Source organism: Aythya fuligula, chromosome 1, assembly GCF_009819795.1.
Source record: "Aythya fuligula isolate bAytFul2 chromosome 1, bAytFul2.pri, whole genome shotgun sequence".
NCBI lineage: Eukaryota > Metazoa > Chordata > Aves > Anseriformes > Anatidae > Aythya > Aythya fuligula.
Genome location: NC_045559.1, coordinates 51,246,689 through 51,390,867, shown reverse-complemented (window position 1 = coordinate 51,390,867; position 144,179 = coordinate 51,246,689). Strand labels below are relative to the sequence as shown.

At 33.4% G+C, this 144,179-nt stretch overlaps 2 protein-coding genes across 2 annotated transcripts; one reads left to right on the top strand and one right to left on the bottom strand.

Moving 5' to 3' along the window:
• Positions 1-13,704: 13,704 nt before the first annotated feature.
• Positions 13,705-25,141, bottom strand: TSPAN19 (tetraspanin 19). The gene is made up of 9 exons (XM_032207773.1): positions 25,118-25,141; positions 23,898-23,990; positions 23,699-23,771; positions 22,620-22,750; positions 21,253-21,327; positions 19,148-19,258; positions 16,336-16,479; positions 14,869-14,952; positions 13,705-13,785 (listed from the first exon to the last, which is right to left on the bottom strand). Exons 1-9 carry the CDS (start codon positions 25,139-25,141, stop codon positions 13,705-13,707), a joined length of 816 nt encoding a protein of 271 aa, XP_032063664.1.
• A 2,874-nt stretch (positions 25,142-28,015) lies between these two features.
• On the top strand, positions 28,016-139,868 carry LRRIQ1 (leucine rich repeats and IQ motif containing 1). Its single transcript, XM_032208223.1, has 27 exons — positions 28,016-28,104; positions 28,612-28,774; positions 30,089-30,200; positions 31,274-31,368; positions 32,618-32,723; positions 33,482-33,711; positions 34,965-35,039; positions 35,217-36,413; positions 37,351-37,503; positions 38,956-39,106; positions 43,745-43,938; positions 44,679-44,806; positions 51,139-51,212; positions 51,522-51,615; positions 58,395-58,571; positions 66,582-67,055; positions 69,091-69,229; positions 71,840-71,959; positions 85,780-85,869; positions 86,735-86,856; positions 87,516-87,611; positions 87,954-88,039; positions 95,952-96,053; positions 118,541-118,673; positions 120,242-120,302; positions 125,881-126,001; positions 139,729-139,868. Exons 2-27 carry the CDS (start codon positions 28,634-28,636, stop codon positions 139,866-139,868), a joined length of 4,611 nt encoding a protein of 1,536 aa, XP_032064114.1. The 5' UTR covers positions 28,016-28,104; positions 28,612-28,633.
• Positions 139,869-144,179: the final 4,311 nt, after the last annotated feature.

Genomic DNA, 144,179 nt, shown 5'->3' with positions numbered 1-144,179 from the left:
GTAGTCTTTCATTTTGGTAAGTTATCATTCTGGATCCCTGTTGTCTAAAACCAGTAGTTCAGTGGGTAGACTCCAGTGAGCCTTTCCAAGCTAGCTATGATTGATCATGTGGGCCATGTAGTAAAATGTTGTAAGATCTTCAGAGGTAACAGTTGGATCACCTCACTATCAGCATCAGCTAAACCAGGACAACTGCTGGTAGGTGGAAAAAGGAGTGCACTGGATACCTTTTTTGCCATTGCTCCCAACACCTTTCATGAAGAAAGGACAGGGCCTAGGACTGTGGCAGAAGGATCCAGAAGACATCACTCTTTGCATACCTGATTTCAAATTTTTATAAACACATGGGGTTTATTTTAGACTGTCTTGGACTCACTGAGGGAAATGCAGTTTACTATACCAGATTTCAGAGATGCTTGGGATTTGAAAATTTTCAGGAGACATCCAGAAACAGAAAATCATTGTTTTCATAGCTAAGCAGTTCCTGGGAAAATATCTTTATTTATTGGTGGCCAATACTTTCATCAGTGATTTCAAAATGTCAGCATCCAAAGGCCTCACTGCAAAGGCCTGCACTGCTAAGTCATATGCTAAGGTTCAACAAAATGTAGTGGAAAACAAATCTGGTCTTAATGCACAGGACAAGTATAGCATATATTCATTTCAAAGTAATTTTTAGCAAATCTTAAAATTATTAATCATAGAATCATTCAGGTTGGAAATGACCTCTGAGATCATTTGGTCCAACCATCCCCCTACCACCAATGTCACCTACTAAACCATGTCCCCAAGAACCACATCCAACATTTCCTTGAATACCCCCAGGGATGGTGACTCCACCACCTCCCTGGGCAACCCGTCCCAATGACTACTCTTTCTGAGAAGAAATTTCTCACAGTTTCCAACCTGAACCTCTCCCAGTTCAATGTGGGGCCATTCCCTCTAGTCTTATCAGTAATTATCCACAAGAAGAGGCTGAAACCCAGCTCCCTACAACTTTCTTTCAGGTAGTTGGAGAGAGCAAGAAGGTCTCTCCTGAGCCTCCTCTTCTCCAGACTAAACAACCTCAGTTCCCTCAACCAATTCTTATAGGACTTATGTTCCAGGCCCTTCACCAGGTTCTCTGGACACATTCCAGGGCTTCAATGTCCTTCTTGTAGTGAGGGGCTCAAAACTGAACACAGTACTTAAGGTGTGGCCTCACCAGAGCAGAATACAGGGGGATAATCACCTCCCTGGTCCTACTGGCTACACTATTCCTGATACAAGACAGGATGTCATTTGCCTTCTTGGCCACCTGGGCACTCTTCCAGCTCATGCTCAGGTGAGCATTGACCAACATCCCCAGTTCCTTTTCCTCTGCACAGCTTTCAAGCCACTGTCCCGCAAGCCCGTAGCATTGCATGGGGTTGTTGTGACCAAAGTGCATTTAGCCATTGTGACCTGGCATTTAGCCATGTTGAACCTTATCCCATTGGCCTCTGCCCATCGATCCAACCTGTTCAGGTCCCTGTGCAGAGCCTTCCTACCCTCCGGCACGATGAATTTAACAGCAAAGGATCCCAAAGCACTGTGGCATGTCTGTCATGTGAAAAAAAGTTGAGTGGGAAATTTATATCTCTACATTACTTGAAGTGAAAGAAAGACAGTTTCCTGTTTAGGAAGATGACTTGAAGCAAGGGAGTAAACGTATAAATATTTGTTTGTTAAGCATGAAACCTTGTCTGAATTTGGCCTCATCTATTCCAGCAGACGCGACCTTCTCATCATAGGGTTTGAGTTTGTTCCTATAACTGCTGATGCAAGAAATTCGTTAGGAGGTGCTGTTAGTCAGCTGCCCTTAAGGCTAGTTTATAATTATTGAAGACAATTACAAGATATGTTAAATTATTATATGATGTTATTCGAGCAGGTTAAAACTCATTAGAAACCACATAAAACCTTCTTTTCATTAATGGCATGAAACAATCCAGCACCTTATTTTTGTGTCATAGGCAATTTTCTCTGATGTTACAAACACACCCTCTCATGTATAGTACTGGACTACGATCATGGCCAAGTAGATTAAGAATAGATTCAAAATCATTAGATTTAGGTTCCAATTCCTTTCACTACTATTAATGTGTACACTGGGGAGCAATCTATTAGTAGTGATAGCCTAAATCTCTTTTGCTTCTCCAACCTCTGTTCAATCCTGCTTGTTCTTGCTGTCACATTGCTTCCTGTGCTCTGCCAGCTGCAGAAACTCTTGCATAATGTTCACCCACAGCCTGAGTGTCTGCATGTGATCATACATAAGTCATCTACACTCTCTGAACAACAGCTCATAGCCAGGAAGGAGTGCAGGGAAACTTTTCTTATAATGTCTATTTATAATTTGTCTGCAGGGTTGGTCTTAGTAGATGACTATTGAGTGCTTAGATGAACTGATCTTCCACCACCACTCAATAAACCATTCTGTTGAGTTAGCTACTGACTGATGACTTTTCTCAAATATAGAAGCTTTATTTCATGCAAATTTCATGGGTATTTCCCCCCCATTTTGCATGAAGTAAAACTTCTGGGACTACATAAATATAGCTATTCTATGAAATAGCACACTTAGGTGCATTTAAATGTCAAAAGACCAAAAGAAATTTACAAGGTGTAAAAATTAAAAAAAATGATGTCTCTATTTCTTAAAGAGTAGAGTTTAAAAACAAACAAACAAAAAATAAAAATAAACATACAAACACAGATACAATGACAACAACAACAACAAATAGTCATGCCATGAACTACAGTAAAAACCTGAAACTGCTGAGCTTGGAGATAAAACACAAACACATCTTTGATTTGGGAAATATTTGTCCTGCTGTTGCACAATCAAGTGAGTAAGGAAGGGAAAGAGTATGTAAGTTTATAGGCTGCCATCACTTATGCAAGACTTTCACCTGAGATTAAGCAGGTTCTAACAGTAAAATTTCAATGGGATTATAGTTCCTATGTCTGCTAGTTACATTCTGAGTGTTTTCTTTGTTTCCACTTTGGATAAGTAGAAAACAAGAAAAATGGCTAAAGATTTCTACTTCTTAACTGTCAGGGCTGAGCTGCTGGCTTCCATTTCCTTCATGAAACAAGAGAATGGGAGGAAGACAGAAAAGTAACTGCTGGTGTGAGGGTTGTTCTGAGATCATGTATTTTCTAGCTGTGGATAAAAAATAATACTCTGTTCAAGAATTAAGAAAAAAAAAGTCAAGCAAACTTGAAAGATGGGGTAAAAGCTTTTCTGATTTGAACCAGCTGTGGCCATTATGAACGGAATCATCCTAACATGGTTAGTTGAAACATAAAAGAAGGTGCTTCCTAGTTTGTCAGTATTTTATAACCCCAAAGGAGTTCTCACGATACAGAAGTTGTTTTGAAAAAAATCTGTAATCCTAATTAGTTGCAATGGTCTTAAAAATTTGTACTTTGGACAATTTAGCTGATCTAGTTCTCCAGCCTTTGAGGTTAACTTGTCAAGAATATTCATAATTTCTATGAAACATAACATCACAAGTCTGACTTAAGTTATGAAAATGTAAGGATTCAGATTTAACCTTGAAAAACCCTCTCTCTTGCCTGTATCAGATGTCAGGATTCATAACAAGAGTATGATCACGCATCATTTGATATATTGTAGGGTAACTTTTTGAATTACAGACTATAAAAATATGCCTTGTTGATTTGGGCTTTCCTCTTGGTTATTGTTTGAGGGCTAAATTCAATAACAACCAATCTGTATCCCACCCACTGCAAGTAACTTAGTTTAACATTCAAATGATCACATCCATCAGAATCCTCTGTCAGCATGGGAATATTACTATCAATATCTCTTAATGACAAAAATTTCTTTAAAGGCACTTCTGCATAACAAATCAAGCAGTTTGCAATAGCAGAGATTCCTACCAGGGAGCACAAATTAATCTTAAAATTTACTCCACTGTCAGTACATATTTTAAAAGAAATTTCTTTTTTACTTTCATAAATTCCTTGTTTTTCTGTGCCACTTATGAAAATGTCTACATACATTTCCCCTAACAATACAATACTAAAATGCAGTTGTTAAAAATACCTTGGTAATATAAACAGAAATGCTATCCAAACTTGTGTCTTTTTGGACTGGATTTACTATTGATGGTATAAGCTTTCTGCAAATCTGTGGATGAAGCTGTCTGGCCCTTGTCTGGATTTAACCAGCTTCAACAAAAGAGCTGAACACCTTTCTCACTGATTGAGAGCAAAAGCACTGATTGTTGCTAATAGGAGCAGACATAGCCTGCTGATGGCTGTTTTTTAAGCAGCTTCACTTGAATTTTATAAATGAGTTTATTATGATCCTAGCATGTGAATTTTGACTTTTACACTTCAAGGACCAGACTCAAGTAACCTTAATAGTAACAGTAGAACTATTTATTAGAGAGCAACCAGTGACTCTCAACAAAAACCACTAAACAAATATCCAGTTAATAAGCAGGCCCTATAGCATAAAATTCAAAAAAGATTAAGTCACACAAATGAAAAATAGAAAGTGTTCTTATTCCATTTTACAAAGGGGGATTTGTAAAAATAAGAAATTAGAAGATTTCCCTACAATGACAAAATATGTCAGTGGCAGAAAAGAAAAATGAATCAAGAATTTCTGAGTCACCATCTATTGCTCTAAGTATAACCCTCCCAAACTGATTTCAATGCTTTACATCTAAATCAAGATCCAAATAATAGTGGTCTCAAGTACCTTTTTAGCTTTAACCTCTCCTTTCTTTCTATATTTCTAATAAACTTCACAATAGTTTATCTTACCTATACATAGCACATTCAGTATGTTAAATATTATATCAATACAAAATACAATCCAAACCAGTTCTCAACACATTTTGACAGATGAAAAAATACTCGTATATTGATACGAAGACGGCAAAAGAAACACACACCTTCAATTCTTTACACATTCCTCTCTTCTCCAAAAAATCTGGGCAAAGCATTGTAATTCAGTCTGTATTCCTGATCACCACAAAACATGGTGGAGTTTGGCCCATGTGGATTGGTATGAAGTAAAGGACCAGGCCTTTCTCTTGAAGAATTCCTCCTCAGCTTTTACAGCCAGACATAACACAATGAAATGTGTGCTATGCAAACAAGCCAATTACAGTATAATATGAAAGATATATTCTTGATGTGCTTAAAATAATTTTGTCTTTGTGATGGAGGAAATTGAAAAGCCTATGAGTACATGTGCAGAAATATTTCAGCTGACCTTTTTCCCTTTGTGTTCACAGAGATTTACCAACCTTGTAAATGTGTTTACTCTTAGATTTTTTCATTTGTATTTATTACCTTTTCAAAGTATAATAAGTCTGTGTAGAAAATAAATAAATAAATCAATCAATCAATCAATCACCTCCTGGAGGATGTGAGCTGGTGCTTAAAGAACCTAAGAAATCACTAAGAAATCTATGATTTTAGCAGTGGCATGACTTTGGAAAGAGCATACTGGTGACTGTGCTATTTGCATTTAGAAATATTTTACTGTCTTTGTTATTTGTTTATTTTCTCGAAAATATAAGTACTTTCTAACATATGGGTCAGACCCATAGCTAGAGTGAATTCCCAGAGACAACTGAATGTTCTAGAGTTAGATTGAGGGTTTGAAAATTATTAGTGCCCACAGCTATCTTTCATAGGTAATGAGAAAGAAAGCTTTGCTTTCTAGTAAAGGGAAATATTGTTAGCATTTTGAGCTGTTTACATACAGTCATAGTCCAGTGTGGAGATCATATCATTCAGAGCTATAGGCAACAGATTTAGGAAGTGTGCTGACAGTCTAACAGTGTAACACTTCAGCTGCACTTCTCAGGAAAAAAAAAAAAAAAAAAAAAAAAAAAAAAAAGAGAGAGAGAGAGAGAGACCCAATTGTATAGTTGTGCTGTAAATGGTATGTTCTGTGTAAGTGCACATGGCTACAAATTTGCCATCAGGGATTTGCAAATATGCCTTTCTGAGTGTCCATCTTCATTCTTCCCCATATTTTTTGCATCTGTTGGACATTCTCAACCAGATTTGCCAGAGGAAGGCTTGAAAAAGTTTCAAAGTCCTTCAGGTTCCTGCTGTTGTAAATAAAACAGATGACTGAGAAGAGAGACTCTTAGAGGAAGGACTGCTACATAACACCACCCTTGATTAGAAACATAAGTTAGACATGATACAGAAAATAAATGGTCAGAATGCCTAAGCATGGGAAAAACTTCAATTGAAGCTTTACAGAGAGTAGCAAAATGCATGCAAGACTGAGTCTAAAAACATTTAAATTATACTTCTTGCTTTTAGTCTGTGGTGAATGTGGGGATATCACTGAAAGAGTTTTTACTTCAGTCCTTCCTCTGTGAATGATACATAGGTAGCTGTGTCTGAATTAGCTAAGGAAGCAACACGGGTTCACAGAAACATTAGAAGTGTATCTAATCCACATAAGCACATGAAACATTGTTCAAAATGAGACAGAAAACTTAAAATTTCCATCACACTGCTAGTGATTGATGAATGGAATAACTTATAAATAAGAATGTGGTGGGTGTGATATGGCAACAGGAATGCCCAGGAATACTGGAGAAGAAAGTAATGAAGGGTGTAGCAGTAATGTTCATCCAATAATTCAGCACTGTGTCCTGGTTCAGACTGAAGAGGCAGTGAGAAATGCTTCATTTACATTCTGCAGCAGTATTTTGTTTCCAAAGACTATAGCTATTAAATAAAACAGTGTTTTGTCAAACTGCAGCAGACTTTCAAGAATTACAATTAGTTTCTACATAACAATTCAAAAATATATACGTTGCTAACCACATTCAAACTAGAATACATTCAAAAATCATACACTCACTGTCAATTCATGGTGTTAGCAAGTAATCTAAGAATCTAAGTATCTAAGTATCTAAGTATCAAGTATCTAAGAATCACATGCTATACTAGGCTTTAACACTCTAGGTTGACATTTTCAATTCTTATTAAATTAGGACACATAATAAGGTAGTAAACCTTTAGCTTCCCCTGGATTGAGTAAGTGTGGAACTATAGACACAGATCTAGGCTGGACTATATCTTGAAAGAGGAAACCATCTGCATTTATTTCATACAGTGGAGAGGTTAAGGGTTGTGTCCCATCACAGACCATATGGAATGTTATTATATTCTTTACCTTACAGTCAACAAAGAGGGGAGAGATGGGGATTGTCTGATGAACCCTGCAGTTCCCATGGGCCTCATAAATGTCTAATATTAGAAGTCTGTTCCTCCAAATTTGTCATGACCTTTGCCCTTTCCCTGAGAGGACCTTTAAGTTCCTCTACACTTCATGAGTACTGGGCACATGGGAATGGAACTGAATTTGGGTAGAAGTATATGATCTGTGTGATAATCCTACTATAGTTGTTAGAGACAAAGGAGCATAATTAACCATTGATTTCTTGCAGCTTTAATTTTCATTCACTGGATTTGAACTTGCAGTTCAATAGCTGCCCTGTTGAGTGTTGTAATAATAAGATGAGTTGTTCCTGAAAAACATTTGGATGCAGATGGGACACCATAACTAATGCAAATTCAAAATAGCTAGACCAGGCTCCATGGCATGCAGTATAACAACTCTACCCAAGCTCAGTGCCCACAAAATATGTGATTTGATCAATCTTTACAAGCTTTTTTTTTTTTTTAATACAGTCTGTTCCTCCCTCCCACATTCGGACTTTTTTAAGCTGTATGTCTTGCTGTATTTTTTATTTTCAGATAGGATGGGTGAATCTTTAATGAAAGTTATCACATGAGAATCTAGAACTTTAAGAAATAAATCAAGTATCACCTCATATTTGACAAACCTTAAGAATTAGCACCACTCTAGGACTATAAAAAGACTCAATCAAAATAAAACCGAAGTGCAAAATGTGTTAACAAAAAAGGCAAAATTTACCATAAGCTAATTTTACGGTTATTCTCCAATAGTTCAAGATTATGAAACTGTCAATATATGTGAAAAGTGATTTTTCACAATAGAAGTATTTGAAAAGATCATTTAATGAGCATCAAATTCCACTAATTTACAGGAGATTTTTTTCCCGTGCCCTTTAAAGAAGTTGAAATACTTTATACATTTGATCTGTAATAAAATATTGATTCTTTGTCTTCAAAAACTCCTGATATAGGACAATATTAAAAAGTGTAAGTTAAAAAAAAAAAAAAAGAAAAAAGTTTGGATTGGGAAAATATAAACATGTATTACTTCCAAGGGAAGAAGGGAATCTAGTTGGGAAGATTATATATATATATATATATATAATTATTTATATATATATAAAAAAATATGAAATATACACATCATTTAAATCATCTTATTGTCACAAGGGATAAATTACATACGTTCTGTGATCAAAGCATGGTGCAGGACTATCTGCATGTGTATTTAGCATAATTGAGGCTTAACAATGTTCTTTAAAGAAAGAAAGGTCAGCTTTCATTCTGAAATATCATTGGAGAGCTGGGATCATACGTTAATGCTGCTACCTCTGTTAAAGCAAAAATAATATTATTTACTGTACTCTTTTTGAAATTCTAAACATTTTTACAAGAATGGAGAATAGGAGCTTGGTTAATGATTATTCAAAGAGTTAGAAACTGACTCACTATTAAAAAAATAGGTATTGACAACTTTTTTCATTTATTTTTTCATGCTAGGTGTTCCTATTTTGTTTGTTAATGGATGATAGTGGTCTCACAGTTAGTATTCTTCTATTAAGAAGTGGTACCACTTTTACATTACAAAAAGCTTTTCATTCTAGAGAAATTATATTTTTGATCTGTTTTGCTCTTTTGAACTTATATGTTCAAATTCTTGGAGGTCATACCTTAAATTTTCACATCCATTCTAGTCCTAACTGGTATTTAAATTATCTGGATCTGTTCCCCAAGACTTTTGTACTGGAGTAGTACAGGGTTTATCTACAGGGTTACAATAGCTTCCCATTCAGAACACAGACATGACATTCACGGAACTGATGCTGACTTAAATTAGCTTTGGATAAGTACCAAAAAATAATTAGAAATGTCCTGTTGGAACTGCATATTCTGTTCCCTTGGGAGCTGAGCAGTATGGTGATAAGTGGAAACAAAATAGTTTTTTGTTTGTTTGTTTCAGAATATGAAAACAGTATAACCACATGGAATTCACACCACTGTTTTTCTAGGATTGCTTAGTCATGTAGGCACATTTGTCATTCGTGCCTCCTTACCTCATCCAGAATTTTGGGGAGAGCCTAACCTCAGTCACTACACAGTTTCAAAGCTCCTGCTTCATTGGTACCCAACATCTAGCTTGTACCTCTGTCTCTATGAAAATTCAAGTTCAAACTGAGCAATAGAGGATGTATCCAGAGCTCCCAAGAGATCCCAAGAGAATCCCAGAAAAATTTTTCACTTTTTGTCTATGAGTATGACTGTTACTGCTCCTATGACTAACTTTGTTTGATGTAACACTGACAGTGAATCCAGATCTTTATCTTCTATAGTGGTCTAATAACTGGATACCCATCCATAAAAACATCCATTACAGAGGGAGGAAAAACAAGTTTTCAGGTTTGTTCTCTTCAAGGAGATTGAGCCCACAAATCTCAAGACAGCATCCTAGTCATGAGGCATTGTGAGTGAGAGCACTCACTGTTTTTACTGAAGCTGAAACATTGTTCATCTAGGCACATAACATTGTGGGGCAGATACAGAGAAAGAAAGAGGGAGATTTTTATTTTTATTTTTATGTTGTTTTTTTTTTTGCATAAGGGTTAGACCACTTAATGTAGAGACAGACAGAACTAAAATTCAAAGCCCTGAAATTTCTATGTATTTCATACTTGACTAACATTGTCCATGAATACATACATACATACTTACATAAAGAATAATAGTAATAGTAATCATCATCAGCTAAACATACTGTTGGTTTTTTTTTTTTTTTTGGAGGATTATTTTTACACTACGCAAGGCTGGGAACTAATTCCCAACAAAGCTGTACAGACCAGTGCCAGCATCAGTGCAAATGCAGGGATGGAAACGGCAAAGAATTTGAAGACAGCAAGATAGTCTCTTTAGCAACCACAGTATGTGTTTCCTCTATTTACTGACTTGTAGAGGAAAATTATGTAGTTATGATTTTCCTCTGTGCTCTTCCACCATTTATCCCTTTAGGGACTTATTTTGGTGATACAATTTCTGAATTATCTGAATTGCATTCACATATTACCTTTCTGAACTTTAACAGCAACAGCAGCAGTGATTCATTTGCTGTGACACAGTTCTGTGAGGCATACTGTCTCTGAACACTTTTTCTCTAAAAGTGCAGTGTCACATGACTCTAACCTTGTGACTTATTCAATGTATTTTAAAGTGTGGACTACAAATAAGGTATGTACATTATGGCATTATGTGAATCTTGTATTTATTTTTCTATGCCCTGTATAATCCTTTAGCTTCCTGTGTCCTCTAGTGTCCACCTATCAGCATTGCACAAATTAGCAGATAAAACAAATACTTGTTTCCATTTTCTTATCTCAAAACATTTTAAAAAAGAACAAAAAACATTATATCCTATAGATTTTATCCTCTTTCCACATTCTTTATTAGATGATGTATTAAATAATGATATTTCTATAATTATTCTTGTAAGCACTAACAGCATCTGTGGCGGTACGGCCAATTTTACGTATTATCTTCATGCACAACCATTTTATAACACAAATACATTAGGAACAATTTCAGATTCCATAGGCAACTTTATTTTGGATTTTCTGAATTCTTGACTCTATAATATTAAAATGGCACCCAATTAATCTAGTTTATCTCTTTAAAGTTGTAAACACTATAAACTACTGAAACATTTCCACTCAACCAGAAAAAAATACAGGTACATGACATCATTCTAGAGAACTTCAACATATAATGCCTACCTAGGAAAGGTAAGATGAATTAATGGGAATGTCTTACTTTCCACATACTCATCCAGCTTTTGCTTGGCTGAATTTACCCAGATAATCATTGGGGACTGGGGAGGGAAGGTTTGCATGAATAACTCTTTCAAGTGTAACAATGTGAAATGTGAATAGGTGTTTATTAGATCTGGATGGAATTCACTGTACTAGTGAAGAAACATCTTATATGGACTGAATAAAAGTATTTGTACATCTGCAGATGCCATTTCGCACTTGCTGAAGTATTCTGTATTTCTGAAAATGTAGCTCTTGGAGGGAAGGAGGCAACCTGCTACAAACTTGACTTGATATCTCGGGAAGAATGCAGAGATCTTTGCCATTAAAAAGATGATTGGTAAGGATCAAAGGGCACACTAAATCAGGTGATATCATAGTAGGTATCTATCAGAGGCTTCCAGACCAAGAAGGTGAAGTCCACAAAGTCTTTCTGTAACTGGAGGAAGCCTCATGATTGCTGTCCTCTGCACTCAGGGGAACTCTAACCACCAGATGTCTATGTAAAGGGCAAAACTGCTTGGTGCTAGCAATCCAGATTTCTGGAGTGTATTGATGATACTGTTTCTATGCAAGTCAAAGATCCACTGCCTGTGGAGAAACCCACACAGGACCAGCTCAGGAAGGTTGGTACCCCCCAGGAGGGACCCCACACCAAAGCAGAGGAGTGACCATGAAGGAGCAGTGGAAACAAAGCACCATGGACTGACGGCAGTCCCCACTCCCAGCCCCCCCACGCCACTCAGGGCAGGGAAGAGGTGGAAGAGTTTCTCACCACTCCAGCCCACCAGCAACAGGTAATAAATTTTACTTATCTTCCTATGCTAAGTCTGTTTTGCCCACAACTATAATTGTAGAGTGATCCCCATTTCCTTATCTCAACCCCTGAGGTACACTTTTTCATTTATCAGGGGCTCTCAGTGGGACTAGCTTTCTAAGAAGCCCCAACTTCCCTATTCTGAATTTATAACAGCAATCTCTCCTCCTTCTTCTGCTCCAGATATTCCTACTTAAAGTGGCCGGCCTAGCCACATTTAAAACATATTCTCAAAGCCTGTCCCTGTTTAGGTTACAACACAGGTAGCTTTCCTGCCAATCCTTTGTCTCTCTTCCTCTCCTGGAATTGTACACTGCAAAAACACCTTCTATTGCAAAGACACAACTTTGTTTCTCACAATTATGTGTTTTGTTTTCATGTTGAACATTGGATGTATGGAAAAAATAAGTGAAAAATTGCTGTTATTATCCTACTCTGTATCACAGACTTATTCAAGGCAATGGGTCTACTTACCAATGAAAAAGCAGCTTCTGCTATTTTACCAGGTTATTGGGATTTTTAAATGCATTGTTAGTTACAATGAAGTCAGTTTATTTTTATATTTTAGATTTATACTTATGAACTAAAATTCAAATTTTTGATCCCAGTTTTCTGAAGTAATCTGTAAATTGCAAAATGATTACTGAAAAACAAAACAAAACAATTGTTATTAATTTATTGGTTATTATTTAAAATCCTCCCCAGATTTTGTTCTCAGACTGAATTGCATCAGTAATACATTTAAAAACTCTTGATCCACCACAGACTTCAGGATAACAGATAGCTGCCATTCTTAAGCTGATAAACTGAAGATTGGCATGACAGATTGAGAGACTTCATCACTCTGTTTTTTAGATTTTTACTGGTGGCCAAAAAAGAGATACAAGTTTGAAATTCAAATGCAGTTCCAAGCACATTCTTCATCTCTGAACTGACACTTTTATTTTAAGTTCTCTAAATAAGAAATTCAGACTGTGGCAGACACTTGGCATGGAAATTTTTTAGAGTAACTTAATAAAACTTACCAAATTCATAAGCATCAGAAAATGGATTGCTAAATGGCCAACAATAATTAACCATGCTATTACCTACACTTGTAATATGCCTGCATCAGTTTTCCTCAGGATATTCCAGGTCACCTAACTGCTCAGATGATAAAAAGTGTTTTAGGGTTTCAAGCTTACTCTGCCTAAGCCACAGAAGCCATTTGATTAAAGGAATGGTATTCAGCAAGAAGGAACAATTTCTACTACAACACTTCCTGGAAAAGAACTTAGCGATATGGTTTAGTGGAGGACTTGTTAGTGTTAGGTCAGAGGTTGGACTCGATGATCTTGAGGTCTCTTCCAACCTAGACAATTCTGTGATTCTGTGATTCTGTAACTAGTCAGGGTCAAATATATATGACTCAGTGAAATTCCCAGAAATTAAATTGTACAAGAGCCCACAACAAAATAAAGACAGATTAGAAGAAAAAGTAAAGTTCTAAAGGAACATCAGCAAGACTTATTAAGTATGTTTCTTGACTGAATTCTTCTGTTTCAAGGTGCAGTATACTATATAGTACTATTTATAATACTCTCAATGATATTCTGGAGACTCAGAAAACTAATATTCAGTTTTTCAGGAAGTTTTAACCACCACCTTGTACATGGCATGCTGCCACAGACTTTCATAACATACCGTTATATCTATAACTATGAACAATAAGCAAACACATTATAGCCCAAATGTTAATATACTATTGATTACAATACATACAGTCCAATGGACATTTTAGTGGAAGTAATTTTGTTGATGTCACAGGCATGAATGAGATCTTCTTGCACCATAGCAATGCCCAGATATTCATCATTCATCTGATTCATCCGGCCAAATATTATTCTTTCTGATATTTCTTAACAGCTGCATGGTTAGCTTGATCACAAATATCTAAAAAAGGAGAAATGATGAATTAAAAATAACAAAGAAAGTGTTGATGCTTGCTCATGACTGAGTCAATCTGACTGTTGACCTGGCTCCTATGAATGACAATGCAGAGGGATATAAAGGGGAATGATCAGCACATGTGCCTGAAGACACAAGCTGGATTCTCTGCCTAGGAACAGACTTGCTATGTGACCTTGGGAAAATCACTTAGGCCCACATTACAGAACTATCTTGGAATCTATTCAAGTGGCACATAATTTACTTAAATGTTTCGGTGCCCTATGAATCTTATCATTACCCTCTTGAATTGGCATAACAGTTCTTTCCAACCTGACAAGGAAGTGTTTTAGATTGAACTGTACATTGAAGATCATGAGATACTCACACTGTGCTAATGAGGCTTATGTGATTGTGTGTAACAAATATTTTCATCACTGATCTGGTCCACTCTATAGAATGCTTTTACTATATTCGTCTGTAGATAGTAGAGTACTCTGGTACTCATATGGAAGAGGTAAAATATGGAAGAGGTAAAATAGCTATACATATATTTTTAATTCTCTGAGTAAAAATTAACTAATCTCATTTTCAACCCCATGATTTTAGATGCTATCAAAACATCCTTCTACCTGCTTGATGGCATTGAGCCTTCAGGCTGTCTGTGAAGAAATTTTTGTTACCATTATTCCTTTTTACCCAATAAAATTTTCTTATAGATATGTGGGGAGAGAGGTTTAATGATTTTGTACTCTTTGTTTTAGCACATTCATGGGCTAGGCTCTGTCTAAATACAGGAAAAAATAAAAATAAAAAATAAAAAAAAGGTCTTCCATTCCACAGAAGTTTTATTCTCTTAACCGTTTCCTGTCCTGTCTTTGCAAAGCAGTTTGTTTTCACAAGTCAGGTTGAACATTTCATTCAACACACTTTGGACACCTCCATCCGTGATGGTGCTTGAATATGAGAGTTGGGAGGAGTGGGGTGTCAATAAACAGTGCAAGATCTTATTTCTAATTAAAATTGATGAAAAGCTTTAAAAAAAAATCATATTTATTTTTTTATTTTTTTGCTTAAAAATAATCTTACCTGTGTAATTAGCAGGCTGATGTTAATTCCAGTTAAGATCAAAACATTATTTTCAAACCATGTATCTAAATATTTTTCACATCCCTAAGCAAGAACAGATTTCAAGAAAAATCACTTTGACTTTTGAATTTCCATTGCATATTTATAAGAACATGCTATTAGAATACATGGCATAAAACTTTCTGCAGGTTGAGTTCTGATATTTACTTGCCAGAAATCAAATACAATAGTAATGTATACTGCAGAGATAGCTATAAAGTTTTTTAAATGATCTAAACTAAGCAGGTTGTTCTAAAGTAAATCTGATAATTTTGTATGGAAATGTACCAGAGCTTGTGACTTAATAAAAAGGGATTTTTTTTTTTTAATTTTTTTATTTTTTATATAGCTAAGAGATTACTTTAAAAGTAGATGAAGTAGATGAAAGAATATGTTCAAGTTTTCAGGAACCTTTTGCATCCTGATGCAAATTTTGCAGATTACAGTCTATGCTTATTATGGTGTTTATTTTAAGAACTTATAAATTATTACATAGCATAAAATAGATATAAATATAATAAAACTTTCTTATAAATATATAATAGTTATTATTAACAATAATATTATTATATATTATAATAATATTAGTTATATTATTATTATTATTATTGTTCCTGTAACCTATACCTTGAAATGATCTTTTAAAGACAAGGAACAGTCAAAATTACAAAATTACAAAATTACAAACTGATGAGTGAAGGAAGAGAAGAGATGTCATTTGGCAACATGCTTTCTATTAATTACAGTCCTGAACTGCCCATTGAATTCGTGTTTCCATTGGACAGTCCTATTAACACTGGAGAGCTTTTACAAGAGTATGCTTCTTGCTCCACATTTCTCTTATCAGGTGATAATATCTGACCTATGCAAATTGGTCCCTTTGTATTAGGACATGTAAATGCCAACATGAACTGGTCCTGGGCAACACATCACATATTTCAATGTCTAGCTCATTTCTCTTACTGTATACTGAAGATGCTTTGGAAACAAATAATGCAAACAGGTGAAGTAATTGTAATTCTATAAATAATGAATAATAATTACAAGTGGAAAAGGCACTATATACTTTTTATATATTGTCACTTTCCATTATCATTATTGATTTGTACAGCACTGATTTTTGAATGCCAGGATGCTTACTACTTCATAAATATTCCTGATACTGATTCTCTGATATTCACTTCTCTTTTCTTAAAGTATCCTTAATATAAAATTGCCTACATGACTGATACCTAATGAGTAAAAAAAAAAAAAAAAAGGTTTCAGTGATAAGTGACAAACTAATGAACATTACTAATATTTTCATATTTGGAAAAAGTGTTTTCAATATTTTTTCCAAAATCCATCTGGTAGCAAAATTTATATTCTTCAAGACAAGTTTTGTTTGTTTGTTTGTTTTTGTTTTGTTTTTGTTGTTTTATTTCTTACCATACTGTAAGTTGAATTCCTTGGAACATCACAAAACCATTCCTTCAGACTAGATTTGGTGCATGAACATGGGATCTGAGTACTACTTTCCTTGTTTTTATTCTTTTCCCACTGTGTGACATCATATCTTCCACAGCATTCCATCTAGAATATAAATCCTATAATTTGTAATTCCAGTACCTATAAAGTTCTTGCATTCCTTCACACAGAGGAACTTTCACCCCAACCAGTGCCATATTTGATTTAGTTGATTAAATTAGATAGATATTTTCCCTCTATTTTAAGTAGAGAGAGGCTTCTGCAAAGGATAATTTAACCTTGTGTACATATAGTTTGCAAAGACATACACTGGAAGGTTAAGAAGGGTAGGTTCTTAAAATACAGCTTTGAAAAGAACATTCTTTTAGACACTAAAATGATTCTAGTATACATGTAAATAGAAAAAAAAAAAAAAGAAAGAAACATTAAATTTTATCAATTACCCTTAACTTTTGCAAACACTGCAGTTTACAATGTTCACAGGTATTTTCAGTGCAGAAACTGTGTAAGCAATTAAGTAAAGTAAGGGCAAGCTCACTGGTAAGTACAGCAAAAGAAGAAAGAATACTATGTTATTGGAAAAATATAATGAATGATGTTCCACAATGAATTCAATAAATACAGACACATTTTATAAAGACATATTTTATACAGACATATTTTATAAAACACGTTAAAAAATAATATATATATATATATATATATATATATATATAAAACAACACTGTTTTACTCTGACCTAGGAACCTAAATAAGGATTGGAATTTGAAATGCTTTTCATTATTCCTTTCTCACTTCTAAGGTCATTTAAAAAAATGAAAGGATTTGCAAAAATCATTCGTTCTTAGCAAGAGGAGATCTTTAGAAAGTCTCCCTATTCTCCCTATTCAAATCTGTATTTTTGTAGGAATTTATCTCGTGTGCAAACACAGCTCAGATATTAAACGCTAAACATATACTGTGTGCTGTTCAAAAGTGTCAGCTAACATTTCCCAAGAATATGACACAATATCAGCAAAACTAAACCACAGCAGATCAAAGCATAAAATAGCTTGGAGAACAGAATTCTTGCCATGTAGGAAATTCCAGCAACTTTTCATTCTGAATCAGAATGAAATTTCAGAAATGTCTGTGTTGTTTGTTTGTTTGTTTTGTTGTTGTTTGTGCTTTTGTTTGTTTTGTTTTTTAATGAAAAGTCTGTCATACATACAATATCCCAAGTTGGAAGGGACCCACAAGGGTCATTGAGTCCAACTCAACTCACATTCATTCTGCAACCATGAGAGGAATGACAGTGTAATTTTCAGCACAGAAGACTGCTAAACAAAAATATCTCCTTGTAGTGTTTTGAAGAATCAGTCCAGAATATTCTACTTTTAAATTTTGAAAAAATAAATAAATATAAAATAGATAACTTAGCTAGAACAGTCATTTTTATATAAAAGTTTCAGTTTAAAAAATCACCCTACAATTTTAGTTTTAAAAATCACCAGCTTAACCAGTACTTCATATTTTACGAAGAATAAGTTAAAACTAGTTCTCTAATAATACTCTTACGCTTTTTTTTTTTTTTTTTTCCTCATGGTGGAAATAAATAACACATGACCTGGGGAAGGCAGTATTTCATTCAAAAGCATGATTAAAGTTCATCTTCATCTTGGCTGATTTGTTATCATTTTATTTGGCTTAGACATCAACAGTGAAATATCTACAGGACTCTGAGAACTGCCAAAACATAAACAAGCCCACCAAGTACCTCCTAGGTTATGAAGCTTTGCTGAAATCTGTGAGCCCATAACAGCTCATTGAAGCTGAGCTCAAGTATGAGCCAGAATATAACCCAACTGTACCACTGACATAATGAGGTGACCATTAATCACTACAGAAATCCTGAATCCAATGAGAAAAGACTTGGTTTTCAAAGAACAGATTTTAAATGTACATTACAAATGCATTCATAATCTTGAGTCTAGGCGTACATGCTTTGTGAGTTATCTGGAATCATAAATTATATTCAACATTTGTCAAGAACCACGTAACTCATCTCTGCAGGAAGTCATATTAAGGAACTCACAGCTGATCTATAAAAATGTATTAAACCATGCTAAATTGTAAAGCCGTAGTGTTTGTAACTAGAAGCTCACGGTTCAGAATTAATTTGAAGACAGGTCAAAAACTTTGTTAACAATTTCTAAAATAATTGATCCCATAAAAATGCTTAAAAGGACTTCTTCTGAAAAAGGAACCAAATTACATGCTGCCAGGCCACAGAAATGATTATGATTAACAGTTAAATGTGTGTGCTGAAAGTATTGATTTGCAAGTTAATTTGAGGCTTTAAGCATTATTTCTAAAAGGCTCACTGAAAGGCAGAATCTATCTATTCAGATACCCTCGCAGTAGGAGCTCTGCTTTGACCTCGTAACACTGCTACTTGCCGATGGTTCAGGTCAGCCTTCAGATATAAACAGACCAAGTGTTTTATGTTATCACACACTGCTGAAGATGTTAGGAAACTCATACATTTCTTCAGCTGCTGTAAAGTTCAGTGATTAGAACTGCTTCTGCTTCTACATACACGGACAGCCTGACATATGGCTAATCTCATCCATGCCACTGTAACAGCAAGGAACCTGCACCCTCTCCCAACCACCACCACATATTACCAGCAGATCCTGAAAAAGGAATCCTTTATTAAAGGTGTATATTTATTATATTTGTTAAGTCAATTCTGATTGGTGATATTTTATCTGTGATTTTTTTTTCTCCTTACATTGTGCTGCACAGCATTCAGAATGTTCCACTCGAGTTCCTTCTCAGCCAGACTCTTATTTCCATATTCAGAAATAACTTCATCAATTCTCTTGTTCCATTGATGATGGACCTGTTCATAAATATTTATAGCATTTGTTACATGCATATTGATGACTGTGGATGGATAATCCTTGATCTTTTCCTGATATTCAGATTTCTTCATGGTCAATTGCAAGCAGTATCATTTCAACCAATTTGCTAAATATGATCTAAGACATGTCATAGCCATTGGACTAATAGTATAGTTGAAAGCAGAAGGGGAAGAAAAATGACCTAAAAGGGGAAGAAAAGTCACCCAAAGCACATACACAGTGCAGGCAGACAGAAGGCGACTAGCCCAAATGGAGTCAGAAAAGCCAGGGAACATAGTTTACATGCACATTAGCTGTACTGAAATAGTAAATATTGTCTATCACATTTGTTAATAAGCACAGTTCCACATAATAATAAGCAGGGGAAAAAAATGGATTCGATACCTAATGTGATGCAAACTTGTATAAGCACAAGTTTTGTGCTTATTTGGCCTGGATATGTATTGCTTTGAGGTAGAGGAGTTAGCAGCTCATGTTGGCCCTAGATCAAGAATCTTTGTAGAGACTGTTAAAGTATACCTTCAACAGTCATTGAAGTAGATAAGCTGATCACAAAGAGTGTGATTATACAGAGTGTAGCAGGGAATAGATGCATGTGAGAACTCCTAGACCATCGAAAGGTTTGATTACAAAATTAAGTAACAACAACAAAAGGCTTCTCCAATTCATTCCAGTTGCTACAGCCATTTAACAGCAAAGTTTTAAAGCTGGCATAGTGAATGATGATGTTTCTATCATTTATTATACTTCAGCAGCACTTTAATTATGGTTGAGATCTACTGGCATTACAGTTGATGTAAAATAAATTTAACTGCAATCTTTCAACCAATTTTCCTAGCACAACTGACTCCAGACTGCATCATTCCTGACAGTTCAAATCTTTCAATATATAAAAATACAATATAAAACTGGGCGGACTCCATCATTATAAGTTAACATTTAATGAAGAAATCTTGATTATACATATTCACTTTGATGGAGAAAAGCTATTTGTGCTGAACAGCAGTGGGATTTAGAGAACCTTATAAAGTTTATGAGACCAGTGTCATGGGGTTTTTCTCAAACCACAGATTTTTGAATTGCAGAAGAGGGAAAAGGCCTCCTGTACCTTACAAATTTGGTACAGATTCCATTCATTACTGTGAGGAGTGCCTAAACTACTGGTATTGCTATTTATTGAAAAATGAATGACTGAACAAAGTTTTAAGGAAGTACAGTTACTAGTGATAGAATCTATGTTTGTATTTATTATCGCTTTCTCTTGTTAAAAGCAAAGGTAAATATTCAATGTAATAGATCTCTATTTGGATATCAAAAAGACTCAAACAATAAAAATCATAGTATTCATAGTTCATTAGTATACTTTAAATGTCATGATACCAATAACTTCTACTATCAATTGCAAAATGGACTATTATTATGATACTTGATATATTATCATATCATAATTATAATATATTATATTATATTTGATATAAGATAATATTATTATATGATAATATTATTATATAGACTATCATCCGCTAGCAGACATGGATTGGCATCTGATACTTTCTCCTAAGTCTGCTAATGTCCAGGAAAGAGGGACTTTTTTGGTCATTCCTCAAAATCATAGAAAAATTATAAAAAATAAATGATAAAAATGATAAAAAATAAAAATCTATCCCTGTATCCCTGCCACTGATGATTCTACATTCCTTAACAGGAAGAGTATGTTTTGTGGAAAATCAGAAAAGGAAGAATTGGAAATGTTATTTCCATGTATTCCCTTGTACAACTATTCAACCAGGCTGAATTTCTCAAATTGTTTTCCAAGTCCTCTGCTATGCCTGGTGGACATGTAGAATGTTCAAGTTCAAACTAAAAGTGATATAGAATGCAGTGCAAACTATTTATTTATTTATTTTTTAATCAACTGCAAGAAAGTATTTTGAAATTAACTGCAGTCCCATGTAGCAATTTATTTACATACCACTTCTTTCTTCAGAAATACCAGCACTGGCATTGTGATCTGGGTGACAAATACCAGGACTTGAAAACACATATACTAAAAAATAAAAATAGAAATAAATTATGGATTATGGATAAATGTAATATTGAATAAGTAAGCAGTGCATAAAGTATTCCAGAAGCTCCTTCATGACTATTACACAGTTTTACACAGTTTTTCCAACAAAAGTAAAATATTTCTTTTCCTGAAAGCCCTCAGAAAATGACATCATAGTTACTGCATTTTTGACTAAGAGTCAGGCTTCAAGTAAAGCACAACTCAGTGTTTTGGGGTTGATGACAAAGCCACAACTTCCATGGAAGTGAAGAACAAAAGATATTGGTAAGCAGCAAGCAGCTTTGCTCCAGTGAAGAAAACACTTCTTTCATTATTTCCTTTTTGAATTATCTTGGTGAGACCTAAAAGTTTGTATTTAGGCAAGAACTCCTTTAAACTAGAGGGTGCAAAACAAAACAAAAATTTCATAGATTTTATTCGTTTTCAATGAGACCAAATTCTCCTTCACATTGTTTAATTTTCAAACTTCATGGAAGTTAGAAATTAGACATTTCTGTCTCTATCATCATCTAATAGATTGTGAGGCAAACAGTAAATGTCTAGGGTAAAATAGCCAAAAGGATCAAGATTCCTGGGTTCCTCTCACTGCTGTACCCATTGGTACTTGTAGTGCTTAGCACATGACTTAATATAAAAGTTCCCTGAGTTCTCTGCTTCAGCATAGTCTAAAAGAGATTGTTCAAAAATTGGGACAATAAACAAAAGAGAAGGGAAAAATGTAATCAAAGTGATCATAAGAATGCATAGCTAAAATATAATTTTGCAGTAATGAAAATGCCTTTCCTTTAGAAAGCATGAATAATATAGAAATATGAAGTATACCTGCAGGTCTACAGAGGTAACAGCTGTTCCTGTTTTGTTTAAATTCTGCTTTTTAATCATACTGTCCTTTTTGATATTACAGCCACACTGCAGACACTTGTGCCTTCAACCTGCAATATTTTGGGGTAAGCTTTTCTTTACTTCTTCAGCACATCCCAGCATGTGAGCGTATACTGAGAGATAGTTACTCTCAGTAAGTTCAATGCCAAATTAATTTTAAAGCTCGTAGTTTAATAAACACAGAAATCTTTGCTTCAACAAAATGCAATTGTTTTTCTCACTGAAAACATTCATGCAGTGATATCAGATTTGTTCTGATTTGTTTGGAGCCAGGATTTTATAAAAGAATATCTAACAGTCGATTATAGAAACACTGGAAAACATCAGTACAGGATCACACAGGTTTCACTCACATTTTACTAGAAAGCTGGAGTCTGGTTTTCACTTACTGTAGCTAGTAGACATTTGGTTTCTTGAACGCTTCCAATGAATCCCATGGCTGATGTAAAAGTAATAAGAGATCCAACTCCAAGTAACATAAAAGAAATACATGACACTGGTTGGTTCTCACCTGAAGAAACTTTAACACAGGGCATTCACATTGTCAATTCAATTTATTCAATACTTCTACTTAAAAAACTTACTCCAGAAAAAAACAATAAACCTTTGCAGTTCCATTAATGAAAAGATGGAACTACCCATAATGAGAACAGAGAACAATTAAAAGTTATAGATGTTTTAGTTTTAGTTACAGTTTTTGTTCACTAAAAATTATTATGACATACAAATCCTGTGTGGACACAGAATTCTCATTTTATCGACTCCATTCCATTGCTATCCTCCTTCTTTGTGACTGGCCACTTTCCCCTTTCCATTTTACTTGGTTTTGATGTAAAATTTTTTTTTACTGATATTTTTACTGATATAGAAAGTAGCAGGTGTTCTCATTGCTCCCATCTCCAATGCTTCATCTCACAGTTTCCTCATTGGAAGGGTGCACTGGTGCTCCTTGGCATAATCAAGAAAGACAGCTCCTTAAGAGGACAGCTATTGTTATGTGGCTCAAAACTTACTTCTCTGTGAAATAATTTGATAGATGCTCTGAGAAAATGGAGAGCACAAGTGCCAACTGGTGTTTATTCCAGCCAAATACCCACTTAAATAATATTGCCAAATGCTGGCCTAATGCATTCTGAAATTATATAAAGAAAAGATCAAAAGAGCTGATTTATATTTCAGTGATTCTTCTACAAGCCATACAGCAAGTGAGATAAATTGTATAAATTGTACTCATATATAAATTATAGATGTACAAAAACATGCTATATTTTCTCTTATTTTAATAATCATTATCTAATGGTGGAAAATATACACAACAGAATAAATAAACTATACATTTCAATTCAACACTGCCACCTTGTGAAAAAAAAAAAAAAAGTCACTATGTTGATGCATCTTATACTTATTTGGAAAACAAAAACAAGAACAAAAAAAACAAAACAAAACAAAAAAACCTATTTATACTCACACAACACACTGAATAAATTGTTTCTGTCAAATAAAAGCCACAAGCCAAATGTCAAAAGCATAATACCCAGAGCCTGGAAAAAAAAAAAAAAAAAAAAAAAAAAAAAAAAAAAAAAAAAGGATTAATTTTTTAAATTCAAACCATTTTTAAATAATTAATTTGAAGTTGGTAAATAAGAAAAAAAACGTTTTTTTTTTACCAAGAAAATTCCATTGAAGACATTTAAGTAATATTTCCATGCCAATACTTTATTTCTTGTTTTCATTTTTCTGTTTTCTGTTTTGAATTGTAGCTGAAAATATAATCATATATTCAGTCAATATGAAACATATAACTAAGCCTATCAATTACTAAGGGATTTATTTCCTTCAGATACTGCTTTAGAAATTTAAACAGTCACCTGATACATTGAACAAAAAATGGAAGGATCAGCGAAAGCATCAACATGGTATCTGGTCTCAATTGCCTCTAATGTTATATTGTGCACTTTAAAAACACTTTTTTTATTAACTGTTGAAAACATTTGGAGGCAACATGTATATAGAAAGATTTATATTGAAGAGCAAGCAAGAATTACAAAGGCTGTCATACACTTGTCCCAGAACTGCTGAATACACTATTAACTATTATATAGTTAACTATTTATTAATGATACTAAGCAAAAGTAAGATGGTGAAGCAGTAAAAATACAAGCTCCCTTCATCTACACATCTTGATTCAAAGTTTGTTGAAAACAGCAGATAAAGACTAATGATTTCAATAAGATCCAGCGCACAATTCTAGCACAGGTCTCTAGCACATGAGACCTGTAAAATGATGTAACTAGCTCTTGTGTCCTAACTCCTTAGTATGATTTTCACTTTAGAAGTGAATCTCTCAGTCATCCCCACTTCTAATCATGTGGAATGTAATGGGATGTCAAAAAGTTGAAAATTTCTTTCAAAGGAAATCAAGAGATGTACTCTGTCACCAGTCAGATATGGGCACTCAGTGGAAGGACCAGCCTAGACCGTGACCATAGCAATCTGCCTTTAAATACATATAAAATGTACATTAGGACCCATGTACCACCTCAATCACTCTACTGATCAGTTTAGTATGCTGCTGCACTTGCAAACATAAACAAAACCTTAGGGAAACCACATAAGCATTGATGTTTTGAGCATACTCCAGGATAGTTGAGCAGGAAAGACCCTCAGCACTGTAAAGTCCCTGATGAAAGACTTCTATTTCTAAATATCATCATTATTATTATCATTATTGGATAACATATGTTAGTGTTAGGTCAGAGGTTGGACTCGATGATCTTGAGGTCTCTTCAAACCTAGACAATTTTGTGATTCTGTGATTATGGGTCTATCAAGATTCTTGCAATGAGAGTGAAACTCATACATTTGCCCCCCACCAGTTCCTTTTCACCTGTCTTGTATCTTCTGTAAACATATTCCAGCATTCTGGTCTGTCTGGCTTGGTGACAGAAGCTGAAAAGAGTCCAAGAGCAGTGTTAAGAGATGGCTTCTGCAATGGCAGCCCACTGGGACTGTCCTGCTCCTCTCACTTGTATGGTAGGCAGGCACACAAACATGCACAGACTTGTGTGCATGTGCAGCATGTGCATCCTCTTCGGGAAGTATTTTCTAATCCAAAGGGATGTGTTTAAAATGAATTCTGCAAGGTTCTTGTCTTTTGTCTGAATTACTACAGATTGATTACTGTTTGATTGTAAAATCAAAGAAAATGATACAGATGAAGCTTTGATGGTCAAAAACTATCTTGCATTATTACGAATATTATGTACAAAACGTTATATACATATCAAATCTGTTGACTAGAACAAAAGATTCATCAAACACCATCTTTTCTTTTCTTGGTAAGATTCTCATGGCCTGCATTACAAAAATTTAGTTGCTGAATCACAAAACAAAGAAATCTAAAAGATTCTCAAACCAACTTCACATTGGGCTTGGGTCTATAATACACCATGTAAACTTACAAACAATATTAGACAAATTAGGTAAATGTTTTTTGCATTTTTCCTGGAGAAGATCCACTGCTTTTAATTAAATTAAATTTCCTAAGAATTTTCAAAGCTGGAAGTATTGAAACATTGTCATGGTGCACTGTTCTAATGAATAAAAAGAAAAAAGGTTACAAATTGAATGTGAAAACAGGTATCTGAAATTGTTCTCTTGTAATAATTATGTGGTTGCAATTCTTTATTTTGAGATACCTTAACAGTAATTCAATTTCTCTTAAATCATTTATCTGGAAAATATAAACATTATCTTTAAAAAATGATATACGCTTTAATTTCAATGGCTACAAGAAAATCTTTACCACCTCTGAATATTTCTGTCTTACCTTTGGGAGCACAATTTCATAATGATATGTTTCTTCCTTATTTATGCGCATTGTAACGACATATTTACCCTATGGATGTTTTCTTCTGTTTATCATCCATTATTTCCTGGTTGCAGAAGGCAGGCCTACAGAAACTTCTTTTTTTGTTGGTAAAGTTGTTGGCCAAATGCAGGAAACAATGTACTGTGGTTCAGTCACCATGATCACAACAGAACTCACATTACAAAACATGTATCAAGTGTGCATTCAACTTACTGCATGAAAATTCTTTTTAACATGACTATCCTGAGAAGTTTACTGGTTTACATGATTCTGCAAAGAATCAGACCAAATGGACGAGTTTTCATAGCTTTAAGATTTGAATATCATAGTGATCCGTAACACTGGTAAGAAAAAGTTTGATGCCCTTGAATCCAGTATCTTGAGTTTAACTGACATAGGTCTTTCAGAAAGGTACTCAGTCTATTTTAAAGATACTGGGAGCTGGAAGAAAAACCTTCTACCCTTGATGGCTAGTGTGAATTGTAGATCCTTCAAAGTATCCACAAAAGCGCACAATTTTCTATGCAAAATCTGTCTGTGTTTTAACTTTCAGCTCTCAATTTCCTGTTATACATGTCTCTGCTCCTTGGCATTCCTAACCAGGCATTAGGAACAAACTGTAAATACTTCCCTGTAAATACCACTCTGAACACTAGAACTATATTGTCTGTAATCTCCCTGACCTAAATTACTTCTGCTTGATGGAATGACATGGATGTACTGGGTCTGGCAGGCATGGAGTTAATTTTCCCTGAAGCAGCCATTACAGTGCTGTGCTCTGCACTTGCAGCTAGAATAGCCCTGGTATCACATCAGTGTTTTGTCTATTGCTGAGCAGTGCTGGCACAGCACAGAGACTTCCTCCAACCCCCACAAAGCCAGTAGGCTGGGTGTGGACAAGAAGTGGGGAGAGGATATCACCAGGGCAGCTGACCTAAACCAACCAAGGGGATATTCCATACCATATGGTATAACACTCAGCAATAAAAGGTGGGAAAGGGGAAAGAGCAGGATGGGCTCTTGTTATGAAGATATCTGTCCTCTCCAACAACCACGATGCATATTGAGGCCCTGCTTCCCAGGACATGGCTGAACACCGCTTGTTGATTGGAAGTAGGGATTTCTTTTTCTCTCTGTGCTTCCGCGCAGCCTTTGCTTTTGTTTTGTTTTCCTTTTCCCTTTAATTATTAAATTATTATCTCAATCTGTAAGCCTTTTTTTTTTTTTTTTTTTTTTTTTTTTCTTTCCAGCATACTGTCTTCTGCTCTTCTGAGAGGAAATGAGAGAGCAGTTCTTGTGGAACTCAGCTGTCAAGCATGGTAAAACCACCCCAGTGGACTCCTGAATTCTGTGACTGGGTATTTTCTCCAGCTCTCAAGTAATTTGTATGCAAGCTTTTATTTTATTTTTTTTTCTATCTTTTTTTTTTTTTTAACCTAAGCCTCAGCCTCAACCAGTGAGCCAGGCCAGCGTCCCCAACCAAGGTGGGACCCCAGCACAACACCTCTGAAGCGCAGCTGTCTGACTGGCATCATTTGCCGTATCGATAGAGTTGTCAAGATAAAATGGAAGGAAAAATACAAACTGAAATTCGTCTTTGCTAAACTTTTTTTTTTTTTTTTCTCTTTGGTCTGCTTTTATTCTCATTTATTCTCAAAACCAAGTTCCTGCCCACGATTATAAAAACAAGGACACGACAGAAATGGTGGCGGGGTGTTTCGTCCCTCGCAGACGACCCCGGCACAGCTGAATTCCGAGGGGGGCGCCCCCACACCCCGGGCGCGAATCGCCGAATGCTGGCGAAGCTTGGGCCCTCCCGCTTGTCTTCCGAGCGTCTGTTTCCCGTTGCCGTGGTGACGCTCCCAGGGCAGCGGCGGCGTTGCGGCGCTCTCGCCTATTGCCGCAGTTCGTGGCTGCGAGGCCTCCAGGTGGAGGGCCGATCGGCCTGCTTCCGCGGCGACCGGGAAAGTGTTGGCTCCGGTAGAAGGGTGGCTGCACGAGAAGTGAGTAGCCACTCGGAGCAGGTCGCGGAGACCCGCGGGCAACGAGTGCGCAGAGGGGCGGACTACAGCTCCCAGCATGTAGAGGGGTGGCTCGCTCCCCAGCCCTCCCGTGGAGCAGCGGCGGCAGTTGGCAGGTGCTCTTCCGCGGTGCCCTCTGGGAGTTGTAGGATCGGGGAGGCTGAGGTGCGCTCAGCGTGTCCCATCTGTCCCATCCCCGGCGAGCGGCGGGGATGCTCGGTGCCTGCGAAGGAGCGGGCGTGAGCTGCTTCCCCTCCCCGAGCTTAGGGTTGGACTATGCGCCAGACATTCTCTTACCACAAACTAACGTTTTTCTTACATTTTGCTTGTTTACTCAGTAGTCTGAAGTGTTCAGAACAAAGTTACGCTATTTCTTTTCATATTCTAAGTCTAATGTTCAATATCTATATCTCAATAAATTTATGCTAAATGAGCACCCTCTTTAGTTTGGTTCATGCAGTTCTAGAAGTTGATATTTTCTTTGTGTAGCTTTGAAAGCATATAACATGCTATGGAAAGCAGAATGTCAGAAGACATTGAAAGAATTGAAAAAGAAATAGAAATTGAATTAGACGGAATCAGTGTTTCTTCCTTTGAAGCGGATGATCCTAACGCAGAGGTATCAGAGAAAGCTTTGAGTGACATTGACACAGTAAGTATTTTATGAGCTCACACTGCTTTTATTTATGCTTGAAAGTAATACAGGCTTCAGGAGGCCTAACTAGTGAATGAACTTTTTCCTGACATACCAAACCTGAGGATTTCTCAGAAGCAGTCTAAGTAGTACGGCTTTGTGAAAAATGTAACCTTCAGTGGTGACAAGAAAATAAAAGAGATGAGCATCAATATTCTGTTTAAGTGAGAAAACAGGCCAATAGCTTATTTATAAAAAGTATTGTTTTATATATAAATATAAATTATTTTATAATAAATTTATTTTAGAATCTGAAGCTAGAAGTTTTTGTTTTTTAAAGCTAAAAAGGTAGATTAAACCTGGATAAATAAACCCATGTGTATTCATTTAAATGTGTATTTAAATGCTACAAGAGACCTATGTTTGAAGACTTCCTGTTATTGATTTCATACAAATTGGTGCTTGAAGTCCCTTTTTTTTTTTTGTTGGACTTATTTTTTGGGGTAAAGACTTTCCTCTTAAATGTGATTAGTTATTTAGGCCTTTTTTCATTTACTTTGATCTTTCAGACTCATGGCAAAAGAAATAGGTCTGCAGGATATTAGAGTAGACTATTTGGTGCATATGTAACCATTAATTTGGTTAATATTCATATTTGATATGAATAAAGGCAGGCTAAGACATCAGTGTTGATTATTTATGCTAAACGCCATCAATATTTACAGCAATTTGCAAATCTAGAGAAGGCAGTCCATTTTCCCCACTCCTTGCAAAGACTTTTGAAATTTGAAATTTTTAAATTTTTGAAATTTGAATAGAAAGTATCTATGTAATAAAGTAATTTGAAACATCTGGTGTATATGCATACTTTAAATGTTTATATCACCAATTTTGAAATTGATTTGTTTTTTGAAAGAGTTGTAATATCTTTATGAAGAAGATTCTATATTTCATGTGTATTGGTTAATTTTTACCTTGATGCTTTTCTTAATTTCTTGGTCCAAGCTGGTTACAAAGAAAATGTTAATTGAACAATGTTTCTGGTGATAGCAGAAGGTAAGTAACTATTATGTGTTCTGATTTTATTTTAATTAAAATGTAAATAAAAATGAAAATTATTGATTGTTGATTGGATGACAAGGCAATGGGAAGAGTGGGAATTCCCAGTACAGAAACTGGGAAAAATTTTGGTAGCAGCTACTAGTAAATTTTCATCAGTGCTTTAAAGGAGAAGTCTGTAGGAGTCTACGTTCTTATATATTATGTATTTGCATATAGTTGTGGCAGTCAGTTGAAAATGTAGAATTTATGTGAAACATCATGCTTTTCTAGATTTCAGATGAATTGCCAGAATTGATTGTCTCCTACTTAGACTTCATAAAAAACAGAAATCAAGATGCTGAAAAGATTATACTGCAAGACTTAGAAGATGATGAAACTACAGGTAAGCAGGGATCAGAGTTAAAATACGTATGCACCTCATATTGCCCATGGAAGTTATATTATCAATATACAATCATCAGTAAAACAATACAAGCTTTTAAGTAGAACAGGTAGTAAAACCTATACAAACTTTTAAGTAGAGCAAGTAGTGAAACCTATCGCATCAGCTTCTGAAAGCATACTGAATCTCTAGAAATAGAATCATGCAATGCTGTCTTCTCAGGTTAACCTTTCAGTATGAATTTATTTTTTTCCTAAAAGTTCATCTAATGCTAATCTATAGATCAAGGCAAGTTATGGGATCATTTTCTGAAACAGGACCTAGGCCAGGTTCTTCACGAGAATCTGAGATGCAGTCACTATGAGCTGAAATTAAAAGTGCAGATACAATTGAGCCCCAAAGGATGTTTAAAGTCTGTCTGTAGAGATATTCAAGCCATCACTGAATGAAAAGGCTTTGTAATTGGGACCAATCTTCCGCTGCCTACTGTGTGACTGAAGCCAAGCTCATAGTTATATTAGACACCTGGAATTGTCTGGTCCGTTTTAGTTATTCACAGCATCATGGGTTTCAAAATTATTTAGTGTAGTGGTCTTTGTGAACAAAAGTTCAATGTTGTCTCTACGGTTTGATATTTGGGGAATGTTTCTTTTCATCCTTTTTGTAATAGGCAGTTACTCTTTTTTCATTACTTTTGCATTTTTTTGTCAGTTTTTGACCTGTCTTTTTTAAGTTCTCCTGTATTTTTCTACCCAGCCTATGTTCCACCATTTTATGCTGTAGAATTTTTTTGCAGATACAGTTTGCACACATTAGGTTCGTACAGAATCATTGTGTGTGTTCCAGTTACATGTATCTGCTGCTTTTAATCTGTAAGAGTGACTCCCATATATGTTTGATCAATGCTTTGTGGTTTTGTTTTGTTTTAAAGAAAAAAAGTAAAGAAAAAATATGGTTTATTTCTTTATAGTGTAAGCTTAGTGTAAGTACACTAAACAGTGTAGCTAGAGCAGAACTGGGTACTGCTACACAATTTCTCTCAGTGTACTAGATTAAATATTTTTCTTCTTTAGGTAACAATTATGACATAGTTCCTTGCCATGCTTCAGATCACTTATCAGAGTTGGCTGCTGAATATAAAGAAGATCTCGAAAAAAATAAAGAAAGGGTATTCTCTATTTAATTTAATTAATATTTATAGTGAACAAAGTTCTATTCTGTAATTTAGATAATTTAAGCTTGGTTAGTTGGCCTCCTGAAGAGACATAGATGTGTTCAGTTTTATTCCTATTAGACTAACCATATGGTATTGAGTTTGTGTATGTTATTCTTCAGAATTGGGACTCAATTGTAATACACCGTATCTATAAGATTTAAAATTTGGAATCAATTTTCTTTATCAGTGCTTGAAATGCTGAGCATAAAAATCAACAAAATTAAAACAAACAAACAACTAAATAATCCTTTGCTATTGATTCCCAGAATATTATCTTAATAGTATTAGAATAGTTTTAAACTTCTCTAACCTTATTATTTTTATGATGACTGAAGGATGTGTTACTGTTAATCTTGTACCTAATATATCTCGTTATTTCATAGGAAATGTTAACATAATAAAACCTGTAACTTTCAAGGACAAATCAAGAGTTATGAACCTCATATTTTAATGGGATTAAAGTGAATACCTTGCTGAAGTTTGTAGAAAAACACAAACGTGTGTTTAATTTAATCACTTTTAATTTGTCACCTCTTTTATAATGTGAGCACTTTTTGTGAAGAAGAATTATTATTCTCAGAGGAACATTGTTTAAAAAAGCAAGATTGCTGTTGTGTTTTTTTTTCTAATTACTATAACTTCAGCTATATTACAAATATTAATGTATATCCCAAGCATGTGATGAACAGATAAGCAGGAATAAATAAATAAGCAGGAATAGATTACTTCTTGCAAATAAAAAATAAATAAATGGAAAAAAAAATACAGCAAACCTTGTTTCAAATAGACAACTTAAAAATTTAGTAAGTAACTAGTTCTTTGGCTATGTCTAGAACAGCATTGATGCATAAATGTAGTGCTTACTTCCACAGAAAGTAAAACAAAAAACAAATGCAAAACACATATTTTTCCAGTTCAAAATGCAAAATACATTTTAAAAAATAATAATATTTATATATAAATAATTCTGCACAAAATACTGTGATTTTGGGGAATTGCTCTAGTATTTCTTACTCTGGAAAACAATTTTTGACTGATGTGCTTGCATTACTCAGTTTTTAAGGATGCTATTCATCAGTAAGTTTGATATTATTATACTTGTCATATGATGGGAAGATTATTCTTGTTCTGGAGGATTTTTATAATATTCTGTTTTAAATTTCATTGCTTGTTTCTTAATGATAATATTAAACCCTATTAGGTATTTTTTAAAATTGAAAATGAAGATTTGCAGATTGCTATAACACCTAGGTATAACAGTCAGTCCACCAATGAAGAAGTGGTCACTGATGACCATTTTGTTGCAGGTAAGCAAATGCATTATTTGTTTGTGTTGATCTTTATCACTATTTTCTGCTTTTCTGTTTTCACAAGTATCATAATATTCTTTGTAAAGAATTTAATGTTACAATATGCAACAGACTTCAGGGATTGGATGTACATGACATATGCTTGTGCTTTTATCTAATTTAAGGATCACAATACAATCTTTCTTTTCAATGTCTTGATAGAAACCTGTTTCAAAAATACTACCCCAGAATGATTGAAATAATTATTAAAAAATAAAATAAAATACAAGTGGTAGCTGGATTGGAGGCACTAAGCATGTTGTGCTTTGGCTGCAACTTGTTTTATTTTTTATAGTCACATTGGAATGTTTCCCTTCACCATGGCCATTGTATATTTTGGGGTAGAGTGGATCAGTTATAAAAAAAAAAAAAAACAAAACCTTCTGATACCCACAGAAGGCATTTATCCTGAAGCCAATGTGTAATCCTGATATATGCATTGGTGGAATAGGCATGATTGTGGTAGAATCTGAGGTTGCAATAGTAAATGTACATCATTATTATACATCATGACATCACTAATAGAAAAGACTTGTAGTTCCGATTTCCATGGGGGTATACATTGCTGGCTAAATCAGCACAAGATCGTTTTTGTAGTATTTTCTTGTTAATGCATAAGTACCATTTATTCTTCTCCAATGCATAAGTACTATTTATTCTCCTCTTGAATTATTAAATTAAATTAAATGTTTGCTTGGCTGATTACAAATTTGTAGCTGATGTTGAAATGGGCATAAGCATTACTTACCCTGAAATAGAAGAAAAATGTAGACAAGAATTTGAGCAGTGGGAGAAAAGACAAAGTGAGCTTGAAGATGAGAAGAGGAAAAAGTGGAAAGCTGAGAGGGAAGCACAGGAAAAAGAGAATGAAGAAGAACATGCCAGAAGGGTGCAGCGTCTGGAGCAATTTGAGGCTGAAAGAATGGAGTTAGAGCTTCTGCACAAGGTAATTAATGATACTTAAGCCAATATGTTGTTGCTGCCTAGATTAATTGAATTCAAGATTTAATGCAAAAAAAAGAGAGTATTGTCACAAAGTCTATGACCATCCTAAACTATCTGCTTGTGTTCTTGTGATACCAAAGGAAGGTATAAGATGTAAGTACCATCATCTGTTGGGATTCCTTTTTTTTTTTTTTTTTTCTTTTCTGTTTTCTTTGATAAACAGTGAATTGATTTACTATTTTAAATAGTAAATTATTCTTTAGGCTTTGCCTGTACTGAATTTTTACTATATGATACCAGCAAAAGTACTGGAAATGTGCTAAATTACTCACAAACAGTGGTCGCAGTGCCTTATTGGAAAATACTTTTGACCTCTAACCCTTATTTCATGTTTAGATGAAAAATCATTCAATTTAGCTCAAGTTGTTCTTCATCTGGGTACAAGTTCCTATACTCCTTTTTCTTGTCTATGTCTGGAAGGCTGAGTCAGGCTTCATCCACTGAGTTCCATCAAAACAAAATATGACTCCCATTTTGACTTGTTTATCTCTTTGGTCGGTTTAGGTCAGCGGCCCTGGTGATGTCCCCTCCCCACTTCTTGCCCACCTCCAGCCTACTGGCTTTGGTGGGGGGGATAAGGGTGTGGGGGGGTGGGGTGGAGGGAGGGTTTAGAGGAAGTCTTGTTGCTGTGCCAGCACTGCTCAGCAATAGACAAAACATTAGTGTGATATCAGGGCAGAGTACTGCATTGTATGGGTCACTACAGGGAAAGTTAACTTCCTGCCAGCCAGACCCAGTACATTCACTGAACAAAATTCCTGTTTGAAAGATTGTAGGATTATCAGTAACATACCATCACAGAGTGATTTTTCATGCTACTTTCAGAACTTCTGTTTCTGTTCTGTTGCTGTAATGTACCTGTTCTTTGAATGTTTGTTTCATTACCATGGTTTTCATTTTCAATAATAGGGCAAAATTTGAAGTAGTACAATATAGAGGAGGGTGGCAGTTGTTTGGGCCAAATACCAAGATGCTAACTCTCTGATGTTACGCATCTTTCAGTACATGACCAACTCTGCTATTATTGATCAGAGTGTTAGGTTTATTTTGAGACTCACACACCTAAGTTTCTCATCTGAATTCAGACATTCACTGAAGTGGATGATTGTAAAGTCAAGTTATGGGAGTTTGAAGAGAGGATGTCTTGTACAATAGGTTTTATACAGCGTTTATTTTAATTGATTTATTGTACAGAAACAACAAACTGTGATGGAAGATGAGTTACAGAAGGAAAAGAAAGCTTGGAGAGACAAAATGATGCAACATGAGGTAAGGTTGTACAATGAGATTTTGTCAAATACTGTGAAGCTACTGTCATATTTGAGAATGAATGTTATTCTGTAACAGTTAATAAACCAGATGCTGTTTATTAATAGTAAAAGTATGCTAATACATGTCTTATTTCAAAAGTGTTTGAAGTCCTTCCCAGTTGTTGTTTTGTCATAGGAACTGATCATGAAGCTACAGTTGCAAATGGAAGAGGAGAAAAAGGCCTCTGAAGAGCAGAAAGAAAAAGAAAGAAAACGCCTGGCAGAACAAAGGAATACAGCGGCTGTAAAAATCCAAGCTAGATTCAGAACACTTTTAGTCCATAAAAAATATGGTCCTATTTTAAAAGAGTGGAAAGATAAAATACAAAAGGCGAAGAAAGCACAAGAAGAAATTGAGAGAGAAGTTAAGGTAAAAGAGGAAAAAATGAAAAGGCAAATGGAAGAAAGGAGTCAAAAAAAAGAAGAGGAAAAAAGAAGACGAGGAGAACTAGAAAGAGAGAAATATTTGGAACAGGTAAGGAGGCGTGAGGAATATGAGAAAAAGAAAGCAAGCCTGAGACTTGAAAGAGACAAACAGCTGCAAATAAGAAGAGAAGAACAGAGACGATCAAGAGAAAAAATAGCAAAAGCTATGATGACTGAAACTGGAGAAGACAACAAAGAAAGCATAAAAGAGGAACAGACAGAAAATAGGAAAGTAATAATAGAAGAGAAAAAGGAACTAAAAAAGCAAATAGAGGAACAAAAAGAAAAACAGACTGAACTGATGGATGAAACAAATAATTGGATGATTCCTACAGAAGGAAAACTGACACCAACAAATATGCTGAGCTCTGAGAAGAAGGAAGACTCTTCTCAAGTAAATAATGAAAACCTTTATATGAATTCAGTAATAGGCATAGAAGAAAATTACTCACAAACTGGGGAACTTGATAAAGCTTCAAGTATGAACACTTTGAAGCATGAATCTGTTAATTTTGAAGCTACTGACATGGTAGGAAATACACGCAGCAATTCATCAAATACCCAGTCAAATGCTGGTAATAGAGGAGTCAAAGATAAATTTTATCAGTCTGGAACAACAAAGAAATCTCTGTTTCTAGTGGAAGATGCTAATAAGGAAGTCAGGGAGATCTGGGACAGAATTCAAGAGGTCACTGATCATTCCAATAAACTAATTCTGCCTGATGATATTGAAAAAAAGAGAATAAATTGGATGAACACATGTAAATCATGGTCTAAAATATATGAGGAAAACAAAAGAAAGAAATCAAATATTAAAAAACGACCAAGGAAAACTTCAGTTAGCAAGATGCCTCCATTAAGTATACAGAAGATAATGCATAGTGGCCCTTGGAGTACTCTGCAGCAGGTAACTATACAGATTTAGAATGAAATGGGAAGTTAAACTTTCACTACATTTTGGTATTTTTAGTTTTTGTGTGTGTCGTTGTTTGTTTTGTTTGTTTTGTTTTGGTTTGTTTGTTTTTTTACAGCAGAATGCTGTTTTGGAAGAATAGAAAATTATTGTTGGGTAGGATGTAGTGGGAGTTGTTCCTCTGCACAAATGCAAGATAAGGGAAATGAGAATGATGTTTGAATTCCTGTGAGCATAGTGGAGCACACTGGTGTGTCTTCAGATGACTGACAGCATCTTAAGACTGTAAATGGCAGGAGCTTCCAGCTCCTATCTTCAGCTAAACTAAAGTGGTTTTGCCATTGTATAAGGCTCTGTGTTTCATCTCTTGCTTGTTTATCTTCAGAGTTTTGAGAAGACTATAGCCTCTTCCAGAAGCAAGACATTGCTGATCAGCTTATAGATGGTGTTTTGCTGTAAAGAACACCTGTTGCTTTCCAGCACTGAGTATCCCTGTATGCTTGCTTTGTGCTCTCCTCTTCACATCCAGTCTGAGATGACATACCGGACTACACACTCTTTCTAACTGAACTATTTTCATCTGTTCTTGCACACTCTCTCTTTATGTATGGTAGCGTGATGTGAAGCAATTCATACTATTATTTTTTTTCTTAGTTTCCATCCATTCAAATTCAATATCTTTAGTAGAACATCAGTTTTATTTATCTTAGTGTGGATATTAAAATCAAATCAAACATTGTTTTTATAATATATTTTCCTATTTAACAGATCAGACCCATCTGTATGAAAGAGTTAACATATTTGTTGTTTGCATTTTCTAAAGTTCTAGTAAAAAGTAGTTTTTGTCTCTCTTTTTAAAGACATATGACATTGTATAATGATATGTTCCGTATAGCAACAATTAATCTTATTTATCATCAAATACATGTAGGTCACAGAACTAACACTTGAAGATTTGCCTGCTTGTAGCCTCTCAACGTTGTCTGAGTGTTCAAATCTTCAAGTTTTGACTCTGAGACGCTGTGGTCTAGTTGCACTGGAAGGACTAAGTAGCTGCAAAGACTTGAAGTATATCAACGTGGAGGTATCAGGCATAATTGATTCTTTATCATAACTGGAGTGAAAACTGTTGATTTTACTGCTCAGGTGGTTATGCAATTGCATCCAAATGAATATGGAATCATAGAAACATACAATCATCTACATTGTAAAAGACCTTCAAAATCGCCAAGTCCAAGCATCAGTCTGATCATTTCTACCTCGAAAAGGTCAAAGTCTGTGGTTTGGTCCTGTTGCAGCAAATAAAAGCTGTAAAAGCCTTTAGTGCTTTAAAAGCATAGGAGTATCAACAACTGTTCCCAAAAGTGAACAATTACAGCAGCAGATTTGTGTTTTATATAGCAATATGTGTTACTAAAACAACATCCCACAAAAGAGCCAAAGTATACTAAGAAAAGTGCATGATAGTATCAGTCTAGAATTAGTATGGCTTGGTGATCTATCCTCATTATCTCATTCTGTCTGATTAATTAATGGATAGGTGCTGTTCACCATAGCACAGCTTAGGGAGGAGTACGTAGGAGAGAATCCTTTGCTATACACACCATGGATATTAGTGAAAATTACACAGATGCTCAAGGAATGAAATGACATATTACTAGAGGCATAATCTCTGGGTACTTTTTACTGTACATTGTCTTATCAAGGCATTGTAAATTTAACTTCTAATAACTAAGGAAAACACTTTGATATATGACGTACCTTGGCTCTGGAACTTTATGATTTATATGGAACAATTCTTTTTAAATTTTTTCTTGTCTTTTAACACCAATTCATAAGAAAGTTAGTTATTATTAACTTACTTATCTGTTATCTATAATAGTCTTGAATGTTTCTACTTGCCCAGCCACTACTGTTCTTTCCACTATGTTTTTGTTTATTCATCTATCTATTTAAATAATATAATCCTGAGAAGAGAGCTGATAATAAATGTAATTAAAAGCAGTGTTGTCTGTCCAGTGATTAGAGCTGGGCAACAGGGTAGGTTGAAATACTTGTGTCCTTTTCCCAATTTGCTTATCTATTCAGAATGTAAAATTTGAGATCTCTTAATTTGGGATACCTCAAAACATAAAATACTAATATGAGAACATAATATGCATGTCTAAACTTTCAGTCTTTCTAATTCGGTATTTATAAGCAAAAAAAAATCTAGATAAAATATCTAGATAAAATATTGCCTCTTCCAAAACTGGTTTTTTTTTTGTTTGTTTGTTTTTAATGTTATACTTTAAATAATAAACAGAATTACCTCCCTGAGCATTTTCAGAGCCAGAATACAGTGCAAAATATATCTTTGTTCAATCCCAGTAGAACACAAAATAAACACATTATTGTTTTAATGGAAAAAAATAGAAATGTTCTTGCACCTAGCCAGAAGTTTGGGATAAAAATAAACACTGGTGATAATCTACCATATTTTTACACTTTAATTCCATTGCTCTACTTCAGATACTCTTATTTTGCTTTGTTTCAGGAAAACAGCATTGAGATGGTTGACTGTGAAAATCTAGAAAATCTCTGTATTCTAATTCTGAATAAGAACCATATTTCATCAGTTTGTGGCTTAGATGGCTGCATAAATCTCCAAAATCTTGAACTTTCCTACAATAGAATCACTCGAATTGGTAAGAAAATTAATGAAAAATTATTCCAATTTGTATAGGAGAATATTTGTGCTGTTTATATTCAGGATTGTGCTTCCTTTGGATTCAGGGCCAGCCAGGTGCTAAGCCCAAGGAGAATGATGAAATGGATCAGAAAACTCCTGCATTTTAAATCACACTCAAATTCACATTTATTTGTAGTATGGCTTAGCTACTGCCATGCATTCCACCCCCCAGATCCAATAAGTATGGTCAAAAAAAAAAAAAGAAAAAAAGAAAAAATATGAGAAATAAATGGTCAAAAGCTGAGAAAAGAATTGGTTTAGCATACAGTCATGCAAATCTTATAGCCATAGCAAGTATGCCAACACTTGCTATATTTACAGATGCAGTTAGTTATATTTTTTAGGCTCAACAGATGGCAGGCAACAGGTATACCATTTATCTGCAGTCAACCAGGTAGAATTCACGTAACTGTAGACACCTCAACAGATGCATCAGTACATAAAAACTTTGGACTAGGAGTTACCTGTTGGTCATACAGGAATTTTTCATATAGTGAACAGCTATTTACCTCTCTACCTGTTTTATTCCCTCTCTGCCTGTGAAGTGCCTTTTGGTAGATATTGTGGGTCAGCTTCTGGCAAACCATAAATACTGTATGGTGAGCCTTTTGTCAAGTAGATTTGGTATAAATGTAACGAGGATCCAGAACCTTTTCAACTGACAAAAGGTCAGGAAACTGCAGTGCAGTGAGAATAACTGAGATCCTTGCTGTACCTCAGTGGAGAAGTTACTTTTATTGTTATTTGAGAATCATATACATAGGGAAGGCCATTAGGGGTCCCTCAAAAGCAACATTAACAGTTGGGAAAAGCTAGTAGTAAATTACTAGATCATTACTTGAAAGGGAGCTCTCAAGAAAGAAAGTAGTAAATTTTCTCCAGGAAGATAGAGCAGCAGATAGAATGGAACAAGATTTAGCAGCCTCCCTATTGCTATAGGGACTTGCGTTTTAGTACATGATATACTGTGGAATTTGTAAAAGCCAACAAAATACAGATCACTATCATTTGAGGATTATAATATTAACAGAAGTAAATCTTCAGAGATTCATTAATTGAAATAAAATTGTATTTTCTTATGATGAAGAAAAAAATGCATGTGATGAAACAAACAATTTTGTATGAATTGCAAAATGTTTTGGGAAGACTAAAAAGGTGAATTTCTAGTTGTATTTTTGGTCTGTGCAGAGTTTGAAGATATTATTTGGAAAGAAGTCTGAGCTGGAAGTGGAAGGGAGATAAATAGACTGTAATTTTTGATTTCTTTTGTCCTGATTTAGACTGTTAATTCTCTTTAAATTATGTGTAGTAGAGAGCTACCTGGACAGTGGGAAAACAACATAAAACAGTTTTTAAGCTAATGAATTAAACACATTCACATGAAATATTTTAATAAAGTGGTTTCCATTGCATTAAAAACCCACAAACATAAAACACAAAATTGGATCAGTGTGAAGATGAATAGTGCAATTCAGTGATAAATGGCAATGGTATAGGAAAGAGAAATAGGAAATTTAGGGGAAGAAAAAGCCAACCCATACAAACAGTCTGGAAATTTAGCAGGTTTTATATTGATATTTTGAATATTTTTTGCTAATCTGTGAAACATTAAAAACACGTGTAACATTAATACTCTTGAAGAATTTATATTATTTGTGAATAAGGGTGCTGGAATATCAATGCTTGCTACAAAAGCATATCAATATTCCAACAGGGAAAGATGAAACAAAGTGAATATAAATATTGGCTTTGTATCCTTGTGGCCAACAATGCTGGATAAGATTCTTTCAGATGTACCACACTCGATAGAAATGTCTGCAAGATTAATTATTATTAGTAATAATAATTAGTAATTAGTAGTATTGGTGGATGAATTTAGGACTGTGGCATCTGTGTGGAATGTAGTATCTTCCTGTGGAAGTCTTGTAAAAATACTTTTGTACTTTCTGTTTTATGCAATGTGGTGCTATTTGAACTAAGTTTCTAATGATTTTGAGTGGCTAAATAAATGTTTACAAAAATCAGCTTTGAATCTGCCTTTCACAGTTGCAATGGTGTACAGTGTTGTCTGTTCATTCAGCTTCCACAAAGGGCTTGTGCTGTTTGTTTGTTTGTGTTTTTTGTTTATTTGGGTTTTTTTGAGTGTGATTTTGTTTCCCCTAAAAAAAAATATATATATTTTTTTGTAATACTTGTGATTTATTAACTTATTGTTGGAAACATCAAGCACATTCTGAATTTTTTTTTTGATTTTTTTTTTTTGTCCTCATTTAAAATATAGCATCAGTAGAGGGAAAAATGAGAGTTGCCAGAAAACCCTTAACATAACAGTTAAAGTATAAGAAATATGTCTGTTATGATTTTCCACTTAAGGTTGCATGCTCACAAACTTAAGTGGAAAAATCGTATCAGCAATATACTTAATTTCAGTGCATTCCTATTTGGAAGATGGATGCTTTGTGTAAAAATTTTCTTACACAAAAACTAGCATTTTGACTTTAATTATAGAATATGCTTTCTCAGGATGTCTGTAGTATGTAGGCTAAAATCCTAGTAGTGCTAAAAATAGCAATGAGTAACTCTTAAATACTCTTAAATGCCACTTTGGAATTATTATTTTTAAGAAAGCACATTGTTGTCGCACCTAGAATTTACTTCAGAACTGCTTTCACAGAATCACAGAATTGAAGGGATTGGAAGGGACCTCGAGAGATCAATAGTTAATAGACAGGAGCTGTGCATAGCAATTTGTAACCACTGTATGCAGCCACTGTATGTAGCCTGGGCATGTCTGTTTAGAATTACTTCTAGTCTAATTAAACAAGACAGGAGATGTAAAAAAAAGGTGCTTAGTGCAGTATGCAGAATATGAAATTTCCAGATCCTCTATTAACTCTGACTCCTCGTACTCTGTGTGTAGTTTGTCCTCGGTCCCACTCCATGGCAATTCAGTGCATTTAAAGTTACCAGTACTCCTATGCTGTTAACTTAGTAGTGGAAACGTAAAGACTGCTGTTCTGAGGAAGTCTTGGAAGCTGTTAATACTGTCTGAAAGGAAATTGTTTTGAGACCACTAGATGGTGCTAGTTCCCTTTTTGTTTTTATCCAAGGGGAAAAAAAAAAAAAAAAAAAAGTGGACAAGAAAATACGAACACGATCTTACAATCAGGGTAGTATGTCGTGTATGTTTGAAATTCTTTCAGAATAATTAAAGATTTGTATATTTATTTCCTGAAGCACCGTTTTGAAGTTAGAATATATAACATTTGTTTTAGGAATAGGATGTTATCTCTTTAATATCCAATGCTTTTTCAGGTGAATATGTTATTCAAACTATGTGCCATGGGCAGGGATGTCTCCTACTAGATCAGTTGCTCAGGGCCTAGTCCAACTTGGAACACTACCAGGGGTGGGGCATCCACAGATTCTCTGGGCAACCTGTTCCAGTGCCTCACCACTCTAAGAGTGAAGAATTTCCTCAGTGGCAATGTGGTCTTTAGTTTTATAATCTATTTGATTCTCAGAGGATAATCACAAAGATGTTCACTTCTGCATAGTTTGCCCAACTTGCTTATGGGAACTTGGGAAGCTTTTGTTTACATAAAGCTGAGATAAAGTATTACATAAAACAATCCTATGAGGAATACCTGAAAGAAGTGTAAAATCAGCAACTCCTTTTTTTTTTTTTTTTTTTTTTTTTTTAATGCGTTTTTTAAAGGCATACCCCCTCACAGAAGTTTTACTACTATACTTTACTGTATAGGAAAAAACTGCTTTGACCTGTAGCAAGTCAGACACATTGGTACTCCAAAAAGGCAGCCATCACAGAACATCTGGCATATAGTAAGACCATGGAATGAGTATGATTTTACCATTGTAAGAGAATGATTTGTGAGAAACTCTGAAATAAATATGGGTAAAAGAGCGTTTTCCTTTGCATCTTTTTGTAGGAGAGATCACACATTCTTGCTCTTTAGCTGGTAAGAGTAAGTTTGTTGTGAGTATAATGACTGTAGAAGTGTAGGTTTATACTTAAAGGTACTTCATAAAGGTTCTTCATTTCTTTGTTAAAAAAATACTTAAACAGGAGGCATTTATATTAATAATGCTGGGCTGCCCTAGGTATTAATACAATTTATTATCACCTTGCTGAGAGCTTTCTAAAAACATTTACAAATTAATTATTTAAAATTAACTTTTAAAGAAATACTGTTTCCATTTTGGGGGGTGATCTTAAGAGAGCTGTCAGTGTTTCATAGAGCTGATGGATTCTGGATAGGTTATAAAGTCCTCAAGCACAGTAAGCATAGTTTATAATTTAAAGAATGTTCTGTTCCAACAGAAGTTCTAAAGGGGTTGTGAACTATTATTATCGCTTAGTTAATTGGATCAGAAGTTCATCACCTGTACGCACTGCATATTTGATAGTGTCAAAATAGACTATTTTTTTTAAAGTATAGGACTAATATTGTTACTATATATAATATGAATATGTTGAAACTTTAGAATTTTCTTGGTACTCGAAAACCAGACTTTTTTTTAATATATTATTATTTCAGGATGGCTTAACTCAGCTAAAACCTTTAATTTTCAGGTGGTTTGGAGTCACTGAAAAACCTTCAGCAATTAAATGTGGATCATAATCAATTAATCAACACAAAAGGTCTTTGTGAAGCACCTACTCTCATACACCTAGACTGCTCTTTTAATCATCTCACACAAATTGAAGGCATTGAGAGTTGTGGACTACTTCAAATTCTGAAGTTACAAGGCAATAACCTACAGGAGGTAAAAGCTTTGAATTAAGTGGATGTTTATTGTACATACATCTTTGTTAACAGTAGTGTTATTCAGAATGTTCAGAATGCTCTGTTTGCCTGGGGTGTTTTTGTTTGTTTGTTTGTTTGTTTGTTTGTTTGTTTTTTTGGTCTTGTTATGTTTTCCTTTCAGAGAGAGATTTTTTCAAAGGTAAAAATGGCTAGCAGTGGTAAAGTTTTTTCTTGTTCCTAAGTCCTTGAAAAATTGACCCTTCAATTATTGTATTTCCCTCCTTGTTTTATGTGTTATTCTCTGTTTAAAGTGATGTGAAGTACTATTGTCATTAAAGATAAGTAGTAATTTAGTTTAATTTCATGAATGCTGATTCTCCAGACGTTGAAATTCTTGCTGCAACATATATAATAGAAAAGTACTTTGCTAAATGGACAAATAATAATCTTTACTGCCAAGGATTCTTTTATGCATATGGGAGCTGAAAACTATTTTCAATAATCAGCACAAATAAAGTAGTAAGATTGTGGCTCTTGACTCCCACTTTTTTTTTTAATTTATATTGACTATTCAGACTACGTAGAGGACATTGAAAAATATTTAACACATAATATACATAATAAGAAGATAATACATATATCCAAAATGTGTTTTTTTACTTATATTTAATAATGATTGATGAAAAGCAGATGGTAAGCATTCCATTGTTGTTTCTCTAATTTACATTAATTTTAAATAACCTTCTCTTCTCTATTTAGCTTCCAAGGCTGGAAAATCATGTTCTGCTAAGAGAACTATATTTGGATGACAATAGCATTTGTGCTATGAAAATGCTTCCTTTGTATTGGTTGCCTCTGTTGCAGATTCTTTCACTGTCTCAAAATAGGTAATCAAGAAATCTTTTCCCTTTATGAAGTTGATACAGAGGAATTTCTAACACTTATCTAAAAAGTATAATTCTCAGTATGCTTAAAATATCACCATCTTTTCCATACTTTGAAAGTATGTCGTTGACAAGTAATAGCATTGGCCACCTTCAGCTAAGAAAATTTGAAACAGCAGTAACTATGAAAAGTAATTTTTTCTATTAGATGTTATATGAAAATAATTTTTGAGCATTGCAGCATTATTAAAACCATGGTGTTTCTTTAGCAATTGTTTCTAGAGTTTGTCTGTCAAACTTCATATTTCTCATCTAGTTTATTCAAAACAGACTTTGAAGGCTATTTTAAGTATAACTGCTAGACCTAAATACTACAAGTTTGAATGTTCATTAGGCTGTTTTTTATTTCATATACATGATATATTAATGTCCCCAAAACCAAATGTCAGTACTGCATATCTGCTTTCATTCTTAACTGTTACGGTTCAGTTTGAAGATACAGAATAATAAAGCGAGGTCAAGACAAGCAGTATAAAACCAGATCATTTGTTGAAGTACTATATAATCAGGTTTCTTTTTCATTTTATAAAATATTTTGTACATCTGTAGAATAGAATGATGGTATTTTCAGGAGTCAAAATCTTGATTTTTATTTTATTTTGCCTCCCAACCCTTTCCTACACTTACATTGAGCTAACAAAAAAAAAAAAAAAAAAAAAAGGTACAATCATAGTTTAATTTGTGTTGGTAGTGAAATGAATTTTGCTAGTAAATTACTGTTTTTTTCCATATTGCAATGTGTTCACTCTGAAAGGGATTTCTCACCTAAACACACAGAATATACCATTGCACACATGCTACACTGAATATACACTCTGAACTAATCATTCAGCACTTGAGTTAATGAAGAGGAGTTGTTTTAGCATGTGATTCATCTACCATTTCTAGACATTTTCTTTGAGACAAACCACACCCTACAAGTGACTGTACATCTTCACTGACTATTGACAGAGCCTGGACCATTAGCTCACATGTTGGTTTGTCTACATATGAACAGAAGAATCCCATCCTTGGTGACAGTAGTTCAGCAGAGTCAACTATATTTGTGAGCCTGTGGGATAACAGATCTATAAGTCTGAGTCCTTTTTATAAGGAATGCCCTTTATGGAAAATTAATGCTATTTAAGAAAATACAACCTATATTTTTATAACTTTATATAAACAGGTTGTTTTCAATCATCTCTAACGAAGTAGAATGCATGTAAGTTCATACATGGAAATATAACACCTAGTTATTTATATTTACAGAATCTAGTCCTTGAGTTTTAAAGCTCTTTAGGTTTTTTAAGTTCCTCTGGAGTTTGGAGAAACTTCATGCCTGTGCCTAGCAAGATCATTATCTGTTAAGTGTAAAACTCCAAATCACACGTATTGATTTCATTCATTTTTTATTTTTTTTTAGTTCGTTTGTTCTTGTTGCTTTTTTTGTTTTTGTTTTTGTTGTTTGTTTTTTTTCCTGACCTGTTCAGCTTTTTATGGAACAGGCAGGAATGTGGAATTCCTGTATATTATGGAATTCCTGTATAATATGGAATGTGGCTCTTATCTTCTTGTAGTTTTCTTTTTTTTTTTTTTTTTTTTTTTTCTCACACATTAAGATGTGACTGCTGGAACACCCAATGTGCCTGCTAGTGAGAAAGCAAACCTAAGAGCCCAGTTTCAGCCATAGCTTGAATTCAGCCTCGAGATCTAGGTTGTGCTGGGCTGGCCATATAGATGTACCACTTGTCCATTCTGTGATCTTATGTTTTTTATTCTCCGTTCCAATGCTTACTTTGTTTGTCCAGTGCCTGCATTGGGATGTTGAATGTCGTCTGCTGAAATAGGAGAAAGCATGTATTTATGCATGAGCAAACTGGATGTGATACAAATAACAACAACAAAAAAAATCCCTTTCTTTCCTTTTGGTATCTATACCTTATCTCAAATCTTTGGGACAAACAGGACAAGACAGCCTTAAATGCACATTAAAGGCCTCTAGATTCCTGGGATTTCAGTAGCATGCTTTGTTGCACTGACTTTATGTACACTTCTAAGCATCTCCATATGTGTGTGCTATAACATAAGTAAATTGATGTTCTATATAGCAACAGTGAATATAATGGTGCAAGCTGTTGAAAGAAAAACTGTTTTTTTACTTTTATCCTATAGCTAGTGCAGTTTTATGGGTTTTGGATTTTTTGGTTTGTTTTTATTTTTGTTTTTAAAGTGTACATTGAGTGCCATTTCCTTTTTACTGGTTGCAGGAAGCCCATATAGTGCTAATACTGTGAATCTGTTTTTTTTTTTGTTTTTTTTTTTTTTAATGTAGTACTATAAAAATAATTTTTTTATGCTAATTTACAATGTTTTTTATTTCTGAGATATTTTGTCTGTGTCATAAACCCTAAAATTGCTAAAGATAAAACTCCAAATTAATTGTTTTAAACCTACAATATAGCAACAAGGAATTATGGCATGTAGTGATGTTCATCAAATATAAAAATGTTCATCTACATGTTCATCATATATAAAAATGGCAGTAATATTACCACCCCGGCTTTTATTAAGTGTTTTGCTGTGGTTTTCATGTACGAAGCGTATAGGAGGTCAACGTACAAGGTGAATACCCTCTTGACTTGATTACTGCAGAATTGGGACTATGAAGATCTGTGCTCTCTTTTGGAGCAGCTGGAGAACACAAACAATAAGTTAGTATAAATAGGATTATTTCTGATATGGTAGATAAAGGTTTCAGTGTAGGAGAGAAAAATATTTCCACTGGAACTAACATTTTTACATATTTAATATGCAGTAAGAATTCATGTGAGATTTATATTTACATGTATTTACAATTATGTAGCTTACTCGTTAATTTCTTCATATAAAACTTTTACAGTGAGACACAAAATCAATCTACTGTTCAAGTAGTCCTTACAGTTTTTGCGCAACTTGAAAATGGACAAATGTATCCCTCTTAATTTCTGTTATAATATTCCAAAGGTTTATTATTATTATTATTGTTTTGTTTTCTAACCTAAGTGTGGAAGATAAGAAGTTAATATTAAAAAAAAAAAAAAAATGTAGGCAGCTGCAAAAATTCCTTTTCTGGGAAAACTGGTTTGACCAGGATCAAATTCTTTGTGAACTTGTTGCTCACATTTTTGCAACTAAATACATGCCAATAGGCTTATTATAGAAATGCTTAAAAGCAGCTGAATTCTGAGTTCTTGATACATGTTGTTCTCACCACTTCAATATACATGGTATGTATATTTTTAACTTAATTTCTTACAGTGACAGTAAGCCATTCTGTTTTCAAAATTTGACAGATTTTCCAGAGCTGTCAAAATACATATAAGTGTCATTGGATGTTGAATTCAGTCAATCATGAACAAACTGTCCTGTATTTATATTGTATCTATACTGTATTTATACTGTCATCATCCACATACACCCCTTATTGGTCTAGATTTGTTTATCATTTTCAGTAATTCTTCGCTGGTCATGTGTTTATTTCTAAGAATGTAGCACCATGGACAATACTGATGAAGTATACTGCCTAACAGAGTATTCAGGAAACAAGTGACTTGTAGATTTCCTGTATTATGTTTGATTCAACATCAAATATGTTGCAAATATGGCAAATATTGCAACATATTTGCAATATTTGTAAATAATTTGTATTGCAAGTTAAAAAATAATAACATTTTAAAGTATGAAAGAGGAATAAACATTACTTAAAGATCTAGATTAATATAAGTTTGTTTTAATTATCTTTCCCTCCTTACTGCTCATTAACATCAGTGATAACTTTCTGGGGAAAAACTGATGCAAAGCAAGATTTGGACCATCCTGAAGAGTTTGTGTTTAAAAAATTTTTGTTTAAAAAAGCAATCTTTATTTTCTCTGGTGTATACTTACAACTATTCTAGGCTCTTAAATCTTGTTTTCTGACATATAGTTTCTGTGGCTATCTGTGTCCTGTCCTACTACAGCCTTAAATGGGAGCAGAAAGAGGAAGCTATGGCTTTCTTTTTTTGCAAATATCTTTTACTTTTGTGTCTTCTTTGTAATTTATATCTCTCTTATGCCCTGGGCTAATGTGACAAGGTCAAGTAGTATTAAGTTTTCAGTAATGTCCTTTGTCTTTCTGGTTTGAATTTTCTTAGGAAAAAAATTAACAAAGAATGTCAGTAAAAGGAAAGCTATAGAATGACGGGGAAATGTTTTAACTCTCATAATGCCAACGGCAGGCAAGGATAGTCCAGTAGTCAAATAGAATTTCTAATTCACCACAGTGTATACAGACAAAAATCCCCTGAACCAACTCACTTTAAAAATAAAATAAAATAAAAAATCCATTATGACTTGTAGAAAGAAAGGCTTTTTAGTGTGCAAGTCCCTCATACTTGTTATGTCATTTATTTCCCTGATATTCCTGAATATGTGAATCTTTAATATGTATTATGGATTTTAGTCTTTTAGTCAGTGTTTGCCACTGTTATCTATAATGATATTTGTTACAAATATTAAAAATATTTATGTGCTATTGACTGGTCATAAGAACCTAAAATGCTGATACTTTTTGCAGTGTGTACAAGAGTATTTGATGCTTAATGGTTTTTAGAGTTAATGCTTCTTCATATTTATTTGATACTTTCAAAAACTGACAGGGAGGTAATTGAACTAAATAGCATTAGAACAAGGACAACTTTAAAATATGGAGTGAGAGGGAAATGAAAGTATACTGGCACATACTCAATTGACTTTATATCCGTTTCTCTGAATTTACTATTACAATGTTTTTTTTTGTTGTTGTTTTTTTGTTTGTTTGTTTGTTTGTTTGGCATATAGTAGAGAAAACAAGCAATTTCCAACAAGAATAAAGAATCCACAACCGAATCTGGACCAGACTTGGTCCAGAATTTGTTAACTAGAATTAAATCCAACTTTGTCTTTCAGTTGTAATGTTTTCCAGCCTGTGCTGGAGAACAGATTTCAACAACAGAATAGCATTTTTGGCTCTGGCCAATTGTAAATTTGTGAAGTGAGTAAGTTTGGGATTTTTAAAGGTTATATTTGTGACCATTTGAACCCTGTTCTATAGCTTTCAAAGGTAATAAATATTACCCTCAGAAAAAACTGCTTTCCATGAAAATTAACAGTTACAAAGTGAATACATGCATTGCCATGTGTGATGCCATTCTCCTGTTATGCTTAGGCCTTGTCCTTACAGAATTGAAATAAATTACCCAAAAGTAAGTTTTTCAGCAGATATAGTTTGTTTATTGTATGTCTATACATAAACATTCTAGTTTTAGTTTAACACAATTTCAACATCTTGATTTTAATTTTTTTCCTCCCCCATTTATATTTAACATAAAAGTAACTTTTAAATCTGAAAGGTAATATTTGGAAATAGCTGACTGAATAGCTTAACATTTACTGGTAGTTACACCAATGCAAGTTTGTAACTAAACAAAATTTTAATAATAATGGATAATAAAGATTTTAATAGCTATGGTAATACACATCTCACAGTCCGTATCATTTGTACAGATGAATGTCATCTGTTTTCTCTCATCTATTCTTCAATACTACAAATAGGAATTTTATAGTGGCTTTAGCCCTGCTTTGCTGCTTTATTCCACAAGAAAAACTCTGATAGGCAAGAAGTGCAATTTTGTAGCTGTCTGTATAACTGGCACTTCTGTGACACTGTCTTACTTCTGTACTCAGACAGAGGAAGTGCTAAAAATCTTTTACAGGACAGTGCAGCTTTGAATGGTTAAGAAATACAACTTTGGCAACTATTATGTTGGTTTTAGGGTCTAGGCAGTGGAGAGTGCTGAGTGGAGAAGAGAAACAAACTGACAAGAAGTATGATAAATGAAGAAAAAGGAAAGGGGAAAAGCAGATTTTATTTTTGTCTCCAAAATCAGGGCCTTCTGTTTTATTCTAGTCAAGTTGACTAAAGAAAAGCCAATTGAACTTGTAAATTTTACAATACTTTTGGATCCTCAGAACTAAATTTAAGAGAAATAGAATGAAATATTTACCAATTGAATGAAAACAGTAACACATACAAACAAAAAGTGACCTCCTGAGAAGACGAAGAAATGCTTTAAAGATAAAGGAGGAACTTCGGTAATTAATACTAGCACCTTGGATAGCTAAATGAGTATTTTCTCATGTAAATAAATAAGTTGATATAACTGTAAAAGATTCTGGTGCCTGTTTATGAGCTGCTGCTTTTCTTTAATTAAAAATAAACTTTTCTGTTTTGTTCTTAGTCTAACTGAGCTTGTGCCTTTAAATTCATTTGTATCTTTGGAAAAGCTGGACATCAAAAATAACTGCTTGTCAGGTGAGTTGTGTAGAAAACATAAAACAAATGCCCATCCAAACTAGAAGTTCTTAAATAATTTATAAATTCATTTGAATTTGGATTGTTCCAAATATATATATATAAAATTCAAATATTATTTATGAGACATACAGAAAACATAAATATTTTTCAAATATGGATGTTATACATATTGATAATAACTGTAGTGTAAATGTAATAGAATTGCTTATAATTCTACAGGGTTTTGGTACTATTTGTGATTTTAAGTAAAATAATATGGTTCTACTTTCAAATTGATATTTAATTTTGTTTTCTATTACAATACAGACCTTAAAAGTGTCATTGCATGGTTAAGTGGCTGCAATAATCTAAGGGAGTTGTTGCTCAGTGGAAATCCTCTTCTCCAAGAAAGGAATTGCAAGTAAGAAAATAAATTGATTTGCTGAATAAAAATAAATAAATAAATAAAAGCCAGTTAGAAAATATGTTTTTTTTTGTTTTGTCAAAATAACCTAAATTTATAGTTCACTAAATAAATGTTCAGATCACTCTTCAGTTATATGCACTATGAAAATAGTTCTAGTATAATATTTCCAGGCCTCTGACAATAGTGACAATGCACAATGTAGGTAGTTATATAGGTGCACTAACATTTTTTAAAATGTAAATACAATTTTAATTGAAAGGATTAATAATTTTTCATGTGAAAAAATATTAGGGCAATTTTATCCTCAGAGATTTTTATTTGAGCTGTACTTCTGTGAATGAGGGAAAAACTATCAGTTGTAAATTTCCATCTTTTCTTCTGTCTCCTTAATAAAAGAAAATCATATGTAAATACGTGGCCATAAGAATGGCTAGAGACCCAGTATTGCATGCCGTCTTGGAGAAATATACATTATTTTAAGTATGAACCATTCTAATAATTAATTATGAACCATTCTAGGAATTAATTTCAAAATGGTGCTGATCTTTAGTTATTTTCTATGTGAATAGTGACCAGAGATTCTTCCAGAACTGTGGAAAAATACGCCACCCGAGTGTGGGGCTAATAATGTTAGGTCCCATTTCTGTAGTAGAAATGAACATAGTGCCAGTAGCAAAGGAGTTAAGACTGTATCTGCAGTTGCAAACTGTTGTTATTCCCTTCAAACTGTTTGCCATCATCTACTTGCTTTCTTTCTCATGTTTTCAAATGCGTTTTAGGACAAGAAAATATCTGCACCATATTTAATGTTATGTATTGTTTAAAGGGCTCCCTTTGCCTTTTCTTGATCCCTCTCTTCCCTTCTTAGCATACAAATACTTAGAGAGCAGTCTGAGTACAATTAAGATTATCCAGTTGCATACAGTGAGTGCTCTGAGAAAGCAAAAGAGAGGGATAAAAATAGTGCTTTCTGCAGCTAAAGGAAGAAAAATCATTCAGTTTGATACTCAGCCTATAGAGATTTGTTGATCTAAAGTGCATAGCTTCATGATAAGCTCCACCATCATCCAATGGATTTTTTGCAGCATGAGCAAAAGGGAGAGAAATCGGTTCTGCTGTCTGAGCAGTTGCCTGCCGTATTCTAGAACCAGTAGGGAAATGAGAAAGTCTATAGCCTATTTGGTCACAATGTATGATAAGATGTAAATTGACCACAGCTTGTTCTGTTCACTAAAAGGGTCCATCTCTTAGCATTAGAGGGTTTGTTGTTTGGTGGTGGTGGTGTTTTTTGTTTGTTGGTTTTTCCTTTTTTTCTTGCATCAGGCATCAAATGTCAGCCACAGTCATTACTTTGATTTTACTTCATGATGGGTAACAAAGAAATGAAATTTAAATGAGAAAAGGTAGGTATTAGTTCACTGTCTGGGAGAAACTGGAGAAGAATCACAAAATGGTCCAGGTTGTTGGGATAGCTACGTTTGTTTGGTATTAATTTGAGGGAATAAGTCACTACATTATATATAAATTTACATTTCTTTTACAAAGTATGTACCAGCCTAATAATATTTTAATTATTATTTAAAAATAAACTCTATGTAAGCAATAGATGAACATTTTCATTTATTTTGATGATGTATATAAAGGATACCCTTTTTTCTTTACTGTTTGCAGGGTCAAATTTACTCCATTCCATTGTGTGCAAGGATTTGGTTGAAAATTGAGCTGCTCCAGGTCTAATGTTTTTCAAAACTATTTCACCACAATTCTTCCTCCTTTCCCTAATTCCTTTTTCAGAGCTTAAATGCAAAACACACAATCATTTAAATTAAAAATGAGTCCTCATGGCAATCAAGTGTAAAAGCACTAAAAACTTCTATCATGAAGAAGTTTCATGATACAGTCCTTTTATATTCAAAGATTTGTAATGCAAGAAAACAGGTTAGATTTATAAAAACAAAACAAAACAAAACAAAAAACTACTTTTGCAGTCACCATTTTTACAGATTTAAGAGTATAGATTAATATTAACACATGAAGATATAGTTTCATTCCTTCCCATTCTTTTAATGACAAGAAATAACTTGGAAAAAAATAATCTTCGAAGTGTCCAGCGAATGAACAACTGAATTTTTTACTCTGATGAAATAGGTCCCTGTGTCTTTAGATTCTTGGTTTTGGTCAGATGTAGGTTCATCCTGGAGAAGAGAAGGCTTTGGGGTGACCTTATAGCAGTTTTCCAGCGCCTTAGGGGAGCCTACAAGAAAGCAGGAGAGGAGCTATTTGTCAGGGAGTGTAGTGACAGGACTAGGATTAGTGCTTTTAAACTAAAAAATGGTAGATTTCGATTAGATATTAGGAAGAAATTCTTTAACATGAAGATAGTGAGACACTGGAAGAGGTTGCCCAGAGATGGCGTGGATGCTCCATCCCTGGAAGTGTTCAAGGCCAGGTTCAATGGGAGCTTTAAGCAACTTGGTATAGTGGGAGATGTCCCTACCTATGGCAGGGAAATTTGAATTAGAAAATCTTTAAGGTCTTTAGAATCTTTAGAACCATTCTATGATTCTTTGATTATCCATGCCAAGCAAATCTATTTTTGGAAGCTTTGTAACCAGTAAAATTTGGCACTTAAAAATAAATGAAAATGAACAGTGAAAGTATATACAAAAGAAATGAGGTATGGACAAACACTACCACAAACTGGAAGAAAATTATATGAGAAGAACAAATGGAATTGAATTCTGTGATCTTTTTTTTCCTGAGAATTCTAGTTTGTAGTTTTGTTTAAAAAAAAAAAAAACAACTTGAAATTTGGCCAAGCATTTGGAGCTTCAGTATGAAGTGTTTTGTTCCAAAACTCTGTGCTTTTTCACTGCTATCCTAAAGTATTTTTTCATATGACAATTTCTTTAGACAAATGTAGAAATTATAGAAATAAATGCCTTCTTTGTGGTGCTAATTTGTAACTTCTTTGTCCATTGACTTATCCAGAATATTGTTGTTTTCAGCATGAATTCTACTTGTCACCTTTATTGACAAGTCACCTTTGGTGACTTTAACTTTCTGAATGAGCTTTTGTCTCACCTTTATTATCATATTTTATATTTCATTAAAACATTTGCGCAGATGTGACCATCCATTCATCCTTCTTCTCCTTCTCTTATATCTGCACTATTTTAAATCTTTACTATTCTCTTTCTGATTACTTATACTTACACTACTTACTTGCCCTTCTCAGAAACACCAGTTCCTGACTGTCCATCACATAGCTTAGAGTATTTCTCTTCCTCTTTGCTGTTTTGAAAAATAATTGTATTATTTCATAATATAATATATATAATATAATATGTAAACAATGTATTGAAAAATAACTTTCTTATTTACTCCCTCTCACCATTTCATAAATCCTCTGCTTAACAGACTTGCTGATGGTGTAGGTTCACACTGCACATGTGAACCTACACGTGAACAAAGGATGATGTCTTTAATTAGGAATAATCTGTATAAAGGAATCCTTGACTTAGCAACTTTAAGGAAGAGTTTCTGGAATGAAAAATTGGGATGAATGGTAGATTTTTTTTCAGTAGTCATTGTGATCTCTTTTCCTGTTCTGAGAATTCCTTATATTTACACCAAAAGTTAATTGCTTTTATGTTATTGAAGGAGATGCAGATGTAAAAATAATGCTGTTCTTTGCCTTCTAGTGATCTATAATACATAACTGTAATTGAAGGACTGGTCTTAGAGACTTCTTATATGTGTTTATGTAAGAACTGGATGGGGTAGAAAGAAAACTTGACATGTGTAATGTGATATGGTCATTACAATCGCACAATGAGTAGTTGTGATAGGATTGTATTTGGAAGCCTTATTAAGAAAATTACACATGGATAGGTTGTTAGTATGCTATGGTTGTGTTTTTTTGTTTTGTGTTTTGTTTTCATTTTTTTAGAAGTCTTCTGGATTTTTGGTAATTATATTGTTTGAAACCATATATGTAGACCAGTCTATGAATATTTAGTTTTCTAGAAGAACTGTTCAGCAAAAGTACAGTACCTGTTTTGATTGAATGTAAAGTTTATCTGTCTTCTCTAGAATTAATGTTTCCTAGTCCACAGATATTGGAGAGCAGTAAGAAAAATTGCAAATGCAATTTCAGATTTTTAGGTGATAATCCGGAATTCATATATTGAAATGGTAGAATATCTGTCTGATAGTGAGCTGTTACAGTGGTTCCATTAAATGTACAAAGTTTTTAACCAATAAGAATTTAAATTATTACCAATTGTTTCAGATAAGGAAATCAAGTAATAGTATAGGAAAGTACTAACATAGTAAAATGTTTAAAGATATGAAATAGAACACAACCTTTTATTTCAGATGTAATTAAAACAGGTGACTGAGATTTTGATTAAAACTATGCTTTTTTTAAGCATTCAAAATATATTTCAGCCCATTTCTATCAAAAATGCTATTAAAGTTTGTACTCTATAAAATTATTATTATTTACCAATATGTGATCAGATCCTTTTCTTAAATTCTCAGATCTGAACAATTTCTTTTCAAACTATGGAAATGTGTCCCTAGTAGTTTTAAGGTATATGTGATAAATACCACATTCATAGTTCCATGTCATTGTGTATAGGAGTATATAAGGATCACTTTTACAAACAATTACTTTACTGTTCATTTCTGCAACATTTTTTTTTTAGAATCAAAATTCTGTAATTTCAAGTCAGTTAAATGTGAGGTCTTACATTGCAGTGTTACACAAGAATGTGTTTAATTTGGTACTTTAGATTACCTGAGCAGAACAGCAGTTTTTAAGGGTACGTGTTTGATAGCTGTACAAATAAATTCCTCTGTTTTCTCTTTTTTCCTTTCAGTGAACAGACTTATTTGGATTCCCATTGTTCATGCACATAATTTTATGAATAAAGTTCAGTGTCTGTGACAATATCTTAAATTCCCATTTGCATTGTTTTAATTCCTCCTATTTTATACAACTAACTGGTATTTCACTTGTAACCTTAAGGGGAAAAGCTTTCTGAATTCCTATTTAACTACATGTACTGACACTTTAGCTTGCTTGACCCAATACAACTTTTATGATTAGACAAGAGATTCATTTGTCTAAAGGATTTGAAGTATGGGATACGATAAGATATGGGTTTACTGAATACAGCATTGACCATAACTTCAGGCAATATGTTCCAGTGAACTTTACATAACCCATTGATACCAACAAAGGAATTGGTTGTAAAATTTCCCAATTGTTTTGTACTTTCATGTCCAGCCAGTGATAACACCAACAAAAGTGAAGTAGTAAGAAATTGCTTTTAAAAAATTAAACTCTTGGATCAGTCTGAGCACTCCTAGGGGAATGTGTTTCAATGCTGTAATGATTAATAGAGCCTCATAAGTGACAGAATATTCACCAGGAAGTTTTCACTAAATGAAATATTGACTCAGCCCTTCACCAGGAGAAACCCAGCTGGAAAAACTAGTGTTGAGATCCCATAGCTCTAAGACACAATGCTTCCAGCATCCATCAACTTTGATATGGCACTTTTTTAATGTATCACTATTAAACATTAGCTTTGGTAATTCCTCCGTGTGTGTTGAGGGAGGAATTAATGGAATCCATCTAAACCCATCATTTCATTTGAAATGCATTTCAGGCAGTGTTGTTCTTACATTAATGGGCAACAGAAAAGGGAAGTGTTCTGCTTGCAAAAAACTAACTTTCTGTTCTGTTGAACCACATTTTGGAATATTCAAATTGAGTAATAAAACACTAATTTTAAACTTACTATATAATATATGAGCTAAGTATTAGTCCTTTACCATCACAGAGAATAGTCAGGGAGTTCTCAAATTTTGAAAACTTTTTTTTTTTTTTTTTAATACCAAGGGGACCTATAGCCTATAATAAGTGTTCTTTCATGTGTGTTACAAACATAATGAAAATACTGAGTATTGATATATTGATTTAAATACTTTCACAGTCTTAAAACTTTAAAGAAACTTGGACTGCTATAAGAAATATGTGAAACAAGGTTGCAGTTTTAGATTATATTTTGCAGTATCTTAAAAGAGAGCTCAGTGATAACACTTTTTTAAAACAGTAGTTATGTTTTTCATGCATATTTATTCTTACATAAGTGGCCTTGAACATCCTTGTCATAAAAAAGGAAGGTTATTTCTATTGTCATCCCTTGCACAGACTCAAATTCAATAATTCAAAAGTAGACTTTTTTCCCATCTGTCAAGCTGAATATCATGTTACTTTATGCGGTATATGCAGGTAGCAATGGTATGAAGATTGGCAATGTTTTGTATTCTATGCAGTTTTTAAATCTAGGCCTTTAAATGTGTCACCAAAACCAGTTCTGTATGATCCTAAGACTTAGTTTGCTGTGTTGCCTACTAATTAAATGCATTGCAGGTCAGATTTTCCTGTCGTTCAAGTAGGTGAACTACTAGATGTAGTGAACTGAGAATGTTATTGACCTCCCTGTGTCTGGTATTTCAGCAGTGGTCTGTATACCAACAACGTTTTATGAAATGTTGCTACGAAAGTGACGTTTTCATACCAGTTCTGTGGTTTATTAAGAAAAAAAGTTTTCATTAGTATACTAACATATGAAGTAAGAACAAATATATGCAAATGCTGTGAGAACTATCATAATATTATGTCTTGTTATAGTAAAGTTGGAGTTTTAGCATTGGGATTTTTTCATAAAACTAATGATGACTTTTTCTTTTCTAAGGCCTTCCCTATGCAAGGAACTTCCTAGTTTACAATTTGTTGATGGTGAAGACTTAAACTATCATACTTTACCCACAACTGAAAGAATCAAAAGATCAGAATCAAGAACTTTTCTGGAACTTTGTCAAGTTCAAATTGAAGAAAATGTTATACTGAAAAACAAGGCTGTTGAACTTGGGTAGGTATTTTAGATGAATATAAATTGCTTTCAGAAATATGTTTTAATATACCCTTAGTGTAGTTCTTCATGTTTTTCTTATGAATTTTACTTAGCTTTTTGCCTGGAAACATTATTATGTTAAGAAAGAGATCAGAATCATTGACTTCAGTGCAAGGAATACTTCAGACAGATATTAAAATATCTGTGGGCCTTGACTTCTGTTGTTTTAAGTTTGGGAAAACAGGTGGTTCAAATCCAAAAATTCTTGAGGTAGTAGTAGTTGGATGAATTCATACATACAACATGGTACAGTGGCATGTTGAGATAATAGCTTAAATCCCCAAAGTGGTATAATCATATCATTAATTTCCAATTAATTAAGTTTCAGCTTAATCTCCAGTTTCAGCTTAATCAAACCTAGTTTGGCAAACAGTGCTCTATTTTTTTTCCTGCCTTTTTTTTTTTCCATATCTATCTGTATTATTCACATTCTAAATGACTGGAAAGCTGCAAAAGGTGTCCTCTCTCCTCTTAAAGACGTGGATTATATGGCTCTGTTTATAGGTCTTTGATTTTGTCGTAAATGCTGCTTCATTATTATGATTAGTTGTCCAGTGACTTAGATATTGCAAGTTGTCCAGAACTTAGATCCTACAAGTGGTAATTTTTAATTTATAACTCCTATTTTTCATCACTTTGCAGTACCTGTATATACCAAACCTCTCATATTTTTGCGCTTGGGAATATTGCTCATTTTCTTCTTTCTTAATTCCTTTTCATTTCCTAGCAGGTTTTAAAATATCCCTGTAGTCCTTTTAATATCCGATTTGTCTGCTGGTGTTTGAAAAGATAGTTTTCTTGATCCTGCCAGGTATTGAACGTTATCCCAGAACAGGTGAAGCATGTAATCTTTTATGATACTTTAGTCTGAATTTCTGCTTGTGTACTTTGTTGGGTCAGGAGAAATACCCACATTGTTTCAGAATCTAGCTATTTTTTGTTTACATATTAGCCTCTATGTTTATGGGGTCTTGTTAATACCTAAAGGTATTAAAGGTTATTATTTTCATTTATTATTTGATGTTCCAATAGAATCTTCATTGCTCTCAGAACTGAGATTTATTTGAAAAGATGTTTGTTTTAAGTATTATATTGAAATTAGTTTTGGGAGAAGTTAGATCATGGAGTTTTTTTCAACAGATGTAGTATTTAGGTGGTTCCTGGAACTCATACATTTCTCCATTAAACCTTCAAGAACACTTTTTATCTACTTTTGTAATTTTTGGTTTCTGGTTTGCAGATGGAAAGCTGACACTTCCTAATCTATTTGAAAATTTACCATTTGAAATAATGTTCTTTCTTAAAAGGAAAACAGGAAAGGCAAAAAAAAAAAAGTGTTACTTTTCCTTTATGGTAGAGAAAATTTTCTTACATCCAGAATTTAGGACCTGTTTCATTGAAAACCTTTGCAGAAAAAATGGTAATCTCTAATTATGGTATGATCATCATAGAGCTGTAGTAGAATATCATACTTCTACGTGCACTTCTATAAGATAATAAAAAGTGGGAGAGAAAAGTAATATCCACAAAATTGAATTGTTTATGTAACCAGGGTCTGTAAGAATGTACAGCTAGACAGGTAAAAATTTTTTGGATTGTCAGGCTCAGACCATCCATTATTAGTAGTTGATGCTACCTTCTGGACACTGAGACTTGTCCCTCTAACATCTTTATCAATGACATGGAGCTGGAGATGGAGTGTGCCCTTACCATGCTTGCAGGTGACATCAAATTTGGGGGAAATGGTTTATATATCTGAGTGCAGGGCTACCATTCAGAAGGACCTAGACAAATTGGAGAGAGACACCAACAGGAGTCTGTGAATTCAACAAGGACAAGTGAAAAGTTGTGTTTGTTTGTTTGTTTTTAATTTTGAAGGAGTTACCTCTTTTTGCAGTACAGGTTGGGACTGGCTGGCTGGGGAGCATCACTGCTGAAAAGGACCTTTGGGTCTGGATGGATAAGAAAGTGAATGTAAGACAGCAGTCTGCCCTGATACCAAAGAAGTTTAACAACATCCTGGGCTGTATCTGGAGGAACATGGACAGTAGATGGTGGGAAGTGATTATCCCCCCGTGTTTAGCCCTTGCATCTAAAATAGCCTCCAGTATTTGGTGTCATCAATGCATAAAACACATGAATGAACTGGAACAATTTCAGTGCATTGCCCCTGAGATTGTCAGGAGTTTTGAGCAAGTGCCTGAGAAGACAGATCCAAGTTCTTTGCAGTGGTGCAGAGAAGGAGGATGGACCTGAGCTGATAAAAAGGAAGTTCAGACTGGTATGGTGGGTTGATCCTAGCCAGTAACTAAGAACACAGTAACTGCTTGTTTGCTTCTTCCCACTCCCTGCAGAAAGATAGGGGAGAGAATCAAAGAAGTGAGAAAATCCCATGGACTGAGATAAAAACAGTTTAATAAGTGAAATAAAGGGGGCAAGGGCAGAGAAGAAAACAAAAACAAAACACCCAAGTGATGGAAAAACAATCATTCAGCACCTCCCACCAAAAGGCCAATTCCTAGCCATTCTCCAAACAATGGCTGCCTTGGATAGACTACACCCCACTTTTATTGCTTAGCAAGACATCATATAGGAAGAAGTCTCATTTTGGTCATTTCAGGTCAGCTGGCCAGGCTACTTCCAGCTCATCCACTGAGGGTGACAGAGTGAGAAACAGAGAAGGCCGTGATGGTGTACAAGCATTTTTCAGCAATGGTTTTGATAGCACACTGTTTACTGGTGTGCTATCAAAACAGTTGTAGCCACAGCACCGTACAGGCTACTATAAAGAGAATGAACTCCATTCCAGCCAGACCCCATACAACTGGGCATAAGGAAAAACCTTTTCACCATTAGGAAAACCTTTTCACCATTAGGATAGGCATTGCAACAGTTTGCTCAGAAAGGTTGTGCAGTCTCCACTCATGGAGATTTTCAAGACATGACTGGAAAAAGCCCTGAGCAACCTGGTCTGATCTCAGAGCTAACGTTGCTCTGAAGCAGGAGATTGGACCAGAGACCTACTGGGTTTCTTGCAGTGAGAATTTGTCTATGATTCTGTGTAAGTTTTGGTAGAAGGAGTTTGCAGATGTCTGAGAAGAGCAACAGTGGGAAGAAGAAGAGATGGTATAAATGTATTTTCTTTCCTGAGTGTATGTTTTTTTTTTTTTTTTTTTTTTTTTTTTTTTTTTTTAAAGTTTGTTTGTTTTGGTATGTTGTTGGTTGTTGTTTTTTTTTTTTTTAGGTTTCAATAATTCATCCACAAAAACTTCTGAATTTATAACTTTGAGATAGTTGAAGCATATTGCATCAAATTTAGTGTCAAAATGATTTTTGTGTGTGTGTGTGTGTGTGTTAAAGACCTCTGTGTTTCATTTTGATTAAAAATACCTTTTCTGGATGATTTAATAACCATTGAAAACTGCAGTTTGTGAAAGCAACTAAACAATAGGCTTGTATATAAGCCTTAAAAGCACAGCTATTATATGTACATACGGCAATACTTTCTCCAAACAGACTGAATTAATGTGAAGTTGCTAAAGAACAGGCCAAAAATAGAGCAAACTTCTGTCTGTTTCACGTCTTGCTAAGTTATGAGCCCCTGTAGGTGCGACCTCAAGTATGTAAGCTGCCAAAAGTAATCACTGCTTGCTTCCCTAATCCATGTTTCATACACCACTGCTGCTCAGTTCAATTGTTTGTGCTGTTTCTGCATGCAAGTTCACTGTTCTTAGCATGCTTGTCTTGTAATGAGTAATCATTTAAAAAACTAACACAATACCTTGGCTACAGTAATTTGTTTTCATTAATCAGGTGTCTGGCTACTGGAACTTTATAAATACTTGTATGTATGATATAGTGAAAATGACAGGAATTTCATAAGCAGGTTTTCAGGAGAGAATATGTAAACAATGGTCTTTTTCCATGTGTTTGTAAAGGACTTACAAACATGATTGAATGACGATTTGTATTTTAACAAAAGTTAACTAACTGACTAATGAAAATCACAATAGAGCTGCAAAATGACATTAAGCATAATTTTAACTAGCACACAGTTAGGGGTAGAATAATCACAGAATCGCAGAATGGCTGAGGTTGGAAGGGACCTCTGAAGATCATCTAGTCCAACTCCCTGCTGGGCAGGACACCTAGAACACATTGCACAGGATGGCATCCAGGTGGGTTTTGAGTATTTCTAGAGATGAAGACTCCACAAACTCTTTTGGCAGCCTGTGCCAGTGCTCTGTCACCCTCACAGTAAGGAAGTGCTCTCTCGTATTCAGCTGGAATCTCTTGTCCTGTTGCTGAGCACAACTGAAAAGACTGGCTTGATCCTCTCGACACCTTCCCCTCAGATATTTATACACATTGATGAAGTCTCTGCTCAGTCTTCTCTTTTCCAGGCTACACAGGCCCGGTTCTCTCAGTCTGTCCTTTTATTACAGGTGCTTCAGTCCTAATCATCTTAGGACTGAATCCCTCCTCTGCACTTGCTCCAGTACTTCTATGTCCCTCTTGTACTGGGAAACCCAGAACTGAACAAAATACCACCAGGTGTGGCCTCACCAGGATAGCAGTGACCAGGAGATAACTGCCAGTGCTGGGTAGAACTGGCTTCTTTGTCAACTGACTTTTTTGCCTCCAAAAGGTTTGTTCTACTGACTTTTCCATATCATTTTTACTGTCTCATTCTGACAAAATGATGATCTTTGAATAACATAGTGGTCATTGCAGGATGAAATTCTATGTAAAATATGGTCTTTTAACAGTTCTGTAGGCAAGCTTTCAAAGCTTAAACTTCCATGTGGATTACAATCTGATTCTAGTGCTTTTATCTTTCCTTGAAGTCTCTGGAAAACCTTAAGTCGAGAGATGTCTTTTTTGTTAGAAGGCTACAGGTAGCCTTCTGTTCATAGCATTTTTTTGTGAAAGTAATATCTTGGTCCTGAAGTATGAGCAAGGCTGCTCATGAGTACAGTCAAATCTTGTGATCTTATGATGAAGATAAAATCTTGTGAATCTTATGATGAAGACCCATCTTCTCCTTTTCTGTTTTAGTATTCCCTTCTCCCAGGGCAGAAGCTTTGTGGCTGTTCTAAAATTTACATGGGATATAATATGCTTTCACTGGTTAAGATCTGATCAAGACTCTGGGTGACTGGCCATTTAACACAAGGCAATGTGCTCATCAAAGCTGGAAGTTGTAAAACTTGCTGCAGTTAGTCTGCTGTATTCAACATTACATGACTTAGTAAGCATCCTGAGAATAGGGACACTGGTGCTTCTGTCAGGGTGATCACAGTTCTTCTTTTGTCTAGATGCCAACTTACACTTAAAATGTTGTTTGTATTTTAACTAAGAAGCAATTTCAGAAGAGTTAGTGTGACGAGACCCCTTGATCTATAAAGCCAAAAAGGTCTCAAAGGCAAATTTACAGTAACGATAAAGGAAATATTATGGTAACAAAAGTCTTAATACTTACATATTTCTTTCTTTGTTTTTTCTTCTCCCTAGTATGTGGTTGGCTTTTCTTTTGTTGTTTTATCTTTATTTTTCCCCAGTAAAAAAGTAAATCAATCCTGCATATTTTCCATGATAGCTGCTTCCTTTTTGTGGTTTGAGTAAGTGGTCTTCAGGACCCAGTCTCTGGTATCAAGAATGCAGTCGAGACACTGAGAAATCTGCAGTGCTTTGATAGGATGATCCTGCCACAACCTTCCTGAACAGTGTTTTGTCTTCCCTCTTCTCCCCTCCCCTTTTTACTTTTTCTTTTATTTGTTTATAGTTGTTGTTGTCTGCCCTTTGGAGTTTAATTGTGCAGGAGAATCCCAAATACAGTTACAGTTATTTAGTAACCTCCCAAAAGCTGCTTGTGGAAAAAACAAACAAACAAACAAAAAACATATGATCCCTGGTGACCACAGTTATTTCCCACCTGAATTTCCTGTTGTCTTCAACCTCCCCTGCTGTTCCTACTTGCCATGTGCATAGACACTGAAAGAGTGAAAGAGTTCAAGGTGCTGCTAGACCTGACAAGGGAGAAGATGCACAAGCATCCTGTTCTGTTAACAGTTTCCTCCCTTCCCCCTTCTTCCCCTCCCTTCTTTCCTTCCTTCCTGTTTGTTGTTTTTTTTTGTTGGTTGAGAATGAACAAGTATACTTAGGATAATAGTATAGGAGTGTACTTTTCATCATACAAAAGCTTATTTTGCCTATTATGTAAAAGATCATGTTTGTGTTTTTTTTTTTCCCATGTTATTTTTTAATTCTTCTCACCAAATTTCTGAAATATTTTACTAGTATTTCTTATTGAATAAGTTACTGTACTTACTGTGTGGGAGGAGACAGGTAGAACTTTTTAGATCCTCAAGCAAATATTTGTGATGGTTTAAATCTTTTGAGGAATTGTTACTGTATTTGTGGAATTAACAGGAAAGAAAATATTGTGTAATGGGCAATCCACTGTACAGCTAATGCATGAGTTGTATAATTACGCTGTGTGGATTTGGCTTCAAATTTAGCTGTTCATATTTTACATGACAGTACTGAACTTGCACTAACAAAGAGTGCCTGTTTTCCTCCAGTAAGATCTATGTGTTCTTAAAAGTCTACAAAGTTCTTAGTTAAACTTTACTAGAGGAAATAGTTATTTAGTTAAATAGACTTTTCACAGTAAAATATTATAAAAACTTTGCCTTTTAAGAATGATGAACAGGAAATTCTGTTATTCAAGCTATTATCTTAGGACCTAATTTTTCCAGACCCCCAAGAGAATTGATCTTATTTCAACTTTTTTATCTTGTGTTGCTGACCTAGAATTGACTTTTTGCTCCTCTGAAAATAGCTCCAGATTACAGATCTCTGCATCTATCTGTGGTATCAAAGGAAAACATTTTGCGGGTTCCAAAATTACCTGCTACCTATTACAATAGATAAACACTGTCCAAATACAGGCAGCCTTCTGTATCTGTAACAATTAGTTCATATTTGCCCTAGTCACTTGGATGATATAGCACAACTAATCAGAGCCAGACTTCATTGGCTAATGTTGCTGGGCTCTTTCTGACAATCAGATGGGAAATCAGATGCTTTGTATGGCTCTATTACTCTATTATTATTATATTATTATTATATTACTCTATTTCTCTATTATTATATTATTATTATTATTATATTACTCTATTATTACTCTATTATTACTCTATTATTAGTATTACTCTATTTCATTGGTATACCAGGCTTATACAGCTTATTATAAAATATTTCCTCTATTAATTCCTCAATTCACTTGACTTATAGTCAAGTGAACAAAGATCTGCAGGAACTCCACTAGTATTTAACCAGGAAACTCCACTAGTATTTAACCAGGGAAAAAAATGCAGAGAATTTTAACTCTTCCTGAAGTTTAGTGTGGCATCTTCCTATATATTAATAAAAGTATTGACATTTAAAAGTTTCCATTCTTGTAAATTCTCTTTAGACATTGTGGTTTGTTGGTTTGAATCTAAGTTTGGGTTTTCTTGTTGTAGTTCTAATGTAAATTCAAAAGTTACTGTTATTTTTATACTAGATACCGTAGTTCCCAAAAAAAAAAAAAAAAAAAAAAAAAAATACATCTCTAAAATTTGCCTCTAAAATTTTTGGCTTTGTAACCACATAGAAAATGAACAGTGAAATGTATGTCATAATGCCTATTTCAGACTGAAGCCATTGAAAAACAAAAAGACATAAATTAAAATAAAAAAGCTAATATGTCTTAGTATATTTGAGATACTACCAAAAAAGTGTAGTTAAGATTTTTAAATGCTGAAACTAATTTTTAGAGTAATTACTGTTAACTGTAAGAATAAGAAAACAAGTAAGGATACATGAAAATATAGAGTAGTGTAGGAATTAATAGAGGAAATATATATTTTTGAAGTGTTCTTATAGCCTGAAATATGTGATAACATTTTTATCTTTCTTCAGAATTGCCTCTTCCATTGATGCTGCACAGAGACAATGCTGGTATTTTAATCAGTTAATGAAACTTAGCATTGAACATCGATGTGCGCATGAGTATGGTGAACTAAACATTACTGACAGAGATAGACCAGAAGCACTGCAAAATCATTTAAAGCAAACATCCACTGGCTGCCTACAGGAAAATAACCTCTTTATCATGGGTGCGACAGAAAATAAACAGGTCTTGTTGGATCCTTCTGAAAGATGGATTACTACTGGCCATAGTAAGGCCACATTCATTAACTCCTCCATACCTGTGCACCAAAAGGAAAATAAAGAAGATCACAGAGTGAAGCAGAAGAACATCGAATCTTGTATTAATTACAGTGAGGAGAGCAAAGGCAACAATAACATGTCAGCCCAGCTCACATTGCAACAGTCAGTTATATCAAGTAATGTGAGAAGAGATCTTAAGCATTTTGATAATGATACAGAAAGGTAAGACATGGGTGTTGGACTGCTTTCAGATATATTAGATGGATAGGCAATAAGTGAGAATTTCTTGTTTAAAACATAGATGTGTGATCTGATAGTGTGAAAGTAATATTCTGAAGCTTATTAGACAGCAAAGTACTTTAAGGTGATGCAGACTGGACTATTAAATACTAATAAGAGAATTTTGAAACTTTCACTTGGCCTCCTAACTTTTCCTTCTTTTTTGCAATACTGTCGTGACACCAACTCTTAAATGCACAAGTAATTTACAACATTAAGGATGAAAAGGCTTGGTGGTTTGTTGGAATTTTGAGGGAGTTTGAACTACAAACCAGTGTAAGTTTTTTGCTGTATTGTTTGTTAGGCACTCAAGATTCGTCTGTGTAAAATTTACAGTTGGCATCATTTAGAAAGCAAGATGGAAAAGTTGCTTAAATCTACTATCTGACTCCCTTGACCTTAGGCCAGGCTCCTGCTGTTGTGATGACTGAAGAGCTAACAGTCTGCCCTGCCCTTGGTACTCCTCCAACATGCCTCAACCCACTTCTTACAAGTAGAGGCAGGGGTGAAGGGCCAGTTCAACTTGTTCTGTGCCCCTAAATTCTCTCTTGCATAAAACAGACTGGTTTATTACCTCTTCAGAATGTATCTGTTGCTGGTATGTACAGATGTTCTGGATGTACAGTCAGGGAAAATAGAAGCTATTTTGCCCAGAAATTTTGCCCTGGAGATACAAACTTTTAGTTATAGCTTCATAAGTATTCAGTTTCAAAAGTATGCATATTGAATACTGTGTGAGAATCAAGCATGGGAAGGTATGCTTCTTCATGCTGGTTAGACTTATTGTAAATGGGCAGTAGTGGTTAGTTGGTTGATTTTTAAGACACTAACAATATGTCATAAAAATTATTATTCAGGAAGACCATAGAATTCATCATTGCCTCTCAGAAATTAGAAAATCGGACTACAGTAGTCTATTATGGCAGTTGAGTGCCTCAAAAAAAATCTTTTTGAAAAGTGTATTTAGAGTTCTTAGAATTTTAAATTCATTCTGTAGCCAGTTGTTGAACAGTTCTCTTCAATGCAGAATATAAACTTAAATATTTTTTTTTAAACTCAGATCATTTTTTATGGATGCAAAGCTTATAAATAAACCATGTTTTGAGGTTGGTAAACTTAATAAACACATTTTAAGGAAAAAATGCTTGGAAAAAGGAATATTTTATGTACTCCTTTCTTCTGGCTTAACCTCTGAAGTGTGCTGTGACTTGTGCTGGATTGTCTTTTTCACTGAAGAGTACTCTATTATTTAAATAAATGCACTACAGATTGTAAAGTGTAAAATATGTGAAGTCTGGGGGAAATTTAGACACATTTTATTAAACCCACTAGGAAGCTGAAATTTTGTGGAGAGAAGGATTCCAAGATAATAATGTCATAATGCAAAGCTCCCATTAAACTTTTTCTCCATCAGAAACAATTAATTAATTAACCTTATGTTTAGGGAGTTCAATCACTTAGCAAATCTAAGTAACCTGTAATCAGTGCTTTTTAAACAATAAGTAACTTAGAAAACGTTCCTATCTTAGAAAACGTTTTCCCATCTGCTCTATTGGAATTATTCTTATCATGCAGTTTTCAGCATTCACCTTATTTCACTTCAGTATTTTTCTATATAGACTGTGGAGATAAGTGGATCTTTCCAATCTTTCAGTCATTATTAAGCTACTTCTGCTCCTGATAACCATTTTGAAAAGACACTTCTTCTCTAGTTAATGTAAAAGGAACAATACCCAGTAGAGTAGTTCTCTTAGATAAATTGGTCTTCCAAATGTTGTAAATATCCTCCTGTGTTTCTGTACATGTGCATCACATCTGTGCTGTAATTTCTTTACAGTTTAATGGTAGAGCATTCTATTTTTCTCAGTGCATAACACTATTCTTTCAGGTTTTTTTTTTGGTTATAGTTAGGCAGCTATGATAATCCATTTTTGCTGGTGAGGTTATGTTATCCATAAAGGTACTTATTCCTTACTAGGCTGCATATGGCAGCATCAATGATCCAGTCCCTTTGGAAGAAGTACCATGCCAGGAGGAAAAATAACTGCACCAAAACAAGGAATGATCATTTTACAGAGGTTTCAAGACGGAAGAATGAAGCTGCCACACTAATCCAGGTTAGTTCGCGGCATTCTGTACTTATTTTCCAATTAAATAAGAAAGAATCTAATTTTGTGTATTTGTCATCTTCTATCTATTATTACTTATGATAATGATATTATCAATAGTTTTGTAATTAATTTTTTTGTGTGCTTTATTTAAAAATTGTAAGATTGAAGTTTCTAAAAGCTTTCTTTACAAAAAATGTTCTGTAGAAGCATAAAAATATTTGCCCTTTATTCAACAAATATTTTCCCTGAATTAGCTTTTTTATTATTATTACTATTATTTTAATACCGTGTTTTAGTGCATATTGTGCCTGTGTTCTTACTGGTGTGTGTCTATGCTACTAAAATGACAGACACTGGCTGCATAAGTGGTATAACGTATCTCGTATCTGTACAACTAACTGCTCTTCCTTTCTCTCCCATCCAACCTACTCATGCCTTTCCTTCTCTTCCCATCTCTCAGAAGATAGGACTGCCACATTCATACTGCCATTGAGAACACACCAGGGCCTATGTTGTACCATACCAGATACTGGGCTAATGGTTAAACAGAATGGATTACTGTGTGTGTGAACTCAAGTCCATGCCTTGGCTCTGCTTAGTTTGCTAAACAGATATAGCATCTATATGACAAGTTGCCAGGGTTCATGGATTTTTCTACATTTTTAAATTAATGTAGCTAGTATCGCTAAGTTTGTTTCTGGAGTATAGTCTGTAGCTAGTATATTAAATTTATTACATCAAAATATGTAAAGTATGTTAGTATATATTAGTATAATATATTAGCATTTTAATTAGTACATATTGCTATATTAGCATATAAATATATATAAATATAAAAGTATATGTTTGTAAAATAGAAAAAATATATAAAAATAGATAAAAATATATTGGTTTAATAATACATTAATAATATTAATAATTATTAATATATTGAACATTTTATTAAAATATATTATATTAATATACTATCAATAAAATATATGTAAATATTAATATAATATGTACTATTATATTACTAGTATATTAAAATATATTTCTGAACCTATTTGGCCTCTACTTTATATTGAAGTGTTGAGTTCTACAAAATTATATACTGAATAAAATGTTTTTACTTTTTTTTTTTTCCAAACCTTTTCCAAATTTGATTTCCAAAGTTAATACGGAAATAAATACACTTTCACTATTTGCGTTCTGTGCACTTTATGGATTTGTGTGTCTCTTACATGCATCTCCATTATTCACTCTTTCCTTAATAAAACCTCAGTCAATTTAGTCTCTTTTCACATTACTCTGTGCTTCTTATCCTTTTATCCCTATATCTTTATCTTATTCTATTATATCCTATTTTAAAAAAGTGACTAGCACTGAATTCCAGAGGTAGGTATATCATGAATTTTCATCTCATTTCTTAAAAATTGCTGTAATATAATTTGTCATTCTTGATCTCAACTGAGCACTGAGTTCGTGAATTCATAGATCTGTGTTAACAGATGGCTTACAGTTTATCTTTCTGTATGTACCATTATGACTTGTTTTCTCCTTTGCATCTGTAAAAACTAATTGTATTTATTGAATGAAATGTATTTCTCAGTTGATCACTCTGTAGTATCAGGATATTCTTTCTGAATGGTTATGAAGATCTGTAGGAAAATAACACCAATGAAATGATTAGAAAGCAGATCTAATACATTTAATCATTTGTATATAAATCAGGAATTTTACGTGTAAAGACAGCAATGTTTTCAATAATTTATGCAATTATGAAATCATGTATTAAAAATGAATAAGCTAAATTTTAAGTCTGAATATGAGATTTACCCTTCCTGTTTTAGTGCCTTCATTGCAAAGCCTTTAAATGTCGCCAACACTACTCTGACAACACTACTCTTCAGGAGAGTGTTTTGCACAGTATTTAAATGCTTACGGCATCTTGAATTCTAATTACATCAAACCATTTGGGGGGTAATTGAATTTAGTATTCTTAATTCCATTTATTTAATTTTGATCTCTTGGAATTTTTTCTTTTGTATGATTCTACAGCTTGTCATGTGTTTGTAACACCTTGCTTCTTTTTCTAGCATTTAATTCCTAATGTCCTTCTTTTTCTTAGATATAGTTATTCCTACCAGTAATATTTTTAAAATAAAGATCTTAGACAGTTAAGAGAGAGTGACTGACCTAGGTCAATTGCATGAGATATCTCCCAGAATAGCTACTTGTAAACTATAAAGCATTTAGTATAAGTGTATTTTTATTCTCAGTAATTTGAAAGTTAACACTCAGCTTTTTTGTATGTGGTCATTCCTTTCAGTTTATAATAGTCCCTGAAGGAATTGTCAAATAATTAATTAGTTGACCCAGGTTTGTAGTTGAGGGAGTTGCAGGATTCCTTTCTGCTTACTTGTGGAGAGCCTCCTGAGTACTCTAAGCTTTAGACATGTGCTGGCATTTAATTTGTCTTGTAGTTTTAAATGTCACATAAAGTTCAAAAAACAGATCATTGAGCTATTAAACCAGGGCCCAAGATGTTTTATCTTCGTAATGGGATAACATAGAGAATCTGGAGTTGGGTTTGATCTATGACTTTATATAACATGCTTTAAATTTTTTGTTTAGGCATCTTGGAAGGGCTTTCTTTTGCGAAGGAAACTGGCCAGTGCTCTTGCAGCTGTTAAAAGTGATGAAGTGGAGGCTGAATATGAAGAAATAAATGTGGATGATTTCATGTTTTATGAAGTAAGCATAGTCATTAGCGTAAAAATTTACATGTGATGTAAAAAATATTATTCTAAAACAATCATGTAAGTTTTGAAAATAAAAGAAATTGAAAAGGCTACCAGGACAAGAATTAACATATTGGATGTCCAGAAATAAAGAAGCATTTGGTACATATAACTCATTTAAATGTGTTTGTCATGGATTGATTGCTTCCTGCTCTTTGAGATGCTCTCCTAGTTACTGTGCTATTAATGTCACAACTATAGAAATCCATATATTTCTACAGTTAAAGGACAAACAAATGAGAATAAGGAAACAACTACTTTTGTTCTAAAATGTTTAGCTTTTTAGTATTTTAGTAACTGATTATAATGCCAACAAAGTATTAATACATATTTTGTTCATTTTCATGAGAGAATGAGAACAATAATATAGCTGAAAATACGGAAAATATAGCTGAGATTCAGTGTTGTAGGATTCCAGTAAAAAGAACCCCCTCCCCCAAAACAGAGGTGAAGCAGGCTTATTAGCTCTTCATTTATCTCTGAAGTGCTAAAACAAACAGAAGTCTGAATACAGTGGTAAAAAAAAATGAAAAAAAAAAAAAAAAGCTAAATCAACAGGAAAAAAAAAAGTGAAAAAAAAATCCAGAAATGTTTACTATTATTATTTTTTTTTTGCAAATTATATAATGTCCTTTAAATTTCAAAGCATTTAAATTGGGTCAGAAGTTTCAGTTCTAAGAAATAAAAACTAGCTTCAAATTTATTAATTTTGTAATTATTCAGTAATAATTAGGTAGAAAATAAAATTGTTCACAAGAGAAATATCATTCAGTAAGCAAGGAAAAGAAAAAAGAATCTTTAGGCTAATTTTGTCCCTTGTAGCCTTAATAGATACTTTTTCCATTGGTTCTAGACTAGTTCTGCATAGTAAGGCAGCTGTTAATGACTTATTCACCTATTCATCTGTCTGTTTTCTAATTGTTCACATTTGTTCTCTTTTTTATTTGTGGTTTCTGGTAAAGCAAAGCAAACTGATATCATTTAAGACCTAAGTGGATATGACTGAGGATTTTTTTTTAATGAATCTTTGTGTGCTTATGGTCATCTGAGTATCAACCTTCTTATTATGTCCCATTTCCCTGTCCCCATTAGAAAATAGTTGGACTTTGTACCAACTAATTTCTGGTGACTTGATAGCTTAGAATATTATTTTTTCTTCCCTCTTCCAGCATCTACATGTATTTTAAGATGGATTTTCAGAATTACTATCCTATTGTAAGATAATGCAAAATGCTGGAGAGTCCCCATTTGTAGACAGGAAATGTGTGTGTGTAAATGTAGAGATCTGGCTTAAATTTTAGGGTTGATTTATTTTTTTAATTTTAATTTAAAATAAATATGTAGAGTTCAACAATAAATAAAGTTCAACAAGGCCAAGTGCCGGGTCCTGCAGCTGGGGCGCAATAACCCCAAGCAGAGCTACAGGCTGGGAGAGGAATGGTTGGAAAGCTGCCAGGCAGAGAAGGACCTGGGAATATTGGTTAATAGTCGGCTGAATATGAGCCAGCAGTGTGCTCAGGTGGCCAAGAAGGCCAACAGCATCCTGGCTTGTATAAGAAGCAGTGTGGCCAGCAGGGCTAGGGAAGTGATCGTCCCCCTGTACTCGGCTCTGGTGAGGCCGCACCTCGAGTACTGTGTTCAGTTTTGGGCCCCTTGCTACCAGAAGGACATCGAGGTGCTCGAGCAAGTCCAGAGAAGGGCGACGAAGCTGGTGAGGGGTCTGGAGAACAAGTCCTACGAGGAGCGGCTGAGGGAGCTGGGTTTGTTCAGCCTGGAGAAGAGGAGGCTCAGGGGCGACCTTATCGCACTCTACAGATACCTTAAAGGAGGCTGTAGTGAGGTGGGGGTTGGTCTGTTCTCCTACGTGCCTGGTGACAGGACGAGGGGGAAAGGGCTTAAGTTGTGCCAGGGGAGTTTTAGGTTGGATGTTAGGAAGAACTTCTTTACCAAAAGGGTTGTTAGACATTGGAACGGGCTGCCCAGGGAAGTGATGAAGTCACCATCCCTGGAGGTCTTTAAAAGACGTTTAGATGTAGAGCTTAAGGATATGGTTTAGTGGAGGACTTGTTAGTGTTAGGTCAGAGGTTAGACTCGATGATCTTGAGGTCTCTTCCAACCTAGAAATTCTGTGATTCTGTGATATACAAAAAAGAAGAGTCTCATTAGCTGATGTTCTCTGATCCTTGGCTTCTTTCTAGAATAATAAAAAGCAGAAAGTGGAAGATTTTAGTTTTTCACACAGTAAAGAAATATCTGTGCTTATCTACAAAAGAAGGAAAACATCCTGTTTTGAATTATTCAGCCTGTAGTCCAGAGTCTCATATGCCACGTGTCAGTTGAGGTTGTTTCACTCTGTCCTGTCAATAATCTTGTGACTTTGTTTTTTACTTGTTTTGTTTTGTAGAACTACATGGGTAGTCTTATTCCATCTGTCTGTTGACAAGGTAATCACATTTGGACAGGTGCTTCTGAGGCCAGGGAGAAAAGGAAGAATTCAGGGAGGCATGAAAAGAGAAAGGCCAGATCATTCCAGAGAGCCTTGCACTGTATCACCCTCTGGTGTGATTTTTTCCAAATCGTAGTTTAATTTACTAAGAAAGAAGTAAAACATGTTTTTAGGGAACAGTGCTTGAATAAAGTTATTTTGTTCAGATCATGATAGGAGAACCATGAACTGAGATTTTAATTTGCGCACCAGGTTCAAAGGCTGAACTGGAGATTCTTGTCAAATAAATTACTCAAAACCTTAACATCTTGTGATGAAAAGTATAAGAATATATTTTTTTCTACAGAGCTGTGTATGTGATAAATTTTAAATGTATAGGCCCAGAAAGGTTATCCTTTGTTCAGTGATTAAGTGTTTTGATTTTTAAGATTGGCTGTAACTGAATTCAGAAATTTCTTATGTCCTGTGATGTTTGTCATAATTTTTCCTTTGTTTGTTTGTTTCAAGCATGTATCTTGTGTTCACTGAAGAGATTGTAAGAAATACATGGCATAACTATAAAAGACCTACTGAAAATGTATTATGAAATCGGGATGGGCAATCTTTTCTGGCCCATGTTATAACAAAAACAAGCGTTGGGCTTCAAACAAGTGTGTAGGAAGGAGTACATATTGCTGGACAAAGAGATCCCATATAATAGGATGTGAAGGAGGAGAAAAATGGATGGAAACCATTTTGTGCTGCAGATTTCACTGTTGGATAGGATGAGTGAATTGGGAAAAAAATACTTTCTTATCACAAGTTAATGCAAACATGGTAAATCTTGTCCCAATGTTTTTTGAATAGTTCACTGTTTTGTCATGTTGTCATTATTTTTATACCAGCATTATGAAAGATTTCAGTTGTAATGATTTCATTTTGTATTATCTAACAATTTACAAAGCCACTAGTGTGCAAGCTTCTGTTTAAACCATTTAAAATATCACTATGCTGATGAAGACTGGTCACTCATTAGGTACCAGTCTTCATTAAAGGACTGTTTAATATCTTTATGACAAGTTCAGTAGACATAGTGCTTTGTGGAAGTTGAGGTTACAAAACAGCATGGGGAAGACTGCAGTCTTTTCCAAAGACCTGTTTACTCCAGTTAAGCGCATTGAGCAGTGATATATTGCTACAAGTCTCTGGCAACATATCATGTGAAAAATGAATTGTGTGTGACTGAGCTGGAGGAAAGGCCTTTATCTAGCTCACAACAGCATGAATAGCAATCGTTTCACCTTTACAATTACTGGTATCTTCTTGTAGCCATATCAGCTCCCATATATTGCCAAAGGTATTCAGAGCCTATTGAAAGCAGTAATGTTTTGTCTGTTGTATTGTGCAATGTCAAACAGGCTATTCCAGATGAGATGAAAGATCTGGCCAGCAGATGTCTCTGAAAGTATGAGCCTGGTATTCAGTGATATTTTCATGTCTTTCATGTGGACTTTGCAGAATTCCAGCCTGTAATGCTCCAGAAGGCTGATATTAAGACAACCTTTCATCAGCACTCCATCCATGTAGCAAATGTTGAGCTCTACAGGCAGAGCTCTTTACCTCTGGTGGATGAAATCTGACAACACATTTTCTTGACACAGCTCTTACTTTTTGTAACCATGTACCATGTATGGTTATACGCATTGTTACTTTTTTGATGAGAATATGATTTAAGTAAAATGCAGAATGTCAGTGTCAGTAGGTTGAACTAATTGAGTATGATCAATTTTAAGACAATTATTTGCTGAGAACAGTGTTTGTGGACATATATCTTATTCTCCTCAAGATGTCAATACTGACAGTTACATGACACAGAAATTGGGTAAAATATTTTGCAAAACCATTTTTTTGATATATATATATTTTTTTGGTTAGGGATATCTAGTAATACTTTTTGAAAAAGAAAATAACTCCATATGTTGCAACCAAACTAAAGAGAAATCCATCACAGCTTCCTTCATCAAAAGGAATAGATCCATTGCTCTGAGACAAAGGGTTGTTCTACTTTTGAGTTTGCTTAAATAGAATTTTTAAATCCCATTCCATTTGACAGCTTTTGAAATTCATGACCAGGAGTTTTCTTCACATTTTTTATATAACCACACTCAGCCACACAGCCTTTTTTTGCTTTCCTGCCAGAGCAGCTGGGTATCAATTATCTGTGTTCCTAGAGTATATGGTTGCCTCTATAATGTATTTGCATAAGGTGATGAATCCTTACTGTATTGCGATGTATTGTTCAGGCAGTCTGACTGCTCAAAGATCTTCTCAAGAGCCCAGTCAACTGGGTTTGAGGTGAGCTGAGGCAGATTTGTATAATTTCTCGAAACACGCAATATGTTTGTTTTTTTTTTTTCTTTTCAGATAATGAATGCTTCATGATGTGGTTTATCTCAGACCATGAGCTTGTGACTGTGTGCTTGTGTCAATGATTTCTGTTTTCTGGTTTATGCCAGAAAATAGTTATCCTATAGATTATAAGGTCCCCATGATATTTCTTGTAGCTTTTAGGAATGTGGCTTATAAATACAGATCAGAATCAAGTCTTCCTATGTTTTATGCTGCAAAGGATATGATCCCTTTTTTATATGAAATTTGTTATGAAGTTACAGTGTAGCAGAAAAGCAAAAAAGTGTCTGATGATTTGTTCAGATTCATCCTTTTCATTAAAAAATAGAGAAAAAAAGACTGTCTTGAGTAACATATTGGGAGATCAGTCTTTTCAATGAACGTATGCAAAGAATCTCTTGATATGATTCTGCTTCTTCAGCTGCTACATTAATGAATGACATGTTAGTCTGTGGCATCATCAGATACATAAGGTTTCTTTCCTACCTGTTTCAGTAATGATGCTTATATAAAACCTTGAAATGTTTTCCAGTTATCTAGTAGATATCCTTAGCCCTGGAAGTAGCTTGTTGCAGAGTCAGGTTCTGATGAACACAAACACAGATATAAGGAGTTGTAACCATGTCTAACACCCCGCCTTCACAGCTGGTGCAAAATATGCTCTCATTGCTTTCTGGCCTTCTACCATGAGATCTCAGTTCTATAATACCACTGAAATGCTTTTAATTTTTAAATAGAATCTGTCTTCACGGCTTGTCTCTATCTAATTAATGGTCAAATAGCCAGATTCAAAAAAATACTTTCCAGAGGAAAACCCACTCATGATGTATGACACTAAAGATATAATTTGGAATCTGTGTTTAGCTAAATTATATAATTTTTTCTAAGTTATTTTTGGCTTCCCTTTCTTTGACAAAACTGCAAATTGAAATATAGCTTTCTCTTGTATTGTGGTTTTAGAATTCCTTCACAAAACTTGATAGAACAATTTCGGTTATCTTCCTTTGAAAATATGTGTTCTTTCAGCATACATTATTTAAGGGGTGGAAATGAGGATTTCCCTGGCTTTGTAGATTTTGTTTGTGTAAATTCATTGTCTTTTTAATTTTATTTTTGTATTTTATTTTATTTTATTTCTTCAGAGGTAGGAGGATTTAGAAAAAAGCTTCTAGGGACTTTGTAGCTAAAGTCCATAGATAAGGTGGACGTTTGTGTAATGTGGCAGAATCAGGAAGGGGAAGACCTGGAGCTTGTTGTAATTTTAATAGGGGAAGAGTGTGCTTGGGGTCTGAGAGCCATTTCAGGAGTGACCTGAAGGTGCCAGGAGCCTGATATTTGTTGAGGTAGATTGGGATATACATCTGAAAAGATTTTTGAAGCATTCATTTCTGGTCCTTACTTGAACCATGTAACCTCTGAAGCTGAGGTTACTGTGGTTTTTGTTTACCCATCTGTACTTTATATTTGTGTATTCAAAAAAAAAAAAAAAAAAAAAAAGTAGGGACATCTTAAGCTTCCTTTAAAAACTGTCAGGCTTAAGGCAGAAATGCTATTCTGGAAAAAATGTGAGTCATGTAGGTCATGAATGAGTTTGATAAACTACAATGAAATTCAGGGTTGTGGAGAGTTAAAGTTATATATCTACATACATACTTAAGTGAAAGAAAACTTTCTGGGACCATGAAGTTTTAATTATTAATTTATTTGTGTATAGTTCCAAATCAATTATTTGTATGGCTTTACTCATATGTATTTAGAGAAATCACATCTGTGCATATATGCACATATTTTATATATAAATTATATATATATATGTATATATATATTATGTATATATATAAGAATTTAGGAGAACAGTTAGTTATCTGACCTTCTTAAACATTTTGGAAAAAAATACACTCGAAGACATTCTTCAATAAAATTCTGTTAAATGTTTTTCTTTAAAGAATATTGTGACTTTTCCAGTAATTTCTAACACATCCTTTTTATAAATGGACAACTACACAACTCTTCTTGTCCTCTAACTTTCTTGAAAGAATGTACTCTAATAATCAACCAGATTTCTTAAGTCTTTAAAATCTCTTGGGGTTAATTCATTGTTGTGATGTTTCTTTGGAATCCATAGGATAAGCAGCACTCTTTCTTTTGGCTTGCGGCGCTGTTTGGTTTTAGCAATCATGAGAATGCAGCAATGCCAAACTTCCCTTACCTCTTGTCCTTCATAGAGACAGAGTTGAAAAAGAAGCATTGCCAGAGGTTAAAATAACCTTTATTAGGGTACTACCCTATTTATCTTCACCATATAATATATGTGAAAAAGCATGAAAGACAAACCAAGAGAAAAAGGCTATTTTTCCTACTACATGCAGTTCAGAGATATGTTCTCTATAAAATGTATCTGTATTTAACTGGACTGATCTGTCCAGCTAAGAAGCCTGTATACATTTCTTATGTAAAGTTGGTCAAATCAACACATTTAAATGCAGTTTTAAAGTGGCAGAATTCAGGCTGAATTTGAGTTATTTTGGAAATGGGAAAATAATTCAACAAATAGTTCAGTTAAGGATGTTCTTATTTGATATTGTCTTATCTTTTGTAATTTTTTAGAAAGTCACACTGTGAACTGACAACTTTCTAATGTTGAACTAAGCTTTACATATGAATTCAAGTTGCTCAGAAAAACTAGCCCATGGTGTAATCTGATTCCCAAGACTGGATGAAAGAAAAAGCTAAATGCACAAAATATTCAGATCTTCAATTTCAAAGGCAGTTTTCAATCACAGTCTATCAAACATACATAAATAAGCAGAGAAAACTGACGTGGTCCTTCTATGTCAGCTATAAGAGCTAAAAATTTATAATTCCCTAACATGTTTTTCTAAAATCATTTATGCTTTTAGAGGATAAAGTTTTAGCAAGGAATACTTAAGACTTGACTTCTGCCTTTACTTAGGCAGAAATTAAGTTTAGTGTGATAGAAATTAAATATGTTGTCCTAGAGTGGCATGATGTTTGAAAGAAATGTACCACAGAGTGAAATATGTTTGACAGGAATCAACAGAGACAGTTACAACTTTTGGCCAGACCATAGTACTTGCTCTCATATGCCCTTTTATACTGAGAGTATCCACAGGGTTAACATACAGCACATGATGCCTTCTTCCTCACCACTCATCCCCCACTCCCACCACCCAAAATTCCTGAGCAATCATTTAACCTAGAAGATGTTGAACAGTAGGAAAAGTATTTCTTCTTGTGGCACACATTGCTCAAAATAAGACTTTGTCAGCCTATTTGAAATAATCATAGAATGCTATTGAACATTCTACCTTGGATTAAAGTAGCGTTTCATTTGTCTTTTTATTTTAAGTTTCTGATTAACTTTCTTGGAGCATACAAGCCCTTAACTGCACTATACAAATATAAAAAAAACAAAAAAAAAAACAAAAAAAACTGAAAACTAACAAAGTAGAAAGCAAAGACATCACTTGTATTCTATAAAGAAAACAATTCAAAAGATTAATTCTAAGTGTTTATTTATTTACTCTTATTGCATATTGTCTTAATCTTCAAAAACTATTTGGAACGTAGACAGCGGAGCTATTTTGTAAAATCTGTTGGAAAAGGGGCCATTCATAGAATCACAGAAACTGCTGCGTTCCTCTCATAGAATCATTAAGGTTGGAAGAGACTTTCAAGATCATCTGGTCCAACCATCACGCTACTACCAATGTCCCTCCACTAAACCATTTACCTAAGTGCCAGGTCCAACCTTTCCTTCTTTACTGATGATGTTAAAGACCGAGAATGACATAAATTGCATCACTAAAGGTAGCAGAAGTCTGCAGAAACAAGTTAGACAAATCCAGGCAGGTGATCTGCTGGGTGAATCTTTTTTTAAATGCAAAGAATTCCACACACTATTTCTGTGAAATTGTAATGTGGAAATATTTTTGAAAATAAAATTGTTGATTTTTTTTTTATCCTCCCATTCTCCATATTCTATTGTCATTTCCAGGGGCTAGTCATGAGTCCATTGAGTTTTTTATATTAATTTTCTTTTGCTTATTTATATCCTGTTGGCTATTTTTGCTATTTTATCTTGGAATACAATATGAATAAAAGCACTATATAAATACCAATAAAACAATTATTCTGGCTAAAGTGTTGGAGTCCTTCAAACAGTAAGTGAATTAATGATGAAATAAAAGAAAAAAGGAAAGAGGTATAAAGAGTAAGTTTTATGTAATTCATAATTTTGTCAGGTGATTATTGATCTTGTGATTCTGAGGTCCACCACGTTTGGAAATGTGGGTTAGCTTCAACCCCCATGACAGCCAACATATTGGCCTTTCAGAGTTAAACTAGTTCTTTGACTTAGAAATAAATATAGTAATATGCCTATATTACGTCTATAATTTACATAGAACATAAAAACAAGCATTATCATCTTATTTGTTTCGTAATTCATCTCAGATTGCTTTTTTTTTTTTTTCTGTTATAATATAAGTGGATAATCTCAATAGAAATTGATCTCATTTTAGCCTTAGTTTTTGTTAAATCTGTTACAGTCTTTGCATTTGTTATAATTTAGGACTGTATTTATGGGAAAATATGGACAGAAGCTCCCTGAGTTGGTACTGTCAAAATCTCTAGGCATAAACATAGTGGAAGAGCATATGTTCAAAAATCAATTATGCATTTACTTCTGTTGGACAAAGCAAAAGACAATGTGGTATATTTTTATAATATGCTACATACATGTATATGCATACAAGTGCCAAATGTGCTTTATATCAGCAGATATAATCTTAATGATAAATCATTGTTTTGTTTGTTTTGTTTTGGTCTTGAATATTTATACCTTTGAATCATGCTTTTCTTTTTTTGGTGATACTTCTTTTCAATACTTAACACACTAACATTCATTTAATAAATTATATAAGAAACAAAAACACAGTGGAGAATATTACATTAATAACTGGGAAATACTTGTGAGAAAAGTTTCAACCTGAATTTTAAAAGCAAAGAACTTTAATTGGATTATGGTGCAAGTATAAAAGATTTGATCTGTGTACTGCATTTTGGTCTGTGTCTTGTTCCACAAAATTGAGTACAACTGTGGAACATTAGTTTTCATGTTTCATGATTTTATTGATTTCTTTTGCAGACATATCCACCAGAGAGGTAGAAACTCAAATAGCTAGAATTCAAGCTTGCAATTGAAATCTGACAGTCAGTCTTGGATCATATGACACGGTCTCCCACAGTATTCTCCTGGAGAAGCTGGAGGCCCATGGTTTGGACAGGTACACACTCTTTGCTGGGTTAAAAACTGGCTGGATGGCTGGGCCCAGAGAGTGTTGGTGAACAGAATGAAATCCAACTGGTGACTGGTTACCAGTCAGTGTTGGGGCCCATCCTCTTTAATATCTATATTGATGATTTGGATGAGGGAATTGAGTGCACCCTCAGTAAGTGTGCAGACAACACCAAGTTAGGGGAAACTGTCAATCTGCCAGAAGGTAGGAAGGCCCTGCAGAGGGATCTAGACAGAATGTGTTGATGGTCAGAGGCCAAAGAGATGAGATTCAACATGGCTAAGTCCTGCACTCTGGACACAACAACCCCATGCAACGCTACAGGCCTGGTGCAGAGTGGTTGGAAAGCTGTACAGAGGAAAGGGATCAGGGGGTGTTAGTTGACGCTCACCTGAACATGAGCTGGCAGTGTGCCCAGGTGGCCAAGAAGGCCAATGGAATCCTGGCCTGTATCAGGAATAATGTGGCCAGCAAAATCTGCAAGGTGATCCTTGCATTCTGCTCTGGTGAGGTCCCACCTTGAGTACTGTGTTCAGTTTTGGGCCCCTCACAGACACTGAGACTCTGGAGTGTGTCCAGAGAAGGGCTATGAAGCTGGTGAAGGGCCTGGAACACAAGTCCTGTGAGGAGTGGCTGAGGGAACTGGGGTTGCTTAGTCTGGAGAAGAGGAGGCTCAGGGGAGACCTCATTGCTCTCTCCAATTATGTGAAAGGAAGTTTTGGGGAGCTGGGGTTCTTGTAGATAATTAGTGATAGGACAAGAGGGAATGGCCTCAAGTTGAACCAAAGGAGGTTCAGGTTGGAAATTAGGCGACATTTCTTCTCAGAAAGAGTAGTCAGGCATTGGGACAGGTTGCCCAGGGAGGTGGTGGAGTCACCATCCCTGGGGGTGTTTAAGGAAAGTTTGGACCTGGTGCCTAGGGAAATGGTTTAGTGGGTGACATTGGTGGACAATTAGACCAGATGATTTTGGAGGTCTTTTCCAACCTTAATGATTCTATGATTCTATATTCACTATTAATGTAAGATATTTAAATACCCAAATCATTCTTGGACACATTGTACAACACACATTAATTTGACTAATATTTGCAAGAAGTGCTAAACTACTGCTCTTCCAGATCTATTGATTCTTTTGCAAATAGAGGAGGAGAAAAATCACAGAATCACACAGAATCACAGAATTGAAGGGATTGGAAAGGACCTCAAAAGATCATCAGTCCAACCCCCTTACCAAAGCAGTTTCCTTAGAGCAGGCTGCCCAGGTAGGCGTCCAGATGGGCCTTGAGTATCTCCAGAGAAGGAGACTCCACAGCCTCCCTGGGCAGCCTGTTCCAGTGCTCCGTCACCCTCACCGTGAAGAAGTTCTTTCACATGTTGGTGTGGAACTTCCTGTGCTCTATCTTGTGACCATTACCCCTTGTCCTGTCCCCGCAAACCACTGAAAAAAGGTTGGCCAAATCCCTCTGTCTCCTACACCTCAGGTATTTAAACACATTGATGAGATCCCCTCTCAGTCTTCTTTTCTCCAGGCTAAACAGACATGGGTCTCTCAGCCTTTCCTCATAGGAAAGTGGCTCCAGGCCCTGTATCATCTTTGTGGCCCTCCACTGGACTCTTTTCAGGAGAAAATACTAAAGAAATGTTCCATTTTCATATACCTTTATATACCAGCAAAGATGAAGACCAATCTTTCACAGACTGAGTTTACTTGCAGCTTGATTAAATGCCCATGCTTAGAAAATAAATTAAAAACTATTACATGAAAAGCTAGAAATATGATTTGTATAGTGCAAATGAAGAGTAACTTCAAAGAGAACTAGATGGAATAATGTCTAATTTCACTGATTTTCACTGGTTTGTGTCAGACTTTCTTCTTTTTTCATAGTTACTCATTTCAACCATTCTACCCACAGACCCCAGGCAACTGCAGAATTCTGATATTTAATAGTTTTGTCTCTGCAGAGATACAAACTTATCAGTTTTATGTATCTGATTTGTACAAATTCACAACTTCACAATCTTAAATGATTGCCTTTGGAATTCAACTTGCTACAGTCTACTTCTGGAAAAAACTTTACCGTGACTTTTTTTTTTTTTTTTTTAATCAAGTATGTAGTGGTTATCAGCATGAAAATAATCACTGCAGTGAGATATGATAGTAGTTTGTAGGCATGTAGGATAGTGATACATCTAATTTGTTGCATGTCTCTGAAGTTTGTTTGCATAGATAATTCCTCAACATGTGCAACTGTCTGAAAGAGGAGATGGGGTAAAAAGGATAATATATATCTTAATCATGAAACAATAATAGAAAGATTGGTAAAGAGACACCAGCTTTCAATTAAACCCAAAATACTATAAACAAAGAACAGAGAATTCCAGAAGCAAGGAATGAAACATGTAAAAATTAATCCTTTTTAAGACTTGAAAATGAAATCAAATTTTATTTGAATGCAAGAAGAATAACTCTGGTTCACAGTTAACTTATAAATAAGATTGGTTTTAGAATCACCAAATGATGTGACCACTACCCAAAGTAAGCGTTTCAAAATAACTGAAATACCATCCTTTTGTCTCTCAGAATTTCAAAGGTTATGGAAGGCCTTCTTGTTTGGTAGTCTAAGGCTGTGCAAAGTCCTCTTTACTCAAGCTGCACAGTAAGTTATCCAGATTTAGGATAACTGCTTCAGATTTTCAAGGTCAGAAATCAGTGCAATCTGAAATAGTCTGTGAATTGGAAAAGGTAGTCTGGTTTTATAAATAAGCCGTTTTTGAAAGAATGAACACCAGGCTCTTTGCTAATGAAGTACAAACATCATTTAAATGACTGAGCCCTGTATAAGTGAAGCCGAATTCTTCAGAGGTATTTACTTACTGTGTGGGAGTAAAGTACTATTCTCACTTACCAGAATGCATTGAACACGTGGTCAAAGAACTCATGGATGTATAAGAAAAATAGGTTATCTGTATATTATCTGTATATTATAGGTTGTCTGTAGGTTGAGTTTGAAACATAATCTAAATTTTGTTTTCATGAGAGAAAACTGAATTCTGTCTTAAAGAATTAAGAGACACCAAGTAAAAACTAATTCTGGCATTCTTCTTCATTCCAAGCTATTAATTTAGTTTGTGAATAGTTCTATTATATCAAAAATAAAATTGATTAACTGAAGAATAATTTCATATAGCCTTGAGTTTTTCAACCCCAGATTTCAATGAAGAATATTTATCTATTCATCTGTTCAACTCAGCAAAAACAAGTTTGACAGAATCTGGCACCTGGACATAAAATACTCATTGACTAAAAACCAGAAAATGAGACTATTTGTGATCTTTAGGCCTTTAATCTGTATTTTTTTCAGAGTTTCACAGTCATTTTTAATAACTTGGGTTATAACAAAGCAACATGCTTAATGTGATTTATTTTAAATAAAATCAGACAACATAGCATCTCCAAAGGTGTTTTGAGTGTGATTGCTCTGCAGGTGGCAGTTCTGATATACGACTTGAGAACACTTGAAACAGTATCTAAGACAGTTTAAAAGAGACTTTTTTAAAGTTATCAAAACTAAACTGATTTTATCAGTGCACTATTTGACTTTACTCATTTATACAGGCTGCATTAGAAAAGGAATGGCTAACTCTAGATTCCACCCGTTTCCCTTCAAAAACACTCCTGTTCTCAAACCAGCTGCACTGGCCAAAGGTAATGTGTCACAGCAACTTTTTACTATTCTGTCTTTATTCATTCCTTAAGGATATGCTATTCCGGGGCGATTAATAAGACAACCTATTGACTTGAAAAACACAATTGCTTTTAGAAGTCTCAGACTTCCTCCTCACCCCCAGATGCAATTTTTCTTCTAGATTTTCTTTCATTTGCTTAATTTTTTCTTTGTTTTGGACTTATTTCAACACTTTACTTCACAGTAGCAGAAAAAAAAAGATGATGTTCTTCATCTGTACATTTGGCAATGGATTAAAAATTGCTAGTTGACACACTACTTTAAAAATACTGAGATATGACAACAGCTGAATGTTTTCAGAACAGCTAAAGATCATTGAGTTGTAATGTCTGCTAGTTACTTGATAAACTTTGAAGTTTTAGTTTTTGTTTTGGAAGTTTTTTTGTTGGTGGTGTTTTGTTTTGTTTTGTTTGTTTTTGTTTTTTCCCTTAAACAGTATTTCGCTTAAACAGTATTTCGTGATGTCCTAATGTTTTATTTCCTACAATTAAAAAGAGAGAAATGTATAATTCTTGATATTTAAAGACTTTAAGTATAATTAAAGTCACCTTTTTGCCCTGTTTATTTAATTGAAGGTAAGGTTTCTAATGAGCATAGCACTGTTAAGAATCCTGTTACAGGACTACAAACCCTTTTAGGTTTATCTGCATGTTTTCAAGTTCTAGACATGCAGTCTCGGTGATGCTCAAAAGTCTGTTCATATGCATAATTCATGTTTTTTTGAATAATTGTTTTCATGGTTTATTGTAGGAATTATCTTGCAGGAATTATAAACTACTTTTTAATTTTAATTTTAATTTTTATTTTATTTCTCTTACTGAGAAGTATTCCAGGCCCTTAAATTCCAGTGAACATTCAAACAGTTTGCAGTTATCACCACAAGCACTTTGGCAGTATGTTGACAGACCACATTTATATTCACCAGAAAATCTCCACTTTCATGGAAGGTAAGTCAAATAATTTGGGGGAGGTGGGGAGGAAGAGGTATTTGCTTGTTTTGTGGGAGTATTTTTTTTGTGTGTGTGTTTTCCCCAATTATGTTTAGTTGATTTGGATTTGACAAAAATCAAAAGGGAGATAAATTGAGGCTGTTTTCTGCTGCTTTTGTAGCTGTTGATTAAAGTGACATTACTAGAGCTAAAATGTATTCACTGGTTAAAACCAGGTATACTAAAAACAGTTATTATTTTTCATTTATTAAGAGTATATGAATATATACATGTATTTTATGAATGTATATTTGATGATATATCATAAAACATTTTTTTCACATACATCATAACAATGTAGATGTTGAAATAGATTTCTAAGACTAGATAAAGATTAAAAAGGATTTCTTACACAGCTGCATTCTTTTGGAGAGAAAGAACTGAAATATGCTTTGAGTAATTGAAATGTAAACATTTCAAATTAATTGCAGACTTTTATTAATCTCTGAGATAAAGTCTTCCTGGAGTATAGTATTGAAATAGATTTTTATATATATATATATATATATATAATTTTCAAGCTTCAAAAGGCACAAACAACTTCCAGGATAATAAAGGCTTCAAAACAGTTTCCCAAGACCCTACCTTTCAGTACTGTTCCTATACTTTGGTTTCAGTTCAGAGAAGGGAACAGTGTCACAGCTCTTTGACTTGAAAGAAAAAAAGAAATTTTCATTCAGGTCTGGAAAAGAAGAAAAAATTTCAGAAGAATGGTATGTTAAGCTTCAGTATTCTGCTTGTTCCAGAAATAGGTACAGTATATTTAGTTGTTGTAGCTTGCTTCTTTTTAACTTCCACTTTTCAGTAAACTCTGCTTTATACAAAAGTAAAAATTATTGTTACTTTTACAAATATCTGAGAGACCAGCTTAATATATTATAATATTGTAATTTTAAGTTTCATGTTGCAGGTCTCCATGTAATTCAGAATGTTTCATACCTTGCAGTTAAGAAGAAAATAAACACTTCTATTCTCTTTGAAAAGTGCATTATATGATACTATGCAGATGATCTAATACTATCTGAAATTTTTAGTGAGTTATTCTCTTGCCCTAGGGGTTTTAAAGACATTTCTACTGCACAGCTAATGCTGAAGAGGGCTCATAAAATGAAACCCAGAAAGTACAGTAATAAAAAAGTAGGTAAGTCAACAGATAAGAAATATTCTAGTGATGTCATATAATGATGTAATTCTTAAATCGCAAAATAGACTTTCTCTTTTAAGAAGTTTGCTTGCCCAAAAGTAAACATTTATTTAAATAAGGTGGAGTGTGATTCGGTGAAAACAAATCACACTTTAAGTTTCCATAAAGACCTCAATTTGTTTCAGGAATCAAAAATAATCAGACTTTTAAAAACTCTGTGGTGGCTTTTCAAATGAGCATTTGACAGCTATATTAAACAGAAACATTGTTTCTTTTTGTTCATGTACCTCATTTTCTAGTTGTGGAATATTTATTTCTGTATTCTGTGTTTCTTATGTTCTTATTTTGGTGGAATCAGATTAAAATTATTGATTTAGGTTAGTTTTAATTTTATTTCCTAGGACTAAAATTTTGTCCTTAGAATAAAATTTGTGTAGTGTTATTCACATCTCCATAACTAGCTTGCTTTATTATGCAAGAACTACTTATGAAAATGGCAGTTTGATACATATGAAATGAAATAGTATTTTTTTTTGTTGTTTTTAAATATTCACTAGAGAATAAATAGTACTTATGCAGCTTTTTGCAATTGTCTTTTGGTTCTTCTCAGATTCTTCTTATGTCAATGAACCTTCTTAGAATATGCTACAATATATATATTATATATGCTAATACAAATGTCAATGGACTGTGTTAAGAACAATAATTAATACAATACCACTACTATAAGAAATGTTGAAATATTTAAGAGCCTGGATGACAATAGGACTGAACTCTAAATTAATGATCATGTTAAATGTCCTTTGGAAAGTATACTTTTATTTACGTTTATTTTTTAAGTGTTCATTTATTTGTTAAAACTTTATCAGAAGCTACAGTTACTTTTTCCTCTTTGTATAACTGCAGATCTCTCTGTGTTTGGTTTTGAAAGTGCTCAAAGACATTTCGCTCTTGGAAGGGAAAAAGTTCAGCATACAAATAAAGTTATTAAAAGTGTTTCTTTGTACATTTTTTTGCAATTTAAATATCATGCCTAAGACTAATTAGATAAAAACAAATCCAGTTAAAAAAATGCAATGAACAAGCAGTGCTTTATTCCTATGGAAAGAGAAAAAAAAGAATAAAAATTTAAAATGATTCTATTTCAGTCTTGAGAGCTTCCCATGATGCCTTGCCACTTTAACCAAAAAAAAAAAAAAAAAAAGGTAGTGAATATGTTGCATGCAGATGACTTTCTGACATGTTCCACTTTGTGGCCTGTGTATAATTTTTTTAATGAAAAGAGCTTATTGGGTTAAATAATCTTTTCTCCATATGCTCTCTGGTTTATGTTAGTAGTAATTAATCCAGTCATAAATGTTTGATCGACCAGAGCAAATTTACTATCCTATTTTTGTTGTAATTTGTGTGTTTTGTTGTGTTTTGAATATGTTTACTTTCACTTTGTTCAGATTATTCAGTATGGCATGTGTTGAATTTTTTAACATATCACTTGGAATATTCTTGAAGTATATCAATAGTGTTGGAAAAAATTAAAAGAAAAACTTTTTCATAATGTTCTTATAGGTTCAAATATTCTCTTCCTGACACAAACTCATAAAGAATATTTTTGTGTATTACATCTAGCACAAAAAATAACCTTTTTATATAATTTTCCTGTATAGAATTCTCTGACAGTCATTGAAATAACATTCTTTTTCTCAGATAAGCAGGAAGTGTAATTTCCAGAACCAGGAAACATGACTGAAATGTTGCACACTCAAGCCCTTTTCAATACAAAGAATATCAGTCCAACCATTCTATGTCATACAGCACACTAACTTGTTTGGTCAGTAAGGACCAAATAGGATATTAACAATTAAAACTAGTGTTTTTTTCCTTAAAGTGATGCTAAAACTCAGCTATTACACTAGAAAATGATCCTGATGGGATAATCCCATGTGAGAAGGATCTCCACATATAGTTTTACATCAGCATCAACTACCTCTTCTGAAGCAGTGAGAGCAGGGAGCATCATAGTCTCATGGAGAGTCTGGGGACTTTACAAAGGTAGAGTAGATACACCTTATCCTTAAGCTAGACAGCTCTAGATCAGGAAATTTCCAATATTGCCTGATAACTGGCATCTTATCAGCTTCATCTGCTATGAAGTGAGCTTCTTCCTTATTGAAGCATCATATTAAATCTTGTGGGTTTTCTTATTATTATTATCAATGCTGTTCTTTCTTTTGAATTTACAGTTCTTCTGTGTTATATTACAATCATTTGCTTCTTAGCTTTTTGATTAAAAATTCTTAAAGTTATGGTAATGACAGTAAAATAATTTTGTTAGCAATATAGATTTCCTACACTCTTAAACATAGGTAACCAGAACCCACTTAAGTGTGAATTAAAAGGTAAAAAGGCAATTTTCCATGCAATATCCATTTACTGGTATATATGTTTGACTCAAAAGCAAAATTTGAAGTTCAGAGAAGCAAAAATTTATCAACTAATAACAAATAAACTTAAAGCTTTTATGCTAAGATTTTAGGATCATTCCACACATCATTTAAGTGTGACTGAGCTCTTCTGTGGTAATGATCTTATTAATATCAGCAGATGTATCAGATGCTGATAGATTTTGTAGGAATACACGGCCTGTCAGAGTGTGTTGTCTGATTCCAAATGCTATGAAACTCCTTCGCCTGAAATTCACAAATGCAATGTATTGAATTAGTCTCCATTCAGTGTGTTTTGCCATTCCTCTTTTATGGCCAGACATCTGCTGGTTTGAAACTTAAATCAGACAGTCATGAACAACTTGGACTCTGAAAATCCTCAGGTGTGGGTATTTATTCCTTTATTCTGGTAATTTTCCATCTTCTCTTAGTACAACAGTGCTAAACACAATGGGATTCATTTGGTTAATTATAGAAGCTCACATCTGCTTTCCTTTATGGAAACAAATAGCCACATTAAAGACTGTTAATTTCCTTCCAAATCAGCATTCAAAAATAGGCTACTTGAATCTCACTGTGAAAGAATTTATAATTCTCCACTGTCTATACGCAAAACCTAGAGTGACTGGCTGGAATACAGAGTCTAAACTGTAGAGATGTAAAAGTAACTGAGAAGTATCTTACCTCATATGTCTGGCAATGCACCTTTTCAGTAATGAAAAAATAAGAATACTAGCAAGTGCACTGAATCCTGTGGTTTGTATTACAAGGAAGAGCTTAAAGTAGCCTAACCTTATAATAGGCAGTGATTCAGGCAATGATTATATTACAGCAGGCCCGTCCCAACAACTAATGGCTTTAAGGCCTGTTATACCCTAATCCACTACAGTTATGTATGCTTGTTTGTGTAGTTAAATAAAGTTGTGGCCTGTGTTTTAACCATACCAAATGTACACTGTGTCTACTTCAACTACATTTACTCTACAGTAATATAATACAAAAAGTGTGGGCAAGAAACTAGGAATTTGGCAGCCAAGTAAAACTGGTATGATGTCAGAAATATTCCTGTTTATCATGGGTGCATAAAATTCCAAAGAAATTCTAATTAAAAATGTAAACACAGCAGTTTTTAATTAATGGACTTCACTGTGATTAAAAAATCTCTAATAACAATTATAGCTTCCCAAAGGTGCATTAACACAGCAGTACAAAATTTCTTGCTTAACTTTGAATTTCTTTGGTTATTCAGATGCTTTGTATTAGCATCTGAATATTAACTTCTTTTTCTTTTAAGATAGCTGGAAGCCTTGTCTGTTTTTCAACTTGTCACTACTACAGTGCCATATTCATTCTTGTTTAACCTTTCCCTCTCCAAAGGAAACTCTCTTGGGAGAGACTGACAGCATGATATGATAATTCTTGCTGTCATATAATTATTAAAAAAAAAAAAAAAAAGGCAAAAAGCAGCTGAAGTGTGCCTTGACTCCCAGAACAAGAGAAAAATTAAAATATTTTATAGAGGTTAGCAAATAATTTTTAATTTCTAGTTTAGAATTTAAGACAGCAATGCAATACCAATACAAAACAAACAAACAAAACAACAACCAACCACCACAAAAACACAAAGCCCACAGCCCCAAAACAGATTGTACAACATAATTTGTTAAATTAACAACAATCAAAATAAAAACCTACAGGATATTATTATTCCTTATTACACATTAAGTAAATGGCCATTGATCCGTATTTTCCTAGTAGCAGAAGGAAAGCCACTTTTGTTATTGCTTTGTGTTCCATATAGCAGAATAATCTGGGAGCTCCAACCAGAGATGAGAATCCCATTGTTCTAATTGCTGTTCAATTAGGGAACAAAATGTGGTCTTTCTTCCAAGTGAATTTACAAATTGAATTATCTCATAGATGCACATCTGTCACCGTGCTACTTTAATTTATCAACTCTTTTAAAGTTGGCACAGATACATGTTTATGTTTTTCTAATTACAGATATTGCACAACAAAAAAATGAACGTCAAACATTTAACTTTTTTCAGTTTAGCATATTATCATGAAGTTGTTTAACAAATGTGATGCTAGATCAGGCAGTAACTATTCCTTCCATATTGTTTCTATAACATTTCTTGGGTTTGCCCAACTTATCTTCTATATTTGGAGTCTGCCAAGCAATGTGCATTAAATTACATCCCTGGTTCTTAGATTGCCAGCACAGATCATTGTCTAATAAGTCACATTTAAATGAGTGTGCCAGAATCCAAGAAGATGTTTGTATGATTTTGAGCTATTGGACTCTTTCACAGTTCTCTGTGTGAAATCTAAAACATTTGATTGCTTGTCATCAAAGCATACATACAGTTCATTTCCCTGTCTCTCTCAAAGACTGAAAAGTACTGGTATTATAAACTAATCTTTATAATATTGCCTACATTTGGATCTAGGTAGATAAAAAGACTCATTTTTAATAACGAAAGAGCTGTAGGCAATAGTTGAGGTGATCCAGGTAGGTAGAAATTGAAGTAGTCTGGCACGGTGTTAAATCCCAGCAGATTACTTAATCATTTTGCAAAGACGTGAAGATAAATCTTGTGACAGAAATCTCCTAGTAGAATAATTTCTATTATATCCCTCTTTTCCGAGGAGGGAGAGGAGAGGAGAGATTTTTAAAACATATTGGAAAAACTTCAATAACCCACATAGGAAAATAGTGTGCTTTTGAAGAAATTATTTTGTTACTTGAAAATAGTTTGGAAATCTTCAATTATTTTGTCTTAAGAGGTTTTAATCAATTTTAACACTTTGTCTTTGGTTGTCCATTGAAGAAAGTTGTTATTGCAACTACCTTTGGAAGTCAGAAGTATTTTTGTCAACTCTGTATCTGATCGACATTGTATCATGAGTGTTAGAAAAACTGTACTAACAAAAAATATTTTGTATACTTTCATCTATGTATAGTGCTCATACTGCCACGTATCTTGCAAGTATAGAAAACAAGATAGTAACTTATAGTTTAGTTACGATATATTTTTAACTTTTGTTATTTAAAAGTTCAGACAGAACTTTTAAAATGCAGTATATTATTATTATTTCAAGATATTTTCATCACACATCTTATTGTGATCTATTTCCCCACACATTTTCTCCACTGAAGAACACCAGGTTACTACAATTTTATTTTTTATTTATTGTCATGCCAACATAGACATCCTTAGTCCATCTACATGAAATGAATGTATCTACAAACCTGATAATCCACTTCATAAATCATTCTAATGATCTACCTGTAAATTTAGTGGAACTGTTTACTGGACCTTTAATATTTAGTGGACCTTATTTATTGTGCTTCTTTAGTTATTTCACTGAACTTATATCTGATATAGTTAGTAAAAGTAGAGGAAAATGATTTCAAATCTGGCATCCTCTGGATTGATCGGGAAGCTATAAACGTACACAAAGATGAGGGATTTTCTCCTAGACAAATGGAGATAACAAATGTAAGGTATTGCTGATTCTGCCTTGGAAAGAAGACATGGACATCCATATTTTCCATTATTCTTTGATTAGTCCAGTGTGTTGATTGATGAGAGGTTAGCATCATCAAGAGCATTCAGTCAACCAAAAGTTGCTACAATGTGGACTGACCAATACCATCATTTTTTGACATGTTTTGTCAATGCATTATCTCTAGAAGTGTCTATACCCCATTAGAGTTCTTATGCAGGATTATAAGGTAAAGATGTAGTATGTCTCCATCTTCATTATTTGTGTCAAGAGGGCAATTTTCTGAAGGAAAAAGAAAAAAAAAAGTGGAACTCTCCACTTTTTTAAAGAATCATTTTTTTAAAAAGGATCTCTTTGTTACATTACTTTGTAACTGAAATGTGTACTAGAAATGCAGAGATCTGTTCAAAACCAACTTTTTAAATTGTTAAATTTCATAAGAAACTGACTTAACAGAGCAATCCAATTCTTTATTTCCATAAATAAGGAAACAAAAACCAAACCAAACCAAAACACTATTGACTTTGCTGCAGTATTATGGACCATGACATATCCATACAGAGATGCTCTTATAACCTCTCTCAATAAACATGGATGATCTGCTACGAGGTCATCCAAATAACAAGCTCAAAATGGAGCATCAGATATAATTAGTCTTGTAAATTTATTCTGTCTGAATGCTCTTTCAGTCTTCCCATCTCCTCTGGTTTCCTGCTCTCTCTTCTGGCAGTGTCTCACATACTCAGTTTTGCTACATTTGCAGTCTTAGTGAAAATTTAGATCCTTTCCTTAACACGTCTACTTCTTGCTTAATTCTGTTGCTAGGCTTTCACTTGTTATTATGTTCTAGTCTTTTTGAAAGTTTGCAGTCACCTTTGTAGACAAATTACTTCAACCTCATTGTTTCTCAGATAGTATGGAGTGTGTATTTGTCTGCTTGTGCTATTGTCTTCTTTTAACCATTGGAAACATTTTTCAGTTTTCCTTTGTCTTTCTGTCACTCATGTCATCCACAGTGCCTTACCTACAAAACCCTATATGCTTTTGCTCCTTGTTATATATCTGCTTTTCTTCCCAGTCCTATTTTTTCTTACTTTTTTTTTTTTTTTTTTCTTAAACTGACTGATTTCTTCTGCTCAGCATAGAATTCTCACATTCTTTATAAACCACTGTTTGCCTTAAACTCTTACCTTCTCTCAATGTCAAGCAAACAATTCTTCTTTCACGTAGGAAATTCATGGAAGTTGCCTTGCCTGATATGTGTGATTTTGCATTAGTTCAGCTTTTGTTAGTTACTCTTTTTATATTTTTACAGTTTAGGAACCTGTATTATTTGAATTTATATACATTCTGTGCTCAACTTTGCAACGTTTTCAAAATAACACATGAAACTAATCAAGATTTTGTTCTGTGTCATGTAGATGAGCCTATAGACTTTTGGAGTCTTTATTTTGGTCAGGAGGGGACATGGAAGAAACTTGGTTTATTATCTGCTAGTTTAGCCTCAAAAAATAAACTAATAAACTGTCTCATGGTTAGGTGCAAATAACATTTTTAGCTGCAAATAACTTGATTTGAATGCTTATGAAAAAAAACTTCTAGAAATAATCCTTGGCATATACTCTGTTAATATTTCTGATTGAGTTTCAAGCTCTAAAAACAGATTCTTTTAAATATTTTATGCAAATATATGCTTTAGAAATTACTTTAGTTTGGAGATGAGCTAGCTAGCTAAATAATGGTCAATGGTGTTAAAAACCTGAAGAACAGTAACTTTGCTTCTCAGTTGCACATGTATTTATGTTTCTTTATTTTAGAAAATGTAATCCTTTGTGAATATAAAACCTACTTTTAAATGTCTTTTCACTTATTAAGTGGCTAAAAGGTGAAAAACTGCTTGAAGGAATGAATGAGCCAGGTCTGACCTTTGATTTTAACTTGTTCTTGTCGTCTAGACCCAGCTGTGCGCCTGGCGTTGTTCAAAAACAATGAAAATAAACATCTCCATGTGAAACCACCAAGGAAGACATGGCCTGCAAATGCTGGTTACTTTGAAGGTATGAACAAGAATTTCATTTTGTCTGTATGCATATAAGCATATATATCTCCCAATGTCTTTTAAGCAAGCCTACTTGAAATGTACAATACGAAGAAATTGAGGCAGGCAGGAATTTAAGGTCCTTATCTGTTCCTCAGTGTCTCAAGTTACAGCAGTGAAGCTTTGCAATTTCAATTCATTTGAGGGGGTGTGCTCCTTGAGATTAATTCATAATGAACTGGTGCCTAATTAATTTTTTTATTATTATTTTTATTAATTTACTTTCAAGAACATATAAGCATATAAGCAGAAGTATAAAATAGCTAGAATAAAATTTTTTAAATGAAATATCAATTCAAATTCTTCATTTCATAGTTACCTTTTCTCAAACTACCTATTAATTCCTGATGATTGATAATGTTATTTAAAGGAATTTACTTTAATAAATATTCCCTAAAAGTCCAACATTTGACAGAATACAAAAAACATTTGACAGAATACAAAACTTCAGCATGCAAATATAAGATTCCAGAAGTCCATAAATACTGTTTTAGTCCTTTTACTGTTGAGATTGATGGTAAAACTCTCCTTGATTTCAATATGGGTAGGATAAGGCCAAGTTTGACTATTTAAAATACCTTCTGGAGACATTTTTTTTGACTGTTTTAGTTTCTTTTGCAACTCAATCCTGTGCTCAGAAAGCAGTCACCTCTGTCACTGTATCTTTTTCAATGACATAGCCATACAATGCCTCATCATTCCCAACCCCACAAAGTAAAAGAAAAAATGATAATACTCTATTAACATTGTCTAAACGGTGATCGAATTCAGAACTTTACTTAGGCAGGTGTGCAATTGAGCCAAGTATACCTAAACTGGAATCTTGTCAATTAACCTAGCCATATGTAAGTCCAAATTTGCCTCACATTCATGAGTCCATGCTCAGATTTGGCTGGAAGCAATTCTTGGGAAATTTTGAAAGGGAAAAATGAGTTTGTACCTGTTTGCCTTGCATTCAAGCTCACCGTCTCTGGGGGTGTTCAAGGAAACATTGTACCTGGCCCTTAGGGACATGGTTTACTGGGGGACATTTGTAGGAGGGTGATGGTTGGACCAGATGATCTTGAAGGTCTCTTCCAACCTTAATGATTCTATGAATTTACATAGAATATGAAGAGTCTGTGTACATGTATATGGTACCTTATTTAGTATTTCCATTTTATCGTATCTGTTCCAGTGGCATATCCTCATATGCCACCATATGCAAAAGCCATCATATGCTGAATAAATAGAACATACAGACTGCGTGGAAACAAACAAACAAAAACATGGATGTCCAAAGCTTAGAAGCAGTAGTGTGACTGTTCAAAGCCGTATCAAAGAAAGAAACTTAATCTCAGGCTCAGTACCTTAGTTAGTTAGTGCAGGTTTAGCCTACCTTTCCTGCCACTATTTTATCTGTTTCTGCCTTTAGACATTTGGTTCATTGTGGAAAGCGAGTGTATGTATGCAAAATATTATTGAAATTTACATCAAAATGCAAGCATTGTAGTGCCATGCTTTGTTTTTCATGTTAAGGAAGATTGTAGTCCTTTGGCCAGCCAATAAACATTATTTTTTGTCAGTAACTTTATGTTGGGAGCTTACATGCGATCTGCAGAGCCTTCAAGAAGACAAGCAATGCTATTCTGCTTGATCAGAATACAAAATTGTTCTTCTACCTGAGGTATTGATACTATAGATGACATAGCCAGAAAACACTAGGTTGTGAATTAGAATCAAGGGTGCAGCACAGGGTGTTTACTAATATGTAGATACTGTCAACCTGAGATACTGTTGACCAGAATTCAGAGCTTCTATATTTAGAATTTGGATTAACATTCTGTATGTTATCCACTGTCCACCTGCATGGTGATTTCACAGTTGTGTTACCAGTCATTTCTGCCCTCATTCACAGAAAAATTCATTTCCTATTTCCCCTCTCACACCTTTTGACCATTTCTTCCTCTCTTGCCTGGAAAAAATTGCCTTGTGTCTGTTCCAGAGTGGGAGTTATTTCTGTAACAAGAAGTTGAAATGATTTTACTCTGTATTCATAAATTTTGTGGACAACATATTCTAAATCAACAGAGAATACAGACCAGTTCATTGCATGTTGGAAATAAACTTCCTCTATTTAAGCCCTTTACCTTTACAGACAGGTAGCTAGTACTTTGGCAGAACTTCACTCCATCTCCTTCATAAATTACTAAACAAATATATATATATTAAAAAAAAAAAAAAAGTTTCCCACTTTATTTCTTTAAAGAGGGAAATGAGAGGAGAAACCTTAGCATCAATAGTAAGTACACATGTGTTATCTGTTAAATAGCAGAATCACTACTTTTGAAAGGGGATGCCCTCGGAAGTGAAACAATTAGAACAGTTTTAGGTTTTCAAACTGGAACACATCATGGTAATGAATATTTAGGACATAATCTAGTTAAAGTGTAGGATGAATGTCTTTCGTCTTTATTGTGTCTTCAGTTTGTGTTTAACTATACAAATAGAAAAAAAAAAAAGAATTAAAAAATAGAAGGTATAAGTTAAAGGGTAGAAAGCAATGAGCTTAATATCTGATTTTTATGTGCAAAGAGTCTTTATGGCTTAATTAAACAGTAGGTATCATTTATATTTTCTTATACGTTATCTTGAGGAAGTAATTAAAATATCAGCTGCAAATATAACTATTGTATTTGTACAGGTATGATTTTCTGATGTTTATTGTTTTAGACATTAATGAATGGTATACACTTATTAGACAATGGGAGTGTAGCAAATGAAAACCTAGATTTTGTCTGAATATGGATCTATTGAACATAAAAAGAAAACCTTGTAATTAAATAATGTCATCCTCTCCTGAACTTATTAAAATGAATCAATTCTGAGATAAAGGATATGTTCTATCATAATTTGCCTTTTCATCTAGCCTACAGGGTTGTATAATATACCTGCAATATCTAAACATAGTGAAGATACAGTGTTGATGTAATATGCAACATTCTTAGGTTCAAATTAAATGAATAACTGTTTAATTATCATTTTATTTTATTTTTTTTAGTTCTTGAAAATACTCTCTAGAAATACAAATTTTCTTTCTCCAAATCTTGATACAGATAAGACAATATTAAACCTAAAATATAGTGATGCTATATGAAATATTTTAAACAGGCTTTCTGATTGTTCACAGCGTGTTAATAATTTATGTATATTCTTCTTATATTTTTTAATTATAAATATATATTCAGGAGCTTTAGTTTTAAGTCTCTTGCTTCAAATCTAATTTTGATTTCTGAGAAAATAATAACAATAGGTGAAAGAATAGACTTATTTGGCTAATGTTTTACAAAATAGGTTTGAAGAATTATTTCTTTATGAAGATCATCCTGTTTCAAAAATCAGGAGGAACTGTTGACATCAGATTTTGAAAACTTGTGGAAAGCTTTGATGCCATGGGACAATTCATATCTTTAATTTGACATATGCATTGTAGGAAAACAGCATGGTTGAAGAGATATATGAAAATACATCTTTCAAAGTTTGAGTGACATCATACATTTTTATTAAATTTTGCAAGTCCTCATGTTTTGCTTACAGATGTTATGATAATCCCAAAAGGGGACCATTATTTCACATTCTAGTCCAATAGCACACAAGTTAGTCAGAGACAAACTGCTTTGCATTACATGCTTCATCAGCACATAAGGAAATGTTCCTACAGACAATATACAATTTAAAAATACAAGCAACATGTGAAGGCACAGGCATTGGGATGGTACTTAAATATGTTTATATGTATGTGTGTAGATGTATGTATGCATTAATATATGTACATACATGTGTTTATACACACATGCATATATTCTGAATATGAATAGATATTAATTGAATAGTGTAGTAAATTATTAACAATTACTCTTTAATATCATTTGCAGTGTCAACATGCATTTTGTAATGTGATTGCTTTCTCTCAAGCTACTGTTTCGATTTCTTTAAAATTAATTTATTGTATGTAGTCATACAGATTTGTGAAAAACTTCTATTTAAATAAATAGCATTTTTGGACAATAGTTATATATTGTGATATTAGTTTTATTAGGTTATAATGTAAGTCATGGAATATGCGAGTGTGCTTACTATTTCTCTTAAGAAACTATGTCTTGATCAAAGAAAAATAAAAAATGACTTGATATACTGAAAACCTCATTTCCGATGATTTGGTGGACATTTCCTGGGATTATATGTATTACATTGCTTCTTTTGGAGTGATGGGGTTAAGCTTCCAGCCAGGTTGTTAAGTTTCAGTTAGCACTAGTTAGCTGAGTAAAAAAATACATGTCTGTTTACTATTGTGATGAACATGCTTGGGTATTTTTTATTTTTTTTTTGATAATGACATTTCAAAGATCTCAAAATTTTGGAAAAGTTACAAGGAACACAGAAAATGTTCATCATTTCCTATTTTGCAGCAAAACATGTTTTTAGAGAGCTTTCTAACTGCTTCTTTTGTTATCTGGAGGCTATTTCAGTCATTAATATAATGTAAAATACAAAGTATTTTGGACAAAGTAGATTAGAAATTAAAGGAAGAATCTATCTTTGACTGCTCTTTTCTTGGGAAGTTCCAATTAGTCCTGGCTGAATGTGTAACAGAGCATCTCTACCAGCTGTGGGTCTGTAATTACGGGGTGTGTAATTCCATTCATACAAAGGATGGATATCTACTTTTACCAACCAACAGTGTGACTGCTTTGTCCTAGTGCAGCAGTATAAAACTAAAGAAGGAGCCCCCGGGCCTAGCACTTTTTTTTTTTTTTTTGCTACAAGCTTTGGAAACAGTATACATCTTTTGGAGTAATCTTTATTCCTTATACCTCAACTATTTTGGTGGGTTATCCAAATAATTCCTGTTCAGTGAAACTGGAAGGTGGATTCCAATCTTGAGAGCAAGTTGGAAGAATGCAGTTGATCGCCTGGGAGTCCAGTCAAGTTACCTAAATCGTGTATTATTTGTATATGATTCACTTACAGTTTCTCAGAATTTCATGAACTATGTTCTAATTAATTTTGTAGGTAAAGTGATTTATTAGCACATATATTTATTTTTAGTCATAGCCATATTCATATCCATCAGTGGCACATCTATACCATACAGTTCAAAGAAGTGGAAAGAATATAACTTGGTTTCACGCAGGAATGTACACAGTGACCATTGCCAGGAACTTTAACTTTTTAAAAAATGCATTGGATTATATTATCAGGATATGTTTACTGTAATTTGGGAACCTGTGGTTCTAATTGTCAATAATGTATTTCCTGTCATTCTATTCTTACTGATGACTAACCATTAAAAAGTAAAAAACATAATGGATACTGTATTAAAACATATTTCACAAATATGACTTTGATAATGAACTTTTTCAGGTGACTTTTAATTATTTGTTTCTCTTCAGATTGTCAGTAGAAATAATACTTATTTTTTCATACCGTTACAAGAAGAAGAGGTAAAATGATCTTCTGGTTATGTCATATAATTGAAAGATAAATATCAAGAATCCATTTTAAATTGTCTGTTTTACAGCTTTCTGATAGCTCACAATTATGAAATTCTTTGCAGTTTCATGTGAAAAAAAATGTAGCAAAGCATTCTTATAGTTTGTTATTACTAGTGCTCATTGAAGAATAGAACTTGAGGCTTTGGGGTGTGGTAGTTTAAGTGGTAATTTGAGATAATTAAATGAGCTTATTAAAATATGTCTATGTAATGGTAAACACAATTTCTTAGATATTCTGTATTACCAAAACTGAAGAAAAAAATTGAATTGATGCTGCTTCTAATCACTGATGCTTTTAAATATATGTGTGAGAGTTAAGAGAAAGCACTGAGAGTGAAATGCTAATATTAATATTTTTGTATGTTTAAAATATTTTGTTATTTGTTATTTAAGGACATTTAAATGTACATTGAACTGTAGTTAATAGGCATTTGTTAGCTGTTTTCATCTTTTTTAAATGAGCTATTTTCAATGGAAAAATGGCATCCGCTCCCAGGAAGCACACATTATTTGTAAACAGACATTTTTTAAGTTTAGTCATCATTAATTTAGCAGTGGTCTGAAAAGGATCAATAACCACATTCTAAATATAGTCTTTCTGTGGTTCTACTGGCTGAATTGCCATGTTTACAGTAAAATGCACTTATTACACATCTCCCAGGCTTCAAATTTGTATGCGAGATTAGGGAAGCAGTTTCTAAGCCATGCGGCACTGACAAAAATGACAGAATAATGCATTTCCAGAGAATCTAAGGTCTATCCCAAAATGTGATGAAAAAGCATAACAGAAACCTGTACTGTGGAAGGGAATCTGTCTTTTAAAATCAGAACTCTGTGGCTTTGTTTCTTATTATTTAGTGTGAGCTCACACAACAGAACTCTCACATTGAAATATTTTCTCATTTTAAGGAATTAATGGCTCTCCACCAGCCCTTTAACATGTAAAATGAGTAGGTTACTTATGTCCAGTACATCCAAAAAGAGCCAGGATAAAATAAACATAAGGAGTTGGATATCTTGGAAAAAATCTGTCATGGGTTTGGGTTAATCATCTCCAGAAGAAATTCAACTTGATGCCTGAAATGTAAGACTTCTTGGAGAAAGCAGTAAAGCCTGAGGCAGTGTTGATCTGAAGGAGTGCTCTCCATGGGTCAGAGCTGCTCTGCTGGCAGAGTGCAAACCCAGTTCACAGCAGCGGTACACTGAAAAGTTGTAAAAGACTGCCGGGGCCTTACAGTGCACGCACTCAAGCTTCAGTTACATAGTTTTAGTGGCCCAGTTTCTTATTATAAAACAAAACTAAAAAATAAAAGCTGTGCCTAATTTTCCAGCCTCCTGTCCATCAATGATAATGTAGGCTTTTTCTCTGTTTCTGGAATGAAGCAATCCTGAAGTACTGTAAGTTTAAAAATGAATAAATAAAATGTCATTTATGTGCATTCATGCAGTAAACTTCAGCATTTGGATATTTATAAATGATCTAGGCATAGAACATTTTTATTACAATTTTTGCTTTTCACATTCAATTAAAAAAAAAAAATGAAGAGAGAGAAAAAGATTTTCTCTTTGCCCGAAATTCCTAAAGAGGAAGTTCAGGAATACATTCCAATTTAGTATTATAAGATCTCAGTGTAGTTCTAGTCTTCAGGATTCCACTATTCTACTGTTAAATATTTCTGATTTTGACCACATATTTCACCTGCTCATGTATTATCTCTTTGTTCATGCCTCTACTGTTTTGCAGAGTTGCAACTTGTGGTGGTATCAGGACTTTATTAATGCATTGGAAATAAATGTGTTTGTTCCAAAAATCTTCTGAAACTTGAAATTTATACAACATGTAAGCTATGTCACCTGTGCCTTCCTAGCACAGCAGTTAAAAGGAAGTGCGCATTAGGGGAAAAAATATTAAAAATCTTACTGCTATTTTGCTAATGACTAACTACCTCGTGATGACTTCAGTAGGAATGAGATTTCACCCAAAATTTCATCAGAGGTTGAGAACTAGTTTATGGCATTGTTGAATAAGGAAGCACAATATTTCTGATAGTTTCATTTGCGTCTTCTGAGATCTTAGCTTTCCTTTTCTTGAACTGTATGTGCAAAAGCTAGGTAGTGTCTGCTCAGACAATATATATAGATAAGTTGACTCCATTTCAGATCCACAACATTTTATAATACATAAGGCAATCATTTTGGATGAAAAGACCCCTGAGTCCTGAAGCATTTCAAATCCTTTTCCATTTGACCATTCAGTGACCTGATAACTATTTCCTGTCCCGAAGTAAGGTTGTGACCCAGGTCTTAGAGTGCAAAAGACAGATAATTTTAGAAACAAGTTAAATCCAAATGGATTTGGTTGGAGGGGGTGAGGGAGAATAAGTTTGGCTAAACTCCTCTAAAATAAAATGTTAAAGCACTTGGATTTAGTAAGTGTAGGTAAAAGTAATTGTAGAATTTGTTGTCATTTGTTTGGATGCCTGTGGACTGTAGTCAATATTGGGATGGTTTGTTTATTCATCTTGCTTCTACTCAAAAATAGCCAAATGCAAAGGTGTTCATTTTACATGGAAAAAAAAATGCTAATGATGAGATCATTAAAAGTACATTTTCAGATACATTCCAAGTATTATCCAAAATAAATATTTCAAACATTACATTTATCTTGGTAAGTGAATGGTATTTGAACATAACCCATGGGAAGTGTGCTCTGTGTCCATAGAAATATCACAACTGTTGCACTACACAACGGCTCATCTTGCAGAAGTATAACCATTTTGTATGGAACTAAGAACAAGGAATAAAATGGATTCTTATAAACATTTTATAGGAACAAATACTTGTTTCAGTTGAACAACATGATTCATATTAAATCATGATTAAAGAAATATTTCCCATAGTTATGTTTAATAGCAGTATTTTTGCATACTTCAAATACTCTCAAAGGTGGACTTAAGGAAGGCCTTTATCCCAGAGCATTTAATTAATTTGAAAATGTAATTGATTAAACTTTCTTATAAAGGAATTATTTTTATCCTATTCTATAAGGTGAACAATGGTGTTATGGAGAACTGGTAGCATTAATGAGGTCAGAGATCTACAGCTATCCAAAAATGCTATTTTTCATATGATAATGTATTTAATATTGAATGTACAACTTAGTCTTTCTGTTTTTTTTATAGCTATTAATGTTGTGGATCACACAGATAATATATTTCAATAATGTGCAACATTTTTTTCAGGCAAAATATTGAAATCACTCAAGTCGAAGTCAGGTTATTAAAAAATTTATATTGTTCAGGTCTAATAGTATAGATTACCTTTCATGTAATCTATAAAAGGAGACAGTATATATGGTGGACTTTGATGATTTTATGAGGAACTGTATGAGCACCTCAAATACTGTAATAAAAATCTACAATCTTTCAGTGATATCTGTATAAATTCTGTGATATGCTGTGTATTTCTCTCATGTACATCTTCCAAATTTATACTTTTACGGTTCAACTCTTACCATTTACAATACAGACCCATTTTAGCAGTTGTTTCACATTCTTAGGTTTGTTCTATTTTGGTGTATGCACTGCAGATATTTTACCTGGCTTATGTGTATAAAAAAAGGTGGAAATAATGTATTTTCTAGTTATTTTATATGTGTGTGTGTGTGTGTGTATACTTGTATTCTCTCAGATTCATAAGAAAGGATGGATGCAGAGATAATATTTTTATTTATTTATTTATTTATTTATTTATTTTACATGACAGTCTAGAATAGTTCTTCTGTTGTAGATTTCCTGTCAGTTTAACGAATTTGATTTATGGCTATAATTTCATAATTTACTACATTTTTAGAATCCTAGAGGTAACCCAGTGCAGGTAACCAAATAAACAAATTAAAGTTGCCAGACAAAAAAAATATATATTTTATTTTTCACAATCATTATTAAAGAAGGAGATTTTGAATAACTAAATTTTATAAATGTATTTAAGACCATTAAGTGTAAAAGTTACTAAGAAACTGAATGTGAAACTGAAGTCAGTACCCTAAAGCACTTTCATGTTTCTTTGTTTTGTTTTGTTTTGTTTTTTTCATATGAAGCAAGCTGAGTAATTTTCAGTTTATGAAGAGAACAGGGATTTATTTTATCAAAGCCAGATTATTTTTTTTTTAATATCAAAGTTAAATTTACTGAGAATTTGCTTTAGTATCTCATGGGTGTATATTTTGTAATTGAGAAATTAGTAGTGAATGTAAAAAGAAAAGAAACTATGTGCTACTAAGGCAGAAAGTTCTGATTTAACCTACCAATGACCTGGCTTTGTTTGTTCAGATGACAGTTCTAAAAGTGTGCAGAGAATATTCCCTTTTAATACAGTTATTTGCCGCAAGCCCTGACCTCACTGCCTGTCAGGGAGCAGGTCTGAATTGGCCCTTTCTCTGATATCGTGACATTGCTTCTGTTGCCTCGATTGTGACCTCTGATTGCATGATACCCCTGAGAGTTCAATTTAATAAGCGTGACTCCTGACTCTTAGCCAGGTCTGCCTTCTTAGGTTTTGTCAGACTCTACTTGTACTCTGGTCTACATATGCTAAAACATTGGCTGTCATCATACCATGTGAGTTGTGTGCACTGTATTCAAAATTCTCTTTCAAACATCTTTCATTTATTGCAAATGGAAATATTTATAAAAACTTACCTGTAATAAATTTTAATAATTGGTTCTTCCATAGCTATGTCTGTTCTGTTTTGTTTTGTTTTGTTTTGTTTTACTTTTGTACAAATAATTACAACTATTTCACTTTATTAACAACATGCATGTTATCATGCTAATTCCTGACTTTAAACTTTGTTTTATTTCCCCAAAGAGAGTGTTATATCTTTTTGTGATTTCCCATCAACAATGTTCATTATAGAAATGGTAGGGATGAATTCCCTTTTTTCATTGCATAGTTAATACAGTTGCACAAGGAGACAGTACTGATGTCACAGAGCACTATGAGAAGTAGTTAAGTTATTCAGGACTAGTCAAGTGAAAACTGAAGAATCTGTTTGGAATTTGGGAACAGGTAAGTAAAATTAAGACTTTTTAAGTACTAAGGAAAATTGAATATATTGGTTTTAGTGACTATTTTGCTACCTCATTGCATTCTATTCTCCTCTTTTCCTCCTCTTCTAACCAGAATCCTGAGGGAAAGTTTGTTCAGAGACGTGGCTGCCTTGAGGATGATGATGCTATTCAGACATTTCTCCAGTTTTAGTATACCTTGATGTGTTCACTGAACCAGACTTTGGAGAAGTTCAAAGATTTCAGAATTTCAAGAACTGTGTTACAAGATACAGAAAAAAATTTACTTGTGTATTTACTTATGTATATTTTTTGTATTCTTATTGCTAATTCATATACCATTTTCCAGTTGCTGTATCAGTACCTCTAATGTACTGCTTTTCATGTACTGTATTTAGCTTTACTGATCTGAAAAGAAGAAAAATCTTGCTCCATCATACAAATGTTATATATTTTATAATTAAAAGATTTTCTGTCTATTAATATTTCTCCATTGTTTTAAAGGATTCTGTTCACCTTTTTGCTCAGATTATTTTGTGTTACAATTTACCTATCTTGAATGAAAAAAAAAGGAAACTATATTAGAGTCATTCTTACAAAACATTCTCTAATATAAGGTAAAAAGCAGACATTGTCTTGTTACTTTAAAACTTGCTAAAAATACGATGTTCGTTCTCCATGACAGTGTCTGTTACAAATCCTAACTGCTTTGTTCAGTTAAATTTTTATTTATATATTTTTTAAGAATTCCCATGTAAGGTACTATAATTTTAACAGAGTAGTTTAGTCTGTAAGATTGTAAAACTTATCTGTTTCATTATTCTGATGTAAAATGTATAAAGTTATCTACTGAAGTTCTTTAATTTCAAGTGTGAGTTCACTTATATAATTGGACTTTATGTGCTTATTGTCCTTTTTGAATCCTGTGCTAATTGCAGAAGCTTAAATAAGTGGCTACGAATAAGCAAAGTTAGGAATGGACAACTGTTTTACCTGTTGTTGAACAACAGGCAAAACAAACTATACTTTTAAGTTTATTATTTATGGCAAATATAAATAGAATGCACATGAGGCAAATTCAACGATTCAGAATCATCATGGTATTTAACTTATGTATATGTCAGCAAGGTGGAGGGTTTAGTGAACTATTAGAGGTTTAGTAAGAAATAAACTAATTTAAACCCACCTACTCCAATAATAAAATATTAACATTCAAGCATGTTCATTTTCTCATTAAAAATGATTTAAATAAAGGTCAAAACAAAATTCCCTGACAGAACAGGAGGATCCAGGGTAAAAATAGTCCTTTTTCATTATTCAGTGAAATAAATCATTCAGATCTTCTTTGCATAGAAAAAAATATGCAGTTGTAACAATAACTGATTCAAAATCAGTATAATTAAGTTCAATTCCCCTAGGGCTAAATACTCTTGAATGTGTGTTGATTTAACTAAAATGATGTGCTATGTTTAAATTATTGCACTTTTCAAGTGTTTATAAGCTGAAAATTTCAATCTAGTTTGTAAAGAACTCTATAAAAGTACTAAGCTCTTTGAACAACACCAATTAAGAATTAGTCTGGGGAAACTTGCCAGCAAATCATGTTTATGCTTTTGTTTTCACCTGTCCTTTACAAAGGGAATTCCCTTTTTTGAATAGATCTGGAATTTAATATTGTTTATTTTCTTCTGTGATGTATAAACCAACAAAATAAACAAATAAATAAAACTTCTTAAGAAGAATTGGTGTTTTTATATCTATCTGTATTTATTGCCTATGTAAGTCCCTGGTATTTACAGTTATTTTTAAGATGAAGATAAATATATAAGAACTGTATCTGCTTGGGGTTTGCCTCTCTTTAGATGTTGAGTCTGAGACTTTTTGTTTCCCCGTTGAATTCAATAAGCATTAAATCAAGCCATGTTTACATTTGACATAATGGCAGACCTGATCTTTGGAGATACCTCTGCATTTGACTATGAAGTAAATTAATCAGCCACCTTGAACTTAATCTGTGTAGATTTTATGTCTGTATTTGACAATGTAAAGTTGTTCTACTGTTATTCTTTACCTCACTGAGAAAACTATGAAGTGTTGTCACAGTACCCTCATCAAATGTCAACAGGTATTTCCAGTCTACATCAGAAAGTAAGCCAGAAATAGTTTCACCCACACATAATAAAACACTTTTAAATCCAAAATTATATGTATCCATAATAGAGTACACGACCAATTCACATGTATTCAAAATTGAACTACATTAACAGAAAATTGTTTCAGTGTTACTCTGCACTGATAAGTACCAATGAGTGAAACTCACGTTGTGTACATCACATGTGTTGATGAACAAAAGATCTTAAAAATAAGTTCATATACTATTCAGATAACTATCTCGAGAAAACGTTTATTCTCAAGGGTAAACAAAATTAAGACTTTTTAAAATGTACGTTCCCAAGCTGTGATACACCGTTACATGTTTTTTGTTTACAGTACTTAATTTACATTAATTACTTGCTCACAAAATTATGAGATAATTATTAATGTCGTTTAAATCAGCTTTACTAACTTCGTGTTGCTCCTGATTAATGATTTATGTATTTATTTTTAATACTTGACATAGGTGTCTTCTTGTTACATATCAGTCCCAAATTGTTATTTTGAACCAATCTTTCATTGGGTTTGAATTTTTCTGTCCCAATCTTCTACTTTTAAGTCCTCCAGTATAAACAAAACCTACCTTAATAGTTGTCACACTCAATAAAATTTACTGTTTTATTGTGTTTTTTGCCCACCTCATAGATAGCAGCACAGTAGTCAAAACCTCCTGCACTCATAGAAAATGTTCTTTTGTATTTATCTATTTTTATTTATTTTGAGAATTTCTTTGGAAAATCTGATATCTTAATTAATTTTGGTTGGTTTATTTAATGTAGGAAAGGTAATCCTCTTGTTTGCCCTCCATACAAAGTGATAATCTTTTCTTGCTTGAAAATTCTGTTTCATTAATGAGCAGTTAAGCACTTCTGTTCCTGTTCTTGATTGTTTCTGTCAGTTAATTTTAAAAACTGGGAATGTATAGAATTAAAATCTATCAAAAGAATTGTTTAAAAAAAATGTTTATACATTCCTTAATTTTCTCTTGAGCAATATAAACTCCATTTCCATTTTCTGTAGAAAGCATCCTTCATTAATGCATTTAATAATTCCAAAAGAAAATGAGAAAAACTAGAGGTGGATTCTTTACGAGTTAGATTTGGGTGAACAGATAGAAGGTGAATGTAGGCAGTAACCATAAACATAATAGGCTCAATCTACTTCTATCATATTTACTCATAGTTAACTGAGTGTAGAAATGCTGGACATATCATTTCAAAGTAGTTTTTACTTCTTAATTTCTTTGTTTCTTCAAGGGACTTGACTCCCGAAGATATTTTCGTAACATACTCAAAATTTACTCCTCAGCAGACCTGTTGAAATTTGCTTATGCTGAGTGGCTGAAGCAGTTAGTATATAGTTTACAGAACACACTATTCACAGAAGACTATAAACAAGAATAATGTGAAGATACAGTGTAATGCTGTAAGTGATTGTAAGTAATGTGTAAGTTTATTTTCAGAACTCATAAAAACCCAAGTGGATCTTGAAGAGTGCTGTTTGCAGGAGGCACCAGTTTACATCAGGAATTCACCTCAGTGTGTTCATATGGCTAATATCATGCTTATAGTTCTCATTTTCTTTAGAATTCTTTTCTATTTTTTAGCAAGAACCAATCTAGTCTATCAAACACGAAACTGATGAAACTGTTTCATGTTACTTCCAAACCTATATATAAAAGAAATCTTTAGTGTGGCTGGGCTGAGAAATGTTGAAATGTTAATCTGTTGGGTTTTTTGTTTGGTTGGTTGGTTTGGTTTATTGTTGTTGTTTTAAGATGTAATGAGACTTTTTTTACCTTTTATTTTTTTGGGGGGTAACCTGATAAAGCAAGGACCATTAGTGGCTGTGGCAGTGGGTATTTAGATAGTCAGCTTTTCTTTCTGTGTACTCTCCATCTTATCCGTCATCTGTTGTTTTACACTTACTACTGAAGAAGTTCATCTTCACTATCACCACACCTTCTAAAATACAGCACTAATATGAAATTTTCTGGCTACAAAGATAATAATAGTACTGTTTGTTATATTAATATCACAACTATAATTGTCCAGATCTGAAGAGTATGATGTTCAGAGAGCCTTCAGTGCCTCTTCTAGTACAAACAAAAATACCCAGAACAACTGATATATTTCAACTGAGTGGAGTCAGTAATTATATAGCATTTCATTCAAAACTTAAATGGCAAAACATAGTAACCAGAATTAATTATCCATCAATATTGATCAGAAATACACATAACCTCACAATTTTTGATTGTTGACTAACTAAAACAGTGGCCAGGTCATGTTTTGTTTTGCTTTGTTTTGTCCTGCTTTTTCTGTGCTCTAAAATTCAGATGGCCTTTATCATTGACTGAAGTTAAAATAACCTTAATCGTATATTTGGTTCCAGTGTTAATTGACAGTTGTAATATTTTGAGTTTGCTACTACCTTGATACTAATATGTAAGAACAGTAGTCTACATAACTGTAAATGCAGAGGCTTTAATGGTACAAAATTAGTCAACTGGCAGAATTTGGTTCTGGTTTTTGAGTTAATTTTAAAGAAATAATACGTTTGTGGACAAGGGAATGTCATTAAATGTATTAGAGGGTGTAGGCCTTCATTAAACAACTGCTTTAATATTCCTTTATGTTTTCTTCCTGACTTTTCTAATTGACCCAATTAGCGTATTCCTATATTACTATATTTATTTGTCCTCCACTATTTGGTCACAGTCTTTTTCCCACTGACATCTTCAGGTCCTATCACAAGATTCAGTGCCTGAATCAGATCAGAACAGTAATAAATTCTGCAAAAAATAAAATCAGCAATTGCATGTGTGACATCTTCCTGTACACACCTCAGATTAAATATTTCTTTATGCTTATAAATCAACTCAGAAAAGTGTTGTATGTCTTAAGGAATGGCATGATATGAAACCAATTTTGTTACAAGGGAAATTAGAGAAGATAAATGAGAAATCATATTTAACATAAATGGTGGAGTAGAGAAAATAATGGCAGCCCATATCATTGTGAAAGTTGGATAAATTGCAAGGAACAGAGTTCATTCTACCTTGAAGTTGATGGCAGGTCAGTGAAGCATATGAAAAAAAAAAAAAAAAAAAAGGAAATCAAGGGAGTGTTCCATGTCCACAAAAAAAGTGAAGGAGTTAAGCAATTTTATATAGAATGAAATTTTGTAGTTTTCAATAAATCTGTGTGATAGTGGGTTGCTGTGAGAGAGATTAAATGATCAGAAGATATCAGGAGAACCTAATCAGCAATATTGTAATACGAATAGATATAAATAACTTTAAATGAAGCATTTTAAAAGCATTTTGTTGAAGGTTAAGTAAGACTTGAATTTGTTTCAAGGTTGGGAAAGGAAGAAACTGACAATAACCAATAAGCTGTGTATAAAGACTAATATAAATCACTACTGACAAATAGTAGTGGTGGTGTATTATGCAGAGACAGGAACAAGCAGTGAAATACACAAGAACGTGCGGGAAGTCCTAAGTATAAAATTCTGTTTTCCTTGAATTCAGAAGCTGAAATTTGTACAATTTCAGTGGTTTAGGAGTCTCAGTGAAAGTATTCAGCTTTTGCATAATCTAATATTAAGAGTTCAGAAAGATAACACGGGTGGGAGAGGCTGAAATATATTGAGTGAAACAGATTAAACTAAGGAGGTGAAGCTTTATTAGTGGTGCGAATCACCCTGAAATAGACCATAGTGTAGAACATAAAAAATAGAAATGAAAACAGGGAGAAAAAGGGCAGTCCAAAAACAGAGTATGGTCTAATTATATTCATGATTAGGAGTGTGGTAAATACCTGGATTTTGGAAAGGAAGAATGAGTGTGAGGGTGAGGTCAAGAACAGTTGCATGGTGAAAAGGAGATAAGTGCTATAGCAGATGAAGAGGTTAGAGAGGAGAAGGAGGTTTGCAGATAGAAGAGTGATATATTAGACCTTAATTATTGTCTGAAAGAATCTGAAATATCTGGTAAAACAGGGAAAAATATAATTTTTTTTTTTTAATTTATTTCTTCCTTTCTATATTTGTTTTTATGATTTTTGAAGCACGTGTTCCTGTGGCTTGATCAGCACTCCTATATTCAAAACTCTTTGTGACATAAATGATAATGCATTTGTAGCATCAAGAATTTTTTCAGGTTGTAACCTCCTGGTATTTTGAAAAAATGTCTGTTTCATCTTTGACTCATCTGTGCACTCAGGCACTGCTATAAATATTCTCCGTATTTCATTCATTATGCCCCCAGATACGCTAATTACTTTAGTCAAAAGTTACTCAGATGGAAAGTAAAATCTAAAATTAATCTGTCTATGTCACAGGCAAGATTCTTTATTTTTAAGGTAGAAAGGTGTTTAACTGTCTGAAAATTCCAGACCTGAGTTGTAGATAAAGAAACATGATGTGGTGATATTATTTTAATTCATATATTTATTTATTTTATATATATTTTTAATATATTTATTTTAATTTATATATTTAATTTTAAGTGAAGCAAACTCCACATCAGTTACTGCTACATGATACTAACAACTGTCTTGAAATCTTATAAATATTACTAATGTATACACTGAATACCTGTGTACATACTAAAGACCACTCTAACTACCATCTATTTTCTTAAAACAGTATTACAGGCATGTAGTGGTAGCTATGTAATACGTAAGTGAATGTAGTAACTTCTGACAAAGTAAACTTCTGAGAAATGCATTAAGTTTTGTGTGGGTAAAGAAATTCTCTTTACCTACATTTCTCTTATGTTCCAGTATAAATTTATGAGTGTTTATGTTTGGTTATTTGTTCTGTTGTTTGTTTGTTTGTTTGTTTTTTAAGTATTTTGTGGTCTGTTTCCAAATTCTTCAGTTTCTTGCCTTAGTATCAGAGTTATTGCTTGTGTTGTAGCTTTCTGTTCTGTATGTATTATACAGATTGTGACAGAAATAATATCTTTTTTTTTTTTTTTAATTATTATTTTAAAGTATGGAGAGGATGAGATTAAAAGATGGATTTTAGGTCTAGGAATTTGAGATTTTTTATTATTATTTACTAAAACATTATAGAAGCTATGAGAAATAGTAAAAATCCTCAGTGGGTATGCATCATTTTAATTTTCATTTGGAATAATGTATTTATAGTTAGTACACTTGCATATAGGCTCACATGCATGCACTCTCAGAATTTATATTGCTGACTGCTGCTAATCTATACTAGAATACTGACAGATAAGAAAAAAAAAATCGATGTATTAATAGCATTGACATTAATTTTATATCCAACTCAGCTACTTAATTCCCATATTAAGAGCACCATTTCCAGAATACGTATTGAGAAAATTAAGTCTGGTCACAGATTTTTTATATTAAGGGAGGAAAACGTAGAATACTGAAGAAATTCCAAGACTTTCTTTTCACATTATGGGTCTTAGTTTCATAGTCTCTAACTTTATATGTATTGTACTCTGAAGCAAATTTTGAAGTGAATTAAATACCCCTCTAAATTCAAAATTTAACTGTAGATAGTTAGCTACAGTGCAGACGTCACATGCTTTTCTGTTTCAAGAAACGTATGTCGTATTAAAAGTAGAATATTTATCTTCCCATCATCAACAAATATATTTGAACAAAAGTCAATGCTGAATTAGATGCCTCAGCACCCCTTTGCATAAAAATGACAAAGAGTTTGGGACTGAGAACAGTGAGGATCAATTTTTTCTAAAAATAGAATCTGAAAATGCAGAATCTGAAAAATTTCTCTGAATGTAGACATTGTGTCACTATCTTTGGTATACTGGCTTGCTGTTAATAGCACACGGCCTTGCAGTGGAGAACGTGAGTATGAGGGACTCCTTAGGCAGTGGGAAACATGGGTTTGGGCCTCATGAGATTTGAATCTCAAGCTTTTGCATCCCAAACTATTCTCTTTGGGGATGTTTCAACCCCCTTTTTAAAGCTGACTGCTACAACTGAGGGCACAAGATACATCAAACTTGAAGAAAATCCTGTGAGAAAAAAGCCTGACTTTATCTAGAACTTAGAGCACTTCACCAGCAGTAGTTCACAGATTCTTAGTACTTCTATAACTAACTTAATAGATTATCCAGAGATGGTCTAACATAATATATGTAAACAGTATCTATATTTTAAACTGAACATGAGACGTGCTGTCTCAGAGCATGCCAAGCAAACAGAATTTGACAGACTGAGGTTGACATTTTTCTGGATCCAGAAGTTCAGTTTATTATGGGTTGAATAACATTCATGTGGATTTGGAGACCTTGGAAATAGTTTGTTATTTTCCTCTAATGTTTAGTTTCAAGGACATTTCAGATGCCCAGGTTCTTCTGAATAGGTTCTCTCTACTTAGGTACTCAAATTCTGCAAGAAAATGGCAGCAGGTTCCCCTGAAAACTGGTGGAGTCTGACCTAAGTGCACAGCATGTGTGTGGATTAATTGGTAACACTTAAAAGTCATTATTGCACAAATACCAAATGTAAGACTATTCCAATTGTAAATTACTAACTTGTGTTGTTTAAAAAAAAAAAGTTTGAAAACTTAGAAATAATAATCTAATGTGTGTACACTAATTTAAATACCTCTGAGATGATTTTTTTTCTTTAGGGGGTTCTTCCTTCTTTGATGTATTCCTTTTTTCTTTGATATTCTAAGAGTTGTCTGGGTTTAACAATTAAAGATTATAGGTCTGATCCATTTCAAAGTTGCAGAATGCTTACAGCTCTTATGAACTTCTGTGTAATTTGTGAGTGTTAGTACTTCTACAAAATCATGTCCAGGTTTAAAAAAACAAAAACAAAAACAAAAACAGAGCCCTAATTTAAGAAAGCTATCAAGCAAATGCCTGTTAATGATAATGATTCCCAAGATCCTCCAACACATGATGTTCATAAATGGAACAGGAAAGTGGTAACGTTGTGTTTTAATGCATAACAGTATTTTTTTCATAAGATTTATGTTGTTATTAAAATATAAGACTATGGATATGTTCCAAATAAGAAAATAGAATACTGTTTTCTACATTTTTGGTGCACTTTTCTCTTGATCACTTTCTCATTTCAATATTTTTTTAAAATATTAGTATGAATATATATAATAAAATTTTAATAAAAAAAATTTCAAACAGAATTCCATTAGAAATTCAAACTGCAACAGAGGTGAGTTATATGCAATCATTTGAGAAAAATAACTTCCCAAGTTAAATATATATTTTAGTAAGTTTTATTGTAGCTTATTTTATGTACATTCTCTTTTGGCTGCCATTGATACACAGACTTGGACTCTGGCCCCAGGAGGCTGGAGCTGCCTGCAGAGCTCCTGTGCAAGGCACCTGGCGGGCCAAGTGTTGGACTCGATGATCCATGTGGGTCCAATATTCTACTGGGATATATTCTATCATATATATATATATATATATATAAAATGTTATATATGTATGTATGTGTATATATATATAATATTTGTATAATATTTGTATAATATTTATATAATATTATATACTATGTATAGATTATATGTGATATCCCAATATTCTATTGGGATATTCTATGATTCTATGATTCTAATATTGGTTTTAAATCCCTATGTAGATTTGCCTTATAATAGAGGAAAAGGGCAATGTTTGAGCAAATGCTTAGTTAGTACTGATCATTTTGCTAGGAAGAAATAATTCTCCTGAGAAATATGGGTAATACTGAACCAAACTTTTCTGTAAATATAAATTAAGAAGGAACGTAAAGCTAATGTCTTGGGGAATTATTTCTCACTAGAAAACAAATGTTCACTACAAATGTTCAAAATTTAAAGGTTGGAAAGCTGTACTGCTGAACTAGGAACACAGGAAAAGAATATCATAAACCTAGGAAAGAAGTGGTTCTTGCTGTATTCAAGGAAGGTGATGAACTCTGTTATTATGACTCTCTATTTTAATATTTGACAGTGATCCAGCAGGTCACTGCTTGATCTTTCTTAGGCAGACCTCACAACCATATTAGGATAATTCAGTGATGCTCCATCTAAGCTTTTCATTTTCTGTTTTCCTGATAGTATATCAGGAGGTACATGAGAGTCCTTTACAACAGCAAATAATATATTCTTCCATCTAACTTCTAGACTGTCTAACTACTAAGACATCTATGACTATGAATTATGGATTAGACAATTGAACAAGTTCAGCCCAAGGAATGGATTTAATTCAAATAGACATTCCCTATACTGAGATAAATGAAGAGCTCAACCAAAAGACATTTTTATTTCAAGCTTTTATAAGCAGCTATGATACTTTAACACTATTCCTTTAAAGCTAAAAGATTAAAGCAGTGAGCATACTGCAGAGCCAGGTAAAAGAGAACTGAGAAACAACAGTTTGCAGCCCGTGTAAATGAAATTATAATTTCTATGGAAGAAAATAATAAAATTATTACAGATAATATAGCAGCCCTCTGACAAAGTCTATGAATAGCCGGTATCTGCAGTTCATATTGTCAAAACATGAATGGCAATAAAAGCTTAAAATAAAGAGTATAAGGAAACCATTCACCTTAATTGTGATACTCTATGCCGTTATAGTGATTGATAGTTAAATCATTCTTAGTGAGTAAATGGGCTTTATACAAAGTGGAATAACTTACATACTTTGCTGATTCAAGTGCAAGAGATCCACCCCTACAGTTTACTAAATAACTTCTAATCGCTGCTAAATTCACTTGTCAGGAAGAGTAAGGAAAATCTTTGAAAGGGAAAAAAGCAATAATCATCAGAAAGCAGTAAGGTAATGTCTTCCGAAGTGAGATTAAAGAGAGAAAAAAGGCAAAACCAAACATTAAATAAAAATAAAAAAATAAAAATAAGTGTTCTGATGTCTCATAAATGATGTCTCTTGAGTCAAAGGTACCAGGCAGAAAATAAAAAGTTGTTCATGAATGTCCACATGCAGCAATGATGCTTCCTCTGCAGGTTCTTCCAATTCTGACATACTCTTCCTTATGCTTCAAAACATGTCAGGTACCCACCAAAGTGTTCCCAAAGACTGAAGATCCTCCAGAGTTGTGCAGCTTTTTGTTGTAATGTTGATGTTTTATTCTCTTAGAATCTCTTTCATGTGCCAAAATATATGTAATAATAAGATATGCAATTGCTTTGAAATACAATATTGGAAGCTGTCATTAAAGTATCACTAAAAGATCAGAGAAATAGGATTGCCATGCATCCACTTTTACATATAATGGCAAGTTTTTACCTTATGTATTGGTAAATAGAATTGTAATTGTAAATTAATGTGTATTTTTATCCATAGAGACGGTAGAGTGAGCAGCATTCATAGATGTTTTGACAAGCAATTTATCTATATTTTTCTATATACATTTCATTAAGAAGATACTTATTTCCCAATAAAAATAAATTTATTCAGAAGGCCTCTGTTCAATCCTAAAAAAGAAAATAAACCATGTAATGCAAAATTAATTTTAAAATATTTCTTAAATATATCTGAAGAGTAAAATATTGTGGAGTCAGTTGGACTCTGTAATAAAATAAAGTAATTGTGGCTTTTCTTTTGTAAAAAGCAGTATTCTTTGTGTTTTTCAGGGGAATCATTTACAATCTGATATTTTAAAATAACAGCAAAAGACAAGAGTATCTTTTTTCCTCCCCAGGTGAAAAAGAAGAATTTTCTCAACTGGATACTACTTTAGATGAAAAATTGCAAAGGAGGAAAGACTTTACATACCAATGGCTTCATACACAGCTTTCGGATTATGAAGCAGCCAGTTCAAAAAATACTAAGAGGTGAGGTAATTGCCTTTAAATTAGATTTTTTTTTTCTTATTGTAAATTTGTCTTGTAAAGTGAAACCTAGGTTAATAGTTCTAAAACAAACATGACTTTGTAGATAGCACACAGTACACTATACTTCCGGGTCCCAAACACAGTACCTTTTAGAATTATTTTAGGCATTGAATAGATACTTCTTCTACAGTGATAGTGGTATGATAAACAGTGCAGGACTTTATGATAAAGTATAAACATAGGTTTATGCAAGCAAAGTTTTTGTATTGTAACTAGTATAGGAAAAAGTGCTTGTTCTTTATATACCTTGTAACTTTATTGGTATGTATTACAGTTTTATGTAATTACATCAACTGTAACATTACCTATATTGTTTGATTCAATTAAGGAAGTAAAACACCCACTTTTTAACTATATGCCATGTATTAATATTTTGTCTTCAAAACCTTCTTTTACATCGTCATGGTATGTATACTTCAGTAAAATATAGTAAATATGCTCTCAATTTTATTTCGGTTATTAAACAGGTAAAATATCAATACAGTTAAAGAAAAAGGTAATTTTATTCCCTAAATGAATGTTAAAAGACTGAGTATATGTTTCTCATATACTTGTCAATAAGTGCTCATAAGCTTGTCAGTACAAGTAACTGATACGTTAGTGAAACCATTAATGGGCAGAACAGACAAAGGCATCTGTAATAGGACTAAACAAGGGGTCGATAAGCAAGCAATGGATTTACTATAAGCATTTTAACTTGACTTTCATTAAAAATGTATTTAATTCATAATGAAATGGACTGCATATTGTTACATTTTACATGGGAAAATATTCCACATTTCTAAACTATATCGATGACTGAAGGAAGTCTATGCAGCAAATATTCTTCAGAAAATATGTCAGTTACGTTCCATAATAGGGAAACACTACAAGAGCTTGTTTAAGATATCTGTCATGACTTTTAATTCGAATGAAAACACTGGAGCAGAACATGTAATGATGTTTGAAAGTAAGAAGACACGGAAATTTGTAAAGGCTTTTTTTTTTTAATGTTATTTAAATATTACTTTGTTACCTCTGTGGGTGTGTGCTATGCACTAATATTTGTACTGGTATTTTTAGGATTATGATACCATTTATGCATGTGGCAAAATTCCCACTGACCTACACTGGAACATCACTGGTAGACTATTTAGAACAGCTGATACATTTATGCAAGTGAAAACAGACTAGTGTGACAACTGATTTAGTCAGAATTTATGTCAGTACATGCAAACAGACGTATTGTATTTATTGATATCTACAGTTTGAAATTAGTGTTTTATGATTAATAAATTAATATTAAAATAGTAGTTGTTAATAATTTATTAATTTTAATATTATGTACTATTAATTGTAATATTAGTTACCCTGATACTTTAACATGTTTTAACCATGGAATCATTTTAAATGATGTCATTGCTACTTAGCTACATCTGAACAGGAATGTTTCCAGGATCAGATCCTCACAGGTATTTTAATGGTATACAGCAATATTTATTAAAACTTCCATTTTACATTTTTCCCAGCTGTTCTTTTTTGCCTGAGTTGGATCCTGTGATCTGCAACAGTGGACAAGTGCAACTTGTGGTAAGAACTTGTTTCCATGTGGAATTTTGCAGAATTCAGCTAAGCCTTGATAGTGTTTTCAAATGCATATTTGGTATAAAAACAACCAGGAGCTTTTTTTGATTGAATATAATTCTTTAATGTCATCTCTATTTGGCAATCAAGTCAACCATTGATGGAGATCACAGGAAGAGTCAGGCACAAGAACCCATATGTGTACATAGGGTTCTGGTTTCATAACTTGATACTTTTGTTTGTTTGTTTGTTTAAGATATCAAATATAACTGTTTTTAAAGCTTCTAAATCAACCTTTAAAAAGATTTTAAAGCAATAAATATGGTTCAGCACCAATTACATTATTGACTGAAAATGTATTTTTGTCAATCAGACAAGTTTAAATGTTGTTAAATTCTATGTCATATACCTAAATCATTCTAATATGCCCACAGTGTCATTTACCAAAATAAAGTTACTTATTTATTAATATAGTAACATTATTAAAAATAGTGTAAAGTCAGATTTATTTCTACAATTTCTTTACTATTTTTTTTCATAAAATGGTCTCTTGTCTTCTTGTGATTCATTCTTTTCTTTGCAGCATTAAAAAAAAAAAAAAAGTATTTTCTAAAATGGGTAATTCTGTTGGCTGGCAGGAGGCGGAATACAAATGATTTAACAATCTGAAGATTTACTAGTTGAAAAGACTTAGTGTTAGAAAGACCCAAATGTTCCTTTGGTAGTGAGCCAAACTGGTATGATACCAATTTATAGTGTATGACTTCATATCTTATTACCAAGTTAGCAATATACTTGTTGACGTAATTATGTGGGGGTGAAAAAAATAAAATTAAAAACAATACAGAATTTAGCTTTATATGGAATATCAATTGTAATTTTAGTTATGATAGAGCTGTACTTGATTCTAGTGTGTTGGTTGCAAGTATCTGTTTACACATTCCTTGTGTCCATCTGTATCTGAGGTACAATGAAAACCTGAATTTTATTGTATTTATATAGATACATTTTCATCTATTGATTTCAGTTAGTACCAAGTATGAGAACACAAGTCTTGTGTATTTATTTTATGTCTATTTATAAAGTATGGCAACATGCTTTGTTGGTGTGTTTGTTTATACTGCTGGTATTGAACTGATGCTCATATTGAACTGCATTGAGCTACTTCCAAATTAATTCACATCAGGAACTGACAAAGTCTGTGTCTTCTATTCACATACAAAATATAATATATATAAATATTTTATATATATATATTTATATATTTATATTTATATATTTATATATATATATATATATTATATATATATAATATTTTTATATATAAATATATATATTATATTATATTATATTATATTATATTATATTATATTATATTATATTATATTATATTATATATTATAATATATTATATATATTATATATATATATATATTATAAATATATATATATAATATTTATATATATATTATATAAATATATATATATAAAAATATATATATATTACATATAAAACAAATTTCCATAGTTCCATGATGTGACATGCCTCTAAGATTACATACCTTACATACCTGTACTTGAAGCAATCTTGGCCCTCTCCAGCACCTGTATTCCTTGGTTTCACCAACTATGCAATATGTGTGTTTTGGAAATGCTTCTTTATACCCTTCTAAAATTCATGATTGAACAAATGCTCTTAAGAGTTAGACATTACTATTGCCATTTTCTTTAAGTCGGGTTTTTAAGTCTGAGATTTCTTTAAGTTAGGTTTTTCAAGTCTAAGATTTTTCTTTGGTATGATAACTGTGCAATTCTTAGGGTGTTTTTTTTTGTTTGTTTGTTTGGTTGGTTGTTTTTTTTTGAATGTTCAGTGGCTGAAATCATGAACTGGATGACTTCTGATGGGGTTTAGATGCAGCAGAACTAATAGTTATTTGTTAGATAAAGTCTAAAAAAGTAATTGCTCTGATTTGAACAAATCATAATCTAGTAATGTTATCTAAATTACACATTATATAATTATCAATAAGCATATATGCACATAGGTAGATTGTATCCTATTTACAGTAAGCAGTTCTGTCCACAAAATTCTACACCAATCCCACAACAGTATTATGTGGTGTACCCACATAACAAGCAATGTTATGGGATTGTCTCAGCCTGTGCCATGTTACACAGCTGTTATACATAAATGAAATACTGTGAAAAATGCAATAGGTCAAAAAATAGAAATAAAGGAATAAAATATATCTCTAATGTAGAAAGCAGCTTTATATAGGCAGTGAAATAATAATGTGGTTTATACACATAGATGGATGGAGAATTATGTTTTAAAAATGTATATATATTTTGTTAGCTTTTGAAGTTTGAAATGTGAAATCTGAACATAATCCTAATGCTTCTGCAAAGTAACTCAGTTAAAAGCTACAAAATCATGACAATAATTAAGTTAACATTCAGCAGTAATCATTACCAAAAAAGTAGGAAAAGTGCTGGTAATTTGAAAGAAAGATGAAAATATACATTCACCAAATCAAACACAGAGAGAGAGAGAGAGGGAGGGAGGAAGAGAGAGAAGAAAAGGGAGGGAGAAACAGAGAGAGAATTAGAACAGGAAAACATTCCTTGGCATTTCCAGTCATTTATTGTCATATGCTCGTTTATAGAGTTTCTTGGTGTGTAATAGCATCCCTAACTTGTATGTGCTACATAAGCCTGGATTCTGAACATACTAGATTAATGTAGTTTTCTAACTGATATCTGTATGCATTCCAAGAGTTAAGACTTTGTTTTTAGCTGACCCAAAATAGTATTTCTGTGTTTGCATATTAACAATAAAGTCATAGAAGTCTTAGCCCTTTTCATTGGAGAATAAACCCTATTTAGTAGCCTGCAGTAAATTTAAGATCTTGTTTTATTAATCTTGATAATTTGGTTAATACTACCACATAAGTGGTACTAGAAGGCATGCTGGCTTACAATTTAAGCTGGGCACTTTAAATTAAATATGATTTTCCTGAATTAGAAGTAGAATAGACTTCCCTATTCATCTTTGTTGCATATTTACTTGAAGTTACCTACATAGTTAACCACTTCACTACTGATCAGCATCTCAAAATTTATGTAACTTGAAATTAGCAGCAATTTTTTACCTCAGAAGATTACAGAATACCTTGATAATTTAATGTAAGAATAGGTGAATATTTGTATGCAGAACTGTATTCAGGACAAATATTCCTTCTGATAAAATTAATTTCCAACTAATAGGAAAAAAAAAAATATTTTGTAATAATAAAGCTAAGGGCAAAATATCCAAAATTTTAAATGCGCTACAGACTGAAGTCCAATACTGTACTCTGAAAAATTGTACCAGTATCTTAAATTTCTTCTAAATTTTGGCTCTAAGCTATAGGAGTAAAAGGGAAGGTTTTAATTACTTTCAGAGGACGTTTAATCAGGTTCTTTACAAACCTTAATTAATTAAGTTTGCTCCAGAGATTAATACAGCTTTAAGATTTACTTTGATTGTAATTGGCTGAAAACACTTGCCTTTACTTGAAAGAATATAACAAATATTTTATATGAGAGAGCCAGACAGCCAAATTAAAATCTAGCATATGACCCTGAATAATGTAGTCTATAAGGTGATGAAACCTCAGCTTCTATGATGGTAGGTAGATAATAATTCCATGTAAAAGTAAGTTGCTTAAAATGCTGTGGCCTTCTGTGTCTTTGCAAACTGTGACATAACTTCTGCTATGCATTGAAACACTTTAGATGGAAATAAGAATGATCAATTCCATTGTTTAGAATCTCTCTGAGAATCACATTGATTGCATTATTTCAATTCAAGAGAAACTAAAAGTTTTAATTTTAAAATTTTAAACATGCAATATCTATGCAATTTCTTAATATTGCTATGAAAAAGCAAATAAAATTGATATTAACAACAATAATGAATCCCGCTACCTGTGCAAAGTGAAACTTTAAAATAATGGTCATTAAATATATAAAAGACAGAAGGAAGCAACAAATAAACTTTGTGCTGACACAAAGGGTACACAGTCACTAAGGAAGAGCATAAAATCTCTGTATCTTTGGAGTTGTTCGTTTGAAAATGGCATGAAGTTTTTAATGAATTTTACATTAAACAGTGCCTGGATAAAGACAAAGAAATGAAACAGGTCTCCATTTCATTTGAGTTCTCTGTTAGACTGGACTACAAAGCTTGTCTACATTGGAGCAATGCTTCTCTTGGTACAGTGAGCTGGTTTGAACAGGAAGTCTGGAGATTGTCTCCTCCAGAATAACCTACAACTTTACAGTCATGGCATTTTCCTGAGAAAAAGGGAGCTGCAGGCCTTAGCTGCCTGAGGAAGGAATTGAGACCCAGTCTCCCAAAGCCTGATCAAGCAGTCTAGCTACTAGTATATTGTGTGAAAGTTTTGTTGCATTGCTACCAGAATTTTCTTTCTCTTTCTCTCTCTCTGGTTTTGTTTGTTTTTCTGTTTGTTTGTTTAAGTTGAAAAAGTGGACTCTACTCAGACACCTAGGTTCTTACAGGATTTGTGGCTTTTCGGCACTGATGGAGGAAAGGCTTAATCTGCATTCTGGACTCCACTTTTGAAGTGCCAGAGAACAGAAAATTTAAGTGTATACCTATGGTCAGTACTTCAGCTGACTAGGTCTATACTGGGGATTTTGTAGATCACTCTTCTCCAGTGTCTGATTTTTCCTGGTCATTGTTGCTGGTCCTCAATATCTAATGAATAGTATTGTTGGATAACTGCTTTAGACATTGAATAGCTTTTAATTTCAAGGAAAGAGAGTTCTTGTTGAGTAAATATGTAGTAATTGCTAGGAAAAAAAAAAAAAAAAAAAAAAAAGTGACTCTTGACAATTTACAGTGTGTGATATCTTCCAGGTCAATATTTTTAACCGTTACCATACATGGTGCCAAAACAAGGACCTCTGGCTAATCTAAAAGATGATTTTCTTTTCTATTTTGCCATATTGAGGTACAGGTAACATGCCTCATGCCAAAATGTAGGAGTTCCTAATTAATAAAATACTCTTACCTAAACTATAATTTAAATGCTAACTGATGGATATGGTTAAGTAGCAAAAAACTAAAAGATTAAATTACTTACTGGGTCTTTGATTGATTGAAGTGATACATGTCCTGGATAAAACATAAATATTGCAGAAAATAATCCAATATGACATCTCTGACATTCAGCTATAACTTAAATTATAGACTGGTCAGTAAATGATCTTAAGCTGTTTAAGGTTTCATCAACCATCTGCAAGATTGATTTTCTTCAAAATTACTGTACTAAAATGTTTTCTTTTGTTGCTGCATTGACTCAGATCACAAACCACAATTTTAAGATCGGCTCCTATTTACAAAAATGCTTTGACATAGTGCATTTGTTCAGCCTAGGCAACAATAAAGGATTGTGGTATCATTTTGAAGAAGGTTGTTTGACAGGCCCTGTTTGTTTATTTGGGGTAATGTGAGCTGCATTCAGAAAATGTTACATTTTGTTTCATGATTGTGTACATTCTCTCCCACTGCTTCCAGGCAAGCCCTGTAAGCAGAGAAGACACGGATTTAGATCTTGTTTCCATGGCCAGTGGAAGTGCTTTGACTAAGAACAGAGAAAAAAATAAGCAGCCACACAGACACTCAGCAAGATCTTCAAGTAAGTTATGGGTTTTTTTCAATACCAGTTTTAAAGGTCACTTTAAAATAGTTTTGTGGAACTAAGCATGCTTGGAATCCCTAATAACATATGCTAATTATTCTTCTGTTTCTTACCTGAAACCTTTTCATATGTTTTCTATGGTTCTGTGTAAAAAATGCATCATTAATATCAATGGACTTTCCTCTTGTAATTTTAACCCACAGGCAGTGTGACATATACTAGGTCTTCCGATGCCCAAGTTCATAAAATATTGTTTCTTTATACTACAAACAGAATATTTGATGCTAAAAATATTATTGTTTTATGTTCTCCTTCATTTTTTTTCCCCAAAATAGATTTGGAAAATACAACTTCTGTTAACTAAATACCATAACACATATCTTAATCAAGCCATAGATTTCTGTCATGTTAGTTACCAATAATGCTGTAGTATATGCATCCTACAGAACTTACTGTAGCTCAGTGGCAGAGGATCCCTTTATTTTTATCAATCTTTAATATCATACAAATTAAAAGAAGAACATGTATATGAAGAAATAGAATAATGCTTGAAAGTCATAAAATGATACCATTTTCGGATTCATGTTTTATTTTGCATAATGTAGCTGAAGAATATGTTAGCATATTTCTAATACGATGTACTATATTTTGTCATTTGTGTACAAACTGAATTATTCAAATAAATTTAATTCAAAGGCCCCAAATTTTCATTGTGGAAAATATAAGCATTATTAAATAACTCTGGAAAAATTATTAGAATTCATAAATCCATTTAGGCAATGCAGTTTCTTGAAATTATTTGTGTCAAAGTTTACATTCCTAAAATTAGATTAGATAAAATGTAGCATCCTAGTCTCAGTTAAGTGCAGCCATCAGGAAAGAATAAAATTCTTTGTCTGCCTACCATGTTAGAAAAACTTGAATTGCATCCTGAATTTTCCAGTTTCTCTCCGTTGGCTACTAATGAAGCCCCACCATTTAAATTAGATGAGATTGCTGACTACTAGGATCCTGAATTTAGTAGCTGAGCTGCAAATGTCAACAGCAAAATTATCATTATATTCATATGTTCAGAATAGAATGTATGCATATCTGGAATAATTGAGTTAGGTAGTATACACCACTTTCATATTAATGTATAACTGCTGTATAATGTATAATGTATAACCTGCACTATCCTGCCATCCAGAAAAATAAATAAGAATCAGCTCTTTCTCTGAAGAGAGAACTGTTATGCAGAACTTGCCTTAGGAGCTTTAGTACAGTAAATAAAAAAGTCCCATTGTATTATGCCTTCAAAATGAAGAGTCTAGGAAAGAAGCAGAGAACAATCCAACTGGCAGAGTCATAAGTGTGAGAGACAGACAGTCTACTGTGTCTGGTAATATATGTATTTTCACAAAAGACATATCTATATAAGCACATTTACATGTTCATTCTCCTTTCTGTAGTTGAGGAACTAAGGAAAAAAGGGCAGACGATTTATGTTTTTCTATATATGTTTCTGTATGTATTATTTTCTATACATTTTTTTCATTGTGGATATGAGAAGGCTAAACAGTGATGATACATTAAACTGAAATGCATATTACTTATAAAACCAGATATTACTGTTGTCTTTCTACAATTAATATCAAGTAAATAAGCATGTTTATTATATTAGTTCAGTTTGCTGAATACTGTTGCTCTTCAATAATTTACAATAAATTATTAGCTCAATGGGGACCTTAATCTTTAATCGTTAAATCATAATCATAAATCATAATCTTTAATCATTAAATGTTTGCCTCTTTTTTATATGAAAATTATATTAATTATATAATAATTTCCTGCTGTATTCCCTCTTGGTTTTGCATTCTGAAATATTTAATGAGGAAGCCTGGAAAGTGTTTTAGTGATTCAGTAGGTGTATTCATTTTGAATTAACAATGAATTGATATTACTGAAGAGATTAGAAAAGGGACTGTGACTTTGGACATGTTTCCATTTTAACTAATTATTAAATCAAGTCCTTACACCACTTTTCAGGAGAATTTGACCTCAATGATCTGACAAGATTTAATCAACAAAACATAGCTACACTACCACTTTACATTCTAATTATTGGTAGGGAGTCTTTGGCAAATTGTGCTGTACAGCTGAGAGATGTTACTAAATTTAAGAGATGTTATGGATATCATATATGTTTCTTATATATAATTTGTAATTCAGTTAATGCATCAATAAATCATTGAGATCCTCCAGATTGAAAAAGCAGGTCTAAAAATACAGAATAAATTATTTTAGGTACATTTACTGAAAAAAAAATAAATAAAAAATTGTGTGATACTGAAAAAAATGCCTTTCATATATTGCTGGGTCATGACTGTAGATCATGTTTTTGTAAAGACAAAACATGTAGACTGCTTCACTGCTTTAATTCAGAGGTGTTTTTAGAAAGGCTAAGTCAACATTTTCAGAAGTATTTTGGGGAACTGCCAATTTTCAATGTACTTTTTGTAGGCCTTATTTGCTGAGGATAGGTTCTTAGCATTTCTGAAGTTAAGGTTAAAGATTTTAAAGATTGTTATCACCAGAAATTACTAGGTGTTTCTGAAAAAAAAAAAAAAATGGATTGAATGAATTAATCCCAAACTAACTTAATTCTGTTCTTTGACACAAAAATAATTTTAATAATAAAGGAAATGCTGTGGACCTAGTACATCTTAGGCAAAGGAAAGCATTTCTGTGTAGCACTTAGGATATTTAATGTGCTTCTCTGTTATATGTTCAAAGGGAAAAGACTGATATGGGTTAAATTATATTAACAAAAAAAAAAAAAAAGTAAGTAAAAGATATAACATTAAGAAAGGATAAAAAGTGCTCGGTCAGACTAGTTATCTATCCAGTTTGGAACCTTGCCTGGATTGACGGCCAGTACATTATGTTCTCAAACATACCACCTTGTATTCCTTCCAAAAATCATAGTTATTTCTTTCTGCTCTCTGGTTATTTTTTCTTTTCTATTTCTTGATGTTTTGGGGCTTTTATTTTTATTTTTTAATTTTTTGTCCATTCTCATCAATCTGCTAAGGTCTTGATCTTTCTGATAAATTTGTGCCAATGAGTTGCAAAAGGAAGCAAGTTTAAAAGACTTTTGCTGACTGTATTTTCTGCCTTTAAGTTTTTTACATTAACTCACCTTGCTTTCTTTAAAAAAATGGCAGAAGAGAAAGATATTTTTATCTGATGTGTACCTTCTCTGTAACACATACCCATGGTATGTGTTGTGGTTAGTGCCTTACAGAGTTTTATTAAAATCTTTATTAGCTCTGTGAATACTGGTGTGAATTACTGGTTATAAAATTTGTTAGTGAATAATTAGAAAATTTGTTAGTGAATAGAGCAATAATAGTGTAGTTAACACTAAGGTACAAGGTGGACAATGAATTTTTTTTGCAAGAATTAGAAATTGAGTAATTATTTTTTGATAACAAGCTAGATGTTTGTTTTTTTTTATGCTAATCCAGAGTTTGTGAGTAGGTTATGACAATCATAAACTCCATTCTATCATCCCAGACTGGTTACATACAATCAATGTTGTACATTGAGATGAGATGTAAAACTACATTGTCTACCTATCATCAGCATTTTGTGTTTTTCTGTACTCTACAAATCTTAAATTTTATTCTCTTTTACTTTCTTGTTTTGTGACCTGCAATCTGACTGGACTTCCCAGAAGCACTAGAATTTGAAAGTAGAATGTAATGGGAGCTGGGCCACTCATTGTTACTTAAAATGCTACCTGTTATTCTCAATTCTTTTCTTCCTTAGTCTTTCAGAGAGTCTCTGATTTCCGTAAAATATTATTTTTTGTGAAACAAAATTAAAAAAAAAAAAAAAAAAAACACAAAACAAACAAACAAACAAAAATGCTTGGAGCTCAACCTTGTAACTCCTTAATCACCCCTAATTCTAAACATGACCTTTAATTGCTATCTCCACTGCAGACGTGTATTGGTTTAATTTCTCAGATAAATTTCAACTCTACCATTCTCATACTCTGTGAAATTAAATTAATGAAGTTTAATAAAGCTGTTCTTACAGTGGAAAGACTTCCAACTCAGTAGAGAAAAAAAAAAAAAATCAACCAACCAACCAATAAATAAATAAATAAATAAAAACCTCCCTTAACTTTGCTCATTTTTTTCACTTTCCTTATTACACCTTTCAATTCTTATTCTTCTTCTTGAGAGAATCCCAGTTTTTTTTTTCCTTTTTTTTTTTTTTTTTTTTTTTTTTTGCCTCCCTTTCTCTTGATAAATCAGAATCCCTAAGAAAATTTTCAGCTTTGTTTTAAGGAGCATGATACATCTTTACTTCTCAAAAAATGCCTGCTTTCCTGCTCCTTTCCCCTTACCATTATAATTGTCTATATATTCCAGTTCCATAACTGCTGTCTTTCATTTAGGAATTGTAAACTCTTTGTGTGCAGTAAACATTTCATTTTTAAGATCCCTCTTCATCCTTTACTCTCATTTATGTTTTACTGAGAAACTTCAGCTGGTATTTTTCCTTCCTTCCTTCCTTCCTTCCTTCCTTCCTTCCTTCCTTCCTTCCTTCCTTCCTTCCTTCCTTCCTTCCTTCCTTCCTTCCTTCCTTCCTTCCTTCCTTCTTTCCCTCCTTCCTTCCCTCCTTCCTTCTTTCCTTCCTTCCTTCCACTCTTTCTTTTTTCTCATACAGTCTCCATTAGAAGTTTGCCATGTTACAGAAACTGAGTAAGGAACATTTTAGAAACATATGATCAAATATGGAAGTACTTATTTAGTAGTCCTTTCAGTTTCTTGCTATTTACTTGCTTAGTAGAATTTCTAGAAGATTTATACTATGCAAATATATAAAATTTATGCTTTCTCCTTAGAAACATGTAGAAATGCTGTAAGTGTATAAGGGATATTTACAGTACTAATTACTTGTACCAATTAAAAAATGATGAACCCAATTTACTTGAGAAAATCACAACTGCTATCACTATATTAGGAATAAAGCTATCTCTTCTGTAAGCCACATCTGGTAGTATGACCACATGAATGTTAAGATATGCATTTTGTCCAGTAAAAGATTATGGGATAATTCCATACTATGAATATTTTTGTTCTCAGGAAATGAATGTATAGAATGGATGAAAAAGGGTTCCACAGTTCTGAAGTAGTTAAAATTTACCAGGTTTTGAAACGTACTAGAGAATTATGATTATTGCTGTGAACATCATTTCAATATATTTTTTCCACAGTTTCCTCTGTACATCTTACCAGAATACAAAATATGAAAAGAGATGATATTCCACCACTTTTTTGCATAACATATATATATTTTGTCAGAGGAAAACAGTTAGAAATGGATTAAGCCTATGTTGTATGCTGAAAAAAAATACAAAATAACCTGAGTCTGGAAACTCTTAGCCACATTAGGGTGGTGCTTAGGCAAGAAGCTGTGAAAAGGAAGTGAATTAAAAAAAAAAAAAAAAAAAAAGTGAATAAATCCAATATTATATATTATATATTGGATTTATAAATCCAATAAATATCCAATTATAATGGATTTATAATCCAATATTGTAAATCTATACAATATTCTTCATTATATTTTAAGAATCCTTCAGTATACTGAACTTTACTTGATGTCCTATATGCAAAAATACACAGCACGAGGGAACTTGTTCATGCATAGACAGATATTTTAAAAAGTACTTTTTTGTGGGTATGGTAAATAAATGGTTCTGATAGTATACATTTATCCACATGAGAGTAAATATTTAACAGCAGATTCAAGAATTTTGGTTTTTTTTTCTTTTTTTTTTTTTTTTTTTTTTCCTGGTTCTGTAAGTAGCCTGTTAGTTGATATTAAGTATGTCATTTTGACTTTCCAGTTCCTCTAACTGCTGAAATGACAATTGAGATATGTACTATACTTCTATACTTATGTAAAGTTTATATACCCACTGTTGAAAGGATCATTATATATTTAACTGTTAGGAAAGGCAAAGGGCCTCCTCCTCATTTGTGAACTGTGTAGACTATTAGGAAGCTGTCATGTCAACAAAGGAGTAATGTTACAGATGGATATACACAGGTACAACCATGCAAACCACAGATTAGTTAAAATAGACTGATAAAATCAAGGGCTGTGTCAAATGAGGAATTGATTAATTCACAAAATAAATTAATTAGTGACAGTGTATATCTAGCTAGGTCTTCATAACTAAATAACCCTCTGCCTTTCTCTCACTTTCCTTCCTGCTTCTATTGCTCCTGTAGCTAGACTCTGTCACAGAGAGCAAGCAGGCTCTTAAGTTCCCTGACCTAGCATGACTTTCAACATTGTTTTTAGGAACAGATATGCTTAGCTCCCTGTAACATCATGATAAAGCATGTTTCAATGTTGCCTGATGTTTTAAGGAACATAACCAAAATCACTTCCAACCATGTAGGAACAATTTCTATATACTTCATCAAATTTGGACAGATTCAAAAAACAAAGCTGTGTTGCTTGGCAAATTTCAAGTCATTTCTGCAATGGGCAACATAAATATCTCATGTATTTTTTTCTTAGAAGAGACTGACTTCTGAAAACTTCAGGCAAAACCAATAAGTCAGCCTGTAAAATTTCGTCTTAAATGGACAAAATTTGGGAAATAGATAAGAAGCTGGAATACAAAGGAAATATTGGTCTTTAATAGATTTGCTAAAGTCCTGTTTATGGTTAGGAAAACGTTGTATTTTAAAGGAACATCTTTGGAGCATTATGTTTTTTATGTTTTTTCATCTCTATGTGTAGAAAGGTGATTAATAACTTTTTATAACACATCATTATTCTTGTAAATCTGTATGAATTCCTTTATGTGTCTGAGTTTCATGTTAAGAGTTGAAGAGCTGAGATTAATCAAATATGTAATTGCTGGTATGATCTGGTTAGAATAGCATCAATGTTTGATAAACAAATTAAATTCATTAAATTAATTACCCCCTCCCCCTCCCCCCCCCCCCCCAAAATGTTTTAGTTTCAGATCTCTATAGGGAAAGGAAATATATCTTTACATATAAGATGCTCCTGTGGCTTCTCAATACTATTCAAATATACGTGTGAAATATAAAAACATAATGAAAATTTATAATACAATATTTTGTTTGTTTTAATGTAAACAATGCAACTTAAAAAAAGAAAAAAGAAAAAGAGAACATTTGTGATTTGACTTCAGTATAGCCATAAATACCATAAATAACAATATTAAAAAGTAACTCTTCTGAGATTGTTGCATTCACCTTTTCATAGACCTGCTGAACTAGCTTCTTTCTAGAGCTTAAATTGATGTAAACGCTTTGCTGCTAAGGATTCGTTCTGGTCACTTTCATTAAAATGTTGATTTTTTTTTTTCCATGCCTTCTTATGCTGTATTTGCTCTTAAGTAATACAATATGGTAAAGACTTTGAAATAAATTTTCTCTCCAGACACACAATGTTAGGTGGATCGATAAATGCCCTATGATGTCTACTATGCATCATAAAATTTTTACCATAACCTGTTTAACTAAGCTTTTCTTTTTGGACACCAAGAATTTTATTCAAAGCATTTTACATATTGCATTACTTATCAAAACAGAGGATATGTAAACCTTGACATTTGTTAAAAGACCCAGGTTTTAACCAAAAAAGACCAGAACAAATCAATAGCAGAAAACAGATTAAACAACAGAAAAGTAACTGCTTAGAAATAGAAGCTTGTTAACCAAACCCAAGACAAGCTTTCAGCACGTAGTCAAAGGAAATAGTTATTTGATATATACAGGCACCTGAATATATTTCAGAATATACTCGAGCTTCATATAGTTGAAAGTTACAATTAAATGAAAGTACAGTAAATTACTTTTACAACCTGAATCTTCCAAACCCTTGCAAGATAGGAGAAATTAAATTGTTTTTCTTGGCTACCAATTTGTTCCCATATGAGGGGGTGTTAGAATAACTATATATCATGTTAAATTATACTTAATACCAGGTTCTATTTCATTCTAGTACCCATAAATGGTAAAAACGTTGTCATTGTTGCTGTTGTTATTTATTGTTATAGTTGCAAAATTATCATTGCATTATAGAATAAAAACAATGTATTTCTTCTAATTTCTGTTTAGTAAAGATACGTACATATGGGCTTGAAAGAATATGAATCTTTTTGTTATTGCCTTTTGCTTAGTCACATTACATTTATGGAATATAACATTAAAAAAATGTATTATATGCATGTTTACAACTCTTCATAAATCACAAATATACGTGTGCATACCTGTGTATGTATGTACACTTACTAAATGAAAGATATGCCTTATAGATTTGTTTATAACAAACTAAGACTCTAAATTTCACCTTTTATTTTTCCAATCAAGTTCTGATAATATTAATTTTATTTGTTAATATATACTTATACCCAAAACATTCATTTGCAAGACACATATTGTAATTTAGGGAAGAAATAAGGTATTTCAAATCTAAGCTTCCTGTGAAAGCCGTTTATCTATTACTAATGCTGTAAAAGAGAACTATAAAGATCTGAAAAAAAAAAAAAAAAGTATTGGATTGTAAAGTAAGACTTCCAAATAAACTATGCTCTGAAGAACATGTACAGTATCTCACAGTTTTAAAATATTTTAATAATTCATGAATATCTGGCCTTGCAGCATTTTAGATACTTTGGGTAGAACATGCAAAATGTTTGCATTTGCAAGCCATCATTGTTGTTTAGTGAACTCTTGTTTTATTCTTCTGTTCATTGAACCAAGTATCTTCCCAACTTTTTGTTATTTTCTCACCTGTTCTTAAAGAATCTCACAAAGCAGTAAATTTGTAAAACTTCTCCTGAGCAAGTATAATCTCCAAGGAGAAGTATAACAAGCATAAACATAAATAAATGGAACAAATAAGGTTTCAGTTAACTGTTCACTTTAATGATTTTAAAAAATAAAACAATAAAACAAGGCTGTATTTGTAAGGAACATTTGGAGGTTCGGTTCAAAATGGCATCATCATCCCCAAATTCTTGTCTTCCGTCATCCCCTTTATTTAGACAAAATTTTAACCATTTGATATGGACCTGTCTTTATTGAATATTTCTGAAGGGAAAAAAAAATGACTGTTTTAATAATGTATAATTAGAAGACCTGTTGTAACACAGGCACAAAAATATAGCAGAGTTAGTTTTAATTTACATGTGATATTTTTATTTCTTGCAACACTCAACCTAGACGCTTGCTTTATACTTATTAGAAATGCTTCTCTTAGTTTCCCTCAAGAGTGGATTCTTGCCTGGATTCTCAATGGAACAGAAGAAGATATGACTTAAAAATAAGCACAGAAATTTAATGGCACATGTATGATAAATCAGTTAAGTCCTATATTTGCAATGCATTCCATTTGTATATTTTGATTTTCCTTTCTGGTTATTCCATTAAGCTCTAGGAGGAAGATGCAATAAAAAGATGTCTTATATTTGACTTACGCCTTCATCATAAATGAGCTGTTTCTTTGCTTTACAACACTCAATCATAATTAACATTTAAGCAACCAGTAGTTCTGTAATTACAAAGTCTGAATATTAGGTATAACATAAATAGGAGTAAGCAAACCTCATTATGCTTCTATACCAGTCTGGCACGTAACTATTCGAGAATTCTTCTGTAGGGAATATGTTGTTTTGTCTCAATGGAAGTTTTTCATCACTCCAATTAGACCACTAACTAGAACAGCAACGCTGAAAATAATACCCATCTCTCAGTTCAATTGAGTTGATATCAGAAGTACATTCTCAAAAGAGCAAGCATGTTTATATCCACTTCAAAGACATTAAGGTGGGACATACAAAGGGAGTGAGCAGCTGAAGGAACTGGACTTGTTTAATCTGGAGCAAAGGAGGCTGAGGAGGTGACAAAGCACTGTTCTCTTTAAGTACCTGAAAGAAGCTTGTAATGAGGAAGGTGTCAATCTCTCTTCTCAGACTCAAGGCAATGGCTTCAGGTTGTGCCAGGGGATGTTTAGACTTGATATCAGGAAGCATTTCTTCATGGGAAGGGTGATTAGACAGGCAGCCCAGGGAGTTACCATCCCTGGAGGTATTTAAGAGATGTGGATGTGTCACTTAGGGACATGGGTTAGCAGTGGACTTGTAGTGTTAGATGAATGGTTGGACCTGACAGTCTTTTCCAACCAAAATGATTCTATGCTTTGCACTTTACAGGCCTAACATGGTGATATTTTCATTCTAAATTTGTTGTTCATTCCCTGCAATGATTTCATTTTATTTGTCTGAAAATGCTAAGAATCCTATGAATGATGGGAAGGAAGGATATAGAGTAGCTTATGCTTTGATTAACTTTCTCTAGATCAATACTGTAGGTAAAGTTTAAAGCAGACAGTAGAAAGTCTAACCAACACTACAGACTGCATAGAGAAAAAGAGCGTCGTGACCACCAGAGTTTGGGATATCCTCTGATTTGTTAAACCCAGATTCAAGGGAGCAGTGAGTATCTGGAATTTTACAAAAATACCTTCAGGCTGAGGAAATTGTCCTGCCCTGCTACTGAGACCACAGGGTCTAGAAATTCTGAGCTATGATTCTCACATAGAAGGTTGTTTTGTCAGACAGATTATATACACTCAAAACTAATAAATTATTACATTTTACTTACAAAATATTTGACTATGCTACCCTCTAAGCAATGTACAAATCAATTACAATTAAAAATAAAAAATAAATATGTGAACTATTGACCATGAAGTTTAGACAAGTACAATTCATGCTATGACAGATACTGCCATCATTCTGCCAAAATAAAAGGGTATATTACTAATTTGTAAAGACTTCTCACAAGTATCTTATAGCGAATTACAGCAAGTCTGTAGGGATTGTTTTATGGAATAATATACCTTTCACAGCAATGTTGAGACAATATATCCCTTGCAATGAATTGTGTATAGTTTTAAGTGGAAAGCCAGAAAACTATATTTATAGATTTCTGAAATCCATCATGAAAATAATATTTATCAGTACAGATAAGTTCATAATCAAGTGTGGTTGTTAGTCTAGGAATAATCCAGGCTAGGCAATTAGGATATGTTTGACTTTCTTTTTTTCTGTATTCATTGGGCTCTGTCACTTTTAAACTAATTTTCAAATTTATTATTATTGGTTTTGTTCTGACATTTGTCTTTTTTTCAAAATAATTCAAAATAATTCAATATTAATTCAAAAGGTAATTCAAATATTTCTTTCATCAAAATATAGAAATAACTGCTATCTTTAATATACCTTTATCATTAATATAATCTTGAAGATGAATGTATTAAAGAGTCAGTCTCAAGCATACACTAGCCCAAAATATTTTTCCAGTTTAAACATGTAATAGATCCTTCCTTCCTTCCTTCCTTCCTTCCTTCCTTCCTTCCTCCCTCCCTCCCTCCCTCCCTCCCTCCCTCCCTTCCTTCCTTCCTTCCTTCCTTCCTTCCTTCCTTCCTTCCTTCCTTCCTTCCTTCCTTCCTTCCTTCCTTCCTTCCTTCCTTCCTTCCTTCCTCCTCCCTCCTTCCTCCCTTCCTCCCTTCCTCCCTTCCTCCCTTCCTTCCCTTCCTTCCTCCTTCCTTCCCTTCCTTCCTTCCTTCCTTCCTTCCTTCCTTCCTTCCTTCCTTCCTTCCTTCCTCCCTTCCTTCCTTCCTTCCTTCCTTCCTTCCTTCCTCCCTTCCTCCCTTCCTTCCTCCCTTCCTCCCTTCCTCCCTTCCTCCCTTCCTCCCTCCCTCCCTCCCTCCCTCCCTCCCTCCCTCCCTCCCTCCCTTCCTCCCTTCCTCCCTTCCTCCCTTCCTCCCTTCCTCCCTTCCTCCCTTCCTCCCTTCCTTCCTTCCTTCCTTCCTTCCTTCCTTCCTTCCTTCCTTCCTTCCTTCCTTCCTTCCTTCCTTCCTTCCTTCCTTCCTTCCTTCCTTCCTTCCTTCCTTCTTTTTCTTTCATTCTTTCATTCTTTCTTTTTCTTCAGATGTCATATTCCACAGTATTAAATCTTTTTATGGTTTAACAACATTTCCAAATTCAGAAAAAAAAAATTAAAATCTTTCATGGAGGGACACATTTTTTTTTTATATTATCACCATATTAGATGTATTTTTGTTTCCTTAATCAATTAACAAATTTGAAGGTCTTAGCTTTCAATGAATGTCTTACAGTTCCCAGTCAAAAGAATGAATAGAATGTTTACTGCTTAGTTAAATAACTTTATTCTTTGCTCTTTAACAAAAGCCTATCTGTACTAGATATCTTCTACCATTTGAGGTGTCAAATAAAAGGATCCAAAGACAAGAAAACTACGGTCCTGTAAAGGCAAGACAGTAGCATTTTAGACCTCTATCAAGTAGACCTGGAGTAAATTATATATCTCAAGAAAAAAAGAAAGAAAAATAGAAAAAAAAAAAAAAGAAAATCAATTGACTATAGCCATAGAGCCATAAGTAAACAGACAGGTTTACTTATTAAAGCATTAAAGCTACTAGAAAAGAAAAAGAGAGAACTATTTATAAGATGCATTTGCAATAATTAAAAATTTCATAAAAGGGAACACAAAGCTGGTAAAAGCTCCTGACATTTAGATCTAGCTGACTACAGAAAGGTATCCACAAGAAAACAGAAAAGTTCTGTTTGAAAATGTATCACTATTGTTACCTATATTTCTAAATAAGCATGTTCAATCATATAATTTAAGCATTTTATTATTATTATTTTGGGGTGGCTATTATGAGAAATTTAGTTTTGTTGTTTCAAAGCACCAAGAGGTTGACATATCAAAAATGTTTACTAAAGATATGTAATTGGTAATCTTTTCCTTTGATAGGTGGCAAAAAAAAAATGTTTGTAAATTTTGTATTTGATAATCCATCACACTAATTATATATAGATAGATAGATAGATATAACTGCTATACTGTGAACATCTTATCATCCTCTTGGCAAGTTTAATTTGTTTTCAGACACTTAGCATGCTAATAGGTGTCTAAGAAAGACATTTCCATCTGTTAAATGTTGTTTTGTATAAATATAATAATTTGAATCAATAGTTGTTTAGTTTATTAAATTAGTATATAGCCAGTATATAACCAGTATATTTTATAATATATATGTAATATTATATAATAGTATATAATATATAGCTAAATTATTCAGTCATCTATATATATGACAATTATTTTTATTTAATACATTTATGTGTGTGCTTAAACTTGCTTTGGCATCATTCAACTTTCTCAGAATCCAAGTATTCCTGGGCTTTGAAAGAAGAAATGCTTTCATTTGCTAAGATATTAAAAGAAGAACTTGATAAATTGATATGTCTTCTGAACTGGACCTACTTCAATTTGGAAAATGCTAATTTATCTGTGTAAAATATACTCAAAACGGACACATAATGGCTCTATTAAAGATAGGGTAATTTTGTTTAGTAATTTTACTGTTTATTTTCATAAAGGCTTTTTTTTTCATAAATTACTGCTTTACGAAAATACTTTAACTTAAAAGTTAAAAAACAGAGAGGAATACAGAGTTAGAAAACATGATTGCTATCAATTTTTGACATAGCAATATATTTTGTGATATTAAAAGAAACATGAAGCAGTTAAATTTAGTGTTTGCTGTTGTTTAATTTCATATATTTGTTTGTTGCTTAGAAAAGAATGTATCTACACCAGATAAATCACATCTGGGTCCATCTTGTAGAGAACGGATATCATTTCGAGACCATCCAGTGCAGCTCAGCGGAGGATGGGGAACAGGAAAAAAGAGGCAAAAGGTTAAAAATGTTAGTTGAATATTGGAGATTGTTTGACTAGTTGATTTAATCAAATTTTTGGTTTCCAAAGCATGTGGAGAACTGTTTCCTTTTAAGCCTATGAATATATATATTCACACACATATATACGTATATATATGTATATTATTCACACATATATATACATATATATATATAAACATATATATATATATTCACACATATATATGTGAATATATATATGTAGGTTTATTATCAGCATAATAAGTTTCAGTTAACTAAATGCGACATTTTATTATACATAGTTATAGTGTTTTTTGGTTGTTAGTTTTGTTTTGTTTTTGGTCAAATTACTTTATACCTGTCAGTACATTGTCATACTTAGTGTTTTCGATTGCTTATATGTTTCTGTGGTTTAGAACACAGAATCAATCAACTCTACAAGAATGAATTGTTGTACAGTGAGCAAGTTTAGGCTTGTTTATAAGAAGTGGTTGAGATGTGCAAATGTAGTTAGTAATAGTTCATGATGTATGCTGTATATCAAATCTCTAAATACTCATTTTTCACAAATAAAATACATGCTTATAAACTGTGTTATGGACTACGACATCCAATAATGTCATTCTTAAAGTCAGTTTAGAATATTTTACTGAAGCAGCTAAAATTCATGGCAGGCTGGAAACATACAAATAGTGGGGATGCATTTTTTTTAACAATGTGAGAAATCCTCTTGAACTTTCACCCTAAATTTTTGTAATAATATGATAAAGTCACCTGCTAAACTCTTTTATACTTTCAAATATTTCTAACCTTTTCCTAGATGGTTAAAGAAAAATAAATTTACTACGATCTTATTTGTGCTGGGGTAGTATAACCCTACGTCTACAAGACACTGTTAACTCAACTCTATTTGTTCATGTAGTCCTTCAGACCCATGTTTAGAAGTTCTGTGGCACAAAGAGATCTAGAGAAAGAAACAAAATAAATTATTTAGTTTATATAATAAACTATTAATACTACTTTGAGGTAGAAAACTTGAGATGGATATCTAACTCATTACTTCTAGTGAATTCTTTGCTCATTGGTATACACAACAGAAAAGGTTTGTTGTGTTGGTTTTTTTGTTTGTTTGTTTGTTTGTTTGTTTTTAATTTAGTTTTATTTTATTTATTTTATTTATTTCAAAGCCTAACATTTTAATGTTTTCCACTTTGAGTATTGAAGTTGCTAACCGGATCTTGAGAAGTCTGTCTTTGGATTTCCTCATCTGTTTTTGTCCAATATTCTGAATCCTCAATTCTTTACAGACTGAGAGAGAGTTGGGAAGGATAATGTGGCTTGAAAATTCAGTCATTACAGAAGATAAGTTCTTATGTTATGTCTTCAAAATGTACTTAAATTTCATTATATTATTTTGTGAGTTGCTTTTATATGCTAACACATACATGTGACTGATGTTTCAAAGAAATTATCTCAATTTTTGTGAATATTCACATCCATTTTCACATTCAAGGACAGCTGATACCATGCAAAACATTGCAGCATTGCTGTCGATACCTGTTCAATAACTTTGCTCATTCCTATCACAGTCTCATTGAATATATTGAGTTGAAAGAGACCCACAAGGATCACTGAATCCAACTCATCATGACTCCACACAGGACAACCTAAGAATTGAAACATATTTCTGAGAGTGTTATCCATACTTGAACTCTGTCAGGCCCAGTGCCATGACCACTTCCCTGGGGAGCCTGTTCCAGTACCTGACCATCCTCTTGGTAAAGAATTTTTTCCTGATACCCAATGTGAACATCTGCATCTTTAAACCATTCCCTTTGATCCTTGTCACTGGTGAGCAAAGAAAAGACATGAGCACCTCCTTCCCCACTTCCCTTCATGAGGAAGTTGTAGACTATAATGAGGTCACCCCTCAGTCTCCTCTAAGCTGGATAAACTAAGTATTCTTACTGACTCCTCATAAGTCATACCCCCTGGTTCTTTTGTTGCCATTCTTTGGACACATCCTTCTTATATCCTATTAAGGTACTTTTTTTTTTTTTTTTGTTATCACTTTATTTTGAAAAGCCAGTGCAGCCTATTTCAGAGAAGATTTCATTCACTTTTAGAGGAATGATGATCAGCACAGTTCCTTGTCCTGACTGTGGAAATGCTGTTGTCTTCAGCAGAGTATAAAATGTCATTAGATGGTTCTACAGTCTAGTTAGTTTCCCAATGTATGTAGCAAGTCTACTGCATACTTTCAGTATTCTAAATTTCTAAATATATTGTATAATACCTTTTAAAAATCACCCCCAAAGACTGCAGCTTTTGTCATTTCAATTGTATCATTAAGAATATTAGTTTTGAAAGAAAGCTTTGTTAGTTCAAAATATTTGTCATTGTATGTGGCAGTATGGTCAGTAAATAGATCCACCACTATTACGGGTACTAACTGGAGATCAAAATGCAAAATCAAACAGTTTACAATTCAGCACTCCTTGCAGAATGTTCCATCTATTTAGACTGTGCACAATATACTGCACATCAATGCAACTGATGCAAAGTAAAACAAGGATATTTGTTATTCAGATTTCATAAATGTTAGATGGTATAAGAAAAATATACTTTACAAAAGTTTTCATACCTGATCTCTTTTGCTTTCCAGGTGTTTCTGAATTAGAAATACCAAGCCTAAGTAAAATGTTTTGGCAACATTTTTAAAGGCACTTTATTTTGTAAGGAAAAGGTAGTAGCTTTATAACATACAACTTACTAAATTACATGTTGGAGTGACAAGATTTGCTGACATGCCTTTTGAGTTTCATAACATGCTTAGTCTGCTATTCCATAAATTGATATTGTCATGAATATGTTAAGTAGCATACCTAACAGAAATTAAGTTACAAAATATGCCAAAATACATTGTTGTTTTCATTAGATAATATTGCAATATGTAATAGGATGTCTTGTTATTATATCCAGTACATTTTTAAGAATTGCAGTGTTGAAAGTACAGTGTGTCTGGTCAAATATGGGTAAAAGTCCAAGGCACAATTTCTGTTTAAGCTAGTAGAAAGACCATTATTGTTTTCAGGACCAAGGTGAAATCTGGGCAAATGTCTGTTGCTCTTACACCTTACAACATGTAGGGTCAGAAGTAACATGAATGCTACATCTGGTGACATATTTACGACATGACTACTTCAAGCAGCAGAAAGCTGTTTCATGCTTTCTTTTTGTCTCCCTCATATTTTCTATTTTCTTTCTTTCTGGTAGTTTTTTTGTTTGTTTGTTTGTTTGTTTGTTTTTTCCCCTCTATCTCTGCTCTATCAAATACAGCAGTTCCTATTCAGGACAAGAACACATAATTAAAAGTAAGTTCCTCTGAAAATCTATTTCGATATGTTTGGGTGGCTGTGAGTAGAGTGCTTGGAACTTGAGTTCAGAGCAAGTCCATGTGACGGCCCAGGAAAACATGAACCCCAAATACCTAAAACTGCGTATTTCTAAATGCGCTGCTGCCTTTGTGGTGCTCTAAACCTCTTCACGGTTAACTAGCATAATCTGCTCAGCACTTTTTTCTTTTCCCTGTATATCCTTTAGTAGGAAAGAAGAAAGACTTCATGTGAAAAACAAACAAACAAACAAACAAACAAAAACACTTCAGAAAATCTTCCTTTCCTTGCCTATATGAGTCTCGATTCTTGAAAGAATCTCATTCTGTAGAAAAAAAAAATTCAAAATCAAGGATGAAACAACACAAGTGAGTTTAGTCATTTACCCTTTAGTAGGTGTCGTTTACCAAACCCAATCGAACAGCGTTTTTTGACCTTTCCTCAGGACGGATCACTGAGATTGCTTTCGCCGTATAATTTATGTGAACATGAACTCTGATCGCCAGTATATTCTTTAAACGCTCCTTTGTTCGAAAGGTGTCATTAGGAGCATCGTTACCTGCTGCAACAGAGAAGTGCATTCTGAATCAGGAGGTGTTAATGGTACTCAGATTGTCCATATTTGAATGACAAAACACGATGACGAAATATTTCTAGCTGAATAACAGGCCAGTTTTCTTGCTTACTTCTTTAGATACTTTTCAGACAGTAGCTGTGTTTACTCAAATGATTACTGCTCAAGTAAATTTCTTATTTTAAGAGATCTGCAAATAATGGGTACCCAATGTGCCTTTAGGATAGACATTGCTGTGGTCCAGGATGAGCTGGTATTGCATTTTGGGTTAGTAAATCATTATAATTAAGTACCAATAATCTAGTACTAATAATATAGTACTCAATCATACATTCATTAAATGAGGGTCTGCTGTACGAAATATTTATATTTTTCAAA

Coding starts and splice junctions, on each gene's coding strand:
- LRRIQ1 (XM_032208223.1), top strand. CDS start 28,634: ATGGAAAGCAGAATGTCAGAAGACATTGAAAGAATTGAAAAAGAAATA. Junction 30,201..31,273: donor AGAAGATGATGAAACTACAG/GTAAGCAGGGAT, acceptor TTTCTTCTTTAG/GTAACAATTATGACATAGTT. Junction 35,040..35,216: donor ACAAAATGATGCAACATGAG/GTAAGGTTGTAC, acceptor GTTTTGTCATAG/GAACTGATCATGAAGCTACA.
- TSPAN19 (XM_032207773.1), bottom strand. CDS start 25,141: ATGTTTACAGAAGATACAAGACAG. Junction 21,328..22,619: donor CCAAATGTCTACTAGCTACA/GTAAGTGAAAAC, acceptor TTTATTTTTTAG/TATATGTGTTTTCAAGTCCT. Junction 14,953..16,335: donor GGAATTCAACTTACAGTATG/GTAAGAAATAAA, acceptor GTTCTTGCTTAG/GGATGTGAAAAATATTTAGA.